The sequence below is a fragment of the Heptranchias perlo genome, chromosome 1 (assembly GCF_035084215.1).
Source record: "Heptranchias perlo isolate sHepPer1 chromosome 1, sHepPer1.hap1, whole genome shotgun sequence".
In the NCBI taxonomy this organism is placed as follows: domain Eukaryota; kingdom Metazoa; phylum Chordata; class Chondrichthyes; order Hexanchiformes; family Hexanchidae; genus Heptranchias; species Heptranchias perlo.
In genome coordinates, this window is record NC_090325.1 from 101,771,897 (window position 1) to 101,886,058 (window position 114,162).

A 114,162-nucleotide genomic window follows, 5' to 3' on the forward strand; every position below is an offset into this window, starting at 1 on the left:
AAAAATATATCCATACTAGCATAATTAAATTCAAACTTATACCTAGAAAAGCACAACTATTTTAGTGGTAGAATATTAGGGTACTTTTTTTGGTACCAATTCTTCCCGTTCTCTTCTGAAGGCAGTAACTCAAGCTGGCGTACAGTTTCCCAGGCATTGAACACCCTCCAGTACCTCACCCAAGTGGCCATGTTTCATGTGTGAACCTAGATGAGTATTGGTACAGTACTCAGACGTTACAGAAGAGCTCAAACTTGTCCTGACAGACATCCAATTTTCCATTTTCTACCAGTAGTCACGAGATGGTGAACAGCAACAATGGCCGATATTTCCTTGCCAGAGGTTGCTGAAGCCAGGTGTACCTCCCTGCTGAGAGAGCATAAACCAGGAATTGAACCTGGGATCTCTAGTCTGTATTGATTAGTTGTACAGTCCCTTTGCCAATTACTTGTCTACAGCAAATGCTCACACGAGCACAGATCAATACTCAATCCACTCCAGTTGAAAACTGCTGCTTTATCAATGATTCCTACTAAGCACCACAACCTTTACATTATTCACAGGTTCACATGAAGGACCTCCAGCATATTTCGTCTTATTCCATCCTTCCAGGGCACCACTTACCGTATTCCCATTTCAACTAACTGCTTCTTAAATGAATCCAGTGACTAGACCTCAAATATTGTTCTTGGCAACCCCAACAAGGAAGAATACCTTTTTTAGAAAAAGTGTCACGCATAAATAATGCAATTATTATTTTGGTCCAAGCTACCATAATTTCTTCAAAGTTCAGCTCCATTTCCCATGTTCTGAAGAGCAGTTTGCCCATTTGTGGAGTAGAGTATATTTAACTGATGTATTTGTTCTTTTGGTTACAAGCCATTAAATAACTCCTGAATGTTGAACTTGGAGGCTGAAGGTTCCTGAACGGCATAAGCATTGCTAAGATTCCACATTTTACTGAACTCATCCAACAATAAAATATTTAAAGTTTATCACCGAGAATCATGGTCGTGTTCAAGTAACATCCTTAACTCAAAATATTTATATCATTTGGTATATTGTTGCGATCTTACAATTTCTAGAAGTGATCAAAATTTATTACCTCACTACAGCATCAAACAGGAGCATAAGCAATGTTTTAAATTAATTACTATATTTCATCAGTTGAGTGAAATCACAATTGGGTTATATATTTAAGATACATTTCAGTTCTGTGACTAAATATTAGAATTTCAAGGATATTAGAATTTCAAGGTTTTTCTAGGAAAATCAGTTATTTTTGTACATTTTCCTATGTTTCTAACATAAACAGTGTCTATGTACCTACTTTAGGTTTACATGTACGCTCATATCTGATCCAGTAGTGTTTGCTTAGGTCAAAATTAGCTTGTAAGCTAGTGTTTCAAATAAAAATGGGGGAAAAATAGGAAAAGAAAACCTCCAGTAAGCAAAAAATACAAAATGCTATGGAACAAATTGAAAGTTTAACCCTCAGTATCTTAAACACAAATGTAAAATCTAAAAATGTTTGTATTATTGCATCATATATAGTTGAATCTATTGGAATCCAGGGTAGAGTACTAGTGGGTAAGAAATTGGATTAAAAAAAGGAATTAAGAGATGTGCATCATGTCAGACTGGGACTAGGAGTATTGCAGGAGTCAGCATTTGGACCCTTGCTCATCTACAAAAATGGCCCTTAAGCAGAAACAAATTTTATAAACTTGTTAAATTTACAGATGATACAAAGACAGGTAATGTAATATGGATGAAGGATGCAAGTGAGATTTTGCTGAAATATTGATATCAGTTATGCATTTGTGCAGGTAAAATGACAAATGAAATTTAAAACTAACAAATGCAATGTATTGCATATTAGGAAAAAAAGATAAATGAGTGGCATAGGTATAAAATGAACAACAGAATTAGCACAGGAACACTTGGAAAGAGACCTGGGGGTGACAGTAGGCTTATCACTTTCAATGTTGAGAAAATGAAAAGCGATTTAAAAAGCAAATATTGGGATCATAGCTGGAACAATGGAGTACAAGTTTAGAGATTACAATGAGGTTTTATAATGCACTAGATTTTAAAATGTATATAGATGCACTGGAAAGGGTGCAGAGAACAGCAACAAGAATGACCGCAAGATGTCAAGTGAATAAGCTAAAAGGAAAGAGAAGTTTTAGCTCACTGGAGGTATATAAAATGTTAAAATGGTAAAAATAAAAGTGAACGTAGTATATTACTTTGCCAAATTAGCAGAACTTGGTAACAAGTTTAGTGCAAAGTAAATTCAAAACAGATCATTTTTAAAAAATGGGTGATAAAACTATTGGAATGATCTACGAGAAAAGGTAGAGAAATCAAAGACATTAGGGAAGTTCAAGATGAAGGTAAATGTTAGACTGGATGAGTTAAAAACTAAAGGGACATTCTTAATGGGCAGATTAGCCTTTTCTCACCCCTGATATGTTCTTTTGAACTGAACATAGGATGTTCAGCCCTCACAATGCAAATTACATTCCAGCCCCAGTGATTTGACCAATGAAATAGATCAAAGTCTCAAATAGCTTAACAAATCAATTTTATTCCCTTTTTATTATTTTTAATATTACAGGGCTTTGGCTCTTCAAAATTTACACAGCCAGTTGCTGCCAGTCATAACCTGTACCAAAAGTGTACATGGAGATAAAGTGGCTGGAGGTGATTTAATTTTTTTTAGGTCTTCTACCCTGCAGAAGAAATTACTTCTGATGCCAACAACAAGCCACCCTTCAGATCTAGCATTTCAGCTCTGAAACCAGCTACGGCCAGTCAGCTGACAGCTGTGGGACAGGTCAGTGAGTGGCTCCACTGGCAACCAGCAGATTTTTGGTCTTGAATGCCAATTGATTTCGAAACTGCCCACTGACTGAGCTCACTAGTGATGTCAGCTTAACTGCTCAAGGAAACTAGCATTAAAAATCAAATCCACTCATCTTAAAAATACTTCCCCTTATTTCTATAACATTTACTTAAAGCAGAAGGCAAGTGCTGGTGGAAGCATTTTGAATGTAAAGTGCTTCAACACTTGGGGGGAAATAACTGTTTTCATTTTTAATGTTATTACACCTACCTGAGTCTTATGTCCACTACAGAAATGATTAAGTGTCAGTATGATGCAGTGGGGACCATTCTTATCTGGATCAGAAGGTCTGGGTTCAAGCTTCACTACGGACACTAGCATATAATGTAGGCTGACAATTGAGAGCAGTACTAAGGGAGTGTTGCATTGTTGAAGGTGAGGCTCAGTCCGCCTGTTCCAAGTTTTTTGTAAAAAAAAATCCCACAGTACTATTTGAAGAGGAGCAGAGTGTTCTGATACCTGGACCAACAAACTCCACCAAAAGCAGATCTCATTTGCTGTTTGTAGGATCTTACTGTGTGGAAATTGGCTGCCACATTTGCCTATACAACAGCAGCAACTATATTTCAAAGGTAGTTCATTAGTTGTGAAGCACTGGAGAGTCCTGAAGACATGAAACGCACTATATAAATGTAAGTTCTTTTAGTTGCTGTCAATTGCCACTGGATCTGCTCTTCGAACGAGCGCATAGCCACCTTTAGGTCTGAAGAGTCAAGTGTCAAGGTGGCAGTCATATTAAAAATTAGCTACTCTTACAAGGTAGGATGACAAATTATCCCCCTCTATACACACACACACACATTATGAAGAGGCAGAGAGGAAAACTTAACACAAAATACCCTTTCACCCACCCCCGACCTTCTGTTCTGACGATCAACGGTCATTGTAGTATTCCCAGTAAGAGGCTTTCCTTGTACTGGTTATAAAAGATATTTTTTGTTGAAAGCCCTGTGTTTATTCATGTCTGTTAATGCATCAGTGGACACTAACTTCTTAAACTGAATCTCCTGTTGCGGGATCTTGGGACCCTTCTGTTATTCAGGTTTCAACTTTTAGTAAAAAGACAGCTATCCTGTACGGTAGAAATACACAAATACTGGATCAAAATCCACATTCCTACAATTTTTGACTTGCTTACAAACAGGCTTTTGCAGCTCGAGTATAACATATGTGGTGTTAATCTGTTAGGCATGGTTTCCAAAGAACAAATTACACTTTACTTTAAAAGGACACAAACACCATTTATCACTTTTAACATGTAATAAAAAAAATAAAAATAAACCACTTTAGCAAACAAAAAGCCAAAAAAATTAAAATAGCATATGTAGGTGGAAGTACTGTAAATATAAAAAGCTGGGAATATGTTTCAACATATAAAAGCAGTGCTTTGTGGGAAAAAAACAAAACTGACTCAATACTTCATGGCCACACTCCCAAATTCAGTTAACAGCAGAACCTCATTTATCAGATGTCAGTGTATCCAGAGACCTTCAGTTTTTACTCATAAGTGGCAAAGCAAATCTATCAGATACTACTAAATACTGTTTTATTAAAATGATTGAAAAAATAAAGCTATGTTTAACATATCTGTACTGTTGTATGTATTGCAGACAGGGCAGAAGTCACTTAAAGCTTTTGATATTCTTGATTCTGAAGTACATAGGGATGTCCCAATATTACAATGCATTAAGAGATGATATGAAAGAATATCACAATTTTGGGTTTACATATCATAGTAAATGTGATAGCAGCCATAATCTGATCGCAGTGGTAATCCTGAGAATTCAAAAGGAAAAATAACCTTTTGGTATTCTTTAAAAAAAGAGGAAGGACTAGCTGAACAGCATAAAAAGGAGCATTATGTGAATTGAAGTGTAGTCAACTGAGCTGTCACATAATGCTAAATTTTATAAAAGGAGACATTTGTACACTAACTGGTATCGCATTTACCCTCAATTGTTACTGCACGTTAAAACTATTTAAAGAAAGCCTGACATTGTACATAGAATTGTCCTGATGTGGCATCATGAAATTCTGTCACAGTATTGTGTTTTTGTATGTGTTACTGGACAGAATTTCAGGATAGCACATAAGGTGATGTGTGACGAGAAATGCCCATTACCAACCTGCTTCTAACCAGTGGTTTTTAAAGCACAGCAGTAAAGCAACTAAGACATCAGTAAGCATACAGATATCTAACCTTGTAACATTTATTGCTGCGCGCTATGCATAGTTGAAAACACACCCCCTTTAAGGGGATAGATTTAAAGGAGTAACTCACAATCTTAACACAAGGTTTGTAATTCATTAATTTTTCAAAAGTATCACTGGAATCAAAGCTCTAATCGAAGAATCAGAACTCTGAAATTTTTAATTTTCCTTTTCCATCTACATTTTGGTTGTTTGAGTAGCCTTTTATAGAACAATAAAGCAACCAACTCTCATGTTTTAGATTGCCTTTGTGTAACAGATCACATTTAGACGACATGACATTAGTGCTCTTTGTTTCTTAAACTATCATGTTAAAATCATGATATTGATTAACTGTGATTTTTGTCCCATATCATGAAGGTGTCATATTGAGACATCCTATAAGTACAGTATGCAGATTGACAGGTAATCATAAAAATGAGGTTCTCCTCTCAAACACCTTCAATTGATAATAAAGTCACACGACTCAAGTTTAAAAAAAATAAAAATTAGGACAGTTCCAGCCAGTGACCAAAATACAGGTCTTTACTGGTATAGTAGGTGATGAGAATATACAGCAAGGTCAGGCTTGGAACCTGGATACTTCAGAGCCCATTGCTCAGAGGAAGAAAATATAAACTATTTGGTAACAAAAGTGTACTATATGTATAATACAAAAAAAGGTATGGTGAAACTGTACCTTCACTAAAGCTTATACAAGTTTCTTGGTCCATAGAAACTATGTTATTTTTGTATGCATTCTCTAGTCTGCTTTACCTCCATCCCACCCAAATTCTTTATATCTTGCCCACACTTTAAACAGCTGAAAAATAGATTTTCATTTTAGCTCTTTATAAAGTTTTATACATATTCAGGTGTATTTTCTTACTGTGGTAACACCTCCAGCAGATTATCTATGCTTGAATGACATGTCCATCATCTGAACAAGTAGGTGATTTCCAGAATACAAGAACTGTTGATAGTAGTAGTTTTTTTTTTGCAGCACTTCAACAGTTTTGCATCTTCTCCCTTCCCAAAAGTTGGTGAATGTCTTTAAACCACTTTAGTAGTTAGGAGACCACAGTTGCTGCTGATGATGTGACAATTGTTGAGTTTGTGCTGACAGTTGTGTAACCTCCCTCACTGTTTGTGTTCGAGTCATTTGATGCCATCAAGTTGGAATTAGCTCTAAGAATGGCTCCAGCAGCGCTGCAGTGTGGTCTTGGTCCAGGTTCTGGCGTGTATGTGAACGTAAGGCTGGTAGAGTAGATAATCCCATCATTTCGAACTAGAGTGACAGGGACCTGGACAGGCTGACGGACCCATCGCCAGCCCTCTCGGAATGCAGAAATATCTGGAACAACACAGAGCATGCTCTCTGCACACCTTAAAAAAAAGTTAAAGCAGATTGGTAAATGGCTAGGTAAAATAGTTTCATTTTATTTACACTGTTGCTGTTCACAAAGAAACGCTAAGTGCATCAACCAGCAGAGTTATGCACTGAGGGTGTAAAAATAAGGTATGTAATAATGGCGTAAAAATAACCTCACATTGTAGGGGACACCTGAAAGTGCCATATGAAGATAAGGATACCTACTCTCAACTGTGTCCCAGCTTCTGAAATGTGTGAATTATTAAAATACTTAACAAATATTAGAATCTTCACATGTAGCCACAATTTGAATCTAATCATAAAGTTCACAATTAAAATAATTACCTCCAATGGATCAAATACCACATTATCAGAGCTCATTTGTGGCTATAGGTGACTTATTAAAACACATACTGACAATTAAATTCTCAATATATAATTACATTAAAATAAAATGAAGCTGCACTGTACCATGATGTTGAGAATATTTCAGCAATCAAGTAAACAAGAACTAGGTTATTGTAACTAGCCAAAAATGTCATGAAAAGTTTAAAACTGATTATGACATTTAGATTTCATTTCATTCCACTGATTGTTCAGTTTTTCATCCCGAAGCAAGTAAAATTTGCTACCAAGTGATATTATAAAGATTTTACTTTATTAGTAAAATACTATTGTCACTATGCAGTGTGGGGTGGGCAGCGCCATCACTTGCTTGCCACAGAGTGGCACTGGTGCAACGTCTGGATTGGTCTGCTTTCTCAGCAGTAGTCCAGCTTGCGCAGTCTGGAAGTCATCTAAGGATATTAAAAATACACATTGAAGTAAAAATTACATACCGAAGAAAATAAGCTTTCAACTCGTAAATAAATGCAAGGAATCTTACAACACCAGGTTATAGTCCAAATGTTTTTGAAAATCACAAGCTTTCGGAGGCTTTCTCCTTCATCAGGTGAATGCGACGAAGGAGAAAGCCTCCGAAAGCTTGATTTTCAAATTAAACAAACAGTTGGACTATAACCTGGTGTTGTAAGATTCCTTGCATTTGTCAACCCCAGTCCATCACCGGCATCTCCACATCAACTCGTAAATAGAGGAAGGAACCAATGCACTGAGACAAGTGTGATTTAATAGGAATTGGTGCCTTTATATAAGGAAGTGCAGATGAAAACCATTGCAAAACAGACAATTGAATCAGTAGCAATGAGTTAAGGTGAAATGTTCAACAGATAAAACTGAAGCTGTACATTGGTAACCATGACTTAAACCAGATCCTAGCAATATCTTGGTCCGCAAACTATTCCTACTTTCAGTCTTCATTTTTGTAGTGATGGCATAGTTTTCTAGCCTCTGAGTTAAAAAGTTGTGGATTCAAGTCCCACCATGGATTTAGACACGTAGTCTAGGTTGACACTTCAATGTGGTGCTGATGGAATGCTGCACTGTCAGTCATTTCCTGTCTATTGGAGCTTGTGTACAATTATCCATTGCGTTTGCCAGACTGTATTTAAAAAATGATCCATTAGTTGTAAAGTGCTTTAGGACAACTTGAGGATGTGATAAGGTGCTATATAAATGCAAGAACTTAATTTCAGTCACAGATTGTTGGAGGTGCCGTCTCTGAGATGGGATGTTAAAACAGAGGCCCCGTCTGCCCTCAGGTGGATGTAAAAGATCCCATGGCACTATTCCGAAGAGCAGGGGAATGCTCCCTGGTGTCCTGGCCAACATTTATCCCTCAACCAACATCACTAAAACAGATTATCTGGTCATTATTACATTGCTGTTTGTGGGAGCTTGCTGTGCGCAAATTGGCTGCCACGTTTCCAACATTACAACAGCAACTACACTGCAAAAAAAAGTACTTCACTGGCTGTCAAGTGCTTTGGGATATCCTGAGGTCATGAAAGGCGCTATATAAATGCGAGTCTCTTTCTTTCTTTCAGATTAGAATCATAGGCTATTACTGCATGGAGGAAGCCCATTCGGCTCAATGTGCTCTGAAGGAGCTATGCACTTAGTTCCAATCAATTTTACTGAAAGTTGGTTACTCAGCCTTTTACTACAATTTCCCCAAAATAAGCTTTAACAGTTTTTCCGATGGTAACTAACTGAAATTTCAGTGTCAGCGTGGCTCCCTGATGGTTCACTGGATAGGAGCACCAAGTGGCACTAAGTGACACAGATGAGCAAAATCCCAGATTCAATTCCTGCTCCATACTTGGTCAGCTAATCTCAGTGGATAGTGACAAAAGAATCAGAATTGACCAAACTGTCTGGACAGGGAGGAAAATAAATTCAGGTTCCTTGCTCCCAAAAACTTTCTACTGACCATTCTTTTCTCCAGGACTAATATATAAATTCTTATTTGGTAGGCTTAAAGCAGTGCTGACAGACAAGTTGTGCCTATAGTCAAAGGCAGAAGCAGACAATAGTACAGAGATGGGAACAGGCTAGGCAGCATAGCAGAAAAATAAATAAGGAATGGGTAGCAGCAATGGACAGGTAGATGTCAACAAGCCAATTACAAATGGAAAACAGTAGCCCCTTTAAGCTTGAAAAAAAGTGTGTGTGTGCACATGTGTACACGGACAGCAGGTCAGACACAGTCAGACAGCTTGCCAAGTCATTCACCATGTCTGATTTGGTTGCTCCCACATGTGGATATGCGGCTGGGATTAAAAAAAGGAAAATTGTATGTGTGCGCATTTTTAATTCAACCAAATTAGGCTCACATATTCTGTAATTCTAAATAACTTTTAGAACTAAATTTCTTTACCTGTACATGGTCTCAGCTTCCACATCACCAAACCAAACTCGTAGATTGGGTGTAAAGTTCTGTCCCGTGAGCTCAAGCATTGCAACGTCCCCTCCTCCATTCAGCTATAAAAGTTTTTAAAATATCAGTTGTACATAGCCATCTTTTGTAAATAAATCCACACAGAGTGGCATAGATATTGCATCCTAGAAAAGAACTAAACATATTAGCTTAAACCTACTTGTTTGATGTCTGGAGCAATCAGAGTGCAGCTGCACCAACTGTATACACAAGGCTTATTTAAAAAAGTACATCCAGTAATTACAGACACGGTATAATTATTCCATTGTTGAACTAAAATCCCTTAAATTAGAAGTAGCCATCATTGAATGCACTCCTTTAGACACTAAAAAAATTAATTTGATGACCTCAACTTTGCAAATGCTGTTGCAGCACCTTTCTCCATGATGATGAATCTTGCTGAATTTGGAGACAAGATAAATTTTGCAAGATTTATTAGCATTTCTTACTAAGTTGGACCCTGAATTACATGGCAAAAGTTCAAAACTATTTGAGGTTTAAAAGGATATAAATAACAATTGCATTCTTTGTCTGCACAATTTCTGGGCTATGCTGTTATTTGGTGTTGGTAGAAAACAAACATTTTAATCCAGCACACCAAGAAAATTACTGTAGCAGCTCTGAAAATTCTACCTCCAGCAAATTGGAAGCAAGAGAGATGTAGCATTTTAACAATAGTCACTAGAATTTTTCATTTGAAATCTTGCCATGAACATATCTAAGGAAAACAAACTGTTCCAAAAATAATTGATAACATTTTTATTTTATTGTCCATTTTGTAACAAAACATTTAAATGAAGATAAAGTGCTTTCCTCCAGAACTACTAGGAATATATAAATAAGGACTCCTCTATGAAGCTTACACACAAAATGTGGCAGGCCTGAAGCAGTGTTGACAGACAAATTGTGCCTACAGCCAAAGGCAGATGCAGGCAACAGTAGAGAGATGGGAACAGGCTAGGCATAAGGGCAGCCCAGCAGAAAAATAGATAACGAATGGGTAGCTGAACTGAACAGGTGAGCAGGCAGGTGCCAGTGCTAACAGAGAGATCATCATAAAAATTAGTCTTTTTAACCTAGAAAAAAAGACACAAATTAAGATTGTTTCATTCAGAGACACCTACAGGATAAGATATCCATTTCACATTTCTGCTTAATAGAATTTAATATGCACAGTTTGGTTGTGAAGTATAACTGTTATATTTGTACTATTATAGAAGTCTTCACAGAGAAAATGGACTGCACTTCATTATTTAACTGAAGCCCAATTTCCCAGATTATGTATTAACCAAACTGATACATTTGGAAGCATGAAACTCAATAATGCTTTGTTCATATTTATGACGTGAAAACTCCTCACTGTGTTACAGCCTTGTAATATACTTGCACTTATCTTTTATTCTATGCACTATGATTACAAATTCTTCTTTATCAAATATTTCTCCTGGTTCCAGACAAGATTCTCAAAATAAACCTCTATTAGAAAACCATGGTGGAATTGTTTATTTGAATTTGTAAAAAAATATATAAAAAAAGAATTTCTTCATGGTAAGTTACTCCATATTCACAGAACACATGCCTGTATTTTGAAAGAAGTCCACTCAAGACAGGTGAAGATTCCAGCATACCTTTTTAAAAGAAATCAAGAACCTGAAGAAAGGAAGTGCCTTATTACATACTCCTTACAAATGTCCCAAAGATGCCCACAAGTCTAATTAAAAGAAACTTGAAATTAGAAAAGACGATGAAAAATTGGTGGTTTATTTCACACAAGGCAAATTCTAGGAAGAAAAGGAAATCAGTAGCATCAAGGTTTCCATATTATTTTGCGCATGTTATGTTAGGACATAAAAGCACCAACAGATGAACAAACAGACACAGCACATCTTTTAAAAAAAATAAACTCAATCTAATAGGACATGATCTTTTTTAAAAAGAACTTATACACAGGACAAATCCCAGGAAACAACTGCAGGGAGCAAAGGGTGGGCTCTGGCTTACATTAACCTCTCACTATTCACTCTGGATGGGCATCTGCCTCTTCTTGGCAGGCATCTCTCTTTACCAAAGCTTCATACATGAGGATTTGGATTACACCATTGCCGACGAGCAACCTTTTATGCAGTTTTTGATATCTAGAACCTTAAGGTGCCCAGCAAGCTATCCTTCCACCATGCTGAAGGTTGATGTCCATTATATAGCTGAGCCGAGGACTCAAGTTTGGGACAACGCAGGGTATGCACACTTGTGCTCATTTCTCCAGGTTCACCTACCTTAACTACACAGCAAAGCAGCTGCTAATGGAGCCATGCATCGCCAATAGTGGATAGGGCATGTCCCTGTGCAATGGTCAGCAGTGTCGCCACTTGCACACCTAATGACGTGGTGAGCAATATAACCTGCTACTTGGAGGAGATCCTATGCTGTCCATATAGCAAGGACAAAAATCTGCACTTGGAAGTTATCTAGAGACTATCCTTCAAGGTGGGGGGGGGGGGGGGGTGGGGAGAAGGGGGGAAGAGACAGTGAGGAACTCATGTAATTTTTTATCACCAAGATTGAGACCATCTGTTTGGCTGCCTCTGCAACTCCCCCTCCCCCACCCCACTCATTTCCTCTTGCCCACCAAGTCAAACCTCCCCCCCCACTGTCACCCATGCCCAAACTCTAAACCAGACTCTCTCTAGTTTCTCACTCATCTCCCCTCATGGCCTCTCCAGTCTGATTTCGCTTGAGACCCACCCCCTGTTCCCTTGACCCCATTCCCACTAAACTGCTGACCACCCAACCTCCCTTCCTGGCCCCCATGCCAGCCGACATTCAAATGGTTCCCTCTCCTGAGGTATCGCCCTTTTTCCTTGCAAATCTACCATCACCCTCCTCCTTGCCCCTCTGTCCTTGCAAGCCACCACCCCCATTACCACCCTTCCTTTCCTCTCCAAAGTCCTTGAACATGTCACCTTGAAAATTCTTGTCCACCTTCCAGAACTCCGTGTTTGAATTTTTCCAATTCTCCAATCGGGTTTCTGCCTTGCCACAACGTTGACCAAAGTCACAAATGACGTGCTTTGTGATTGTGACCATGGTGCATTGTCTCTCCTCAGCCTCTCTGCAGCCTTTGACACGGCCCTGCTCCAACACCTCGCACCATCCTCCTCCAATGCCTCTCCTCCGTTGTACAGCTCAGTGGGACTGCCTTCACTTAGCTTCTCACTTAACTTCCTGATTGTAGCCAGAGCATCACCAGCAATGGCTTCTCTTCCAACTCTTCGCACCATTGCCTCTGAAGTCCCCAAAAGATATATCCTTGGCGTCTTTCATCGTCCTCATCTACATACTGCTCCTTGGCAATATTTGCAAACATGGAATGAGCGTTCACATGTACACTGACGACACCCAACTTTACCTCCCCATGATATCTCTTGACCCCTCCACTGCCTCTGTGCTGTCACACTGATTGTCCAACATCCAGTCTTGGATAAGCCACAATTTCCTCCAATTAAATGTTGGATCAAATTAAATTAAACCGATGAGATAGGTTTTTGGCACTTGCCAGAAACTCAGTACCCTTGCTACCGATTCCATCCCCCTGACTGGCGAACAGACTGTTCACAACCTCAGTGGCCTATTCGAGCTGAGCTTCCGACCCCATAGCCTCTCCATCAAAATGACCGCTTACTTCCACCACCGTAATATTGCCCATCTCCACCCTGCCTCAGCCCATTTGGTTTAGAAACCCTCAATCTTGCCTTTGTCACCTCCAGATTTGACTATTAGAAATGCTCCCTTGGGCGGGCTACCACTCTCTACTCTGTAAACTTCAACTCATCCAAAACTGTGCTGCCTGCATCCGATCACACACCAAAGTCCTGTTCACCCATCAATTTTGTCCTCAATGACCTATATTGACTCCCCATCTCCCAATTTAAAATTCTCATCTTCCTGTTTCAATACCTTCCCCAGCCTTACACCCTCTCCAAATTCTCAATCATTAACTCTGGCCTCGTTCATGTCCCTCTCCTATTGCCCCACCACCGGTGGGCTGTGCCTGCAGCTGCCTAGGTACCACACTCTGGAATTCCCTCCCTAAACCTCTCCACCCCACACTCCTCCTTTAAAGATCTTCTTAAAACCAATCTTTTTGACCAAGCTTTTGGTATCTCCTCCTAATATCTTTTTGGCTTGGCAACCTTTTTTTATTACATCTCCGTGGAAAGCACAGTGTGATGTTTTCTAAGTTAAAGGTGCTATATAAATGTAAATTGTTGTTGCAAATAGGGTCTTTTTGAGGTCAAGTTGGCTTTACGATGACATGCCTGTTATATGAGATTGAAATAAAGTTGACTATCTGGCAGAACCTGTAATCTGATACATGAGCCAAACAAGTCCAGAGTACTCCAAGGTGTTGCTGATGATTGACCAACCTTCCTGATCGGTATACCTGTCACGGAGAGCTGGGCTTCTTGCCACTTGTCCTGCAAGCTAACTGTCCAATAAGTACACTGCTGGATAAGCTTCAGGAAGTTTACCAAAGCACTGTGCTGTAAGCACAACTTTTAGTTAAACTCCAGCAGTACCCAAATATGCACACATGGAGTTTCCTGAGCATGGTCTATTGCCAGCATTGACCCAAGTTCTCCAAGTTAAGGGAAGTGGGACTTGTCCATCTTGGATAGTGCGTGCAAATGAAAACTCTGTTTTTTTTCCAATAATTTGGTTTAGAGACTTTTAAGCATAGTGATGATACTTTGTGTTTATCAGACACCTGCTAGAACAAAAAAGGAACCTTTCCCACAGAAATCAAATAGTACCTAGTTTGTTACTACAACCTTATATAAAAAAAACAATTTCTTCATGTGATATCTGGTTCTTCTTGCAAACATCTTAAAACTACAGCAATTTCAAAAGTCAACTTGCACTGATACATTCTTGGCCTTAATATAAAAGAGAATTAGCCACCGTAATCTGAATTTAAACAAACAAAACCTATAAATGTCTAAGTCCTGTTACCTGAAGACTTTCAACAACAGGTACAGGTGTCACTGGTGCATGTACGGGCCCCATCCCCTCGTAGAATGTGTACTCAGCCTTATCTGTGCTTATGATTGTCCAAGAGGCTCCATCGTTTATCATTTCTTTGTTTGGTTCTTTTGGACATGGAGTGGCCTGTTAGGGGAGGGAGGGAGGGGGCAAAATAAAATTAAAAAACACAACTGTGACCATGACACAAACTAGATGCAAGTTGTACTGATTTACTTTATGGAGGCTTAATTTTTTTTTAAATCATGAAAGACTATTTCAGATTTCAAAGTACAGTGGAACTTCTATTATCCATGCACCAATTACCTGGACTAAGGATATTGTCTCATTATACAACCTATCACCACCAATTTCCTCCTGTTTGACTCAAATCAACTTCACAGCTGAAGATTCAATTATATTTAGGTTACTCTTACTGTATGTTTTCATTTCTGTGTTTAGTGTTTTTGTTACTCAAGAGCTTGAAGATGTTTCTACAGAAGGCCTTATATAAATACAAGTAATGTCTGTTACATGTGCAAGACCAGAGTTGGGATTCTCGAATACCTTCTAATTTCCAGTACCAAACAGGCAACGTCCCCTCAATTATGGCAGATAACAGAGGTTCCACTGTGAATACATTTCCATTACTTGAAAATTAAAAACAGAATTTATGTCTATAGCAACGGAGTATAAAACTTATAACAAAATCTTTTTTTTTCATTTTGCTGCAACTGCATGTCTGCAAATTCCTAATACATTCAGCCTTGCAGGTTCAGGATAAAATGGACAAAAAAAATATTTCCATGATAAGCAATAGATTCTTACTAAAATACAGGTTTAAGATCTCGAGAACCTAAATTCAAATTTTGTTGGCTATGTTACTCCTGTTCCCAACATACTGTTCCACAAACAATATGGGTTGAATGAAAGTCCTGTTTGTTGCTTTGTGTTCAACTAATGGCATGGTTCACTTGAAAAAATACAACTTTTTTGTGCCAGAGTTCTTTTTAAAAAAGCTGAATTTTGAGCACGTGGGATCTATTAGCATCCAGAATTGAAAATAAAGCATATAGTTGGCTTAGTGATAGCATTCTCATCTCTGAATCAAAAAGTTGTGGGTTCAAGACTCACTGCAGGCACTTGAACACATGATCTACTCCAACACTTAAGTGCAGTACTGAGGGAGAGCTGCATTGTTAGAGGTGCTGTCTTTGGGTTGAGATGTTAAATCTATGCCCTGCCTGCCTCTTTCGATGGACATTTAAGATTTCATGGCACTTTTCCAAATAACGAAGTTCGTATGGTGTACTGGCCAACATTTATCCCTCAACCAACACCAAACAAATTAACTGGTATTACATTTCATTGATTGTGGGATCTTATTGTTGGCAAATTGGCTGCTGCATTTGCCCACAAAACAGTGGCTAACCATAAAGTAATGCATTGGCTGTGAAGTACTTTGAGACATTCTACAGATGTGGAAGGCACTACATAAATGGGTGTCTTTTGTTTTGTTATTAATTTACTCTGATTGAAGAAATATTTGGCTGAACTGAGTTCAATAGATTTTTTGGCAGGGCAAGTGACAATTTATGTTGGTTCAGTAGAATTCATAGATTTTGAAATATTTTAGATTTCTAGCTAATTTCACAGAATACTGGTAGTATTTTCAAAAGCCACAAGTACGACATCACAAACTGAAAAACTACAATTTGTCAAGTTACGATCTTAACACTAGTTTTGAGTGAATATAACAAAACTACCCTGAAGGCAGTAAAGCACCTCATGCAAATAAACCTTCAATGTAAAAGGTGAGTTTTTACATTTTTAATATCACAAACATGAACACATTAGCAGCAGCTATACCCAACACAAGGCTTCTACCCCACATAGAAGATCTACTACTGAAATTTGATGGATGCCTAAAAAAAATCAAATCAAAGCTCCGATGGCTCAGTGGGTAATATATCATGTGTCGTACTGAGCTACAAAGACAAAGATGGTTCCAGGTTTGATCCTTCGTCTCTACTGTGTTTATCTCAGCTAGGGTGGGACAGTGAGGGCAGCATTCCACTAATTTCAAGTATCCACAAACATTTGGAGGAGGAAATAGAGACAATATATCAGCCAGGGTTCTTGACCCTGGTCACTATCAGTAATTTCATTTTTTCACTGGAGTGATTAAATTCAGATCTTGTGTTAGGGCACGATCAGACTAGATTGTGATTTCTCAGAGCCACAGAGAAATTAGGACAGGTGACCAAAAGCTTGGTCAAAGAAGTAGATTTTAAGAAGCAACTTAGAGAAGAGAGATGGAGAGATTTAGGGAGGGAATTCCAGAACTTAGGGGCTCAGGAGATGAAGGCATGGCTGTTAATATTGGAGGGATTAAAATCGGGGATGCGCAACAGGTCAGAATTGGAGGAGCACAGAGATCTTGGAGTGTTGCAGTGTTGGAGGAGGTTATAGAGATAGGGAGGGGCGAGGCCATGGAGGTATTTGAGCACAAGGATCAGAATTTTAAAGTCAAGACGTTGCTGGACTGGGAGCCGATGTAAATCAATGAGCACAGGGATGATGGATGAACAGGACTTGGTGTGAGTTAGGATATGGGCAGCAGAGTTTTGGTTGAGCTGAAGTTTACAGAGGGTGGAAGATGGGAGGCCAGCCAGGAGAGCATTGGAATAGGCACGGATGAGGGCTTCAAAAGCAGATAAGCTGAAGCAGGGGCAGAAGTGGGTGATATTACAGAGTTGGAAGTAGGCAGTCTTCATGATGGATAGGATATGGGGTCAGAAGCTCAGCTCAGGTTCAAGTAGGATGCTGAGGTTGTGAACAGTCCGGTTCAGTCTCAGACAGTGGCTAGGGAATGGAGAATACTATTAAAGAATGGTTATTCAGACGAGGTACTGGAAAGCTGCTGGTGCCGATGAAACCATACATCAAGAGTCAGCTCCTTCAGTAATGGAGGGGAGAAAAAACAAAGATGTGGGGAAAATCAAATATCTGTTTACAAGAAACAATAAAGGCCAGCTGAAATTTAATGTAACTGGACACCATCCCTGGCCAAGAGGGCAGGCATTTAACTTGCTCACAAATCTGTCAATGTTACTTTGAAGCCAGCAGTTAGAAGATGCAACAAGTGCAGCCCAGGCTGCCAGCCCCAAATGCTTGCATCCTATCCCTACATGAGGCAGCACATAATCGCTTCTCACCATTACTCTAATGACACAGTAGAGATCAGACATTCATCTTGAATTAGCCACAGATAAAACGCATATCCTACATTCTGCGGCACTACACAATGGTGCTCTGCTCCCACACACTGCACTACCAAAGCATCTCTTAAAAATACTCTAATAAGTCACCAATAGGACGTAAATGTGTTTCCCCGACCCCCCCAGACTGCCCAATGTCGAAAGAAACCAAGTTTGAAAATCTCTTGCCGAGTTCAGTAAATCAAGTCTCTGCTCTCTGCTTCCCTGAACAGTTCGAGATCAGGAATGTACCATTGGAGGAATCACAAGGAAAGCACTATGTTTACCACTCCATGCACAGCGCATGAACATGCTAACCACTAAGAATATCAATTTAAACCAAAATCCTATTGATGCAATAAATGACTATCACCCATCTCTCAATGATATTTAGTATATTTCAGCTTAAAGATTAGGGGTTAATGCCATAAATATTCAAGATCTGCAACTACATTGTTCAACTGCAATTAAATTATGAACAGTTAGGTAAACATGGTTTCTGAAAACAATTTGATTGAATATGAAAAGGAGCATTAGACTGTAACTTGTAGTTGCAGTACGACACCTATGTAGTAGACAATGATTATGATTATGAATAACTAAGCAGATCGCTACATAATTTAATATTCCTGAGAATGTGCAAGTCAATAACTTTTGTTCAGAAAGTTCACCTACATTGCTGCCCAACTACCTCTGCTCTGTAGGTACTGTTCAGTTGAATTCAGTTCTTTGATTTAATAATCATATATGACCTACACCAGGGGAAATAAGCAGTAAAGATAGCTCAAAATGCTGGTGGAAGTGTGGAAATCTTGGAGATTAATGGATCATACTTATAACTTTCAACAATTTAAATATTCTACATAGCCTAGGTCTACTCAACAATGGAACACTGTAGCCCTGCTCTGGAAACGGCACAGAATATCCTGTGCCTGAATCCATCCTCTACACATCCAGCGATGACTTCAGGCTGTCCATCTTTTGAGATTGTAACCAGAACAATGCGAGATGTTGGCGATGTGTCAGGAACACACATGTGGCAGTTACACCTCAACATTCTGCACTAATTCAAAATGTCTACATGAAGCTCCAGGAGAAAAGATTCACACATTGCTTTGCTAGTTTTTAAATTCCCTCTCGGGCACTCTTGTCCCTGGAACTGTCTCTCGTGGACAGAATTTCAAATGCAGGATTAACGGTCACTTGCAGAACTACAGCTACTGCAGCATACTACTGCAAAAATTCTGCAAGACTGCCCCATGAGACATTAGTATAATTTCTCTTCAATTATTAGTGCTCCCAACACCACTAGAGTCAAATTTGTGAAACATCTGTTTGTGTTAGTTATCTAGCTATTGTTATTTCACCTAATATCCAATAATCAAAAAATAGAATTTGTACAATATTTTCTTACTTGGAATTGGATTATCCTTTCTTGTGAGAGGCATAGATACATTCTCTCTGTATCCTTCAGGTAAAATGCACACTTATGGAGCTGTGAAACTGGGTCATCTGCATCTAATAATGCTGTTTGTTTATCCACTTTACGAATTATCTGTAAGAGATTAACATATTTAAGATCGGTTTACTGGATTCCAGGGTGGGCTTAATGATGAAAGGTGGGATAGAAAAGGCCCTTTTAGAATTACTTCAAAAAATGCAACAATCACATATGTGGAGAACACGTGGAAGCTGACACAACCCTGAGCCATGACAGAACTACCACCTTATTTAAAATATTGACATTGAATGGAGATGATCCCAGGTTGCAAAAAAATGCTTGAAAATTCTGGACCCCTGGAGTGAGGGAACTGCAGTGACTGATGGTTTCCAAAGACATACGGTTGTGATCTGACAACTTTTTTTTAATGCGTTCATGGGGTGTGGGCGTCATTGGCAGCATTTATTGCCCATCCCTAATTGCCCTTGAGAAGGTGGTGATGAGCCACCGCCTTGAACCGCTGCAGTCCGTGTGAAGGTTTTCCCACAATGCTGTTTAGGTAGGGAGTTCCAGGATTTTGACCCAGCGACAATGAAGGAAGGGCAATATATTTCCAAGTCGGGAAGGTGTGTGACTTGGAGGGGAACGTGCAGGTGGTGTTGCTCCCATGTGCCTGCTGCCCTTGTCCTTGTCCTTCTAGGCGGTAGAGGTCACGGGTTTGGGAGATACTGTCGAAGCCTTAGCGAGTTGCTGCAGTGCATCCTGTGGATGGTACACACTGCAGCCACAGTGCGCCGGTGGTGAAGGGAGTGAATGTTTAGGGTGGTGGATAGGGTACCAATCAAGTGGGCTGCTTTGTCCTGGATGGAGTCAAGCTTCTTGATCGATGTTGGAGCTGCACTCATCCAGGCAAGTGAAGAGTATTCCATCATACTCCTAACTTGTGCCTTGTAGATGGTGTAAAGGCTTTGGGGAGTCAGGCGGTGAGTCACTCACTGCAGAATACCCAGCCTCTGACCGGCTCTTGTAGCCGCAGTATTTATGTGGCTGGTCCAGTCAAGTTTCTGGTCAATGGTGACCCCCAGGATGTTGATGGTGGGGGATTCGACGATGGTAATGCCGTTGAATGTCAAGGGGAGGTGGTTGGACTCTCTCTTGTTGGAGATAGTCATTGCCTGGCACTTATCTGGCGTGAATGTTACTTGCCATTTATCAGCCCAAGCCTGGATGTTGTCCGGGTCTTTCTGCATGCAGGCACGGACTGCTTCATTATCTGAGAGGTTGCGATTGGAACGTAACACTGTGTAATCATCAGCGAACATCCACATTTCTGACCTTATGATGGAGGAGCCTAGGGCACTGCCCTGAGGAACTCCTGCAGCAATGTCCTGGGGCTGAGATGATTGGCCTCCAACAACCACTACCATCTTCCTTTGTGCTAGCTATGACTCCAGCCACTGGAGAGTTTTCCCCCTGATTCCCATTGACTTCAATTTTACTAGGGCTCCTTGGTGCCACACTCGGTCAAATGCTGCCTTGATGTCAAGGGCAGTCACTCTCACCTCACATCTGGAATTCAGCTCTTTTGTCCATGTTTGGACCAAGGCTATAATGAGGGCTGGAGCAGAGTGGTCCTGGCGGAACCCAAACTGAGCATTGGTGAGCAGGTTATTGGTGATTAGACTGCAAACCATGACTTCACTGCTGGGGAGCTTGCTATCAGTTCTATTAACCTGGCACTATAGTAGCTCAGATTTCTAAAACCAAAAGGTTTTGTGGCTCCTGTGTTCATCTAACATGGGATCCAAACCCACTGAAGGTAACACTTTTATCAATGGAAAATAGTTATTTGTCCAGGGCAGGGTCCCTCTTCGTACTCAGTCATGAAACAGCTCACATGGCTTATATTTTTCTTTTTCGTGATCATCTCTGGTGTACCAAGCTGTTCAGTTTGCTTTGGACCTCTTGGACCAGACCCACAATGTTCAACCATGTCGGCCTCCAAAGGAAAAATTGATAAAGGCAAATGAAAATGAAATAACTGGCCACCTCTTATATTCAGAAGATCAGTAATATTTTGGGGCAGGAGTTTTACTATTTGCAGCTCAGCCTTGCAAGTGTCTCTGGTGGGTACTTCCTGGATGTTGGCTGCACTATATAATTTGCTGACTTTGCCAAACACCGATTCATATTGAAGCATTTTTTAAGAAATTTAAAAGTATGTATTGCTGAGTGAGTTTTTGTACTCATTAAGTTGATCAAGTCGGTGCTGAGGAAGACTACTAACATTTTGGCACCCGGGTCAAGGTATGGTTACAGTTATAAGTTATAGTGTCAGCCGTGGCTCAGTTGGTAGCACTCCTACCTCTGAGTCAGAAGGTCATGGGTTCAAATTCCACTCCAGAGACTCTAGCACAAAATCTAGACTGACAGTCCAGTACAGTACTGAGGGAATGCTGCACTGTTGGAGGCACCGTCTTTCGGATGAGACGTTAAACAGGTGACCAATCCCATTTCGAAGAAGAGCAGAGGAGTTTTCCCTGTGTCCTGGTCAACATTTATCCCTCAACCAATATAACTAAAAACAGATTATCTGGTGATTTATCTCATTGCTGTTTGAGAAACCTTACTGTGCACAAATTGGTTGCCACATTTCCTACAGTACAAAAGTGACTACACTTCAAATGTACTTAATTGGCTGCAAAGTGCTTTGGGACGTCCTATGGTTGTGAGAGTGCTATATAAACACAAGTTCGTTATTTATTGTGACTAAACACTCGCAGAGCAGGAATGACAAGTTAGTTGCAGGGTAAAGCTCCAGCTACCCCACTCAAACATTGTGCATGAATTCCAATTCCAGAGAGCAGCTCCTACTGCATCAGTGTGAACTTCTCCATTTCTTACAGCACTCATTTTTATGGTCTCATTGAGACTGCTCAGTGTCACATTGGTCTTAGTTGGTAACAATCTCAGTTGAGTGAGAAGGCTGTGGGTTCAAGCACATAATCCAGGCTGACATTCCAGTGCAGTACTGAGGTAGTGCTATATTGTCAGAAATGAACTTTTGGATGAAGTGTTAAAACTGAGGCTCTGTCTTCTTGTTCAGGTGGACGTAAAAGACTAAGGAATTTTCACAGCATCTTAGCTAACATTCCTCCCTCAACCAACACCACCAGATGCAGATTAACTGGTCATTGATCTCAGTTGGAATCTAAGTTACCTTGCTGTGCAAAAACTGGCTGCCAATAAAACAGCAACTAGATTTTGAAAAGTAATTCCTTGGCTGTGAAGTACTTTGAGATATCCTGATGTTGCAATAAGGTGCTATATAGATGCATATTCTTACAATCTTTTTGTTTAACTCAAATTCACTTAATACTTGGAATATTTCCTCAAAATTCATCTGATGAGTTTGTTTCTAACCTACCCTTCAATGTTAAGTATATCAGTAGCCAATTAAATCTCAGACAGCAAATGCACCCTATACTGTAGAAGTGAGCCATATGAAGAAGGAAGTCTCAGGTTTGTTACCTGTTCTGTTATGAGCTAGCTGACTTTAATGTGTCTGGATTAGGGAGTAAAAATAAGACCAAGACTTCTGCATCTGATCACTATCCAATGACTTTTTTTGAAGCCCATGCCTGTTAAAAATAGGACCAGCTTGGCAATGATATCACCCCGCTTCTGCCCCAGTGGTTAAATAGTACACTAACAGGGTCTAGAATCACATGAAAATGGGATCTTGAGCAGAGTGCCAAAAGTGATACAATTTCACTGTCCAGCACAAATTTCTGCGCCTTTGGGATACAAAAGGGGCAAAAAAAAAAACAGGCACATAAAATTCCAAACATTTAGGTTGGAACACTAGACTATTAAAGGCACGCAAGTAAAAGAAAACCACTGTACCAGTCTGGGAAGTGCCATCCCAGTAACAGAACACACTAGTTTCACTGTCTGACCATAATGAATGTATCCGTCGCGCACTGTGAATTCTTCTCCCTCCGATTCTTCATCATCCACTGCAGATAAAAAAAAAGTTATTTACAGCCTGTATTTGGACTCCAATTTAGTTGCATGGTCAGTTAAGATCCTGGTCAAGATACCTCTGTGCAATAATATACACATTACCTGCAAATGACTATTGATGGATGCCCTCAAATCAACTAAATTCCTTTCTCCATGATGAACTACAAGCACATTATTGCTTTTAGTTCATAATGAATATTTTTCACAATCATATTCTACCAGTGATTATACTACAGTGATCAGCAACTGTGCTCAATAAATAAGATGTGTTTTTAGGGTAAATGTTGGTTTGCACCAAATAGGAACAAATCAATAGTATAGCAAGGAAGCTCAATGATATCTGGAAGGCAAATGGTATGTTGGCCTTTATTGCAAGGGGGTTGGAGTACAAGAGTAAGAAAATGTTGCTGCAATTGTACTGGGCTTTGGTGAGACCACACCTGGAGAACTATGTACAGTTTTGGTCTCCTTACCCAAGGAAGGATATACTTGTCTCAGTGGTGGTCCAACAAAGGTTCACTAGATTGATTCCTGGGATGAGACGATTGTCCTATGAGGAGAGATTGAGTAGAATCGGCCTATACTCTCTGAAGTTTAGAAGAATAAGAGGTGATCTCATTGAAACATAAGACTCTGAGGGGGCTTGACAGGGTAGATGCCGAGAGGATGTTTCCCCTGGTGGGAGAGCCTACAACTAGGGGGCATAGTCTCAGGATAAGAGGTTGGATATTTAGAACCGAGGAGGAGGAATTTCTTCACTCAGAGGGTCGTGAATTTTTGAAATTCTCTACCCCAGAGGGCTGTGGATGTTGAGTATATTCAACGCTGCGATCGATATATTTTTGGACTCTAGGGGGATCAAGGGATACGGGGATCGGGCAGGAAAGTGGAGTTGAGGTCCAAGATCAGCCATGATCCTATTGAATGGCAAAGCAGGCTTGAGGGGCCGTATGGCCTACTCCTATTTCTTATACTCCTGCTTAGGAGTGCTTTCCTTAACGTACCCAACTTGAAATTTAGAGATTTGGGTGAGTGAGTTTGAAACCGATCACATGAACCAGATTGAGGAATGTGGCTCTGGCGAACCCTTTAAGCAACTTGTTATTTCCACCCTATCATAGACCTTCTCTTTTGTTCTTCCCTCCCCTGCCTCTGTACTTGCTTAAAAACTGAGAAATCTTAACTTTTTCCAGCTGACGAAAGGTCATTGACCTGAAATGTTAATTGTTTCTTTCTCCACAGATGTTGTCTGACCTGCTGAGTATTTCCAGCATTTTTTTTTAATTTCAGATTTCCAGTTTCCGCAGTATTTTGCTTTTGATTTTGTTGTTTTGAAAGTAGGTTTCACCTCCAAAATGGACTATTGAACCCAAGAGGAAGGAAAAGAGTAAGCCAAAGATTTTGAATTGGTTTTAAAAGCTAGGAAGGGTTAGAAATCATATTAGGGGAGATGAGATTAGAATAAAGTAAAATCAAAAAGTTAAAATAGTATGAATAGAGCAAGGAAGAGACGACACAACAAGCAGAACTGTAGCGTTTAAAGTGTTCATTTTAATAATTTACGGTTAACTTTACTATAATAAAGATATCCCTGACATTTATTATTGTTGCATTAGTAAGGGCTTCAATGCCAATGTACACGAGTTGAAAACTTACAAAACTGGCATACCCAGGGAGACAGGAATTTCCCTGGACATTCTAGGAATCATTTTCTTTGTTTAAATGTTCTCTTGCATTAACATTTTTACTCCAGCAGTACCAAAAAAAATTACAAGGTTAAAAACAGTTCAACTATTTTTGAATTTTATATATAGAGAAATAATTCTATACTTGAGATGCTGCTGACAGGAGTAAGTTGCTTTAAAACTAGTTATTAAACAACGCAGGAGTTACTGATCACAGATGTCTGAGTTGGAACACTGGAAACATAGTTGTGTAATTAAATACTTAATTAGATTTTCACTAAAATAAAAAGGTAGTTGCTTTAATATGTGCACCACACATGCAACCTGGGGCCATTGAGTCAGTTGTTCTCATCAAGATTATAATTTTCCTTATTTTTCATTGATTGTGTTCAAGTCAGTTTTTCTGCTTTTGATTTGCTTTTTTAAAAAAAATTACATTTTAGTAACATGGAATAGAACTCTTCTCTTCTCAAGCATCCAGTGTCAACAAACAGTCCCAGGTCAGGCATGGCACAGCCAAGTGAAGAGTAAAGCCCCCTCTACTCTATCCCAACCTCAGAAGAGTTACCCTCTTTGGCACCAAGACCCTTGCAGCCAGCAGGGGAGTGTTCCATCCTACTGATCTTGGCTAAATTTCAGCCCAGGTCTTGAGGTGAAAGGTCAGTGTCTAAGCCACTGCATCATCCAGCTGCTGTTTGTATTATGCAAACCTTCCCCCCACCCCCCCAAAAATTTCAAATTTCTCTACTTTCATCAAAAAAAAATCCACGTAATTGCGTTCCAGCAAGAACACATTATCTGAGTTAAAGCAGCCACAAAAGTTCCTCGCCAACCCCACTATACACTTCTAAACTAAAACTTTACACAACAAAGATCACAAACTTAGCCATAAACATTGGTCCAACAATTCCACCCACCCCCCCCCAAGAAACAGAACACCTGGTTAAGCCTCTGAACATCCCCGACTCCAGGTACACTCTTAGAATCATAGAAGTTTACAACATGGAAACAGGCCCTTCGGCCCAACATGTCCATGTCGCCCAGTTTATACCACTAAGCTAGTCCCAATTGCCTGCACTTGGCCCATATCCCTCCATACCCATCTTACCGTCCAAATGCTTTTTAGAAGACAAAATTGTACCCGCCTCTACTACTGCCTCTGGCAGCTCGTTCCAGACACTCACCACCCTTTGAGTGAAAAAATTGCCCCTCTGGACCCTTTTGTATCTCTCCCCTCTCACCTTAAATCTATGCCCCCTCGTTATAGACTCCCCCACCTTTGGGAAAAGATTTTGACTATCTACCTTATTTATGCCCCTCATTATTATATAGACTTCTATAAGATCACCCCTAAACCTCCTACTCTCCAGGGAAAAAAGTCTCAGTCTATCCAACCTCTCCCTATAAGTCAGACCATCAAGTCCCGCTAGCATCCTAGTAAATCTTTTCTGCACTCTTTCTAGTTTAATAATATCCTTTCTATAATAGGGTGACCAGAACTGTACACAGTATTCCAAGTGTGGCCTTACTAATGTCTTGTACAACTTCAACAAGACATCCCAACTCCTGTATTCAATGTTCTGACCAATGAAACCAAGCATGCCGAATGCCTTCTTCACCACCCTATCCACCTGTGACTCCACTTTCAAGGAGCTATGAACCTGTACTCCTAGATCTCTTTGTTCTATAACTCTCCCCAACGCCCTACCATTAACGGAGTAGGTCCTGGCCCGATTTGATCTACCAAAATGCATCACCTCACATTTATCTAAATTAAACTCCATCTGCCATTCATCGGCCCACTGGCCCAATTTATCAAGATCCCGTTGCAATCCTAGATAACCTTCTTCACTGTCCACAATGCCACCAATCTTGGTGTCATCTGCAAACTTACTAACCATGCCTCCTAAATTCTCATCCAAATCATTAATATAAATAACAAATAACAGCGGACCCAGCACCGATCCCTGAGGCACACCGCTGGTCACAGGCCTCCAGTTTGAAACACAACCCTCTACAACCACCCTCTTTCTTCTGTCGTCAATCCAATTTTGTATCCAATTGGCTACCTCACCTTGGATCCCGTGAGATTTAACCTTATGTAACAACCTACCATGCGGTACCTTGTCAAAGGCTTTGCTAAAGTCATACATTGACCACTACCCAGCCAACTGCTTCCACATGTTATGAGGCCCAGTGTACATATGTATGCACAGGAGCTTGCTTGCAAAGTAAAAGACAATTCCCAGGAGCCCCACATAATCATAGGATAATAGTCACACCAGATTTTGTGGGCTGGGGAGAGGAAGGGAGCATGAGCACAAGGGGGGAGAAAGTGGGTGTGTAGCAGATGGAGAGGTGGACTTGGGAGAAATGGGGAAAAATGGAAAGGACATGTGGAGAAGCAGAGGGATAAGGAAGGTGGTGGATATTGCCCACAAAGAGCTCAGCGACTGGCAAATAAACTACTTGGTACAGTAATAATTTTCCAAACCAAGGTTATCATATACAACACAAGATAAAACCTAAAATCAATATAAAGGAGGTTAAAAAAAATCAGGCCTATAAATTTACAATTGTCCCTCATTCTGCTTTTAAAACATCACAGGATGCAGGGTGCTACATTCAATTTAATAACAGCCCACAAATACAGTTGGTAATGGTCAAAGACAAATTCAAAGATGATAACTACAATTAAAAGGGTAATTCTTGTAACAGACTACATGTAACTCACATAGTTCCTTCGCGATGAAAGAGAACACACCTCAGAACCAGAGTTAAGTACAGCTCTTCCAAAACGGCACAATATTTCTTAACAGCTAAATCTAGATTGTGCTTGGAGTGTGAGCGACGACCACATTGCTTGCCTGCAAATTGGTGCTATTGGTGATTGCATACATTAAATTTCCAATTAGGGTTCCCAGTGATCTCAATTTGCTAGTTAGAAGCATAAGGTGGAAAACTTGGCAACCCATTGAATAAGCATTTTGTTAGAATCTGAAATGTGCAGGCTTTCAGATCTTTAAGACACAAAACAGCTGGTGCAATAGGTTAATATTTAGTATCTACCAACTCAGTAGTTGTGAAGCCATTAATAACCATGTGGTATTTCTTTTCAGATTGACGTGAAGTTGGATAGCTCTGCAATAATTTCTGGAGCCAGGTAAAATTCCAGCAATACTTGCAGTAAGTAAAGAGTCTGATGGTGACAGCATTGTTCTTATGCCAAGTTAAGTAAGTGCATCCACCACTAAGATACGGTTTTGATTCACTTCAAGCTACAATCCAGGTTAGGAACAAAAATAGAGTAGACATTCTAGTACGAGACAAACAGGACGACTTTGTTCACGGTCAAAGTCAAACCTGTTGGAAGTTCACTGTTCAAGAGGTTACTTCCCTGTGCCATTTGTGACACCGCAGCATGCTTCTGCCAGAATAGTTCTATTACTATATTCTTGGGTCTGCTAGATATTAGGCCATCTACATGACCTCAGGTTATTTAAAGCATCCAGGTATACGTTCCTGAATCACAAGACCTTAAAGTAAAAATAATCTAAAAAATAAATCTCCCCACTCCCAATCAAGCCTTTCCTTCCTATAAACCACATACATACAAGTTATACCATGGTGGACTCCATTGAACCTCACTCAGATTATTGTTAAAAGCTTCCTTGAATCCTAAACCCTGTGACATTTCTCCCCATCCCCAAAGTTATTGAACAAACTCCAGGATATCAATCTAAGATTACAACATACATTATTCAACCTTGACCAGAGGTTACTTATCCACAGTCCCACTTAACCTCGAAATACCATTTGTATAGCTACATTTTCTAAGATTACTGCAGTATCAGGAAATAGCAGAGGACTGCACTAAGTCAATCATGCACAATCCTACACCATTGCCGATCAGTACCTGCCACAAACTCTGCTTCTTTGCCACCGATTCCTTCCTCTTTCCAGCCACTGTCTTAGGCTCAACCAGTATGTTAATAACCTTGATACCCTGTTCAATCACAGGCTTAGTTTCAGACACCATTTCCGTTCCACCACAAAGACAACTTACCTACTTCCACCTCTACAACATTGCCAACTTCGCTGCTAATACCCTTGAACGTGTTTGTCATCTCCAAACTCAAACGCTCCTCTATCTGGCCTCCATTCGACCATGGACTCCTAACTTGTCCAAAACTTTTCTGCATGCACCCTGTCATTCATTAAGTCCTGCTTGCCCACCATCTCAATCCTTGATGACCCATATTAGCTCCCTGTCTCAATGCATTAAATTTAAAATCCTCATCCTTCTGTTTAACTACCTTCATGACCTTGCCCTCCCTATATCTACAATCTCTTCCAACTCTCTATCTTCCCTGAACAACTTGCATTAATATAGTGTATTTAATGTAGTAAAACATCCCAAAGCACTTCACAGTTTTGGATGAACTGAAGTTTAGAGGGTGGAAGATGGGAGGCCGGTCAGGAGAATATTGGAATAAGAGCCACACAAGGAGATATTACAACAGGTAACCAAAATCTTGGTCGAACAGGAAGGTATTAAGGAGCATCTTAAAAGGAGGAGAGGTACAGAGATGAAGAGGTTTATGGAGGGAATTCCAGAGCTTAAGGTCCAGACAGCTGATGGTATGGCTGCCAATGGTGCGGCGAAGGAAATCGGGGATGAACAAGAGGCCAGAATTGGAGGAACTCAGAGTTCTTGAAGGGATGTAGGACGGGAGGTGGTTACAGCGATAGGGAGGGGCAAGGCCATAGAGGAATTTGAACACAAAGAATCAGAATTTTAAAACTGAGGTGTTGCCGGACCCGGAGCCAATGTAGGTCCGCGAGCACAGGTGTGATGGGTAAACGGGACTTGGCGCGAGTTAGGAGACAGGCAGCAGAGTTTTGGATGAACTGAAGTTTAGAGGGTGGAAGATGGGAGGCCGGTCAGGAGAATATTGGAATAAGAGTGTGGAGGTAACAAAAGGATGGATGAGGGTTTCAGCAGCAGATGGGTGATACAGAGTTGGAAGTAGGCAGTCTGGTGATGGAGAGGATACGGTGTCAGAACTCGGCTCAGGGTCAAATAGGATGCCACGGTTGCGAACAGTCTGGTTCAGCCTCATACAGCGGACAGGGAGGTGGATGGAATCGGTGGCTAGGGAATGGAGATTGTGGCAGGGGCCGAAGACAATGGCTTCAGTCTTCTCAATATTTATTGGAGGAAATTTCTGCTGTCCAGTGCTGGATGTCGGTCATGCAGTGTGACAAATGAGATGCAATGGAATGAACACTCTGTTCCTCTAGCTTTGGCCTTTTGAGGGGCCCTTCATCCAACCATTGGTGAAAGAGTCTTCAACCACCTAGGTCTTACTCTCTAATTTTCTCCCTCAACCCATCTGTCCCTTCATCTTTAACAACCTTCTCAAAACCCATCTCTTCAACAAATTAGGGGGATTTAGTTAGCCCCCTCCCCCCAAACTAATCTATCCCTTTCTGTATTGACATCCATTTTTCTTACATTGATCCCTGAAGCACCTTGGGACATTCGTTACTTTAAAGACACTATATAAAAACACAAATTATGGGTAACCATGTCTCTTTCAGACATGTTTCTCAAATTTAGAAGATCCTCTCAACTGCTGGGCTAGAATTTGAAACTGATTTTGACTCTTCCTCTAGTTTACTCTTTGAATGTTGGCTAAGGGCTGGAGACTATGCCCTTTTTAAAGCCTTTTTCACAGTTCTATAAAAAGTTTTTTGAGCTTAATAAAATGTGTAAGTCTGAAACCTTTTTTTTTGTCCCAACAAAATATCTGGAAGTTTTACAATCCATAAAAGTTAGTGAAATACAGATAGGCTTTCTTTGACCTGTGTATCATTTGAAAAGGCAACAACTTATGATTATGGAGAAAATGCTCCAGAAAGGTGTTTTGGCGAGTTCTGAAATGTTTCTACAACGTTTTGCAAACTGACACCTCTGTTCAAGGGGAGGGGGATAAACCCGGCAGTTATAGGCCAATCAGCCTAACGGTGGTGGTGGGGAAACTTTGACAATAATCCGGGACAAAATTAATTGGCACTTGGAAAAGTATGGGCTAATAAATGAAAGGCAGCATGGATTTGTTAAAGGAAAATAGTGTTTGAGTAACTTGATTGTATTCTTTGATGAAGTAACGGAGAGGGTTGATGAGGGCAGTGTGGTTGATGTGTATATGAACTTTCAAAAGGCATTTGATAAAGTACCACATAATAGACTTGTTAGCAAAATTAAAACCCATAGGATTAAAGAGACAGTGGCAGCATGGATACCAAATTGGCTAAGGGACAGAAAGCAGAGAGTAGTGGTGAATGGTTGCTTTTCAGACTGGAGGGAAGTTTACAGTCGTGTACCCCAGGGGTCGGTATTACGACCACTGTTCTTTTTGGTATATATTAAACACCTGGACTTGGGTATACAGGGTATAATTTCAAAGATTGCAGATGACACGAAACTCGGAAATGTAGTAAACCATGTGGAGGATAGCAACAGACTTCAGGAGGACAGAGACAGATTGGTGAAATGGGCAGACATATGACTGATGAAATTTAACGCAGAGAAGTGTGAAGGGATACATTCGAGTAGGAAGAATGAGGAGAGGCAATATAAATTAAATGGTACAATTTTAAAAGGGGTGCAGGAACAGTGTCACTTGTGGGTATGTACACAAATCTTTGAAGGTGGCAGGATAAGTTGAGAAGGCTGTTAAAAAAGCCTTGGCCTTATTAATAGAGGCATAGAGTACAAAAGCAAGGAAGTTAAGCTCAACCTTTATAAAACACTAGTTACGCCTCAGCTGGAGTTGTGTGTTCAATTCTGGGCACACTTTAGGAAGGATGCCATGGTCTTAAAAAGGGTGCAGAAGCAATTTACTAGAATGGCACCAGGAATGAGGGACTTCAGTTATGTGGAGAGACTGGAGAAGTTGGGATTGTTCTCCTTAGAACAGAGAAGGTTAAGAAGAGATTTGATAGAGGTGTTCAAAATCATAAACTGTTTTGATAGTGAATAAAGAGAAATTGTTTCCAGTGGCAGAGAGTCGGTAACCAGAGGAAACAGATTTAAGGTAAAGGAGGCAAAAGAACCTGAGGCAACATGAGGAAAATTTTTTATTACGCAGCAAGTTATGATGATCTGGAATGCACTGCCTGAAAGGGTGGTGGAAGCAGATTCAAAAGTAACTTTCAAAAAGGGAATTGGATAAATACTTGAAGGGGAAAAATTAATAGGGCTATGGGAAAAGAGCAAGGGAGTGGAACTAATTGGATAGCTCTTTCAAAGAGCTGGCAAGGCACGATGGGCTGAACGGCCTCCTTCTGTGCTGCACCATACTATGATACTATACAATGAAGTGATTACAGAGCCTTTCTGCAATACCACTTTGCACTATAAGGCAGTTAGTCTCCTCCTTTAAGACGCTCCTTAAAACCTACCTCTTTGACCAAGCTTTTGGTCACCTGTTTAAATAACTTATGCGGCTCAGTGTCAAATTTTGTTTGCTAACGCTCCTGTGAAGTGCCTTGGGATGTTTTACTACTTTAAAGGTGTTATATAAATGCAAGTTGTTACTGTTGTTGGAAAGACTTTTGGTAAAAGTTCCACACAAAAGGCTATTTATTAAAATCAAACTGTGTTGATTCAGGTAAACCCTGGGAATAGATAAGTACTTGTTTCCTACCCTTCAGCCAGTTCCTTATTAGAAGAGTTATGTCAGAACAGGGGGGAAAGAGAACGTAGTAGTACTGAGTGGGGTGCCTCAGGGCTTGGTGCTGGGACCACTAAATGTTCCCAACTTATATCAATGACCTGGATACAGAAACATAACGCAAAGTAGTCAAATCTGTAGAAGATACCAAACTAGGAGGAACAGCGGAATTGGAAGAGGCTGGTCAGAAATTACAAAGAGTTGGACAAGATGTGTAACCGGCTGAACAAGACCAAATAAAATTTAATGCAGAAAAGTGCGAAGTGATACACATTAGGAAGGAAAAAATGTCAATTGTGTAATGGTTAGGGTACGGGAATAGCAACCAAGATGTTGAGTTCAAATCCCACCATGTCACACTGTGAAAGAGAATTCAATTAATCTAGTCATTTATGAATGAGCACCAGAAAATTGGAGAAGCTGCTGGAGTGTTTGTAAAAACCCTACTAGTTCACTAATGTTGTTCAGGGTACGGGAACTTGCTTTTTCTACCTGGTCTGGCCTACATGTGACTCCAGTTCCACACCAAGTGGTTGACTCTAATGCCCTCAGGTTAACTAGGGATAGGTATTAAATGCTACTCTGCCAGCATTGTTCATACACCAATAAAATAAAAACAAACATGCATGAATTGTGTTGAAATAGCAAAGGAAAATCTAAAGAGACACTTGGGAGTCTTTACACTCAATGCTACAGATGTCCAGCCAGTGCAGAGCAGCAATCAATAAAGCCATAGGATGTTGAACTACATAGCCAAAACAATTAGGAGGTAATGACCAAACTGTACAGTACTCTGGTCAGAACACAACTTGAATACTGCTTCCAGCTTTATGTGCCAAGAAACAAGACACATTCAAGCACTGGAGACAGTACAGAGAAGGCTGATCTCGAGTATGAAGCTTTCATGCTACCGGATCCATTGAGGATACAGCAGGGAACAAGTGCCACATGAGATAGTCTGCAGTGTACACATTTATCAAGTAACAAACAATATTTGCAAGGGGCAACACAGTCATCGCTTTCCTTGTGAAAAGGAGGCATCTGCTGGATAGGGTGTAGAGGATTTCCTCAAGTGCAAGGCACCCAAAGATGGCAACCATATGGGTAATAGGATGCTTCATAGCAACCCTATGGCCTACAATATAAAGGAGATAAAACACTTGGGGATTAGGTTGACTCTTAGGAGGCTATGGCTAAACTCTCTATTCATGGCTGCTGACCCCACTGAAAAACCTCAACAACAGAGGAGAGTTTTGGCCTGACCCCTTTTGCTGTTCCTCAGGTGTCACCGTCTGCAAAACAATTGTGTCGCCCAGCTATAGTATATAAAGTCTGTGTGTAAAAGGGCGATAATTGTGTACAACGCTTCTAATGATATCTCCCAGAGGTTGGGAATTGGTCTGCCTGATGGCCCCACCAGAAATTGTGCAAAAGTGAGCAGTGCACTTAACTTCATCTTCCTCCTGATAAGAGAAAACAACTACTGCCAGGGATGGAGGACTTGAATGACTGCTGTGGTTCAGTGAGCTCCCTCCATGCAGTTCACAGTCATGTTTTTACTGGAGCGGGGCCATCAGCCCCAAAAAGAGCCATCGCCTTTAATGCACCACCTAGAATCATAAAGGTTACAGTGCGGAAGGAGGCCCTCGGCCCATCAAGTCCACGTCAATTCTATGCAAGAGCAATCCAGCTAGTCCTACTCCCCCGCCCTTTCCCTGTCGCCCTGCAAATTTTTGCCTTTCAAGTACTTATCCACTTTCCTTTTGAAGGCCATGATTGAATCTGCCTCCACCACCCACCCCAGGCAGTGCATTCCAGATCCTAACCACTCGCTGTGTAAAAAAGTTTTTCCTCATGTCACCTTTGGTTCTTTTGCCAATCACCTTAAATCTACGTCCTGCAGCAGGATCTCCAATTCTTCAGCATCAAAGGAAGTAGCATTGTTCACGTCTCCACTGTGAACAATTAATCCACTTTTCTGCCACCACCAAAGCTTTCCCTTTCATGGATGAGCTGTAGCCTCAGTAGATTTTATATTCCCCAGTCAACTGTACGACAGGCTAACCTCTCTAGGCAAGCTTTTCATATGCCATCAGCCTATTCAAATTAGAGGAAAATATTCCTTTGCAAAATTTGGTACATGCTCTCCGAGCCACCTGCACAGGTGAAGCTGAGCAACAAGCGCAAGTGAACGGGAGTCACAGGTCAGCTCATACCCATTTTTGCAAATTCAACGTTTATTTTAAACCATTTTCTAGTACAATGGGACCCTTTCATACAGCTACAGCTGAATCTGCTCTACATGTTGTACAAGAGCTTATGTTGCCCAAGTTCAAATGTAGATTTTAGCATTGATAAGATCATTTGGATTTAAAGAATCCTTAGTGTGTACTGCTCTACAATACAGCAGGTGCATTCATTTTAAGTAACTTGAAACCAAATATGCCTTTTTATTCTAGATCTTGATAGAGAGCATGTGTTGAGGCGATGCTAAATATTTCGAAAGGCAAGTAAGTATGCTGTTGAGAAATTGGTTATCGAAGTTGAATTAAACTAATTGCTCTGGCAATTTTATCCTGCATCCTTTTTTTTTTAACTAGAGGTACAGAAGCTCAGTTTTCATAAAAGTTCATCCTTCACTCTCCATAGAACCATCGAAAAGATACAGCACAGAAGGGGGCCATTCAGCCCATCGTGTCCACGCCAGCTCGAAGAACAACCAGGTGCCCATTCTAATCTCTCATTTCCATTTATAAGTCTTCATAATTCTGCTTTGTTATTTTTGTAACTGATATATAACACCGGCATCTCTTACAAAGCTATAAAATTAAATAATTATTACACACATCTTGAGTTTTCCTTTATAACAGACAAAAAAATGTAAATTAAAAAATTTGCTCACCCAACTTCAGTGCTAGGTGACATTGTACAACAGACTGTGCTCCCTGCAGACAGTACATTACGGTGATAATATTATACCGTCACTCTATAACTTGCTCACCTCTGAAATCAGGGAGTACTGGATTTGGTGTCCAACACCTCATCATTATATTTCACTTTTAGATGCCAAGGCATTTCAAATTTGAGTAGAGGCACCTGTGACTATTCTTCTACAAAGTAAAGCTATTAGAAATTGCAAAATGTGTCATTTTAGTAGCTAACAATTCATAAATGAAGGCTTTCACGCAAAATCTTTGTGAGCCTTGCTTGGAGCACTCCTTTCAGAAACCAAGTGGTCACTAGTCTTGCAAACTCGTCAGCCGCAATTACTTTTCCATTTTCTCCCTTTTTAAAGATGCTGATTCTTGCTGTGGTAAAGTTCCATGAGCACTGACAGCCCTCTAGTGCCTCACCCAAGCGACCATTCACATGCAAGGCAAGATGGTGAGTGTCTGCAGGCTGTTCCACCGTGAAAGGCAGCACCGCCAAGCCTTAACTTGTTCTCACCAAATATCCATACATGCACTTTCCAGTAGGGGTCACTCAATAGCAGCGAGGAGTGGAAATCATGGCTGATTTTTTCCCACCCCTTGCACTGAAGCTAAATGAAGTGCACCAATTGCTGTTCTCGCCATTAGTTAACTCAGCACAGACCAGTAAACAAACCTAGGATCTTTTGGTCCGTAAGGCTCAGTGATACCCAAGGTGGTGCCTTTACCAACTAGACCATTTGGACAGCTCTACACAATTTTTATAGCAAAAGTTTTAGACAATCTCAAGAACAATTTTTTTTTAAAATGCATTGGAGACTGCTATTTGTACAAAGATGGCTTTATCCAAAATTACATTTAATATAAAAATAATGTACAAGCCAGAAATGCATGGTAAAGTGCACAGAATTGTAGATACTAACATAGATGGATGTAAAACGCTCCCCACTGTTGTGAACTGGCATGGAAGTTCCCGCCTTCTACATGTAAATACCGTGTGCTGACAGTCTGTGAACGAAGTCGGTTAAATAATGCCACCTTTGTTCCTGACGCAATACATACTAAAAAAAAAGAAAAATTGTTAGCAATTATAGAAATCGAAACTAAAAATATATTGAGACGTGGATAGGTTGAGTTACCTCATTGAAGTTTCATCTTTTTAAAAAAATCTTAAACTTATTCCATAAGTGTTTTAGGTTGTAGTCATTTAATAAGCTGCTGATATATAGTGCACAGTAGAAACGGGCAAACTGTGTTCGAGCTATCATAAATACCAGGTTCTATTTCATGATTTTTCCTTTACTCTTGCAAGTTTCCCTCCTCTCCTTACTTTGCTCATTACTTGATATTCTTTCCATTGTCAGTTCTCGATTTCCTTTCTGTTACTCTTTATCCTCTTTCAGAGCAAAACTTTCACAATTTTTCAAGTATTCTCAACTTTTAAAACACATCATCCACTCCCTCAATGGACTGGCAAGTTTATCCAGTGAGTAGCTGAGCCTAAGATTACGAAGGACCCAGGTTTGATCCTTTGTTTGCACTGAGTGAGCTGATCTCAGCCAGGGCACTGATACGAGCACTGTAATTGGGCTCAGTGCCACTAGTTTATGGAAAACCAACCATTGTTCCCATTCCCGACTGCCATACAGTAAGCTCTGCTGGAAATAAGTGTGTGGACGTCAGAGGAGGACTGTGCTGTATCACAGCTGAGCTAAGCCCTCAGTGGAATACTCCACTATTATGGCTCACAAGGAATAATGGCCACTTGGGTGAGGTACCAGAAAGCAATTCATATCTGTAGAACTATAACCCAGTAAGGAGGCAACAATTTCAAAAGGAGAAAGTTGGAAAAAGATAGATCTACTTTTTTTTTAAATGGGCATACACCATACACAAAAGTTACCATTTCAAGGCCTCTGCTCGGAAAGTTCTATAACTGGCCATACTGAGATATGCAAGAGCAAGTCACGTAGATTTATCGGATTTTTCCATCCTGCGGATAACCACCTCACTCCATTCCAATTTTCCCTGAATACCCAGCTGTAATTGGAAATTCATTGTGTAGAAATGCAAACACAAACCTATATATTATGGCTCGGTGTGAAATGTATTAATACAACAAATTTTTATAAACAATTTTACAACACCAAGTTATAGTCCAACGATTTTATTTTTAATCCCACAAGCTTTCGGGGGCTTTCCCCTTCCTCAGGCGGTGTGGAAGAAACCGAAGATATTTCTTCCACACCGCCTGAGGAAGGGGAAAGCCTATAATCGTTGGACTATAACTTGGTGTTGTAAAATTGTTTACAATTGTTAACCCCAGTCCATCACCGGCATCTCCACATCATAACAAATTTTTAGTTCGCAAAGATCCTGTGCAACTCTGGGTGGTGCCAATGCAATAAAAATAGACTGTTTATAATTCTCCCTCCGATGGAGATTGTGGACTCTACAGGAATTTTTCACTTATTAAATGTGAAATTTCAAAATATGCCAGTACAACTTTTTTTCCCCAAATTGCAGGTCTGATAAACAGGATTTTGGTTGTACTATAATAATGTATTCACAGTAATCTCATCCTTGAATGACCAAATGAAATATTTCAGAAGAGAGCCATTATCCAGGGCCACAGTAGATGAAATAATGCCAGATATTTAAACTCAACCAACTTTCAACTTTTTGGAATGAAAGGTTATGTGCAATAGCGTACATTTTTTTAAAAACCCAAAGTACACCATTTCATCATTGTCGTCTATGCCATGTAACACTTAATATTGGGCAGCCAAATGCATATATACTTACAGTCTGCATTTTTCAAGGACTGTTTCTTTTTAGAAGGTTTGGAGATTACTTTGATCCGTTTGCTGTGAAAGACGCCAATGTCGTCACTATTACCGTAAAACATTTTTACTGATAACATGAAGTGCTTTCTCTTGTCGGAGTCAGATATGTACAATGTTTTGGCTGTGCAATAGTTCTGCAAAAATAAAAAGGACAAAAGACTTTGTACAATAAAGCAAATTAAAAATAAAAGCAACAAAAGTCCGTGAGAATAATACAAGATGAAACTTCATGAACTGGTTTCAAGTTTTCTATAGTTCAATTATGAATTAAACTTTAATAAAAACAGAATGACACACGTTTTAAAAAGGCAATAAAGGGCCTTAAATACTCTACATCAAATCTTCTTGGGATCAGGAACAAGTGCTTTGGGTGAAAAATGGGTTAAATGAGCACAATCATTCCAGGGGAATGGGAGGAAGAGGAGAAACATGAATTGGGGTCAAAACTGAACATCACACAGTTATCAAAGCAATGTTAAAACAAGGGGGCGGGGGAAAAGAGGGGAATTAAAATCAAATGCTCTTCAGACCCGACATGCCACAAACTGCTCCTGTAATTTTGATTGGTTTCTTCGATCTTTCTTGGAAGCACACTGTCACACAAAGGCATGGCTGTGAAATTTGGCACATGCTCCCTTGTCTTGCACATTACAATTGTCTCATTCCATCTTTTAATTTAAGTTTTGAAAAATGTGTGTGTATATAGTTTGCCTGTAATAACATCTAAATAACAATTTCTGTTGAACATAACATTGCTTTCACTGGCCACACAGAGCTTCCCGAGGAGAGCTCTACAGAATTCTCCTTTTGTGGATTTGATATACTGAACCCAAAAGTAACATGATGTATGAATGTAACTAGGTTATTAGACCAATGATAAACAAAATCCCTCTCTATCAGAACAAAGTCCCTCAAAAATTCGTTAAATCTTAACCATTGCTCAGAAAACTACTTACGATAGTACTATAAACTGAGTATCAGACATGCTTTGGAAAAGCTGTGGAGGCTGAGTCATTGAATATATTCAAGGCTGAGTTAGACAAATTTTTGATCAGCAAGGGAGTCAAAGGATATGGGGGAAAGGCGGGGAAGTGGAGTTGAGGTAAAAATCAGATCAGCCATGATCTCATTGAATGGCAGAGCAGGCTCGAGGGGCCGAATGGCCTACTCCTGCTCCTCTCTCTTATGGTCTTATGCTTTGTGTGCCAGTTTGCTCCATCAGTGTGAAAATGTGGATATTCACCTGTATAGTTCCTGACAATGAGCATAAGTGAAGAAAAAAAATCCCTACACATGCTGGCTACTGATACAGGAACAGCAGTGTCAGAGGCCGGGGAACATATTTTCTGTACCCGTGATGCAATGGGGATTCTAAACAAACTGTCACATCTACTAGAATTACCAGCCTCATCAGACTAAATCTTTCTTTTCCTCATCTTAGTAATGTGGAGAGAGTAAATCTTCAATATTACATCAACATCTCAAATACAATATGCAATTAATAAATTATCCACTTATGGAACTAAAAAATTAATTCAGTCCTGAATATCTGACTGAGTTGTAATACTATGCCATGTGGAATATTTGGACTTCATTATAACTAGAATTGGTTTGCTATAATACTAAAAAATGTGTCTGGATTCTTACCCCATCTTATAAACAACCATTGGATGATCCTGAATGAAGAATTAGAAACAAATTCCATCTCTTTCCCACCAAGTTACAATTTTAGTTCCACATACTTGGCAGTATGCAAAGAAATAAATAAATTATCCACAGGAAAATGCTGGAGAAGCTTAGCAAGTCAGGCGGCATTTGTGGAGAAAGAAACAGAGTTAACGCTTCAGGTCGAAGACCTTTCGTCAGAACTGGAAGATGCTATAAGAGTTCAAGTTTTTGAGCATCTTCCAGTTCTGACAAAAGGTCTTCGACCTGAAGCGTTAACTCTGTTTCTTTCTTCACAGATGCCACCGACTTGCTCAGCTTCTCCAGCATTTTCTGTTTTTGTATCAGATTTCCAGTATCCGCGGTATTTTGCTTTTGAAATAAATTATCCAAGTTCTTTTCGCAGTTAAAGATTTTGAGAAACTTATTGGGAAGATGCTATATTCTGTTTTATATTACGGATGAGGCAGAGAAATTTCCTGTGCAGAGCAATTACAAGTAGCAACGTAAGAATAATCAATAGATTGCTGCCCTAATGTAGAGAAATTGCTAGAAATGAATTCTGATGAAATTTTACACTAGTAACATTAACCTCTGTCCACTTTTAATCAACTTGCTATGCATTTCAAGTATTTTCTATTCCCCTCAGATTCTCATCCTTTATACTTTGCTTTTTACACCCCAAATTTTTTTTTAATTCGTTCACGGGATGTGGGCGTCTAAGGCAAAGCCAGCATTTATTGCCCATCCCTAATTGCCCTCGAGAAGATGGTGATGAGCCACCTTCTTGAACCGCTGCCGTCCGTGTGGTGAAGGTACTCCCACAGTGTTGTTAAGTAGTGAGTTCCAGGATTTTGACCCAGTGACGTTGAAGGAACAGCGATACATTTCCAAGTCAGGATGGTGTGTGACTTGGAGGGGAACGTGCAGGTGTTGCTCCCATGTGCCTGCTGCCCTTGTCCTTGTCCTTCTAGGTGGTAGAGGTCACGGGTTTGGGAGGTGCTGTCGAAAAAGCCTTGGCAAGTTGCTGCAATGCATCCTGTGGATGGTGTACACTGCAGCTACCGTGTAGGCCGGTGCTGAAGGGAGTGAATGTTTAGGGTGGTGGATAGGGTGCCAATCAAGCGGGCTGCTTTGCCCTGGATGGTGTCGAGCTTCTTGAGTGTTGTTGGAGCTGCACTCATCCAGGCAAGTGGAGAGTATTCCATCACACTCCTGACTTGTGCCTTGTAGATGGTGGAAAGGCTTTGGGGAGTCAGGAGATGAGTCACTCGCCACAGAATACCCAGCCTCTGATCTGCTCTTGTAGCCACAGTATTTATGTAGCTGGTTCAGTTAAGTTGCTGGTCAATTGTGACCCCCAGGATGTTGATGGTGGGGGATTCGGGGATGGTAATGCCGTTGAATGTCAAGGGGAGGTGGTTGGACTCTCTCTTGTTGGAGATGGTCGTTGCCTCCCACTTATCAGCCCAAGCCTGGATGTTGTCCAGGTCTTGCTGCATGCGGGCATGGACTGCTTCATTATCTAAGGGGTTGCGAATGGAAATGAACACTGTGCAACCGTCAGCAAACATCCCCATTTCTGACCTTATGATGGGTGGAAGGTCATTGATGAAACAGCTGAAGATGGTTGGGCCAAGGACACTGCCCTGAGGAACTCCTGCAGCAATGTCCTAGGGCTGAGATGATTGGTCTCCAACAACCACTACCATCTTCCTTTGTGCTAGGTACGACTCCGACCACTGGAGGGTTTTCCCCCCCCCCGATTCTCGTTGACTTCAATTTTACTAGGGCTCCTTGGTGCCACACTCGGTCAAATGCTGCCTTGATGTCCATGGCAGTCACTCTCACCTCACCTCTGGAAGTCAGCTCTTTTGTCCATGTTTGGACCAAGGCTGTAATGAGGTCTGGAGCCGAATGGTCCTGGCGGAATCCAAACTGAGTATCGGTGAGCAGGTTATTGGTGACTAAGTGCCGCTTGATAGCACTGTCAATGACACTTTCCATCACTTTGTTGATGATTGAGAGTAGACTGATGGGGCAGTAATTGGCCTGTTTGGATTTGTCCTGCTTTTTGTGGACAGGACATACCTGGGCAATTTTCCACATTGTCAGGTAGATGCTAGTGTTGTAGCTGTACTGGAACAATTTGACTAGAGGCGCAGTTAGTTCTGGAGCACAAGTCTCTAGCACTACAGCTGGGATTACAGAATAACTAAAAAGCCAAAACACTAACAAAACTGAAAACACTTCAAATTTAAAGTACTGACTTCACTGTTTGTTTCAGGTTTCCTCTTCTTTTCCAACACATCACATACTTTACAAAAATAATTTCAAAAAGGCAGCTTTTAAAAATTAATATAAACTTTTCACAAAAACAAGCTTGAGTCTCAGGCTAAGATTATATACCAACTGTGCAAACAGTTTTCTGTGGATGTGCACTTTGAATCAAAATACGAATTTTTAAAAAAATCAAGACAATTTTATGGTGTAGGAAAGATCACTTTTTTGAGCAGATACCTGTTTTGTCTATGCAAATCAACAATTCAATGACATGTCTATTTAATTTTTTTTCCCCGAATTAAATACCTGGGTTCAAACCTATATTCCTGTTACAGAAACATTTGAAGACTATGAAAGCAGACAGCATTTGAACTCTCATATTTAACAGTTTGAGTCAAAATAATACAGGTCTCTCCCATCTGGATAGAATAAATAAAGAACAGCTAGTACTTAATAGGTTGGCTGTGCTCAAAGTAGAAAAGTCACTTGGTCCAGATGGGATGCAGCAGAGGTTGCTGAGGGAAGTAAGGGTGGAAATTGAGGAGGAGCTGGCCACAATCTTCTAATCCGCCTTAGATATGGGAGTGATGCCAGAGGACTGGAGGATTGCAAATGTTACACCTCTGTTCAAAAAAGGGGAAAGAGATAAACCTACAGGCCAGTCAGCCCAACGTTGGTGATGGGAAAACTTTGAGACACAATAATCCAGGACAAAATTAATTGGCACTTAGAAAAATATGGGTTAATCAATGAAAGCCAGCACAGATTTTTTTTAAAAGGCAAATCATGTTTGAGAACTTGATTTGAGTTCTTTAATGAAATAACGTAGAGGTTTGATGAGGGTAGTGCGGTTGATGTGTATATGGATTTTCAAAGGGCGTTTGATAAAGTACCACATAATAGACTTGTTAGCAAAATTGAAGACCATGGGACTAAAGGGGCAGCGGCTGTGTGGATACAAAATTGGCTAAGGAACAGAAAGCAGTGTAGCGGTGAACAGTTGTTTTTCAGACTGGAAGGAAGCATGCAGTGGTGTCCCCCAGGGGTCTGTGTTGGGACCACTGCTCTTTTTGATATATTGATGACCTGGAATTGGATATACAGAGCATAATTTCAAAGTTTGCAGATGACACGAAGCTCGGAAATATAGTGAACAGTGGAGGAGGATAGTAACAGACTTCAGGAGGACATAGACAGGTGAAATGGGCAGACACATGGCAGATGAAACTTAATGCAGAGAAGTGTGAAGTGATTCATTTTGGTGGGCAGAATGAGAGGCAATATAAACTAAATGGTACAATTTTAAAGGGGGTGCAGGAACAGAGACCTGGGGGTGTACGTACACAAGTCTTTGAAAGTGGCAAGACAAGTTAAGAAGGTTGTTAAAAAGGCATATGGGATCCTTGGCTTTCTAAATAGAGGCAGACAGTATAAAAGCAAGGAAGTTACTCTAAATTTTGATAAAATACTGTTTAAGCCCCAGCTGGAGTATCGTGGTCAATTCTGGGTACCACACTTTAGGAAGGACGTCAAGGCCAGAGAGAGGGTACAGAAGAGATTTACTAAAATGGTACCAGGGATGAAAGATTTCAGTTATGTGGAGGGGCTAGAGAAATGCTTTCTAGCCTCGTTGCAACCCAATCTTTTTAAGGGAATCCATTGAAAGAGAGATAAACTACCAGTTTTTTTTGGAAAATGGCACCAACACCCAAGATTCTAAGCTACACAAAGCAACACCATATGGCTGATCTGTACCTCAACTCCATAATCACTTGATAACCTTACCTAACAAAAATCTATCGATCCCAGTCTTAAAAGTTCCAATTGTCCCAACATCCACAACCTTTCGGGGAGAAAAATTACAGATTTCAACTGCCCTTCGTGTGGAAAAAGCGCTTTCTGATTTCCCTCCTAAATGGCCTGGTTCCAATTTTAAGATTATATCCCCTCGTTTTTGATTCCTTCACCAGAGGAAATAGTTTCTCTGTATCTACCCTATCAAATCCTTTCAACAATTTAAACACCTCGATCAGATTACCCCATAATCTTCTACAATCAAGGGAATAAAAGCCAAGTTTATGCAACCTGTCCTCATAAATTAATCCTCAAGCCCCGGTACCATTCTAGTGAATCTGTGCTGTACCCCCTTCAATGCCAATATATCCTTCCTGAGGTGCAGTGTCCAAAACTGAATGCAGTACTCTAGATGAGGTTTGACCAAGTCTCTATACGACTGAAGCATAACTTCCTTTTGTAATCCAGCCTCCTTGAGATAAAGGCCAACATTCCACTAACCTTTTTGATTGCTTTCAGTACCAGTCCTATTCGTTAAACCACAAACAAATCACAAGTGCTGATTTTTTTTCATCCGCGTACTCTATCCATCTCAAATCATGTAGCTGTATGCATCAGGCAACTGCTTCACTTTTCATTTCTAACTCTATTGGCTTCCCACCTAATGTAAAGTTTTATTTAATGATCGAGAAACAGTCTTTCACAAGCAAAACTGTAGACAGAAAAAGATGAGCCTGGTGGCTTGCACAATTTAACTTTTTAAAAAATATATATATTCTTCATTCTGGTCAACTAATGCCAAGCATTCATAAATCACATATGGTGCAGGTTGGAGCCCACATAGTGTGCGGAATGAATGCTGCCCCAACCTCAAAGTGTCTCTTAATGCACCGTACAATCATATTAAATGTTATTTTGAACTGCATTTTCAGCCAGTTTGCATTACCAATAGAACATTTCAAACAAAAAATATACAATATGTACTTTAAATACATGCAATCAATGCTCACTGTTTACGTTGGTATTTGTAATACCATGTCGCAATTGGTGTTTAGCAGTATCCTCAGTCAGGTAAAAGGCACACTTGTCCTACCTTTCCTTCCAAGTTAAGCTGCTGCATTTCTTGGTCACTATTTCCAATCCCAATAAATGCACATGGTTGTGATTCTTGTTCATTGCATCCATCTCGTTCCATTTGATCTTTCTTTTTCTTCCATCCACTGCCCATTAGATATACACATGGAGGAGGGCAGAAAAACCTGCAACATAAAGCACTCAAGAATTTTCAACTGATGTGCAAAATATTAACCTCTGGATTAAAATAAATGGCTCGCATTCCCACTCAATGGCACTGAATATTAGTCCTTCCACTTACCTCTACAATTAATTAAAAAAATCCCTGGCATCTTCATAGTTAACAATTTGCAATTCAGGTGGGTCAAAATAATATTCAACACACTCAACCACACATCCTCTGATTTTATTGATGTTGGTAAATCTGGAAAATTACAATCAGTGCTATGACACAAAATTCTATATAGCATCCACCAAATATTTTCTCTTGAAAATTAAAAAAATTCTATAGCACTTTGACAAGCACACATGTACCATTTTAGTAGTTTTGCTTTGTCACTACAGGCTAATGAAGTGCCATTGTTTTAATGGCTGAACGACAAACATTATTGTACGCTCGTTTGTTGCTCCACAATACAATACAGCTAAAGTCCTCTATAACATTTTAAAGCAATGCAGATTGCTTTACTTTACCAAACCAACTCAGTCATGTATTATTTTTAAAATATTATTCTCTTTTAAAAAAAACACCCAATTTTTTTTAACAAAAGGTTTTTTGTATGTACTGCACTATTATTGCTTGTACCACAAGTTTTAACCTTCAGTACTGCACATTTGTACATGTAATGGCAAAACTACTCCATGGTGACTAAGTAAATCAATCCTAATAACCCAGGTCAGCAAATCCCAATGGCAACAATTTTTAAGTATGACTCATTACACACAAGAGCAGTCAACCAATATGCAGAAGGAGTAAATGAAGTTTACTTTTTTTACTCTGCTCATTTAATATTACTAACAAAACCAAAATATACCATCTTGGACATCCATGAAAGCACATATATCCCAATGAATAATTGGACTCAGGAGACAATGAATAAAAAGAATTAATTTAAAAATGCAAATCGGTGAGTTGTTGTAACTAGTCTGGCCAGATGTCACAAGACCTTGCTATGTTGCTCCCTCCTGCAACTGTCTTGGCTCTTTAGGAGCTCCCCCACATAGTCCGACTATCTCAGTTTTGACCTTCCACATGGTGCTTTTGTAGTTGGCATTCATCCCATGACCTTCTGAGGATACCAATCTTCAACTGTACAGCACGTATACCTTTTACTTATAATAAAGACGACTGCAGTATGTGTGCGGTTCCCGCCCAACTTCCTGAGTCAGGAATTTGAGAAATCTCAACAATTTTATGTCAACAATTATAACAGAAACTGCCGATGTAAACATTCACAATGGCAATTCCCTATCACTGTGTATTTGCAAGCCTCCAACTACTGATGCCGTTGTGGTGCATGCCCATTCCTGACTCCAAGCTCCCCTGCTCTTTGACCTCCTTAGTCTGGTCCTGTTCTTTGGCTCACTCCTCTTCCACCCCTGACTCAGACTCTTCTAGGCTTCCCACTGCAGGCCATCCATCCCTTTGGCTACCCTACCCTACCCCACTCAGATTGGTTATTTGAAAAATTTGTACTGTCCCTATCGTAGGGCCAGTACTTCAGGCACAGACCAACTCAGCTGAAGGTATCACCGCCTCGTCTCTGGCTTGCTCACCCTGCTCTACATTCCCAATGGCCCTTCCGACCAGCTCTACCAACCAACTATCCCATGGCCCTTGGATCCTCTTTTGCTATGATCAATGCCATAGAACATACATGCTGTTTGTCACACTTACTTCATGTGTTATGATTTTGCCATTTAATAAAAACGAAATAAAATGCAGAGTACACGGCAGTCAGAGAAGTTCAAATACACATCAAATTTAAATAAAGATTACCTGCAGCACAACCTGGAGAAACAGAACTGTGATTTGGAGCTTGGAACAGAAGGGCCTGGGTATGATTTAATTATTAGGTATGTATTCTTGTAAGCATACTCACCTCTCAACTCTCCCAACCCAAGGTGGTGCTGCTGCTCTTCAAGCTCAATCTCCCAGGTCCATTTCTCGAGGTTATGTGGCAGCAGAGTATTACCTAAATATATATTTATTTTTAAACTTCTCTTGGCCATCATGTTCCCTGAAGGTTAAATTTTATTTTAAATTTCCTGTTGCTTGCCCACTTCCAAATGCCTCTGGTCCTTACGTCTTGCTTTCTGTTCACATTGCCCTGTGACCTACTGCCTCCTCGCAACTTCCTCAACAGCCTGCTGGTCCTCACCTCTGTGGGTCACCCTCAACAGGCCCTAATCTTTGTTCAGATTAGCAATCACACTTCAGTTTTCAAAGCACACGATGTATATGTCAATGTAGATTTGAGAGGAAAAGGGGAATGGAAGGGTGGGAAAAGGGAAAGTGTAGAGGGAGATGGAGCAAAATTGGCCAGCATCTTTTGGCAGCTTCCTACCCTGCCATTCGACTGACTAATTTGCATCCAGAAGGAGAGCAAGACAGAAAAAAAAACAAGCAAGTACAGACACAGAATCAGAAATTAAAACAAAAAGGAAAGAGCAGAAGGGAAGAGAGATATGAGCAGAAGAGGCAAGACAGAGAGAATCAACATCAAGGCAAAAGAAATAGGCAAGAGAGATATAGGATATTCACACTAACACCACTAATATTCTTAAGCCAATAACAGAATTGTCAAATGCTGGACAGAAAGATTGTGGAATTTGGTAGAAACCCATTAGGTCCAGGAGTTCCTCAGATAGCAGAGCTTTTTGTTAAACTTCCCTTTAGATCTTATTTGCTAAAATCATTAAGTCACAAATCCTTCAAACAGCCAGAGTGGAAGGTAGCATTGTTATCTCAAACGGTGCTCAGCAGTGTGCGGTATAGATGTTTATAAATTATTTTTCACATCCATAAAATAGCTTGCTTTAACTACTGCTACTGTTCGACTTCTTGCTTAAGTGGTCATACATTAAGTCCATCCAAATATTTGACCTTTAATGTATTTTGATTTGGCTTTAGTATACTTACACTGACTACAGTTTATTAGGCTGTCTGATGGCCGAGTACAGGACTGTTTCAGTACTTCCTAACTGGCATCAAGTCTAGAATTTAAATGATTATGTATATGGCATCAGTATGGCTGATTATTTCACCCATACTGACTATGGTAGCCCTCTCAAGTCAAAAGACCCTGTTGTTCTAAGGCCTCGAGAGGGAGGATTGATTATCAGAGATCTCTGTTGGAGCCATCTAGAGTTCTTGATAGGCAATGCCCCAGGACCACCACTTCCCCTCGTTCTGGAGTGAGGCTATGCCTTAAAAACGGGAGGGGGGGAAAAACAGATGTAGACCCCATTGATCTCAAGATGGAGAGGAGAAAGGCTATTCAGCTCATTCATCCCAGAAAAAAGTATTAGAGTCCTTGCCCTATCTTCCCCCATCACAGCATCCAGCTGTTTCCTAAATGATTCCAACATTTTTGCTTCCATTTCCCTATCCAGAACGTTATTCTGTGCATTGGTTACTCTGTGAGGAGCTTCTCGATGTCAGTCCTAAATTTCTCACATACCAGTTTGACCTGGTGTTAGACACGTCCTACTGTCGTCGATTAATTTGAAGTAATGTTCCTGATTTACCTTTTCTATACCATTTACTATCTTATATATCTCAGAGGTCGCCTCTCAGTCACCTTAAGGTTGAAAAGCCCAGGATTTTGCAGTCTTTCCTCATAACTCAATCCTCTGTAGTTCGGGATCAGTCTCGTGACTCTTTTCTGCCCATTTAACGTGATACAGAATCGGTTTATACCAGAGGGGCAAGAACTCTACTTGCCAAAAAAAACAGCCTTGGACAACTAAAGAGGTAAGGGACAGTATAAGACATAAGGAAAGGGCATACAAAAAGGCAAAAATGGCACAGATCCTGGCGAATGGGAAAGATACAAAGATCAACAAAAGGTCACAAAACAGATCGTAAGAGCTACAAGAGAGTATGAAAAGAAACTCGCAAGGGATATCAAAACCAATAAGAACTTTTATAGTTATATTAGGAAAAAGAGGGTGGTCAGGAGCAGTGTTGGCCCCTTAAAAACTGAAAGTGAGGATATTGTCATTGACAATGGGGAAATGGCGGACATGTTGAATAATTACTTTGCGTCAGTATTTACAGTCGAAAAAAAGGATAGCATGCCGGAAATCCCAAGAAAACTTATATTGAATCGGGGACAGGGACTCGATAAAATTAACATAAGTAAAGCAACAGTAATGAAGAAAATAATAGCACGAAAGAGTGTCAAATCCCCAGGACCAGATGGTTTCCATCCCAGGGTTTTAAAGGAAGTAGGTGAGCAGATTGCACATGCCCTAACTATAATCTTTCAAAGTTCTCGAGATTCAGGAACTGTCCCTCTAGATTGGAAAATTGCACGTCACTCTGCTTTTTAAGAAAGGAGAGAGGGGGAAACCAGGGAATTATACACCAGCTAGCCTAACATCTGTTGTGGGGAAAATGCTGGAGTCTATAATTAAGGATAGGGTGACTGAACACCGAGAATTTTCAGTTAATCAGAGAGAGCCAGCATGGATTTGTGAAAGGTAGGTCGTGCCTGACAAACCTGATTGGATTTTTTGAAGAGGTGACTGAAGTAGTGGACAGGGGAATGTCAATGGATGTTATTTATATGGACTTCCAGAAAGCATTTGATAAGGTCCCACATAAGAGACTGTTAGCTAAGTTAGAAGCCCATGGAATCGAGGGAAAATTACGGACTTGGTTAGGAAGTTGGCTGAGCGAAAGGCGAGAGAGTAGGGATAATGGGTAGGTACTCACATTGGCAGGATGTGATTAGTGGAGTTCCGCAGGGATCTGTCTTGGGGCCTCAATTATTCACAATATTTATTAACGACTTAGATGAAGGCATAGAAAGTCTCATATCTAAGTTTGCCGATGACACAAAGATTGGTGGCATTGTAAGCAGTGTAGATGAAAACACAAAATTACAAAGCGATATTGATAGATTAGGTGAATGGGCAAAACTGTGGCAAATGGAATTCAATGTAGACAAATGTGAGGTCGTCCACTTTGGATCAAAAAAGGATAGAACAGGGTACTTTCTAAATGGTAAAAAGTTAAAAACAGTGGATGTCCAAAGGGACTTAGGGGTTCAGGTACATAGATCATTGAAGTGTCATGAACAGGTGCAGAAAATAATCAAGGCGGCAAATGGAATGTTGGCCTTCATATCTAGAGGACTAGAGTACAAGGGGGCAGAAGTTATGCTGCAGCTATACAAAACCCTGGTTAGACCGCACCTGGAGTACTGTGAGCAGTTCTGGGCACCGCACCTTCGGAAGGACATATTGGCCTTGGAGGGAGTGCAGCGTAGGTTTACTGGAATGAAACCCGGACTTCAAGGGTTAAGTTACGAGGAGAGATTACACAAATTGGGGTTGTATTCTCTGGAGTTTCGAAGGTTAAGGGGTGATCTGATCGAAGTTTATAAAATATTAAGGGGAACAGATAGGGTGGATGGAGAGAAACTATTTCCGCTGGTTGAGGATTTTAGGAGTAGGGGGCACAGTCTAAAAATTAGAGCCAGACCTTTCAGGAGCGAGATTAGAAAACATTTCTACACACAAAGGGTGGTAGAAGTTTGGAACTCTTCCGCAAACGGCAATTGATACTAGCTCAATTGCTAAATTTAAATCTGAGATAGATAGCTTTTGGGCAACCAAAGGTATGAAGGGATATGGGCCAAAGGCAGGTATATGGAGTTAGATCACAGATCAGCCATGATCTTATTAAATGGCGGAGCAGGCACGAGGGGCTGAATGGCCTACTCCTGTTCATATGTTCCTATGTTAACAGTATAACGAGAGTGAAGTTCTGGTAAATCCAAGATCTGCTTTGGCAAAAACCAACGTTTCTTTTTTAATATCAGAGTTTGCCATCAATAGTTGCGCTAATTCTGTTGAGGATAATTGTGCAGAAGAGCTTTCCAGGGACAGAGTGTGATCACAAAAACTTGCAAGAAACTTTAAACAGTACAGTGAAGGTCCCGTCACAAACAATCATGGCGTGCCAGTCACCAAACTTGCACAAGCAAGGAGGTGGAGGACATGGCACTTCCATGAAATCTCAACAGACCATCTCCAGACAGCAGGATCAACTTCAACTCCATTGAAAAGATGGCTGGACTGGACATCAATTGTGGTGAAATTATAATGCACAAGCTGAGATCCACCATAGCTAACTTAAAGTTACCTGGAGAGGATCACATTTGCGTGGAATTACTGAAAGAAAGCGAACATGAAAATTTGACTACAATCTTCCATTTGTTTAACTGGGTGTGGGAAAAAGAATACCAAAGGTTTGGACAAAAGGAATCAGTGTCAAGATTCCCAAGAAGGCGGACAGAAGTGTGACATTACCATTAAACTCCAGTTTTCACTTTGCCCTGTCAAAATTTTTAAAAGCTTACAATTCAATTATGGACCAAAAGTCTAAATCTACAATATTTATCTTTGGTACATTGGTCACCATTCTTTAAAGGTACTAATAGCCCTTCCCAAAGGAGGTTGGGGCAGGAGGAGTAGAAAGAAAATATATATTGGAGCTTTCTTTTGTAAAGGAATTCATTACATTTGTCTGCACATCCACAGACTGCCTGAAAGTATTTAACCAGAAATGTCTATGAAATGGAGGGGGAGGTAGTGGGGTAAAGTGAACAAACAGATTTAGGAGTTCAGATATACACGTCTTTAAAAGATAGATGCAAAAACTGATCAAGGCAGCCTATGTGGTGCTGGGCTTCATAATAAAAGGTATAGAAATAAAAGCAAGAAGTTACTATGGGCAGATCTCACTTGGTACACATTTAAAAAGGTATAATGGTATAATCCAGCAGTGATTTACCAAAGTAACACCTGGGATGAAGGGACTGGGTAAATTTGGATTATATCACCTGGAAATTAGGAGATTAAATGAGGCATGATCTGATTGATATGTTTAAAACAATGAAGAGAATTGATAGGGTACTTAGAGAATGCCTCTTCCCTGTGGTGAGGGATACAGAATGAGGGTACATAATCTTAAAATGATAGCTAAAAGCAAATCCAGGAAAAACTTGTCACAAAGAATTGGGATAATGTGGAATGCCTTACTTCAGAAGGCCATAGATGCAAGGTTATTTGACTTACTTAAAATGGAGATAAGTACTTAGTTGGGAAATAGAATATTAGGGATTATGTAGGAAAGGCAAGGAATTGGGATTAAAAACATGAACCTGCCATGGCTAACAAAACTGGCAGTGCAGACTTAATGGGCCGCACTACATACTCCTGTTCCTGTGTCTCCCACCTACTCAATGTGCCTCCAAGACTGACTTGCGAGCTGAAGTCCACATGCAACACTGCCTCCTGTTCTTGTATTAACTATCCCAGCCTCTCCTATACTCAATCAAAAGCAAAATACTGCAGATGCTGGAAATCTGAAATAAAACATTAACTTTCTTTTTTCCACAGGTGCTGACTGACGGAGTATTTTCAGCACTGTATTTATCTCCTATACTCAAACCGATTTGTTCTCACCAGAGTCAGAATATATTCAACTGCAAGCAACACCCTGTTCAGAACGCAAAGGTCAACTCTGTCCACAAAATGGAGTTCAAATGAAGAATACAAAGCAATGACAAATTCCTGGAGAGGAAAAAACAGCAAATGAAGCTACAAGCTGTTTATAGGAGCATGCTGTGCATAAATGACTGACGTTTTCTTACACATTGCAACAGTGACTTGAAAGTACTTCATTCACTGAAGCGCTTTGGGACATCAAGGTCTTGAAAAGTGCTATATAAATGCAAGTCCATTTAAAAGACAAAATTGAGCCCTCATCCTCAAGCATGTTCTAGAATTACACTAAGTCTGTTAAGTTTTCTTTGAAAATTATTGGGATGGGTAAAAGGGGAAATTTGTTTGTTGGTTTTTATATACAGCCGATGCAAATGATAAAAATGTAACGGACTGAGTATAATTGCTATTTTATCCTCCACACTATGACCAATCTAAGTAGGTTACTGCATTAATTCTCTGTCTACTTTCACATCCTCAGTGCATTCTTGGCAATTTGAACCAAATCAACTTCTGTATTTAGGACTGCAAGTCATTTAGCTACCATTTCTTCAGCTGAACCCCTTTCCTGAAACCGCACTCTTGAAGTAAGCAATTCATCCAGCTGCTTGTTCTAGTGAGAAAGTATTCCCAAGAGTGCAACACACCACAGTTGCCCCAAATTATAAAAAATATTGCAGACTATCATCCACTACAAGACTAACTGTGCACAAACTACTGTATAACTTGCATTAAAGAAATGTACAAGACAACCTTCCAAAATTGCAGAGACAATCCACAAGATAAGACAAGGTTAATAATAAATTTTCTATCCTCTAAAATTCTCATCTTTGTATCAATTTCCATGTATATAATCTTTAACATAAGATGTTTCATAGAGTAAGTGCATGGAAAATGGATGGCAATCTAGGAAAGGACAGAATAAGAGGGGTAGCCAGGTGTTTGGGAAGAGGTAGATTTCGTCAGAGAATGGCAAAGGATAGGACCTCAGCAGCTGAAGGCCCTGTCACTGATGGTGTGAAGGTGGGGTGGGATAGGTACTCGAGGTCAAAATACTTGGATGTTGGGGGGATAGAAGAAGAGCGAGAGAGCGAGAAATGTTGGAATAGTCTGGGTGACAAATGCACATGCAAGGGGAGCATGCAGTGGATGCAGCTGCGTGGATGGTCTCGACACTGGAAACAAAGAAATTGTAAGCTCCTCGCACTTAATGTTGGAGGTGAAGGAGAAGGGGGCAGTTTAAGGAAATGGTTGCCCATCGAAAAGGGAACCTGGGTTTATCCTTGCCCTCCAAAATGATCCTGGAGTAGTGGCCAATTTTGGCAGAAGATGGTAAAGTATGGAAGTATTGGACAGATCTGACAATAGCTAAATCTATTATGCACGAGGTGCTTTCAATTTTGTGCCTCTCAGAATTGGAGTGAAGATCAGGGCTATATCAAGGGAATGACACAAGGGAACGACAAGGGTGGGAGACAGCAATAGTTGTGCATTGAACATAATGGAAAGGGAACAATTAAGCTGAGCAAATCAACAACAATGAAGGTGTCCTGACAAGTAGGGCCAGTGATGAGGCATTCGGAAATTCAACAGTACTGGCCTGAGCAACTTGGGGAAAGATTTTTCCATGGGCAGATGGTGAAAATAGCGTGATGTGAAGAGGGGAGGGAGATGTTGATGGTAACTGGTGAGGAAGTGGCCAGTTAGAGACTATAAGTGCAGCGATAGATGGCGCGATCGAATGATTGCCAAGGGTGTGGGTCCATACCAGTCTTTATGCTCCACAAAAGCCACCTTCTATCCCTCTTTATCTAACCCTATCAGCATAACCTTCTATGCATTTCTCCATGTGTTTATCAAGTAGCCCCTTAAATGCATCTATGCTCAAAGGAATACTCGAAGGAGAAGAGGACGCCCAAGGAGTGGGCGAGGCAGAGGGAGAGGCCAAAATGTGATTTGGAGATAAGGGGCATAAAGGTCATCACGATGGTGTGGATGGGTCAGGTGGTCAAAAAAGCATAGCCAGGTGAGGAGTCTTTTGTAAGGGGGTGCAGGATTCAGTGCCCAAGGGCCATGTTTTCTCAGTGTCAGGATGCTAATAGTCATCTGCAATAAGGTCATGAATGCCAAGAACCTTGCTTGCGAACGAACATATATTATGGAGACAAATATCGAGATGTGTGGTGATTGTAGATCTGCTCGTGGAGACCAGGGACAAAAGAGTTGTGGTGTTATTAATGGGTTGGATGATTGGTACAAGAAACAGTGCGCTAGGCAAAATGGTTAATGACAGTGAAGGATGGTGCAGTTGCTGCTCATACATAAGCAGCAATGGATACCACAATGGACCTGGCAAAGAATGTTGAGTGAGGCACAGATGGAAGTTATGGGTTTTTCAAGGGGAATTTTAACCTGGGATGCCAAGAAGAAAGAAAATAGGCTAAGGAGCAATGGCAGGAATAGAATGAGAAAGTCTGGATTTTGGAGAAGAGGCGGCAATGAAAGGTGGCATAGCTAGATGAGGGGGGAGAGCAAGACCCAGGAAGGACTGGAAAAAGGAGGATCAGGGATACTGAGCTTGCATCTGGAGTAGCAGCCAAGGTGTGTTCACAAATTGACACAAAATGAAGCCCAATTTATGAGTATGATAGATTTTAGGTGAATTAAGTAGGGGTCATAAATTAAGGCTACAGAAGAGGGAATAGTCCAGAATTACAGACCAAAAGCCAAGAGGCAGTGGCTGACAGTATGGGGTTTAAAATTACAGTATCACTCAATAACTGCATACCAAACAAATTCTAATTTCACTTTAGAATTGCAAATGTTACTACAATTTTCAGGGAGAAAATCGTAGCCTTATTTTGTAATTTTCTGTAAGCAACTTATATCTATAGTAATAGTTATAAATATGGGTCTGCAGAATGGAAGCAAAGCAGCCAGGCAACATATGAATCTTAGTAACCTTAAAAAGGTGGTTCAACGCTAACATGGCATAATTCCAGGAAATTGTGTGTTTTATTTGTGCAACGGAACAAAACTGGGTGGTTGAATGACAAGTTACCAATTTCTGACACAAACAGAAACCCATCACCCTATGAGTCTCCAAACCAAACTAAAGCGGAAATTTACACAAGTAGTTTCCAATTGCCTGACATAGGGTCTCCCTGTAGGGATGACCTTCCCTAAATCTAAAACGTGCTTAGTTATACTGCTGGAGTTAACTTGATGAACTGTGCAGCTTACCAGTATAGGGCACTAGTAAACTTCCTGCTGCTTGATCAGCTAGAACCTTACCATTTAAAAGGACTGGACTGTAACGTTATTTGAAGCAGAGCGGGAAGAATCCTGACCTCGGTGACAGATCTACCCCCAGGTCCCACAAATGAGCAGGCTTGTGGCTTAATCCACAGCATCCTGCTTTGCTCAGGTATCAGATTAGAGGATCAACTCTGTTCCAACCACCCATCTTCAGATTTGCTTCTTAGAACCAACTCATGCCCCAAAAGATTCTGGCTCTTTCCCTATGTCCCAGGAAGATTAGCCACCAGTTGATAATTAGAAAACTGGTACATGTGGGTTTGAGCCTGTGCTAGATAGTGGGCACCAGAGTGGTATGGTGAGAAGCAACGCTCACCATGAAATGTGTGAATGCACTGCCATGACCAAACATGGACACACATACCATATTGAGCAGTTGAAGTGTAGAATTTCAGTAACAACAGCTTGCCGTTCTACTACCCATCAAGGTACACACCGAACTCTGCATATACCTGCACAAGTTCACATACTTGTCCTCCCTGTAATACTTCGTAAGAGCGTGAGCGTATTGACATAACCACCTTTAAGTCACTGAATTAACACACTAAGCACCATCAGGCCATCTGACTTACACTAGAATCAGATTTACTAAAAGCGAAGAATTCAGCTCAAGTACAAAAATATGCTAACTATCTTAGTCAAATAAAACCTAGACCAGATAGGATAATTTATACATGTGGTTTAATTTGCCAACATGGAGTTTCCAGTCTCAATCTTGCACATTCGGAAGAACTGCCAGAAAACAGCCAAATACTTTCCACCTAGATGAAGAGCTGTCAATTAACCAATATCCCATGGTACCATGTGGAACCTCCTCCCACCATGCAGGATGGGATATCAAGTCCAAGTTGCACAGGCAAACAAACTGCAACAGCACCTGGATGGTTTTAGCTGGACAATCTCAATTGGCTTACCTTTCAGTTTTTATGAAGGAATACATGTGAAACAATGTTTTTTTCTCTTCACAGGTGCTGAAGCTGCAGTGTATTTCCAGCTTTCAATTTTATAATAGATGCAAAACTCAAATACCTTTACCTCAGTTGACTAATTTCTGAACAAAGCAAGCAGTCTGTATCCACAGAATGTACCGGAGGCCTCGCTTTCCATTATTGAGTCCTGACCCTTCAAAGGGTTATTGGGCTACATTGGAGATAGGGTTAAACGTGGATTCTGCTTGCAGTGAATACACCGAAGAGACCTAAATGGCATATTTTGTCACATACATGGGTGAAGTTACATGACAATAAATGGAACAGATTTCCAATCTCACCAAATTTCGGCATGATTACTCAGAAGCTATCAATGTCACTAGGTACCCAACTTTTGAGGCTAGAAACCACAAATGCACCCAGGGATACCGTAGATGAGTGGTTCAAACAAAAACAGGCTTTCCAGCCTCAGGAAGATAATTCCAAGATGACTCGCAGTACTTGGCCCTGATCTTTTAAAATCCTAACAGTTTCTTGCTTACAGCAGTTTTTAGCCATTTGGAAGGAACATTATCCAAGTCTACCATCTGAACATAAACCAGATTTTAGGGCAGAGTCCACACCTGCCCCAGTTCATTAAGGGCCATTTACTTCTTTTCCAACCTCCATGCAGATGGATTTTCTTAAATAAAACAGCACCTGAAACAATTAAACCCAACTTTTTAAACAGCTCACAATTTGCCTAAAAATTGGATCCCCATTCAAAATGTAAGTACAAAACATTATTCAAACTGAAGTAAACCAATCATAGGTTTATATCTAAGGATTCTGAAGGGAGCTAGAGAAGATATAGTGGAGGCTCTGCCTATAACTTTCCACAATTCTGTACTAAAGAAAATTATGCCGGAGGACTGGAGAATGGCAAATGTGACTCCTAAGTAAGGAGACAGGCATAAGCCAAGAAATTGTAGGCCAGCTAATCTAACTTCAGTTGTTGGTAAACTACTGAAGTCTACAACACAGGATGAAATTACGAAACACTGGGAGAAACATGGATTAATCATGGCCAGTCAGCACAGATTATTAAAAGGCAGGTCATTCTTGGGAAAAAAATAACAGTATAAAAAAGGAAATGCAGTGGATGGAGTTTACATGATTTTCAAAAAGCATTTGATCAGGTATAGTCTAGTCCTCTTATTTCAAATTTTGAAAAATTGAAGGATTATAATCAAACTTTGCTGTGTTACATAAATGCCTTAATTCAATGGATACTTCAATTTTTTCAATGTTAAAAAATGAAGAATTATCAAGAGTAAACTGTAGACTTAAGGTAAAGAAAATGGAACATGGAATTAAATGAAATGTGGCCACATGTCTAAAGAGATGCTTGGACAGCAGAAAGCGAAGTATAGAGGAAAGTTTCTCAGACTGGAACAATGAGCTGAGTGATGCACCATCAAGGCCTGTTGGGTTACACTCATTTACGATATAGCTGAACTTAGGAACTGAGGGAACAACATTGGAATTTTTTTGGTGACAACAAATTGAGGGATATAGTAAATTGCATGTGAAAGATTACAGGAGGACATAGATAGGTGGTCCATGCAGTTCAATCTATTATATATTAAAAACAGTGGTCTCAAAATTCTAACAGTAGTGCACCTGTAGGTGGTGCTACAAGCGTAATATTACATGGCTCATTAAGTACAGTGGGGCTCAACTAACATTAGGCGACAGCCCCACTGTACTTGACCTGAACGATTTCCCATCTAATTTTGCTCTGCAATGCTGTTCCATTACATTTGCACTTGTTAAATACTTGCCAACTGCATATTAGTATTTTCACTGCTGCAATGATCGATCCGTGCACAAACTGACTGCTATGACTTGCACAGCTCCCATTTGATGGGCCAAACAGTTCCTCCACAAAGGCCACTGCTCTTTTGCCATTCTCCCAACAGATTTTCTGGTGAGCCTTTAATTTTATTTGATATTTTGGTCCACCGCTGATCTCTACTCACTTCTATCTCTGGCTACCATCAGCCCATGCTTGCCATGACCTATTGTCAGCGCACCCTGCAAAGTTGCTTGCTGCTTCCCGCCTGCCTCAGATCCATCGTTGGTCACTTTCGCTCCTTGTCCTATAAGCAGATGTGCTCATTAGCCGTTCTGGCCCACAGCCCATTCTAGGAGCAATGCTAATATTAATGCTGTGAAAAACACGATTACCTGATATCCACGCCACCTCTTAAGGGGGCAAGAGCTGCCATTGCAATATAAGTCACCTGCCTAATTTAAAGTAGATAGATTTAGCAAATTGTTTTCACCAGCTTCTCCACATCAGTTGGTTCCCATCTTTACTTTCCTGCATTAAAGCACTTGGGGCACTATTAGCGAATTTGCTGACAGTCTTTAATAGATTTTCCAAATCTTTATATTAAAAAAAAGCTAAACATTCACTCCCTTCACCACTGGTGCACCGTGGCTGCAGTATGTACCATCTACAGGATGCACTGCAGCAACTCGACAAGGTTTCTTCGACAGCTCCCAAACCCGCGACCTCTACCACCTAGAAGGACAAGGGCAGCAGGCACATGGGAACAACACCACCTGCACGCTCCCCTCCAGGTCACACACCATCCCGACTTGGAAATATATCGCCGTTCCTTCATCGTCGCTGGGTCAAAATCCTGGAACTCCCTACCTAACAGCACTGTGGGAGAACCTTCACCACACGGACTGCAGTGGCTCAAAAAGGCGGCTCACCACCACCTTCTCAAGGGCAATTAGGGATGGGCAATAAATGCTGGCCTTGCCAGCGACACCCACATCCCATGAATGAATAAAAAACATTACCCATAGGCCCTAAAAATGGCTAAGATTTTTAAACTGAACTTTCAACTGAGGTAGAGGTGTGACATGCTATGATGGACATGGGACAGCAACCAATCAGAAGGAATCCAATAATTCACCTTAGACACGCATTTAATTCAGTTGGAAAAATAAGCCGAGATCCTCTTCAACCTTTCGACTGAAATTCCTACGTCCACATTTAGAGTGGAAACTGCCTATGTAAACATGTCGCCCTGCAATTATACCCTATCACCAGAAATGACGTTGTAGTTGCGCAGTTTTGCATTACCCAGCTCCTTAGCCTGCACTGCAGAGTAACTACCATATCAACTCTACATCGACACTTCCTAAATTGCCACAAGTTTTGGCCTTGCCTTAAATATAGCTTTGAGAATACACTATCCTGTTTGTTTCAAAATCTTCTGGAAAAAAAGTGAAGAAACTCTCAAATCATCACAGGTTGAGGGAACACAAACTTTACTTCAACTCAAAAACCTGTGCATACATGTTGGAAAACTCTGCCAAACTCAATGCACAGGTGCGGTTAGAAACTCCAACTTTGTCAGGGAAAACTATTCAGTCAAAGTCCAGGTTGTTGAGGTAGGTTGAGGCCTTCAAATAAAAACTATAAGGAAGGCATTAAAAACACAAGACAGTGGGTAAATTTAATTATGTTATTGTGAAATCTGTAACTTTTTGATTTATATTTTATTTTGCACTTTGAAATTTCAGTTACTGAGAAGTGGTAGATTTAAAAGAGCATGACTACAAAAATCCTAACACAAAATAAGGTTAATGTGGATGGAAGGTGCTCACCATATACAAGACTTCAACTGCATATAATAACCGATCACCCATGGTATTCCACATGGGAAATTAAGACCAAGTGCAGTTTTCAGGTTCCCGTTATAAATTCTTATGTCCACATTTATAATGGAAACTGCCTATGTAAACTTGTCCACTGGGAGGGGAGGACATAATTATGGCGTGACAAATTTACACCGGCAGTTTCCATTATACAAGAGGACACAGGAATTTACAGTGGAAAAAGTTGACATGAAATACACAGACAAAATATATTTAAACAAATCTTATATCAGACACACGCAAAATAGATAGATATATCCAGCATACAAGTGTTAGCTTGGCTCAGTTGTTAACCTTCGCCTCAGTCAGAAGATTGTGGATTCAAGTCCCACTACAGAGCACTTAATCTAGTCTGACAGCAGTTCTGAGTAAGTGCTGCATTGCTGGTGATACTCTCTTTCGGATGAGATGTTATACCTAGGCTTTGTGTGCGCCTGCTCAAGTGGATGCAAAAGGCATTACTTGAAAAGCAAGGCGCTTTCCCAGTGCACAGGCCAACTACCACAAATATAGATTATCTCGGCATTCATTCATTTGCTGTTTGCGGGACCTTGCATGTTAATTGGCTGTTTACTTACATTAAAAAGTGACTGTACTTGAAAAGCAATCCAATAGCACTTTGGAACATCCAGAGGACGTCATAAGGCAGAATATAAATGCAAATTCTTCTTTTTATTTCTAGATGGAAGACTCACAACTATAACACATGGCTCAAAATACCATTGTCGAGTTTATAAGCAACTCACCTTTTTTCATTTCCATAAGATTTTTGTGCAACCTTAGCGTGTAGAATTAGTACGGTTTGATCACCACGCTCCTTAAGGTAATTTCGCATTGCTTCCCTAAATAAAATCAAAAAGTAAGATATAGTACGTACCAGAAAATTCAATGCATGAGCTACATCTTCATACAGGTTTTTGTGAGCTGCAAACCCAGGAAGTGTGACTTTTAGGAGCATTCATTTGCCACTTAGTATAAAGGTTGCAAATGTGACATGCTCGTTTTTAAACAAAAATAGCTTTAATCTAGATAAAGACTTAAAATGCCTCTGAGAAACTATCCAAAACATATAATTACTCGGCCTGGCAATTTCAGAGGTCACAAAATGAACTAGTGCCATTAGTCTGACAGTTTGTTACTCAAACGTGTGTACTGGATACAATTAAAAATCAATTTTGATGAGCAACATTTTTGACTAACTCATTCTTTTTGAAACATGCCACATAAATTATTGTTTTTTTTTAAAAAACAAAGTAGTGTTGTATACACAGCAACTTCATGCCCATACATGGGAACGCACTCATATTTCAGAGTATATTCCAAATACCAATGGTAGGTAAGCTTTCAATAGTATTATAATTCATTCCTACTGACTTTTTTTTAAATACATCATCCAACATCACTTAAAATGTAGATAATTGGCCATTAAGTTGATTGAGTGTAATTTTAGTCCCCAGTACCAGACCACTACAAATAAACACCTCAAAATTATTCTTGCAGTTCCTAGTAGTTTTAAATGATAACACATGACCCACATTCTGATGCAACAAGATAACGTAATTGCACAAAGCATAAGGTTAAAGCCACAAACCTTAAAGATAGTTTCCAATTAAATTGAACAGATGGCATCTTTCACAGAGGCGCGTGAATATTTTTCTCTATCTCTAAACCAAAACCACAGTGAAGTAGGACGCACCATATGTGATGGAATCTTACCTGGTAAGGCGTTTGGGTTGAGGTCGCTCCCCAAACTTCCTGCAAAGCAAACAATAAAAAGTACAAGATGGGCATTAAAGGATTGTAAACCCCAATTTCAAAAATATTACAATATTGTATCGTCCTCCTCAAACTCTCTCCCTCCTCTCCCATGCAAATATATGAATTGTATTTTGTGTCATCAGGCCTCAAACATAACCTAAACCCAAATTTTTACCACCTAATTTTCCAGCACCTCCCTCTTAATTTAATGCCCTAACCTTTCTTGGTCACAAGTCTGGTACAGCCCATAGCTGCAGAGATTTCTGAGCACCATAAACATCACTCGTTATTCCACCACGTGATCCACTTGAATAGCACTTTGTACATAACACACAATACTGTACTAACAAGATGTATATGGTACGTAAACACTAGCAGTATGTAATAACAGGTGTCAACATTTGCCGATGCATCTAATTTTATTGGTATTAAATTTTATTTTATTAACCTAGCCTCGCCTACTGAGGTAGAGAGTCAGCCATAAACTGCAATCTAATTGCAGGCAGAAAGTCGGATACGGGGACACAGGTTCAAATTTGTAAAAGACAAATTAAGGACTGATGGTACGCTGCAGTTCTGCAGTGCCTTGATCAAACCCCATCTGGAGTATTGTGTATTAGGCATCACATCTCAAAGGATTATGGATATGGATAAAAGACTGGTAAATGGAGTTCAGGTACAGATCAGCCATGATCTAATAGAATGGCCGTACAGGCTCAAGGGGCCAAATAGCCTACTCCTATGGCTTACTCCTGTTCCGGCAAGGAAAGGAAAATCGTCACCTTTGCACAAGGAGTGATCAAACACTGAATGGATTTTGCAGTAGGGTACCATGACCTCAAGATATGCACAGGAGAGGACGGTAATTTGGCCCATTTTAGTTCAGCCTTGGCTCAGTGATAGCACTCTCACCCGAGTAGGTTCAAAACCTACTCCAGAGACCTGAGCAAATAATCTGGTATGACATTTTAGTGCAGTACTGAGGGAGTACTGCACTGCTGGAGGTGCTGTCTTTCAGATGAAACACTAAAACCGAGGTTCCATCTGCCTCTCAGGTGCACGTAAAAGATTCCATGTCACTATTCAAAGAGCTAGGGAATTTTATCAGTGTTCTGTCCAAAATTTATCCTACAACCAACAATACCAAAAACAGATTTACTGACCAGTTATCTTATTGCTGTTTCTGGGACCTTGCTGCACGCAGATCAGTTGCTACGTTTCCCTACATTACAACAGTGACTACACTTCAAAATTACTTTACTGACTGAAGCTTTGGGGCATCCTGAGGACATGAAAAGTGCTATATAAATGTAAATTCATTCATTCTTGAAAAATATTCAAAAGGGCTATATTTTTGGTAATTTTAGTTAACTAAGCAGCTACCAGATTCAGCATTGCACGCCCTGAATTAGTAATAAGAGCATAAAAAAGAGTAGGCCCCTCAAGCTTGCTTTGCCAATCATATCATGGCTGATCTTCAACCTCAATTCCACTTTCCCGCCCAATCCCCATATTCCCTTGATTCACCTAGAATCCAAAAATCTATCTCTCTCAGCCTTGAATATACTCAATAACTCAGCATCCACAGCACTTTGGGGTAGAGAACAACAAGGAGTCACAACCCTCAGTGAAGAAATTCCTCTTCACCTCAGTCTTAAATGGCCGACCCCTTATCCTGCGACTATGCCCTCCAGCCAGGGGAAACATCGACTCAACATCTACGCTGTCAAGCCCCATCAGAATCTTATATATGTTTCAATGAGATCACCTCTCATTCTTCTAAACTCCAGAGAGTATAGGCCCATTCTACTCAATCTCTCCTCAGAAGACAACCCTCTCATCCCAGGAGTTAATCTAACAAACCTTTGTTGCACCACCTCTAAGGCAAGCATATCCTTCCTTAGATAAGGAGACCAAAACTGTACACAGTACTCCAGGTGAGGTCTCACCAAAGCCCTGTACAATAGTAAGACTTCCTTACTCTTGTTGGCCTTTATTGCAAGGGGGTTGGAGTACATGCCATTTGCCTTCCTAATTGCTTGCTTTACCTGCAAGCTATCTTTTTGTGTTCCTTGTACCAGGACACCCAAATCTCTCAAAACCAACATTTAATAGTTTCATAATCAAGATCTCAAGACTGAAACGTATAAAATTCTGACAGGGCTAGACAGGCTGGATGCAGAGAGAATGTTTCCCCTGGCTGGGAGGTCCAGAATGAGGGGTCACTGTCTCAGGATACGTGGTAGGACATTTTTCTTTAAATTCATTCATGGGATGTGGACATCGCTGGCGAGGCCAGCATTTATTGCCCATCCCTAATTGCCCTTGAGAAGGTGGTGGAGAGTCTCCCTCTTGAACCGCTGCAGTCTGTGTGGTGAAGGTTCTCCCACAGTGCTTTTAGGAAGGGAGTTCCAAGATTTTGACCCAGCGACGATGAAGGAACGGCGATATATTTCCAAGTCGGGATGGTCCGTGACTTGGAGGGGAACGTGCAGGTGGTGTTGTTCCCATGTGCTTGCTGCCCTTGTCCTTCTAGGTGGTAGAGGTTGCGGGTTTGGGAGGTGCTGTCAAAGAAGCCATGGCGAATTGCTGCAGTGCATCCTGTGGATGGTACACACTGCAGCCACAGTGCGCCGGTGGTGAAGGGAGTGAATGTTTAGGGTGGTGGAAGGGGTACCAATCAAGAGGGCTGCTTTGTCCTGGATGGTGTCGAGCTTCTTGAGTGTTGTTGGAGCTGCACTCATCCAGGCAAGTGGAGAGAATTCCATCACACTCCTGACTTGTGCTTGTAGATGGTGGAAAGGCTTTGTGGAGTTAGGAGGTGAGTCACTCGCCGCAGAATACCCAGCCTCTGACCTGCTCTTGTAGCCACAGTATTTATATGGCTGGCCCAGTTAAGTTTCTGGTCAATGGTGACCCCCAGGATGTTGATGGTGGGGCATTCGGCGATGGTAATACCGTTGAATGTCAAGGGGAGGTGGTTAGACTCTCTCTTGTTGGAGATGGTCATTGCCTGGCACTTGTCTGCACGAATGTTACTTGCCACTTACGAGCCCAAGCCTGGATGTTGTCCAGGTCTTGCTGCATGCGGACTCGGACTGCTTCATTATTTGAGGGGTTGCGAATGGAACTGAACACTCTGCAATCATCAGCGAACATCCCCATTTCTAACCTTATAATGGAGGGAAGGTCATTGATGAAGCAGCTGAAGATGGTTGGGCCTAGGACACTGCCCTGAGGAACTCCTGCAGCAATGCCCTGGGGCTGAGATGATTGGCCTCCAACAACCACTACCATCTTCCTTTGTGCTAGCTATGACTCCAGCCACTGGAGAGTTTTTCCCCCTGATTCCCATTGAATTCAATTTTACTAGGGCTCCTTGGTGCCACACTCGGTCAAATGCTGCCTTGATGTCAAGGGCAGTCACTCTCACCTCACCTCTGGAATTCAGCTCTTTTGTCCATGTTTGGACCAAGGCTGTAATGAGGTCTGGAGCCGAGTGGTCCTGGCAGAACCCAAACTGAGCATCGGTGAGCAGGTTATTGGTGAGTAAGTGCCGCTTGATAGCACTGTCGACGACACCTTCCATCACTTTGCTGATGATTGAGAGTAGACTGATGGGGCGGTAAGTGTCCGGATTGGATTTGTCCTGCTTTTTGTGGACAGGACATACCTGGGCAATTTTCCACATTGTCGGGTAGATGCCAGTGTTGTAGCTGTACTGGAACAGATTGGCTAGAGGTGCGGCTAGTTCTGGAGCACAAGTCTTCAGCACTAAAGCTGGGATGTTGTCGGGGCCCATAGCCTTTGCTGTATCCAGTGCACTCAGCCGTTTCTTGATATCACGTGGAGTGAATCGAATTGGCTGAAGACCGGTTTCTGTGATGGTGGGGATATCGGGAGGAGGCCGGGACAGATCATCCACTCGGCACTTCTGGCTGAAGATGGTTGCAAACGCTTCAGCCTTGTTTTTTGCACTCACGTGCTGGACTCCGCCATCATTGAGGATGGGGATGTTTACAGAGACTCCTCCTCCCGTTAGTTATTGAATTGTCCACCACCATTCACAACTGGATGTGGCAGGACTGCAGAGCTTTGATCTGATCCGTTCGTTGTGGAATCGCTTAGCTCTGTCTATATAGCATGTTGCTTCTGCTGTTTAGCATGCATGTCAGTCCTGCGTTGTAGCTTCACCAGGTCGGCACCTCATTTTTAGGTTCGCCTGGTGCTGCTCCTGGCATGCTCTTCGACACTCCGAGTTGAACCAGGGTTGATCCCCTGGCTTGTTGGTAATGGTCGAGTGAGGAATATGCTGGGCCATGAGGTTACAGATTGTGCTGGAATACAATTCTGCTGCTGTTGATGGCCCATAGCGCCTCATGGATGCCCAGTTTTGAGCTGCTAGATCGGTTCTGAATCTATCCCATTTAGCACAGTGGTAGTGCCACACAACACGTTGGATGATGTCCTCAGTGCGAAGACGGGACTTCGTCTCCACAAGGACTATGCGGTCGTCACTCCTACCAATACTGTCATGGACAGATGCATTTGCGACAGGTAGGTTGGTGAGGACGAGATCAAGTAAGTTTTTCCCACGTGTTGGTTCGCTCAACCCCTGCCGCAGGCCCAGTCTGGCAGCTATGTCCTTCAGGACTCGGCCAGCAGTGGTGCTACCGAGCCACTCTTGGTGATGGACATTGAAGTCCCCCACCCAGAGTACATTCTGTGCCCTTGCTACCCTCAGTGCTTCCTCCAAGTGGTGTTCAACATGGAGGAGGACTGATTCATCAGCTGAGGGAGGGCGGTAGGTTTCCTTGCCCATGTTTGATCTGATGCCATGAGATTTCATGGGGTCCAGAGTGAATGTTGAGGACTCCCAGGGCCACTCCATCCTGACTGTATATCACTGCACCGCCACCTCTGGTGGGTCTGTCCTGCCGGTGGGACAGGACATACCCAGGGATGGTGATGGAAGAGTCTGGGATGTTGGCTGAAAGGTATGATTCTGAGAGTATGGCTCTGTCAGGCTGTTACTTGACTGGTCTGTGGGACAGCTCTCCCAATTTTGGCACAAGTCCCCAGATGTTAGTGAGGAGAACTTTGCAGGGTCGACTGGGCTTGGTTTGCCTTAGTCATGTCCAGTGCCTAGTGGTCCGCCCGGTTTTATTCTTATTGTGACTTTTTTTAAGCGAGGTTTTACAACTGAGTGGCTTGCTGGGCCATTTCAGAGGGCAATTAAGAGTCAACCACATTGCTGTGGGTCTGGAGTCACGTATAGGCCAGAACGGATAAGGACAGCAGGTTTCCTTGCCTAAAGGACATCAGTGAACCAGATGTGTTTTTACGACAATCCGGTAGTTTCATGGCCACCATTACTGATACTAGTAGTTTAATTCCAGATTTTTAAAATTTCATTGAATTTAATTTCATTGAATTTAAATTCCCCAGCTGCCGTGGCGGGATTTGAACTCATGACTCTGGATTATTAGTCCAGGCCTCTGGATTACTAGTCCAGTAACATAACCACTATGCTACCGGACTGAGATGAGGAGAAATTTCTTCACTCAGAGGGTGGTGAACCTGTGGAATTCTACACCACAGAATGCTGTGGAGGCCAAGTCACTGAATATATTTGAGAAGATGGATAGATTTCTCGACACAAAAGGCATCAAGGGGTATGGGGAAGAGAGCAGGAACATGGTATTGAGATAGAGGATCAGCCATGATCACACTGAATGGCGGAGCAGGCTCAAAGGGCCGAATGGTCTACTCCTGTTCCTATTATCTATGTTTCTATGTTTTCACCATTTAAAAAATTCTGTTTTTCTATTCTTCCTACCAAAGTGAATAACCTCACAATTCCCCACATTATATTCCATCTGCCACCTTCTTGCCCACTTAACCTGTCTATATCCCTTTGCAGACTAATACTAAGATAAATGCACATGGTACCAAACTGGCTGCTGTAAAGCAATACTGGAGGTTAAAATGGAGATGGGGCAAGTGTACTTTACTATGGATATTCCTTCCTGCAGATCATGTTTGATTTTCAAACAAATCATTGTTAGAACTAACATTTTAGTGCAAAATAAGTTTCACTAAGGCAATGCTATGTACATTTGCATCAATGAGTCAATGTTACAATAATGATGCAGAATTTTTAAAAAACATACATTTCAAAATAGGAATCCCACAAAATAAGAAAATGGACAGCCAACATTACGAACTGACATTCTACAGTTCTATTTTGGAACTACTTCTATTAGTCCAACGCTGGCCATCAATAATTGGAATCTGCTATGCCTATTTTACAGATTCAGAACCAATTATTGACTGGTTTCTGCTTTTAGTCCTTCACTTGACGCTGTGAAAAGAGTACAAAGAGCATCTGATTGCACTCAGGCTGCACATAATTTCAGAAATAGTACAAGATGGACATTAAAGGATTGCATATTGCAATACAGTCCTGGGTGGGGGAGGAGCGGTTGATTTGACTATTTGAACAGTCTATGACGTTCAATTCAATTTCCACTTGTATTCCATTCCTGATTATCTACATTCCTCCATTGGCCATTGAAAAACTGTTGATTTACCAAGGCACAGCAGCTTATTTAAAACAAAAGTTGGATTATCTCAACACAAGCAAACCAACTGCAGAGATTTTAAAATTGTCGGTACAATGCCAACAAGAATTTGCACTTATATAACAGCTTTCATGTAAAAAATGTACCATTTTGGGTATTCCATTAGCTTCACTAATAATGAAACCAAACACCCAAGATGGGAAAGGAGAAATTAAGAGGGTGACCAAACACTTGGCTGAAAAGATGGGTTTTGAGGTTTTATTTAAAATAAAAGAGTGGTAGAGGGAGATGTTTAGGGGGCAAAATTCCAGAGACTAGAATCTAAGCAGTTGAAGGCAATGATAGGGGTAACACTAAGCAAATGAGAGCGCCAAGAACATAGTCTGGAAGAATTCCAGAAATGATGGTGCAAGGGGAGGAAGAGAAGCCATTGCTGGAAATGCTTTGGCTATGTTTGAATCAGTGAAAACACAATCATGCAAGGGCAGTCCCATGGAATTAGACAATGGAGGAAGCACTGGGGGTGGATTACATGATCGATCATGTCACAAAAGTGCGGAGAGGTCAAACAGGACAAAGAGGGATAAAGCTGCATGGTCAGAGATCATATCATTTGTGACTTTTGGTAGGACAATTTTGTGCTCAGAGTAGAAAACGGAGTTGCAAGAGGGATAGGCACGCTGCTGGGTAGCAAGATGTTAAAGGTCGAGTGTAAAAGGAGGTTGGAGATGGGTTGGGAATTGGCAAGAACGAAGAGTCACGGGTGGGTTTTCTATAATCTGGAAGCAGGTAATCAGTAAATACCAAGTCTTTATACAATTCAACTACCTATCAAAATAGCAAATAAAGATAAAGCAAGAAATTAAAAGCATGGTAAGACTGTGTTAACTGTCAAGTGACACCCATCACCCACTTCTGATGTTGGAGTTTGCAGCTTCTGGAAGTAGCAAACATCAACAGCAGCATAATAGAGCTGTTGGGGGAGTTCCAGTCATAGCAAGCACACAGTGATCAACATATGAAATGGGCTTCCATGTAGTGTACTGGAGATGAACATCTGGAATAATTTAACAGCTGGATGCTATGATGGAGGGGGATGGGAAAGAGACGAGAGACGGGAGACTGCAGGATATTTCAGGAAGGAATGGCCTTCCTCCCTTGTAGTTGAATTGTATAAAAGAACATGGTATTTACTGATTATCTACTTCTAGATTATAGAGAACACACCCTTGACCCTTCGTTCTTGCCAACTGCCAATCCATCTCGAAGCTCAATGTCCTTGAACACGTTGCCTCACAGCACCATGCCTATCCCTCTTTGTCCATCGCCTGCCTGTTTTCTACTCTTCTCAGTATTGATCTCGTCAACTGTATTTCAGCTATTTTCACGTCTGTGCCAGGCCAATTTCTCATCTGTATAAATTAGCACTTCCTTTTCACCTATTAAATATTTTTGATTGTGCAATTTATCCATTAAAAATGGTTTTCACACTTTGTGTGGAGATCCTCGGCAAGTATTAGCACAGGGGAATCCCAGGAGTGTAACTCCTGAAGAGGTCAGTGCTGAATGTCACTTGAAAGTCAAAAGGAAAACAATGTTATTATTGCAGAAAATGTTTACTTGCACACAGCAACAGAAAAAGTGCCAGTAAGTCAACAGAAGCAGTGAAATACAGAAATCCCAATGACACTTGCAGACCACCCCCCCCAAACCCCGGAATCTCCTACAGTCCTGGAATTCCACTTTGAAAACCTTGTCAAGTTGCACAATTGAGGCAATACTCCTAATATAATTATTGAAGTCATCCGCTTGAATCTGAAATATACTGCATGTAACTCAGATGAAACTATTTTGGAGTTAAAGCACATCAGGACAATTTACATTTTAGGTGAGGTAACTTAAAAATTTATATTTAATTATAATTCCAGTTTTAATAGTTTATTCAGTGTACATATTAAAAATAAAAATGTTTAGGAACATAGGAACAGGAGTAGGCCATTCAGCCCCTTGAGCCTGTTCCACCATTCAATTAGATCATGGCTGATCTGGATCTTAACTCCATTTACTCGCCTTGGTTCCATATCCCTTAATACCCTTACCGAACAAAAAACACTCAGTTTTGAAATTTCTAATTGACCCATCAACTGCTTTTTGGGAGAAGTTCTCAAATTTCCACTATCCTTGAATGAAGTGCTTCCTGACATCATCCCTGGTCGGTGTAGCTCTAATTTTAAGGTTTGCCCCCTTGTTCTGGACTCCAGAGGAAGTAATCATGTTAAACACCTCAATTAGATCACCTTTCAATCATCTATACTCAAGGGGAATATAAGCCGAGTCTATGCAACCTATCCTCATAATTTAATCTTTTAAGCCCCAGTATCATTCTGATGAACCAGCGCTGCACTCAATCCAAGGCCAAAATATCCTTCCTGAGTACTGCACATGCAGTCTAACAAGAACTTTATACAACAAGCATGACTTCCACCCCTTTGTATTCCAGCCCCCTTGAGATAAAGGTTAACATTCAATTAGCCTTTTTGTACCTGTCCACTAGTTTTTAGTGATTTCTGTACATGGGTCCCTAATTCTCTCAAATCCTTCACAGTTCCTAGCTTCTCACCATTTAGAAAATACTCTGATCTTTCTTAGGTCCAAAGTGGATGACTTCACACAGTTTATTTTAGAGTTTTTCATGAACTCAATGTAAAATAAAAATATACCTGCTAAGCAGCAGAAAACCTTACCTCCTTCAAGAACTGCATGGTCTGATCAATCCAAGCCTCATCTACTAGCACATCATGCAGAACCTCAAACTCCAGTGTAATATTCCTGGAGATACAGTTAGCACAATATCCCCCTGATGCTCAAGCCAAGATGAAAATTGGCTCAAAGTGATCCAGGTAGCAAAACATTTTGATGTTCAAAAGCAAATTCAGTAATAGTACTGTCAGCTATTGTTGTATGCCATACAATATTGTAGGACTACAGCTCAACAAAATGAAAACCATGGTAGCATAATACACGCCATGGAGATGTAGGACATGAGTCCATATAATTAAATTACAGTCTCAATCTACGGCTTGGGTGGAGCTGAGCTCCCCCCCACCACACAAGGAAATTCATATGTCGAAACATTGCTACATGCAAATTTCATCGATCATTTGTGCCGCTTCAGAGACAATGCCTGCCGAAACCCCACTTAGCTGATTAACACAGCTCCACCTCCACACGAAAGACCAGAGAAAACTAGTTTCTTGCATTTATGCCTGTTCTGAATGGGCATAAATTTATACCCAAAATTTTAGACACAGCCAGATACAGTCACTATTTCTGGTGTTTCAAAGCTTTAACGATTTTTTTAAAATTCTAATTAGAGACCTGCACTGTATTTTTTAAATACATCTGAATGCTTTTTTTTTGAAATGGCATCAGAATTTGTTACATTAAAAAAATAAAAGTTGCCACAATTGTATTTTCTTAAACATGCTGTATTTAATGTGCATAAATGATTATTTGAAGGCTCCAAACTTTAATTTTCATAACATCAATAAAGAGGGACAACGTAGGAAGATAGCATGTGTTCTGCACTTCTCAAGCCCCAATTGTTGAATCTGATTTGCACTGGTTTTACGCCAGTTTTTATGTTCTGGCTAATGCTAATGAGATTCTCAGGAAATTTCGACGCAAGTTGCCATTGACAAGATTGGTGTAGAAACCGGTGTAAATATCGGCGCAAGTTGGATCAAGGAAATTCTGACCCTCTGAAGGACACTGGTGTTTCTCGTTTGAGTGACAATAAAATTCTAATGCAGGTTATGCTTTTGGCATATAGATGCGTCTGAACAGGTTCAGAAATCCTTGGCATGAAACAGAAGAGCTTTCTCCAACTGCTGTGAAAAATCCAGGAACAAGATGCCAGGTAGATTTATGTAAGAAGAGGAAGAAATTGCAGGGAGGGAGGGCTCTGACCTAGTTGCTGAATATTCCTTCGCCCCTTCCCAGCGCAATCCAAGAGGATTGAGTCGAAGCTTAAATTGGCATTAAACAGCACTCCCGAGTACCGATACACGTCAATAATTGCGACGGATACCCCTCGTATATTCCAGTCAATATCTTAAAGTGGACGTAAAATATCCCATGGCACTATTCGAAATGTTTTCCCAGTGTCCTGGCCAACATGTATCCCTCAACCAACGTCACTATAAAAAATTATCTGCTCACTTATTTCATTGCTGTTTGTGGGACCTTGCGCAAATTGGCTGCCACATTCCCTACATTACAGTAACTATATTTCAAAAGTATTTAATTGGCTGTAAAGCGCTTTGGATGTACTACAGTCGTGAAAGGCAAATATAAATGCAAGTCTGTTTTTCTTTAGAGAGCCACTGTTGAGCCATGCAAAGCCATCTCAATTGGGGGAATCCACCCTCATAACCCACTAGTTATCTCATTGTTTAAGATGGTGAGTGGAACACATTAAATCCCTTGGTGAACCTGCCAGCAACACTATCAACTGCAAAATGTCTGGCGCAAACACCCCGAGACCATCGACCAGGTCATTGTAAACAACAGTGAACGCCACAGTGGACAGCCTTATCTCAAACCTCTTTCAAGAGCGACACTCAGTTAGCCTCTCATTGATCCATACACAGATCTTGAAACTGGAGTACACATCCCAGATAAATTCCAAGTTTTGTCCGTGTACTCCCATGGCATCCAGCTTAAGTGGGCCGAGACACATTAGACCAAAAGCCTTACAAAAATCAAGTGGGTTCCCTCTGATCCTTTCAAAATTCTGCAGTTCCAAACCCCAACATACCTGACCCAACATCTGCAGTTTTAATAGCTCATTTTCTGATTTGAAAATTTTAATCTAAAGACCATTATATGATGCATATCCATGGCATATCATGGCAATTATAGGGGATTCATGCCTATAGAGATGTAACTCCAGGGCAGAAAACTAATTTGGGATGTGGTTTTAGATGAAAAAGCAAGGGCTAGTAGTGTAACATACAGCTCAAATACTGCTAGAAATTCATCCAGCCTGACATTATTTCCAACTTGAACTATACTAAAGCACCTCCCATGTTATTGCCCACTCCCAAAAGAAAGAGGAATGGAGAAACACACCTAAAGGGCATAACTGGGATTAAACCTTAATTCAGTAAGCCAAAATCAAAATGATTAGAATATGTCTATAATTAGATTTAAGAAAATGAATATTTAATTATTTTGTTTTCCAATCACAAGCGTGAAAATTCAGATTCCCCCTAAATTATTAGGCTCTCTGCTAGCACCAACATCCAAGGAGTGTCAAATTTTGTTTGATAACGCTCCTGTGACTTGCCTTGGGACATTTTACTACGTTAAAGTCGCTATATAAATGCGAGTTGTTGTTTGATTGTACTCTAGGATTAGATACAAAATAAATGGCATATTTCAGAATAACTGCACCATTAAGAAAACTTAGTACGAGGGAATAATGATTACCACCTACCGCCCTCCCTCAGCTGATCAATCAGTCCTCCACCATGTTGAACACCACTTGGAGGAAGCACCGAGGGTAGCAAGGACACAGAATGAAGTCCTCCATCCAGAGTACAATGTCCATCACCAAGAGTGGCTCGGTAGCACCACTACTGACCGAGCTGGCAGAGTCCTGAAGGACATAGCTGCCAGACTGGGCCTGCGGCAGGTGGTGAGCGAACCAACACAAGGGAAAACCTTACTTGACCTTGTCCTCACCAATCTACCTTTCGCAGATGCATCTGTCCATGACTGTATTAGTAGGAGTGACCATTTCACAGTCCTCGTGGAGACGAAGTCCCGTCTTCGCACTGAGGACACCATCCAACGTGTTGTGTAGCACTATCACCATGCAAAATGGGATAGATTCAGAACAGATCTAGTAGCTCAAAACTGGGCCTCCATGAGGCGCTGTGGGCCATCAGCAGATTTGTATTCCAGCACAATCTGTAACCACATGGCCCGGCATACTCCTCACTCTACCATTACCAACGAGCCAGGGGATCAACCCTGGTTCAACGAGGAGTGTAGAAGAGCACCAGGCGTACCTAAAAATGAGGTGCCAGCCAAGTGAAGCTACAACTCAGGACTACATGCATGCTAAACAGCAGAAGCAACATGCTATAGACAGAGCTAAGCGATTCCACAACCAACAGATCAGATCAAAGTGCTGCAGTCCTGCCACATCCAGTCGTGAATGGTGGTGGACAATTAAACAACTTTTTAAAAATTCGTTCATGTGATGTGGGCGGCGCTGGCGAGGCCAGCATTTATTGCCTATCCCTAATTGCCCTTGAGAAGGTAGTGATGAGCCGCCTTCTTGAACCGCTACAGTCCGTGTGGTGAAGGTTCTCCCACAGTGCTGTGAGGAAGGGAGTTCCAGGATTTTGACCCAGCGACGATAAAGGAACGGCGATATATTTCCAAGTCCGGATGGTGTGTGACTTGGAGGGGAACGTGCAGGTGGTGTTGTTCCCATTTACTTGCTGCTCTTGTCCTTCTAGGTGGTAGAGGTCGCGGGTTTGGGAGGTGCTGTCGAAGAAGCCTTGGCGAGTTGCTGCAGTGCATCCTGTGGATGGTACACACTGCAGTCACTGTGCGCCGGTGGTGAAGGGAGAGAATGTTTAGGGTGGTGGATGGGGTGCCAATCAAGAGGGCTGCTTTGTCCTGGATGCTGTCAAGCTTCTTGAGTTTTGGTGGAGCTGAAATCATCCAAGCAAGTGGAGAGTATTCCATCACACTCCTGACTTGTGCCTTGTAGATGGTGGAAAGGCTTTGGGGAGTCAGGAGGTGAGTCACTCGCCGCAGAATACCCAGCCTCTGACCTGCTCTTGTAGCCACAGTATTTATATGGCTGGTCCAGTTAAGTTTCTGGTCAACGGTGACGCCCAGGATGTTGATGCCGTTGAATGTCAAGGGGAGGTGGTTAGATTCTCTCCAACGGGAGTAGGCTCTGTAAACATCCCCATCTTCAATGATGGTGGAGTCCAGCACGAGTGCAAAAGACAAGGCTGAAGCGTTTGCAACCATCTTTAGCCAGATGTGCCGAGTGGATGATCCATCTTGGCCTCCTCCCGATATCCCCACCATCACAGAAGCCAGTCTTCAGCCAATTCGATTCACTCCACGTGATATCAAGAAACGGCTGAGTGCATTGAATACATTAAAGGCTATGAGCCCCGACAATATCCCAGCTGTAGTGATGAAGACTTGTGCTCCAGAACTAGCCGCACCTCTAGCCAAGCTGTTCCAGTACAACTACAACACTGGCATCTACCCGGCAATGTGGAAAACTGCCCAGGTATGTCCTGTCCACAAAAAGCAGGACAAATCCCATCAGTCTACTCTCAATCAGCAAAGTGATGGAAGGTGTCGTCGACAGTGCTATCAAGCGGCACTTACTCACCAATAACCTGCTCACTGATGCTCAGCTTGGGTTCCACCAGGACCTCTCGGCTCCAGACCTCATTACTGCCTTGGTCCAAACATGAACAAAACAGCTGAATTCCAGAGGTAAGGTGAGAGTGACTGCTCTTGACATCAAGGCAGCATTTGACCAAGTGTGGCACCAAGGAACCCTAGTAAAATTGAAGTCAATAGGAATCAGGGGGGAAAACTCTCCAGTGGCTGGAGTCATAGCTAGCACAAAGGAAGATGGTAGTGGTTATTGGAGGCCAATCATCTCAGCCCCAGGGCATTGCTGCAGGAGTTCTTCAGGGCAGTGCCCTAGGCCCAACCATCTTCAGCTGCTTCATCAATGACCTTCCCTCCATCATAAGGTTAGAAATGGGGATGTTCGCTAATGATTGCACAGTGTTCAGTTCCATTCGCAACCCCTCAAATAATGAAGCAGTCCAGGCCCGCATGCAGCAAGACCTGGACAACATCCAGGCTTGGGCTCATAAGTGGCAAGTAACATTCACACCAGACAAGTGCCAGGCAATGACCATCTCCAACAAGAGAGAGTGTCTAACCACCTCCCCATGACATTCAACGGCATTACCATCGCCGAATCCCCCACCATCAACATCCTGGGGGTCAGCATTGACCAGAAACTTAACTGGACCAGCCATATAAATACTGTGGCTACAAGAGCAGGTCAGAGGCTGGGTATTCTGCGGCAAGTGACTCACCTCTTGACTTCCTAAAGCCTTTCCACCATCTACAAGGCACAAGTCAGGAGTGTGATGGAATACTCTCCACTTGCCTGGCTGAGTGCAGCTCCAACACTCAAGAAGCTCGAAACCATCCAAGACAAAGCAGCCCGCTTGATTGGCACCCCATCCACCATCCTAAACATTCACTCCCTTCACCACCAGCGCACTGTGGCTGCAGCGTGTACCATCCACAGGATGCACTGCAGCAACTCGCCAAGGCTTCTTCGACAGCACCTCCCAAACCCGCGACCTCTACCACCTAGAAGGACAAGAGCAGCAGGCACATGGGAACACCACCACCTGCACGTTCCCCTCAGTCACACACCATCCGGACTTGGAAATACATCACCGTTCCTTCATCGTCGCTGGGTCAAAATCTTGGAACTCCCTTTCTAACAGCACTGTGGAAGAACCTTCACCACACTGACTGTAGCGGTTCAAGGCGGCGGCTCACCACCACCTTCTCAAGGGCAATTAGGGATGGGCAATAAATGCTGGCCTTGCCAGCGACGCCCACATCCCACGAACGAATATAAAAAAAAGTAGCAGGCATTGTCCTAAATATTCCACACTTCGGCTTACCACCAGGTTCAATGTTTTGTTCTCCAAGATTAGGTTGGTGCATCAATGTGTGACATCATAAAGGTCATTTCTGGAGATATCCTTCCTTACCCCAGGGTATCAAGGGAGGGCGGAGAGAACAGAGCAGAAAGTCATCTAGGCTACACATGATTCTCCCAGTGGCTGATTATATTGTGATGTCAACAGACATACTGAAGCAAGTCTGCTTGCCTAAGCAAATTAAGATACTCCCTCCCTTCCTCCTCCACCCCCCTCCCCACACACAATCAAATGACAAAACAATTAGGGGTGAACTCATGACTTATCAAACTTTCGGACAATTCTGGAAACAAAGTTTTTTTTAAAAAATGATTAATATTTAGCAAACTAAATTGGTCAATCCTCTGGTGCATTCCACCTTGAGGCAGCAAGAGATCTCATAAATCTAATATGTGTAAATAGATTTTGAACATTTCCCAATCTTGGTTTGAAGAATCAATATAAAGATTACAAAGGGATACCAAGATTCACAAATTATTAGCTGAAGCTTATAGACAATTCTGATGCAACCATAAAATCTAGGACAAACCACGTATTTCAGCATTCAAAAAATGAGAAGATCTCCCTTGATATTGCTCACAGATTGTTTTAGGACATGGAATATATTTCTGATGTTTACTACAGTCATGCAGCAACCTAAACAGGACAGCAGTTCACCCATCACTATAATGCAGGAAACTGCAGCATTATCACAATGGACGCAAGGTAAAATACTACACATTAAGGATACTGAAAAATAAAAGGCTTCACAGATGCATTCTACTCAATTCAAATTATTGGATAATTTAAATTTTAGTGCATAAATGACTGGATTATCAGGAATATATAGCGTCAGTTATATTTACCTACAATTTTACAAAGATTGCTTGAGGCATAACTACTATTCTTCCTCATCAAAATTTCTTATTCTGTTATTTACATTACATACAATATAACTTTTTTTCTACCTCCCACAGTGGATTTGCAGTTCTTGCTCAAGCAGTCACTGATATAGCAATGCACAGGGGAGGTTTTCTCCATGATTCAGTCTCTAATGACCAGGTCCTTGAACGCTGTCTGGCCAACCAACCAACAAACAAACTCCAGCCACAATGCCCAACCTCAGTATCAAAAAGTCTCAAACAGTCCATTCTCGCCTGGTGCAATCAGTCTCCTTAACGCCACAAGACAAAAAAAGAGACAACCTCAAACATCCTGAGTTCAGAATTTTTGTTGAATGATTTAAGCGGTATCAAACAGAAAATAAGTAGACATTTTATTTTGGATTTCCCCCCCCCACTGTTCCCCTACTTTGTATTTATAAATTTTCTGCCTGGTTGTCATGATGCACTCTGGGTATTGCACTTCCACAGGAGTAGGGGATAGTTACAACTCTCACGACATATACAACTTATTGACAGGAGCTAGCAATCCCAGCATAGTTGAAGAATCCTTTTCTCCCTGGGTGCCATGCAACACATCTGAGTATTATAATTCCACATAAGCAGGGTCAAAATTAACTTCCAGGATGCACATCACTCACACAGAACGTATCTACAGATGCTGGAAATAGCATCAAGGCTCAGGTAAAATTTCCAACTCTGGGAATGAAACAGAACTGAAGCCTCGGCAACACAAAGGGCAGGAATGTGAAATATCAAACAGGCAACTGTATAGGTAACTAAACAATTTTAGGGGAAATACATTTGTTTTATCTGTTATTTACACAGCTATATATGCACGTCAAATAAAAAAGTTATAATTACTGCGAAAAAAATAATTTTGCAATTAATTTTGGAATTACGGCCTTTCCAATGGCTTGCTAAGAAATCGAAGGGATCTTTGCTGATCTGTATTTCAGTGCATCATTATGGTTAAGTTGCTTACGAACATGTGAATTAAGAGCAGTAGGAGGCCATTTGGCCCCTCAAGCCTGCTCTGCCACTTGATAGGATCATGGCTGATTTGATTGTGACCTCAACCCTACTATAACCTTTGACTCCCTTGTTAATCAGGAATCTATTTAACTCAGCCTTAAAAATATTCAATGACCCTGCCTCCACTGCTCTCTGGGGAAGGGAGTTCCACAGACTCACAACCCTCAGAGAAAAAATTTCTCCTCATCTCCGTCACAAATGGGAGACCCCTTATTTTTAAACTGTGGCCCCGAGTTCTAGTCTCTCCCACAAGGGGAAACATCCCCTCAGCATCTAGTCCCCTCAGAATCTCATATGCTTCAATATGATCATTCTTCTAAACTCCAGGCCCAACTTGTCCTCATAAGATAACCCCCTCATCCCAGGAATCAGTCGAGTGAACCTTCTCTGAAGCCTCTCCAATGCAATTATGTCCTTTCTTAAATAAGGAGACCAAAAATGCACACGGTATTCTAGATGTGGTCTCACCAATGCCCTGTACAATTGTAGCAAAACATCTCCACTTTTATATTCCATTCCCCATGGAATAAATGGCAACATTCCATTTGCCTTTCTAATCACTTGCTATACCTGCCTACTAACTTTGTGATTCATGTACTAGGGCACCCAGGTCCCTCTGTACCTCAGAGTTCTGCAATCTCTCTCCATTTAAATAATATACTGCTTTTCTATTCTTCCTGCCAAAGTGGACAAGTTCACATTTTCCCACATTATACTCCATCGGCCAAATCTTTGCCCACTCACTTAACCTATCTATATTCCTTTGCAGACTCCTTATGTCCTCTTCACAACTTACTTGCCTACCTACCTTTGTGTCATCAGCAAATTTAGCAACCATACATTCGGTCCCATCATCCAAGTCATTGATATAGATTGTAAATAATTGTGGCCCCAGCACTGAACCCTGTGGCACTCCACTTATTGCATCTTGCCAACCTGAAAATTACCCATTTATGCCGACTCTGTTTCCTGTTAGCTAACCAATCTTTTATCTAAACTAATGTTACCCCCTACACCATGAGCTCTTATTTTGTGGTAGCCTTTGATGTGGCACCTTGTCAAAAGCCTTCTAGAAATCCAAGTACACCACATCCATAGGATCCCCTTTATCCACGTTGCTCGTTACTTCCTCAGAGAACTCTAATAAATTAGTCAAACACAATTTCCCTTTCACAAAGCCGTGTTGAGACTGCCTGATTGCATTGAGATTTTCTAAGTGCCCTGCCAGAACCTCCTTAATAATAGATTTAAGCATTTTCCCTACGGTAGATATTAAGCTAACTGGCCTGTAGTTTCCTGCTTTCTGTCGCCTTCCTTTCTTAAATAGAGAAGTTACATTCGCTATTTTCCAATCTGAGGGGACCCTTCACAAATCTAGGGAATTTTGGAAAATTAATACCAATGCATCTACTATCTCTCCAGCCACTTCTTTTAAGACCCTAGGGTGAAGTCTGTTAGGACCTGGGGACTTGTCAGCTTTTAGTTCTAATATTTTTTTCAGAAGCCTTTCCCTGGTGATTGTAAATGTTTTAAGTTCCTCCCTCCCTTTCACCTCTTGATTCACAATTATTTCTGGCATGTTATTTGTATTCTCTACAGTGAAGACGGATGCAAAATCTCTGTTCAATTCATCCGCCATTTCCTTATTCTCCATTATTAATTCCCCAGACTCACTCTCTAGAGGACCAGCGCTCACTTTACTTACTCTTTTCCTTTTTAAATACCTGTAGAAACTCTTACTATCTGTTTTGATATTTCTAGCTAGTTTTCTCTCGTACTCTAATTTCTCCCTTATTATTCTTTTAGTCTTTCTTTGCTGTTTTTTATATTCTGACCAATCTTCTGACCTGCCATTAATCTTTGTGGAATTGTATGCTTTTTCTTTCAATGATACTTTTTATTTGAACCAGAGAAAAACTTGAAAGTTTTGTTTGCTCGAGATTTAACTTGTGATGCACAATATCAAGGACTTTTAACTATATAGACAGATAAAACCATTATGGGGCATCAGTGTTCGAGGCATCACGTAACTTTGAAAGATACACTTTGGACAAGCCACCCGTACATTTTTGGGCTTAAAAAATTACAAACAGAAAATGCTGGTAACACTCAGGCAGCATCTGTAGGAAGGTAGAGTTAAAGTTTCAGGATTATAACCTTTTGTCAGAACCCAAAGATGTTACAGATGAACAGCTTATAAGGAGGAACAGGGGCAGAGAAAGACAAAGAAGGAATGGTCAGTCATTAGGTGGAAGACATTAGATGATTAAATGACAGAAATGATAATAGTGCAAGACAAAAGGAGGCCATATTTGAAGAAATAACATTGACAACAATGTTATTGTATATCAGAGACCAACAGTATGTGTAAATGGCTCCACCCTCATCCCTTCTCCTCCCGCCCAGAACCATCATAAGGGTCCCCGCTTTGTCCTCAACTTCCACCCCACTAGCCTCTGTATTCGACAGACCATCCTCCACTATTTCCGTCACCTCCATGTGATCCTGCCAGTAAACACGTCCTCCCCTCCTGTCCCCTTTCGATATTCAGTAGGGATCTTTCCCTCTGTGACACCCAGGTCCACTTTTCCATCATTACTAACGCCTGCTCTCCTTTCCCCAGCACCTTCCCATGCAAGCGCAGGAGATGCAACACCTGCCCTTTCATCTCCTCCCTTACTGCCATCTAGGGCCCCAAACAGGGTAATGGGAGTTGTAGTTTTCTCCCAAGCCCCAGAGTGCACCAGGACAACCAGGCAGAAAATTTATGAATGCAAAGCAATAAGTGCAAGCAGTAGTGAATTAAACAAACAAAAATAAAGCTAGGCAGCCCCACAGTGAAAAGGAGGATGGAGTGGTTGAAAAGACGTTGTTCATGACATGACCTGGGCAGTCTCAGTATTGCAGGAAGGGCAAAAAATCAGGTTGAAATAATTCGAAGGAGGAATGCCTTTTATACTGTGTTGCAGATTTGGAGACCTGTGGCAACACCGAAACAAATGCACATATGAACCATAAAAAAAGTTACGGCACAAGAGGCCACCATTCGGCCTATCGTGCCTGTGTACTTTTTTTAAAAATGAGTTGAGGGTTTCTGCCTGTATCACCATCTGGGCAAAAAAAATAATTCCTCAGTTCCCCTCTAATTCTTCTACCAATCACTTTAAATCTATGCCCCCTGTTATTGACCTCTGCTAAGGGAAATACGTCCTTCCTATCCACTCTATCTGGGCCCCTCAATCTTGTACACCTCAATTAAATCACCCCTCAGCCTCCTCTGTTCCAAGGAATACAACCCCAGCCTATCCAATCTTTCCTCATAGCTAAAATTCTCCAGTCCTGGCAACATTCTTGTAAATCTCCTCTGTACCCTCTCTAGTGCAATCATATCTTCCCTGTAATGTGTCGACCAGAACTGTATGCAGTACTCAAGCTGTGGCCTAACTTGTGTTTTATACAGTTCCAGTATAACCTCCCTGCTCTTATATTCTACACCTCGGCTAATAAAGGAAAGCATTCTATATGCCTTCTTAACCACCTTATTTACTTGTCCTGCTACCTTCAGGGATCTGTCGACATGCACTCCAAGGTCCCTTTGTTCCTCTACACCTCAGTATCCTCCCACTTATTGTGAATTCCCTTGCCTTGTTTGCCCTCCCCAAATGCATTACCTCATTTCTCTGGATTGAATTCCATTTGCCACTTTTCTGCCCACCTGACCAGTCCATTGATATCTTCCTGCAATCTACAGTTTTCCTCCTCACTATCAACCACACTGCCAATTTTTGTATCATCTGCAAACTTCATCATGCCCCTTACATTCAAGTCCAAATCATTTATACCACAAAAAACAAGGGACCTAGTACTGAGCCTTGCGGAACCCCACTGGAAACATTCTTCCAGTCATGAAAACACCCGTCAACCATTACCCTTTGCCTCCTGCCACTTTCCCTTGGATCCCATGAGCTTGTACTTTTGTGACTAGTCTGCCATGTGGGACCTTGTCAAAAGCCTTGCTAAAATCCAGGTAGACTACATCAAATGCACTACCCTCATCTACCCTCCTGGTTATCTCCTCAAAAAATTCAATCAAGTTAGTCAGACACAACCTTTCCTTAACAAATCCATTCTGACTGTCCTTGATTAATCCGTGCCTTTCTAAATGATTAATACTGTCCCTCAGAATTGATTCCAATAATTTGCCCACTACCAATGTTAGACTGACTGGCTTGTAATTACTTGGTCTATTCCTCACTCCATTTTTAAACAACGGTACAATGTTAGTGCTCCAATCCTCCGGCACCACGCTTGTATCCAGTGAAGATTGGAAAATGATGGTCAGAGCCTCTGCTATTTTCTCCCTTGCTTCTTTTAACAGCCTGGGATACATTTCGTCCAAGCCTGGCGATTTATCTACCTTGCTAATCCCATTAATACTTCCTCTCTCACAATGTTTATCCCATCCAATATTTCACACTCCTCCTCCTCCTCCTCAACTACAATCTCTGCATCGTCCCTCTCTTTTGTGAGGACAGATGCAAAGTATTCATTAAGAACCATACCAACATCATTTGCCTCCACACATAAGTTACCTTTTTTAGTCTCTAATAGGCCCTACTCTTTCCTTAGTTATCCTTTCGCTCTTCATGTATTTATAAAACATCTTTGGGTTTTCGTTAATTTTACTTGCCAATATTTTTTCATGCCCTCTTTGCTTTCCTAATTTCCTTTTTAATTTCACCCCTGCACTTTCTATACTCCTCTAGGCTTTCTGCAGTACTGAGTTCTCGGTGTCTGACATAAGCTTTCCTTTTCTGCCTTATCTTACCCTGTATGCTCCTTGAAATCCAGGGGGCAGTCTCACCCTTTTTCTTTATGGAAACATATTTACTCTGAACCCCTTGAATCTCCTCCTTGAACGCCTCCCACTGCTCTGACCTTGAAGTAGCTGTTTCCAGTCCACTTTTGCCAAATCACTTCTCAGCTTAATAAAATTGGCCTTTCCCCAATTGAGAACTTGAACTCCTGTTCTACCTTTGTCTTTTTCCATAACTATGCTAAAACTAACTGAATTATGATCACTACCACCAAAATGCTCTCCCACTGCTACTCCTTCCACCTGCCCAGCTTCATTTCCTAAAACTAAATCCAGAACTGCCCCCTCTCTTGTTGGGCATGCTACGAACTGGCTAAAAAAGTTCTCCTGAATGTAATGAAGAATTTTGTGCCCTATATGCCTTTCACACTGTTTGTATCCCAATTAACATTAGGGTAGTTGAAATCCACTATTACTGCCCTAATGTTTTTGCATTTCTCAGAAATTTGCCTACATATTTGCTCTTCTATCTCCCTCTCACTGTTTGGGGGTCTATATACACTCCCAGTAGTGTGATTGCCCCTTTTTTGTTCCTTAGCTCAAACCATATGGCCTCATTTGATGATCCTAACATATCATCCCTCCTCACAGCTTTAATTGTTTCTTTAACCAAAATTGCCCCCTTCCCTCCTTTGTATCCCCCTCTCTATCTTGTCTGAAATCACTTTAACCAGGAACGTTGAGCTGCCATTCCTGCCCCTCTTTAAGCCATGTTTCTGTAATAGCTAAGATATCATACTGCCATGTGTTTCTGTGCCTGCAGCTCATCTGCTTTATTCACTATACACCTTGCATTGAGGTATATACCTTTAAGCACTGCCAAACTCCCTTGCTGTTTATTTTCTAACCTTTGCTTCCTCTGCCGTCCAAACTCAAGATCTGCCCATGTGTAGTTGCTCAAAAGTCATGAACGCAACTTCATTTCTCTATTCACTAACCTTTCCTGATATCAAGCAAAATATGAAACCATTTAGGCTAGCAATATAATCTGCTCTGGGTACATTTACAAAGCACCTGATTTCTGCAACAACCAGATCATATGACTACATGCAGTTGTTTCAAATTTGCCATTTCTGATTATGTAGCTGGTCACCTGCCTTTCCCAATGGCTAGGGACGGTCAACACAGGCCAATGAGTACAAAATCCTTCTACTGGCCTCGACAGGCAGGCTGAGCTGTTTCTGTATGTTCCTGTCAGTGCAGCACTGCCTCCAGAGGCCAACATTGAAAACCATTTCTTTTGGTGCGTGTACTACCTCTGGCAGAAACAATGTTACCTTGTAAAAAAAATCCTTGAAGCTGAGGCACAAGATAAACTCTCCCACTGTTCTTCAAATTTCCTCTGTAAGCTTGCTATGTTTTATCTGATCACTTGCAATGTACAATCTTGACTGCACAATGGAAAAGTATCTACACACATAATCCAAGTTCTCCACTATACATTTAAATAGCATGCTACCTTGTATGGAGATTACAGTCACATTCCCTGCTTCTGGCCTCTGCTAATGCTGTTCTATTACAGCCAATATATTACAGGTACAAGTTTAATAACAGTTCGTGCATACAGCAATACAGGGAGTTAGTGTTCCACATCGCGCTCTGCTCAGAGAAGTGAAGCCCTGTGCATGCCTGCTTACAGATAGGCACATAATTCTAGTCACCAATGTCCAAATCACAATTAATATTTGTAGTAGTGAAGAAGTCAATAGGGCATACAATTTTGAACAAATTGCTTAAAAATTAAGCTTAAAATGTTCCCCAGAGGTTCAACTAAGCAGGAAAAGTTGCTTCAAACTAGCTGCAGCTTGCCAAAATGTGATATGGCAATTTGACTACTACACTTCCCAGTTGGACTACAGTTTTTCTGCAATCACACCACATTGATGCAAAAACTATTCTGCATATTTGAGGCTTAACTACTCACTAAGAGGTGTGTGTCCAGGAAGTGACTCACCAATTTCCTCTCCATGCAGAGAAAATCCTTGCCTTCATTATCTTCCTATCCCTCACTCCCCCCCATCAGCCTCAATGAGATCACGATCTAACCACATGAACTACTGGAAAGATGAAACTGGGTCCCACCGCATTAGATCAATACACTGAACTACGATGCAAAACGTCTTTGAGGAAGTCAGTACATACAAGTTTAGCTTCAGGCCTGCACATAACACTGGCCAGAAGCGGCATATTGTTACTTTTAGAAACTCACATGCAGCAGTGGAAAAGGAGAAACCAGGGACAGTAGATGCCAAAAATGTTTGAACACCCCAAAGTTTTGTTTGTAATTTAAAACTGACTGTATATACACCATTAAATCTCCAGTACAAACATCGAACAATACAGAAGCCAAGGGTCTGCCTTGGCTCCGTGGTATCATTCTTGCCAGAATCAAAAAGTCATGGGTTCCACTCCTAAGACCTGAGCATATAATCTCAGATGGACTGCTGGACTGTCAGAGGTACAATCTTTCGGATGAGATTTAAACCGAGGCCCTGTATAGCCTCTCAAAGGGGATGTAAAAGGTTCCATGGTACTATTTAGAAAAGCGGGGAAGTTCTCCAGTTTATCCCTCAACCGACATCACTAAGATGACCTTGTCATTTATTTCATTGTGGGAGCTTGCTGTACACAAATTGGCTGCTGTATTTTCTTTAAAATTCATTCATGGGGATGTGGGCATCACTGGCAAGGCCACATCCCTAATTGCCCTTGAGAAGGTGGTGGCGGGCCCTCTTCTAGAACCGCTGCAGTTCATGTGGTGAAGGTTCTCCCACAGTGCTGTTAGGTAGGGAGTTCCAGGATTTTGACCCAACGACGATACATTTCCAAAGTCAGGATAGTAAGAGACTTGGAGGGGAACGTGCAGGTGGTGTTGTTCCCATGTGCCTGCTGCCCTTGTCCTTCCAGATGGCAGAGGTCACAGGTTTGGGAAGTGCTTTCGAAGAAGCCTTGGCGAGTTGCTGCATCTTGTAGATGGTACACACTGCAGCCACGGTGGTGGAGGGAGTGAACGTTTAAGATGGTGGATGGGTTGCCAATCAAGCGGGCTCTTTTGTCCTGGATGGTGTCGAGCTTCTTGAGCGTTGTTGGAGCTGCACTCATCCAGGCAAGTGGAGAGTATTCCATCACACTCCTGACTTGTGCCTTACAGATGGTGGAAAGGCTTTGGGGAGTCAGGAGGTGAGTCACTCCCCACAGAATACCAGGCCTCTGACCTGCTCTTGTAGCCACAGTACTTATGCAGCTGGTCCAATTAAGTTTCTGGTCAATGGTGACCTCCAGGATGTTGACGGTGGGGGATTCGGCGATGGTAATGCCGTTGAATGTCATGGGGAGATGGTTAGACACTCTTGTTGGAGATAGTCATTGCCTGGCTCTTGTCTGGCGTGAATGTTACTAGCCACTTATCAGCCTAAACCTGGATATTGTCCAGGTCTTGCTGCATGCGGACTCGGACAGCGTCATTATCTGAGGGGTTGCGAATGGAACTGAACACTGCGCAATCAGCGAACATCCCCATTTCTGACCTTATGATGGAGGGAAGATCATTGATGAAGCAGCTGAAGATGGTTGGGCCTAGGTCACTGCTCTGAGGAACTCCTGCAGCAATATCCTGGGGCTGAGATGATTGGCCTCCAACAACCACTACCATCTTCCTTTGTGCTAGGTATGACACCAGCCACTGGAGAGATTTCCTCTGGATTCCCACTGACTTCAATTTTACTAGGGCTCATTGATACCACGCTCGGTCAAATGCCACCTTGATGTCAAGGGCAGTCACTTTCACCTCACCACTGGACTTCAGCCCCTTTGTCCATGTTTGGACCAAGGCTGTAATGAGGTCTGGAGCCGAGTGCCCCTGGCAGAACCCAAACCGAGCATCGGTGAGCAAGTGCTGCTTGATAGTACTGTCGACGACACCTTCCATCACTTTGCTGATGATTGAGTAGACTGATGGGGCGGTAATTGGCCATATTGGATTTGTCCTGCTTTTTGTGGACAGGACATACCTGGGCAATTTCCCACTTTGTCAGTTAGATGCCAGTGTTGTAGCAGTACTGGATCATCTCGACTTGAGGCGCGACTAGTTCTGGAGCACAAGACTTCAGCACTACAGCCGGGATATTGTCGGGGCCCATAGCCTTTGCTGTATCCAGTGCACTCAGCCGTTTCTTGATATCACGTGGAGTGAATCGAATTGGCTGAAGGCTGGCTTCTGTGATGGTGGGGATCTCGGGAGGAGGCAGAGATGGAGCATCCACTCGTCACTTCTGGCTGAAGATAATTGCAAATGCTGCAGCCTTGTCTTATGCACTCGTGCTGGGCTCCGTCATCATTTAGGATGGGGATGTTCATGGAGCCTTCTCCTCCCGTTAATTGTTTAACTGTCCACCACGTGGCGGGACTGGCTGTTGGTTGTGGGATCACTTAGCTGTCTATAGCATGCTGCTTCCACTGTTTAGCATGCATGTAGTCCTGTGTTGTTGCTTCACCAGGTTGGCACCTCATTTTTAGGCATGCCTGGTGCTGCTCCGGGCATGCTCTTCTACACTCTTCATTGAACCAGGATTGATCCGCTGGCTTGATGGTAATGGTAGAGTGAGGAATATGCGGGGCCATGAGGTTACAGATTATGCTGGAATATAATTCTGGTGCTGCTGATGGCCCACAGCAGCTCATGGATGCCTAGTTTTGAGCTGCTAGATCTGTTCTGAATCTATCCCATTTAGCACGGTGGTAGTGCCACACAACACGATGGACGGTGTCCTCAGCGTGAAGACGGGACTTCGTCTCTGCAAGGACTGTGCGGTGGTCACTCCTCCCATACTGTCAGACAGATGCATGTGCGACAGGTAGACTGGTGATGACGAGGTTAAGTCGGTTTTTCCCTCACCACCTGCCGCAGGCCCAGTGTAGCAGCTGTGTCCTTCAGCACTCGGCCAGCAGCGCTGCTACCAAGCCACTCTTGGTGATGGTCATTGAAGTCCCCCACCCAGAGTACATTCTGTGCCCTTGCTACCCTCGGAGCTTCCTCCAAATGGTGCTCAACATGGAGGAGGACTGATTCATCAGTTGAGGGAGGGCACTGGGGGTAATCAGCAGGAGGTTTCCTTGCCCATGTTTGACCTGATGCCATAAGACTTCATGGGGTCCGGAGTCAATGTTGAGGAATCCCAGGGCCACTCCCTCCTGACTGTATACCACTGCCACCATGTGGTGGGTGCGTCCTGCCAGTGGGACCGGACATACCCAGAGATGGTGATGGAGGAATCTGGGACATTGGCTGAAAGGTATATCAAGCTGTTGCTTGACTAGCCTGCGGGACAACTCTCCCAATTTTGGCACGAGTTAGTGAGGACTTTGCAGGATCGACTGGGCTTGGTTTGCCTTTGTAGTGTCCGGTGCCTAGTGCTCGCTTTTATTCTTATGACTTTTTGTAACGAGATTGTACAACTGAGTGGCTTGCTCGGCCATTTCAGTGGGCAGTTAAGAATCAACCACATTGCTGTGGGTCTGGAATGACATATAGGCCAGACCAGGTAAGGACAACAGGTTTCCTTCCCTAAAGGGCATTAGTGAACTAGATGGGTTTTTACGACAATCTGATAGTTTCATAGTCACCATTATTGATACTAGCTTTTTATTCCAGATTTTATTAATTAACAATTTAAATTCCACAGCTGCCGTGGCAGGATTTGAACTCATGTCTCTGGATTATTAGTCCAGGCCTCTGGATTACTAGTAAAGTAACATAACCAGTATGCTGGAGTATTATTTCCTACATTACAACAATGAATACAGTTCAAAAGTACTTCGGTGACTGTAAAGCACTTTGGTACATTCTCAGATCGTGAAATCACTATGACTGACTGTCTTTCATTTTTCATTCCTTTCAACATAATTTTGCTGGACCAAAATAGTACTGCCAATCCATATTCAATGCAGATTGGTATGGGTATTTTAAAAAAACATACCATATATACTTCAATACAAAGCAAGCCCCCTGCCACTTTCCAGTCAAAAATAAAATCTATGAAACACATTAACTGCTCCACTTGCTGCCGATATACAAACCATGAGCAGCAAAGAGAAGCACTGAAGAATTTAGTGACACAAGCTCGAAACGGTTTAGGGGTCTTTAGGCATTTCTTAGAGAACCATTTATATTCTCAGTTTAAAATCTTTTATTAGAAGTCATATGAACAATGACAGACAGGAAAAAACTTTCTGGTCCATCCAGCCTGTCCCACACACTTGTGATACCTTCACAATATATACACACTCTACCCCACCCAAAATCATGTGATCTCCTGGGTGAGGTGAAAAATCAGATTAAAACCCAGGCCAATTTGGAGGGAAAAAATCTGGGAAATTCCTCTCCGACCACCACCACACACCCCCCCCCCCCCCCACCCCCCACCCCCCCCCCCCCCCCCACACACCCCCCCCCCCCCCCTCCCGGCGATCAAAACTAATCCAGGAGAACTAGCCCTGATAATTCCTTGTAGTACCTACCTTCCTAGTTCAATCTGCTGTATTATGCAAGTAAGCAACATGTTGCATTTCAGTTGAAGTATAAGGGTACTTTTCTCCACTTAGATTGGATCAAGTTTCAACATTGGATACTTGGGCATAAACTATTGGTTAACACACGTGTTGAAATTCTAAGCACAACCACAGAAACATTACACATCTTTTCAATTAGTTCTTGATGGCTAGGACTGGTCTGCTTAAAATTCAATGGTAAAATGTGCCCTTAAAATCTGCAGTGTGTTGCTAGTACATCAATCTGAATAACATACATATTCTAGAATCATTACTTCCAGTAGAAATCAAACATGAATCAACCTGGAATCTAAATAAGCACTTATCTGCTAGTTTCATTGTCTAATCTCTTGGGGACCAGCTAAGATCTCCTTAGGAGTCAGGGGGTTACAGTGGTTAAAAAGCAGACAAAAGACAAAATTGAAATGGATAGAAAATATTAATGGTCAGCGAAAGCTTGTAATTACTGTAGTAAAAGGAATAATGAACCAAAACTGCCAGCAATAGGTTTGTCCACACCAAGGTGCCAAAGCAAGGTTTTGGTACCAGTCTCAAACAAGCATGTGCCTCCACACTTCACATTGTACTGTACATACTATCATTCTTATGTTGTAAACTAAAAGATAAAATACAGTGCTAGCAATACTGTGCCTTCTGTAAACAGTACAATTTGCAACTATGACACCACTTCCTACATTAAATTGACTTTCAGATCTTTTTCATTTCAGACAGGTTACAAGTCAGACTCTTGAAAACCAAGTTCATCTTAGTGAGATTCCTGCAATTCCAAGCACCAGTACACTGGAAGACCTGTACACACAACTCGATGATCCAACATAGCATTTTAGGTTTTTTTTAAACACACAGCCAGGCTTGGACGCTAAAAATCAGATGTCAATCCTAATCTCCCCCCCTCTCTAAAACCTGCAAATTATTCTGCATAGCTGTTTAGATTATATTTTAAGAACTGTCTACAAAACAGACTCCCCCAACTATCTTCGTGTGATCACTATCAAAAAAAAATTTAAACACGATACACATACGTATGTTAATAACGTAGCATGACAACACAATCATATAGAGTGCAGCAAATAAAATGAGTTCACCATTCTCACTATGACAGCTTTTCTTCCAAAAGTACCTGCTTAGATACCACAAGTATCAATTTAAATAGATCAAAGAAAGTACAATGAAGTCAAACTAAATTTTACAAGTTCTACCCATCACAAATAGCTAATGTGCAAAATTATTCAGCAAAATTCTTAAGTTACTTGCACTTATCTGTTGCTTCATTCCCTGCCCACTTTGAATGACATCTAGTACAGCTTGAGAAAAGCAAAACAGTTGTTTTCTCACGTTTTATAAAATTACACTTCATAAGAAATTTCTAAAAGCCTAGGACCAGAACAATACAAAGAACTGATCCCTAGTCTGGACTAAAAATTAACTCAAAATAGGGCCCAAAATGTTTGCTTACAGTATATCAATAGTTAGATGCATAATACTCAAATAGTTATGTAAAAATATTACATGGTGGTAAATAAGTGGTACTCATTTTGCCTTAATGAGTGGCACTCAGAAAATCTGCTACTCCATGTGTCTATGGGCCTCTGTCCAGTCTTCTAGCTGGGAGCTGTGGACTGAAGTGAGAGTTAGTGCTGTTCTCTCGATCTCCAGCAAATGAAGGCATTCATGCTGTTGAATGCAGAGTTATCGCGGCTTCCATAAACCAAAAAGGCCTTATTAAAAGATAACTACTTCATAGAAGTAGTGGTCCTATAGTCACTTCTTCTTTCTCTGAAGTGTCTTACTACAACTTGGCAACTGCACACTGTGGAATGATTGAAGTCAAGAGATCAATGTGGTGCAGGTACAGAGCAACATCCTATTGTAACATTTCCAAGTGGCCCTTGAGCAACACGTTGATTGGGATTTTGGCCCCCATCTTTAGAAACTATACAGAAAGCACATTACAGGAATGAACATGACATTACGCTTTATAATAATCTGAACTTTTACCTCTGGAAAGTCTAAAATTCCATTAATCCCAACATTTTTCAGGCCAGTACTTTCTATACAGGAGGTTTTTTTAAAAAATTACCTTTACAGTATTGACCTCGACCACAAAAATGAGAATTTAAAAAAATATATTTGTTCTTGGGATGTGGACGACTCTAGCAAGGACCAAGGAAACTGCGAGATGGTAGAGTTTCTTCAGTGTTGTTGCAGATGTACCCACCCAGGTGAATGATGAGTATTCCATCACACTCCTGACTTCTACCTTGTAGATGGTGGAGGGGCTTTGAATGGTCAGGAGGTGAGCCATTTGTCAGAGTACCCAGCCTCTGCACTGCAGTTAAATGCTGCCTTGATGTACGCACTTCTCCTCTTGTATTCTAATCTTGTGTGCACGTTTGGCGGAACCCAAACTAGGTATGGGTGAGCTCCAGGATATCTCAGTGAGAAAAACAGCAAATAACTAGGTTTCTTTCTATTTTTGTATGTAGTTTTAAAATAATTGTATAAAACTCCAACAAATTATAACTGAAGTTAGCTGATGCTAGCAAAATCTTTACATAAATTAGTAGAACTCCAGGGGTGTTACAGATATTATTAGAACTGGACCATGGTTATGATATTTAGCTACTAATTTGCACAATACCTTCAATGCAGTTGTAAGGAATCTTACAACACCAGGTTATAGTCCAACTGTTTTATTTGAAAATCACAAGCTTTCGGAGGCTTTCTCCTTCGTCAGGTGAGCAAGTGTGGGATTCCATGGAAGGTTGCCGCATTTATATTCAGAGAACAATACCTGGTGATTACAGATAATCTTTCCAACTGCCCGTTGTCAAGGCAATCAAAGTGTTCAGACAGAGTGATGTTACCTACAGGACCACCGAATACACAAACGGCCAGAACAAAAAAGACAGAGAGAGAGAGAAACATCCGAAAGGAAGAGAAAGACAGAGAATGACCCTGTGTTAAAAACAGATAACTCTTTTTTCGCTGGTGGGGTTACGTGTAGCGTGACATGAACCCAAGATCCCGGTTGAGGCTGTCCTCATGGGTGCGGATTCCTTACATTTGTCAACCCCAGTCCATCACCGGCATCTCCACATCATGGCTACTATCGACACCACAAACTGCCGGCTCACAGTGGATAAAACAGTTGGACTATAACCTGTTGTAAGATTCCTTACATTTGTCAACCCGAGTCCATCACCGGCATCTCCACTTCAATGCAGTTGATCTAAGTTGGCAAATCCAGATAATTATAGCTACTTGTAAACTACTGAGGTCAATTAGAGGGCAACCAATTTGAATGAAGAGTAGGCTGCATCTTCATTGTGGCTTTTCTTCAGAGGTCTCAGTCTTTGAAAAGCCTGGCAGTTTAGTTTCACTGCATCCACAGACAGGATAGCCACTTCCCCACAACACACACTCGGGTGATTGCACTTTTAATTTTAATTTAATTTTCTATTTTCATTTTTGTACAAGTAAAATTACGAACTCTTTCATGGTTGCCTAACTGATCAAAAATCCCACTATCAAGCCCCCAACACGCACAATCACACCCAACTCTCTGCCATCTGAGACCAACTCCTACTTTGATGTCACTTCCCTCCCCATACATTAGTGCTGGAAATCATTCCCACAATCAGACCTCATTAACCCAAAGACTCACCCACAAAACCAAGAAACTCAATATGAACAGATATTTAGCCTGTAACCTTTACACTAGACAATAGTCTCAAATAATCTATCACCAACACTGAATAATATTTATATATACACACCTTAATATAAAACTTTATTTCACAATGTTGATACTTTAATAACTCCATTTACATGGCTGCCTAATTTTCCTTTTGTTTTATTTTTTTCCTCCCCACAATAACCATTCCAGCAATTATTATCCTCGGTGAGGGAACATATTTTGTGCCTTCTGTTTATACAATAATACATCTTCCATCTCATAACATTCCCATATTTTAAAACAATATCCACCGACTTAGTGAGATGGAAGATCCACGAGCAACATATTAAAATCAACATATCTCTCGCACACGCAAAATCTTTACTTCTTCCCGTTGTGACAAAAGGTCATCGACTTGAAACATTAACTCTGTTTCTCTCTCCACAGATGCTGCCTGACCTGCTGCATGTTTCCAGCATTTTCTGTTTTTATTTCAGGAGATCACACTTTGTTACAAATGCAAAATTATGTTAATGTTGAGTGCTTTTCTGTGAAGTTGGGAACTAATGAGTATATTCCAATTTCCAAAGGTCCTTGATTTAACAATAATTAAATTCTGAGCTCTATTTACTTAACAATTAGTCTTTGTGTCCTTAAAAGGAACAGAGTTCTACCATACCAGAAGACTTTCTGCATTACATCATGTAACACTTCATGGAATAAAATAGCATATAGTCTGATATACTTTGAACAATCCAGCAGTTCAGCTAAAATATAAACACACGTAATTTTTTTTCAAGTCTTGCATCTATCATGCTTCTAGTATCACACATCATATGCTACACATCAGTTATCACACTTCAAAATGTCACTTTACTATCAATGCAACACAATCTTATGGTGTCAGCCTTGACACAATGGTAGCACTCTCATCCAAATCAGAAGGTTGTGCGTTCAAGCCCACTCACGATTTGAGCACATTATCTAGGCTGATACCTCAGTGCTGCACTGTCAGACGTGCTGTCTTTTGGATGAGATGTTAAACCAAGGCCCTGTCTGCTCCCTCAGGTGGATGAAAAGATCCCATGAAACTATTCAAGAGAGCAGGGGAGTTTGCCCAATGTCTAGGCCAATATTTATCCCTCAGCCAACATCACAAACAGATTATCTGGTCATTTATCTCATTGCTGTTTGTGGGAGCTTGTTGTGCGCAAATTGGCTGCACGTTCCCTACATTACAACAGTGACTACAGTACAAAAGTACTTAATTGGCTGAAAATCGCATTTGGAACAACCCGAGGTCGAGAAAGGGGATATATAAATGCAAGTTCTTTAAAATAAGAGTGAAAAAAAAGTCCACTGACCTGAAGCCTGATATTTACAATCAATCTACAGACTTTTAATTGTCCTCAGCTCTAATTACGAATAGCTACGATTACTGAGAATCCCATTTGAGTAATAGCCTTAAAGGGACATGTTAGGTAAATAGCACAACTGCACTCCAGACCCCAGTTTACTCATACAACACCACAGGAGACCCACTAGGGAGCATCTACAATATATTAGAAATCTTGCATAAAATGTGTACTTCTTGCAAGTGTCACACTTTGGCTTATTCTTGAATTTACCATGAACAATGCTACAGGTAATCTGATAGTTAAGATGTTTTTAAAAAGTCTTATGTCTAGCACACATCTATCACATCCCTCTTCTGCCAATGTTATACTTTGTTGCAGATCAGAACAATCTTAAATAAAAAATAAACAAAAAGAAAGCCACTTAATTCAGGGTGCTTCGCATCTGGAGCCTAAAATTCATGGGCACTTTCAAATCTGTAAACAGCAATTAAAACTCTGATTAAACACAGTTTCTAGTCACTTAATTAGACTTTGTTGCCTTTCAGTGACACAGATCCACCTGAGCAGCAGAGCTATACATTGTTACACCATGTAATGCACAATCATGTTCTTATAAAATAGCATACCATCCAACTTATCATGAGCAATGCTGCAGGAGATGCACAAGTATAAATAGCTTGAGTGAAAGTTAAAATTAAAATCCAGCCATCGTATTCTAATTGTACGAAAGCAGAAAATTTTCACTGTTGAACATGATGGCATTTGCACCTTCCCTGATACTGCAATGATTAAAATACTTGTACTGTTAGTTACTCCTGACTTTTCTGCTGCCTCCTCCACTCCATAATTCGTGATAGCAAAGGCCCTCACAAAAATTATAGTCTGCCAACAATTCTACTGCAAAGTGAGAACATAACTGTGGAACTTTTTTTAAAAAAAAATGATTTATTTTAAAACAAGTAAAAAAATACTTCCTACCTTGAGCTTTTTTTGGAATATGAAGAGACAAGTTTGCTGCTGATTTGGTAATGTGACACAGTAATGGACCACAAAGTCCCACAAACAAAAAAAAAATTCTAACTTTACACAACTTGGAAATCTCTTCAGAAACAACTTCCAGCATGTCTATGCAAGAGCTGCAACTGCCAATATCCCTTGCATATCTGCAACAAGTCATTCAAGCATGCTTGCACCTCTTGAATTGTGAAGTTTCCTCCCATCCCACGACTGAACAGCATCATTGAAAAATGTAATTCTTCACCCATGCTACTAGCGGTCAAATGTGAATTTACAATTAACTTAAATAAAATATGGCTTCATATTAAATAATTTACAACTGTTAGAAATTTAAAATTTTAGCAAAACTACTGGAACAAATCTAACCTAGGTGGGATTAAGCATCAGCACACCACAAATAGCCCCCTCAGTAAAATTTGTATGAAATGGGCAGAGCAAAGGGGAACTCAGACTGTCTCCCTGTTGGGTTCCATTCAAAATCATAAAGCTGGCACTGCCTAGGTAGACTGCTAAATAAGTCATTTTTTTATATTAAACAAACAAACAAAATTAAATGAAATTGATGACTGGGGTTTTGTTCTTCAATCTAGCACTGAAAAACCTAGCCGCTTCAATATATCTTAACCATTCAACTAAAACCGAAGAAACTGCACAGCTATTACAGAACAAATATTGGCTCCCCACACTATGTTAACAGAAGACAGCTGTTGGAGGAGGATGATGTATTTTTCTGCAATATCCCATAGCTATGTTTTAAAAACTCTCACTTGTAAAGTAGTAAGAACTAGTATGAGCCAAATCTGACTTAGGCATATTCCTCTATTTCACTTTATTCCCCATTGAACAGTGATCGAGTCCCACGTGGTCCCCTTTACCATCAAAATTGTTGGCACAGCTACAATAAACCGCTGCTGTTCATCAGGATCGAGGCCATTTGTGCAACACATGGTCCCACGGTGATCATTGCACCAAAACAAACCATCATATTATCTCACATCCTCACTATTACAATCTGTCCATTTTTTCACACCTTAATGGGAAACTGATTTGATATCTCAAATATGAAACTGCTTTATATGGCAAAAGTGGTTTTGTCACGATACAGCATGTGGTCAACACCACAATATGAACCCCCATACACTCCATCTGATGGTCCAGAGCAGAAAAATTAGTGGAGCAGCTATTATATACCTGCATGTAACAAACATTTGTTTATGCCCTGCTCAGACCACCACGGTGGCAGTGTGGTTATCACCAAATCACACTTTGATCTGTCCCCACTACTCCTCTGGCACCTTCTCTTCCTTTGAGCAACTCACATTGTTTCATCCCTCATCGCTCCTTTAAAATCCTCATTCTCCACTGCCCACCCAAGTGCCACGCCAACTTTCTCACATCTTCAATGCTTTCCTCCCTCAGTCTCTGCACTGAGCAACTTCTCATCCTCGGTGATTTCGACCTCCATCTCAACTCATCATGCCCTCTCTCTCTTCAATTCACTGCCCTCCTATCCTCCCTTAATCTTTCCTTCCATATAAACTCCCCCACCATTTTCACAGCCACCCCATCAACCTTGCCATCTCATGTGGCCCCTCTACTCTCATCGTGTCAATCAGGAATAAGGCCATCTCTGATCAGTTCTTGTATCGCTCTCCACCTACATCCCCCTTCCCCGTGTCCACCCCCGGAAAAAAAACTCTTCCTCCATGTCACTTACAACTACATTTTCAAATTCCCAGCTGTCTAACTTTTGGCCCTCCACTCACCACAACATTTCTGCAGCTACCGATCTGCTCAATCACACTCTCCCCTCCACTTTTGATGCCCTTGTCCCCATTAAAACCATTACACTCTCTCACTCTGGTCGTTCCTCCTGGTACGGTCATCGCTGCTCCCTTAAGTCCAAGAGACGCAGACTTGAACATTTATGGTGGACAACTGGTTTAGCCATTCCTTGCCAGACCTGGCTGGATCACAAAGCTGAGTCCTGCTCTTCTCTGCCAAATTCCAGGATCATCTGGGAATGCGAACATAACCTCCAGCTTCTCTTCACTACGAATCATCTTAAACCCTTGTCCCCTGCCTCCTCCACCCTCACCTTCAACAAAAAGCGCGAGGAGCTCATGGACTTCTTTGTCATTAAGATTGAGACAATCCGTTCAACTGCCTCTGCTGCTTCCCTCCCTTCCCCAAGCCAAACTTCTCCTATGGTTCCCCCCTGCCCTAGCCCTGAACTCGCATCTTCCCCTAGTTTCCCTCCCATCTTCCCTCATGCCCTCGCCGAGCTCATCTTGACCATGAGTCCCACCTCCTGCTCCCTTGACCCTATTCCCACCAAACTGCTGACCACCCAACTTCCCTTCCTGGCCCCCATGTTAGCTGATATTAACAGTTCTCCCTCCTCAGGTACTGTCCTTCAAATCTGCCATCATTCCCCTCAAAAGAACTCACCCGTGACCCCGATGTCCTTGCAAACTACCGTCCCATCTCCAACCTCCCTTCCATCTCCAACCTCCCTTCCCTCTCCAAAATCCTTGAATGTGTTGTCGCCTCCCAAATCCACACCCATCTTTCCCACAATTCCATGTTTGAATCGCCCCAATGAGGTTTCAATCCCTGCCACAGTACTGAAACAGCCCTTGTCACAGTCACAAATGACATCCTATGTGACTGTGACCATGGTAAATTATCCCTCAACCTGTGAAGCCTTTGACACGGTTGACCACACCATCCGCCTCCAATGTCCAACTGGATGGGACTGCGCTTACCTGGTTCCATTCTTATCTATCCAGTCATAGCCAGAGAATCACCTACAATGGCTTCTCTTCCCACTCCCGCACCGTTACCTCTGGAGTCCCAAGGATCTATCCTTGGCCCCCTCCTATTTCTCATCTACATGTGGCCCCTCGGCAACACCATCCGAAAACACAACGCCCGCTTCCACATATTACGCTGACGACACCCAGCTCTACCTCACCACCACCTCTCTCCACTCCATGTCCTCTCATTTGTCACACTGCTTGTCCGACATCCAATTCTGGATGAGCAAAAATTTCTTCCAACTAAATATTGGGAAGACCGAAGCCATTGTTTTCGATCCATACCGCAAACTCTGTTCCCTGGCCACTGACTCCACCCCTCTCCCCACTGTCTGAAGCTGAACCAAGCCGTTCACAACCTTGGTGTCCTATTTGACCGAGATGACCTTCCGATCACATATCCGCTCCATCACCAAGAATGCCTACTTTCACCTCCGTAACATCGCGCATCTCGGCCACTGCCTCAGCTCATCTGCTGCTGAAACCCTGATCCATGCCTTTGTTACCTCTAGACTTGACTATTCCAATGCTCTCCTGGCTGGCCTCCCATCTTCCACCCTCCATAAACTTGAGCTCATCCAAAACTCTGCTGCCCGTATCCTAACTCACACCACCCCTGTGCTCACTGACATTCATTGGATCCCAGTCCGGCAAAGCCTCAATTTTAAAATTCTCATCCTTGTTTTCAATTCTGTCCATGTCTCTAACCTCCTCCAGCCCCACAACCCTCAGATCTCTGCGCACCTCCAATTCCTGCCTCTTGCGCATCCCCGATTTTCACTGCTCCACCATTGGCAGCCATGCCTAGGCCCTAAGCTCTGGAATTCCCTCCCTAAATCCCTCTGCTTCTCTACCTCCCTCTCTTCCTTTAAGATGTTTCTTAAAATCTACCTCTTGACCAACCTTTTGGTCGCCTATCCTAATGTCACCTTGTGTAGCTCAGTGTCAAATTTTGTTTCATAACATTCCTGTGAAGCACCTTGGGACATTTTACTGTGCTAAAAGCGCTATCTAAATGCAAGTTGTTGTTGTATGCATCAATATGTCACTAAATCTTTGCTACAAACATTTCAGTTTCCCTTCCTCCAAATTTTGCATGGTACAAGTATTTGAAGATAATTCTCTTCTAGAAGACTTCTCCATAAACTGCTCCCGTTCCAACATTTCATTGTAACAAATATGCACTGCCCACACCAGGTATAAGAATACTTCTGAAGCAAGTCTGCTAGGTGGTACCAAGCACCATATTGTTAGTCCCCATGCATGCCAATCAAGATTTTGAAAGCAAACAGTGTGCAGTTTCCCTATTGGGATATATATGATGACAACCAACAAACCTGATTCAGGGGTGCACATCTACTTTAGGTCTAGAGAATTTTTAAGAAGAGTTTATTTTTGGTAGATTGAAGGGTATTTTCCCCCATAAACTAACATTGTGGAACATAAAAGGTTCACATATTTCAAGCAAGTTGGTGGTGGCACTTCAGAATTCAAATAAAGGTGTACCCCATAACTGACCACAGTCAGAGTGTCAAATGTCACCTTGTGCGTAACAGTGAGCAGGGGTTAGGAAAGGGAGAGAAAGAGAGAGAGAGAGAAAAAAACTAAAGCATTAAATGAATACAGATTGTGCTTTAGTCATGACACAATCCAAATAGTCTGCACCAGTAAAAAAAAATCTTAAAATTTGTATTTCTAAAAGCTTGTATTGTATCTCCACATTAACTTAAAATTTGCCATCAAGTTACAATACGCTTAATGATTTCCACTGTTAATCTTAAACATGCCAACAAATGCAATGTTAAAACTGTAAAAGGATAGTGAAAATTTGAAGAAAATCCTAGACATGGTAAACAGAAGTTCATTAAGGTTTTTGTGCCATTTTTGTGGTTAAGCAACACTAGAACAAAAAAAAAATCACAATGCATATCTTCAACTGATTTACTCAGGCACAGAGCATGGAAGCACATACTTGTTAATGCTAATATGAACAGTAAATTATCCTAATCAACCCAGTGTTCACATGAAATAAATTTGCTGTCTGTGCTTAAAACAGATTAGAGGTAGGTCACTGATTAGTAAAGTTATTCAGCCCATTCATCAAGACGCTACAGCTTCTACCCATCATACTTCCTACTTTTAAATATCAAAATTTCTGCCTCCGCTGCCCTATCTAGACTCCAGTTCATGTATTCATCACTGCTTGAAGAACTTCCTAATATCAGTTCTAAACTTGCCTAGTCTGAGCCCACGTTCCCCGTTGTCCTAGTCTCTGTTTAGTTTGAATGTGGTGGATCTATATAACTTACCATTTTCTATCTTACTAATCCATTTCCTAGATGGTTGCACATGGAGCATCAAAATCAAGTGCACTCTTCAGGTGAAGTGTGGTTAGAAGCTGGGGGAAAGTTTGAACAGGGCATGCAGATGTAAGTCAGTCCCTATTTTTAGGTCATACCTTCTGATCTTATTTTTATATTTCCATTATAAACGCAAACTTGTCACACTGTAATTACATGCACTTACCAGAGATGACATTGCAACATCTCCAATAAGGGGGAAGTGTACTTACAGACTGACAAATCTTATATAGGCAGTTTCCATTTATAAATATGGACAAAGGAATTTATTATAATGTTAACAGCGCAGATACAAGATTTTTAATGTTATAAATATACACCTTTGAAGATCACCTCTCAATTACAAATCTTGTTGCTCCCTCCCAGCTCAGTCCTGTCTCATAACTCCTCCATCATCTGGAGTCTTGAATCGTCTCCAAGGCTTATATGTTGCCCTTCTCCCTCAGTGGGCATAGTACTCAAGTTGTGGTCTGGCCCATTATATAGTATAGCGTGACTTCTTCCAACTCAGTCTGCTGTTTTGTCAATATAGTTCAGTACTTTATTTGTTTTGTTGATTGCTGCTCTGCAATAGTTGGACCTGTTGAATGTGAAGTTGACTAAAAATCTATACTTCTCTTTCAGCTTCAGCTATTTTAATGCCATTCATGGAGCCCTTTCACCACCCATTCTGTTTTCCTTTGTGCAATGCTGTACACTTGTTTCACGAAATTTCATCTGTCATTGCTGTCAATTTACATATTTTCTCTATTTTGTAGCTCCCAAGCTGCCTCCTCAGATTCAACATCTGCTCTTAGTTTGTTAAGATCAATGAATTTGACCAGTTTGCACAATGAACTTCTGAATTCATTAATCCAAGTTAGAAACAGGAGGGTTGCAACACGGGTGCCGGGGGTACAGCCCTCAGCGCACGCGCACGTGTGTGCTGCTTCCTAATCTTCAGCCAATTTCTTTCCATCCCCAAGTCTTACCCTGAATCCTCCCTACTTTAAGTTTGAATAGTTCTTCCTGCAGAATTTTGTTGGAAATCAAGATCCACCATATAATAGGACTTTCCACAGTCTACTTTGGAATGCCATTTCCTTTTAAAAAAAGACAGGATCGTCCCCTTCTGGATGTTGGCTATTGTTTACTAGATTATCTTCATTCAGGTGTTCAAATTTAGTCCTGATAATTGATGCCATTATTTTACCCATTATTGATCTGTAGTCTTGTCTTCAATCCTTCACTTCTTCCCATATGAGTATTATCAATTTCTCCTGCTACAGTATATGTTGCTGCAGCATATTTTGTTAGGGCGATCAACTCCAATTTAGCTCGTTAGCCTTTCCCAGGATGTGGATCCTCTTAAAATAAAGGACTATAGGACAGTATTGTCCAGTAGAAATTGCTAAGTAGCCACAGGCATGATTGCAGCTACACCATTTTAACCTCATGCACTAATTTTAGTAGAAAACGCCTTATACACAATAATGGCGAATGGATTTCATGTGTGTTTATTATTTTATCACCACCATCCATGCAAAACGTTGCAGTCTCTTTCACCAACATTTGAAATTCAGCCATGAATTTAGCAGACAGCACATCTTAGTGCAGCTTCTAGGATTTTGTCCAGCAGTTGCGAACAGAATTTTGACTTCATCAGAGTGATTGCTCAGAATGTTGACTCATACAATGAGGCATGCCAGAGTCCCTGCGCTCAATCCAGGACATCTTTGGGTGCTGCTTGCCCTTTGCCATGACATGCCCTGTTGGAGCTGCTTGTTATTGGTTGGGCTTCCTTTCTTCAGCTTTATTCCAATTGGTCGTGCTGACCACGATGACAGTTGCCCTCTCCATGCAATATTGCTAGTGCTTCCATGGTGCTGAAGTCTGGCGTTTTAACCCGTTAACACACCATTTTGGCAGATAAACAGTAAGCAATAACCAAGGAAGTGAAGCGCACGCAATGATCAGAAACACTCGCAAACTCTGCTTTTTATCTCACCATTTTACCAACAAATGCACAGAAAGGTTAACGTGCACATGCATACGCCGAGCGCATAAGAGTCTTGCAATCACATGCCCAACGACGACGTCTATTACTCACTTTATTTACCAATCAAAAATGCAATCAGCAACATCTGGATCCCCAATAAACCACATGTAGCTAGTGGCTAACTTATTGGACAACAGTGCTCTGGGGCACAGGTGATTCCTCGCCATCGGTGCTGTCACTGCTGAAGAAGGAAAACCCTGACTAGCAAGCATTGATTTTGTTATGAAACCTGACATTTTAAAATACCAAATAATATAAACACATAGACATTGGGAGAGTACTTTGAACAAAAAGTCCTCCCATAGAATCAGAGTCTTACAGCACAAATGAGGCCATTCAGTCCATTGTGCCTATGTCAGCTCTTTGAAAGAGCTATCCAATTCTGTGCTGTTAAGACTATGATTCTATGGGAGCACCTTTTGTTTAAATCCTGCTAGACTTTTTTCTCCTACCAATTGTTAGTGCCGACATTACAGGAAGTTCAAGCAGCTAGTGTATGATGCTGTGAGGGAAGTGATTTACATGCACAGTTCAAATGACAGTTACTGGAGTGCTCAGAATTAGTTATCTATTGTCAATATTAAATTCAGTTCCTTACAGAATCAGGCTCAAACTCTGCCAAGTTAATTCCCAAGTCAGGTCACTGATTAAGATAATTTGTTTAAGATTAATAAAGCAATGTTAATTGTAACATTGTAACTATTTGACTAAGCGGTACTAATTAGGCTGATTACAACGTGGACCTCTCGACAACTCCAATGGCACATAAATGTGGTTTAGACGTTGTGTCGTCTGGCCCACCTCCCAACCCAAGTGAGGGTTTCCACTGATATCTGACAAGCTCTTCCCTTCTCAGGCAAATTATTTGCTGAGCTCAAGAGGCCCTGGCCTAGATTAAACAAATCTCAATATGTGCACGCATTGAGGTTATGACCGTGGATTAAATTGTGGGCCTTTAAAACTTATCAAAACTGCCATCAACTTTCTAATGATGAGTTAAGACATTAAAGCCAGTGACAGAACAAAGACAGCAATACTATAAGTCCTTCCTGTGCAAAAGGGATACAAGACTGGAGTGGCACACTAAAAGAGACAAGCTGTGCTATTGTGGTTTATCGTTGTCATCAAAACTGAAGATGTACTACTCCCCATACCACACTGTAACCTCTGTTATTCTTTATTATATATGCACCACGGAACCATGGCGATGAAGGCATTTTTATTTATTTTTGGCAAGTAGTTTGAGGGTTGAAGAAGCCAGTTCCAGCAATGGATCTCATGGCAGTGATAAGAGGCTTCTGGAAATTAATGTGTTACTTCACCACAGGCGATACTGTACATTGCAATGGAATAGAACAATTTGGATCCATTTATAATGGCGAGCATAACAGGTACCAAGTGTTAAAAATATAAAGGAAGGGTGCCCGATGGTTTAGAGGTAACGAAACCATCTCCAAGCCAATCAGACCTGAAGGATCCCAAATTCAATGCCTGGTCTCTGCTGGGGAGCTAAAATGCAACGTTCTACCAGAAGCAATGTTCTACCATGGCGCAGGCACTGAATCGACTGTTTGACTGGAACACAATTCTGGACATTCAAACACCTGCTTTACAAAGCTAAATACGCTTCACAAAAAAATGCAATGAATTGTACCTAAATACAAATTCAAAACAACTAGTGTTTGAACTGATTGTATTTGTGTAATTTTCTGAGTTTCAGCAGTACTGGGGCCTCCATACTCAAACAGGAGTAGGCCATTCATCCCCTCGAGCCTGTTCCACCATTCTATTAGATCATGGCTGATCTGTACCTCAACTCCATTTACCTGCCTTTGCTCCATAACCCTTTTTTACCCTAACAAAAATCTATCGATCTCAGTCTTGAAGGTTTCAATTGACCAAACAACCGCAGCTTCCTGGGAAAGAAAGTTCCCGATTTCCACTACCCTTTATGTGAAAGTGCTTCCTGATTTCACACCTAAATGGCCTTGTTCTAATTTTTAAGTTTATGCCCCCTTGTCCTGGATTCCACCAGAGGAAATAGTTTCTCTGCATCCACCTATCAAATTCCCAAATCATCTTAAACACCTTGATCAGATCACCCCCTTAACCATCTAAATTCAAGGGAATACAAGACAAATTCATGCAACTTGTCCTCAGAATTTAACCCCTTAAGCCCTGGTATCATTCTGGTGAATCTGCACAGTATCCCCTCCATAGCCAATATGTTTCCTGAACACAGTACTCTAGATGGGGTCTGACCATGGCTCTGTACGACTGATGCATCACTTCTTCACTTTTGTATTCTAACCCCCTTGAGGGTTAGGCAGACTGGATGCGGGGAGGATGTTTCTCCCGGCTGGAGAGTCCAGAACGAGGGGGTCACAGTCTCAGGATACGGGGTAGGACATTTAGGACTGAGATGAGGAGAAATTTCTTCACTCAGAGGGTGGTGAACCTGTGGAATTCTCTACCCAGAAGGCTGTGAAGGCCAAGTCACCGAATATATTTAAGAAGGAGCTAGATAGATTGCTAGACACAAAAGGCATCAAGGGGTATGGGGAGAGAGCGGGAATATGGTATTGAGATGGAGGGTCAGCCATGATCATATTGAATGGCGGAGCAGGCTCAAGGGGCCGAATGGCCTTCTCCTGCTCCTATTTTCTATGTTTCTATAAAGGCTAACATTCCAGTAGCCTGTTTGATTACTTCTCAAACTATAAAATCTCTTTGATTGATACTCAAAACTATAGAACTCCAGGTACCCAATGCAAGAAGAAACATTAGCCCTGCAGATGATTTTTTTTAAGGAGTCGATGGTCAATTTGAAGCAGACTTCAAGCAAGTAAAAACCCTTCCTTGTTACTTTTGGTTTTCCTTGGGAGAAGCATTTGGAAAATAAATTTACATCTTAAACTTCATCAGGTACTGGCCTTTTCCAAAGATGTAAAGTTTTTCTTAAAATACAAAACATAGTGGGTTGGTTTAAAATGTCCTCGTACAGAGTGGGATGCACTTTTATAACTATTATTTTACACACAGCAAGTTCAAGATTTTGACTTTGTTGGACATATTGTACATGCCGGGTATTATCCAAAAGAGAACCAGAGTGGAAAGGGGAAAGAACTCGAGTCATCCTACACTGTTCTCACTTAAATTCTAGCACCTATTACAGAATGGTGGTTGAAAAACCTCTCCACCAGGAAATAGCACAGGATATATCAATATCGACATAGAAATTATAGATTTTTTTGTTTGAAAATTAAGTTAAAAATTTAGTTCTTTGGTGCAGTTTCAACAAATCAATGCTACTTTGCACCAACCCTCATTCTTGCCGTACTTTTCCAAAACGCTTGAAAAGTTGCAAAAGGGCAGGCTGAATTATAAAACAAAGTGGTGTGAATTTAACCCATTCAGCATTACATTTAATGGCACTTCCAGTTTTCTCCTTAAGATGACATCCAAGTTACATTTCATCAACAGTGGTCATACCAATTGAAATTTCAGTATCAAAATGCTACCAGCCTCCCCAAGCTTTATACTTGAATTTTAAGTGCACACTTTAATCAGTAATACTGCAAAGATGTCTAACACAAAGATAAAAATTAAGATTGGATTGAATCAAATGAAGTACAAAAAGTTTAAAATAAAAAGATTATTCATAGTCAATCAATTAACTTTGTTCTGGCAAAGGCAAGAAAGCCTAAACTTTGCAATTGAGGCTAAATTTCAATTTGTAACCCAAAGCAATTACCTAAACAGTGCCAATCAAAAATTACTGTATAATTTTCTGCACTAGTTAGCTGAGCTACAGGAAATCTACAGTGATTATCAGGTACCAATATTTATGAAAGAAAATAACTTGCACTTCTATAGCATCATTCACAACCTCGAAGTCCCAAAGCGCTTCATAGTTGATGAAGTACTTAAATGTTGTCACTCTTGTAATATAGAGCGATACAGCAGCCAACTTACGCAAGGTCCCACAAACAGCAATAAGAAAAATGACCAAGTAATCTGACTTAGTGATGTTGGTTGACTGATAAATATTTTCCAGGACACGAGAAGAACTTGCCTATTGTTCTTCAAAAAGTGCCATGGGATCTTTTACATCCTGAGGGGGAAGATAGGCTCTCATTTTAACATCTCATCCAAAAGACAGCCTCCGATAATGCAGCACTACGGTGTCAGCCTGGATCATGATTATGGATTACTTACATTACAATTTAAGGCATAAGACAAAAATCACATGAAGGGAGAATTGTGATTGCCATATCATTTTCAAAGTCCTTTCCACTGTTACTTTACAACAGTCAAAAAAAGTCCATCCCATGCACTGCATTACATGACAACATACGAATACCAAGACATTTGAAATATCCCTATATCGTTCTTTGTTCTTCCTTACCAAACTAGTTTCTGGCAGTAAACAGCCATAAATTTAAATTAATCCACCGAGCCACAAAGCTTTCCAATTTCAATTCATCCACTATAGAAAACCACCTCCTTTCATCTTCCAGCACTGACATCTGCAATAATTTGCAGTGGAGTATTACTCCATGTACCAACGTCACAACAAAGGTCACCAATTGCAGAACAAATTCTAAAGCCTCAGAATTATATGAATCAAATATATAAACTCTGCTCAAAAATAATTTCCAGCCAAGGTTATCCCTCCATGCTAACTAAATGTATAATAGAACATCGTAACATATGACTGAGTCAATTCATGAGTGGAAGTCAATTCAGAGACACCTGTAATATTTGTGAATGAGGCCTTTCACCGCAGTACTAGTACATCCATCTGTCACTTAACATAGGAGTATTATTTTTCATACTATGACAGCACATATAAACAGTTTAGATATCCAGAAATTAAACCATTTCTATTCACCCATATTTACTTGTCCAGATCTAGCCATCAATAAAGTGGTCACATATAGGTTACCGCAAACAAACAGGATGCATAGAATAAGACTGCTACTTTAGACAATTAAAGCAGCAAAATTAATTTGTTGGAGCAGAAACGATCTAAAACAAACTTTCAATACTGAATTCAGTTGTTTTTGTGGATCCATTGTCTCTTAAATGGAGATTCATGTTTCAATCACTATGGACAGGTTGTCTTAAGCTTCACTGCAGAAAAGAATGCCCTCATAATACGACGTGAGTCAATTTTAAATCAAAAGACTCAAATGTAGGAAAAAATTCAACAGCAAAACTAAATAACTGAATCTAGACAATACACCAAAATTTAGAATACCTAATTCATAACACCTGATTATTGTTTATCATCCTGAAGTGTGTGAGACTGATTCATCTTAAATATTATTGGTTTTGCATATTTTAGTAGTGGTTGTGCTCCTGGACTAGTAACCCAGAGGCCTGGACTAATAATCCAGAGAATGCACGTTCAAATCTAATCATGGCAGTTTGATAATTTGAATTCAGTTTTTAAAAATCTGAAAATAAAAGCTGGTATCAATAAAAGTGACCATGATACTGTCCGGTTGTCAGAAAAACCCAACTGGTTCATTAATGTCCTTTAGAGAAGGAAACCTGCCGACCTTAGCCAGTCTAGCCTGTATGCGACTAGAGTCCCACACCAACATAGTTGGCTCTTAATTGTCCTCTGAAGTGGCCTCGCAAGCCACTCAGTTACCACCTTCTCAAAGCAACGGGTGGGCAATAAATGCTGGTCTTGCCAGTGACACCCACATCCTGAGAATTAGTTTTTAAAATTCTACAAAAAAATGAGACTGAAAAATATAAATGTATTATAGTACAACATTTTGCCTTGTACTATCACACAAACTAGCACAAACAAGTTTTAAGATAGACATTATACAGTATTTACCTAAAAATGTTCACCCATGTCTGACATGGTTGTCAGTACAGCATTAAACAGCGTTGACAACATCGAATTGAGTTTCAACTCCAGTATGTCAGTTGGCTTTAGGATAATCTGAACCCTCTAATATACTAACTGCAGTGTATGGAAAATGCAAAAAAAATGCATAACATCTATTTGTTCACGGAAGGTGGATGGGATGTGGAAATTAAAAATCCCAGAAGGACGCAATAGTTTCAGGAGAAATTCCCTGCAGACACCCTGATGCGGACAAGCACGCTTGTTTGCGCTACAGGCCAGTAGCTTGATTGATTCGGATCAGGTAATCCGTAACCAGCTGCGTCTTTTCACGAAGGTTTGCTGTGTAACGTACGGTAAAGTAGTGACGGGGCTCAGTGCCGACCGTTCAGTGGAAGAGAAATTAGAAAACACCCACACCCCAAAAATTTCAACTCAAAATCCCCTATAAACTAAAAGTGGGGTATTAGGAAGGGGGGAGAAACAGACCGAACAAAAAATTATCCGAAATCATCAGAAAGGTGATCACTGTAACCAATGGTGAGGAACAAAATAAGGGAAATCTTCAAAAAAAAGTGAGAAAGTGAGAGAGAGAAAGAATGAGAGAAAGAGAGAGAGAGAGAGAAAGAATGAGAGAAAGAGAGAGAGAGAAAGAATGAGAGAAAGAGAGAGAGAGAAAGAATGAGAGAAAGAGAGAGAGAGAAAGAATGAGAGAAAGTGAGAGAGAGAAAGAATGAGAGAAAGTGAGAGAAAGAAAGAATGAGAGAAAGTGAGAGAAAGAAAGAATGAGAGAAAGTGAGAGAATGAGAAAAAGTGAGAGAATGAGAAAAAGTGAGAGAAAGAAAGAATGAGAAAAAGTGAGAGAAAGAAAGAATGAGAGAAAGTGAGAGAAAGAAAGAATGAGAGAAAGAGAGAGAGAGAAAGAATGAGAGAAAGTGAGAGAGAAAGAATGAGAGAAAGTGAGAGAAAGAAAGAATGAGAGAAAGAGAGAGAGAGAAAGAATGAGAGAAAGTGAGAGAGAAAGAATGAGAGAAAGTGAGAGAATGAGAGAAAGTGAGAGAATGAGAAAAAGTGAGAGAATGAGAAAAAGTGAGAGAATGAGAAAAAGTGAGAGAGAGAAAGAATGAGAGAAAGTGAGAGAGAGAAAGAATGAGAGAAAGAGAGAGAGAGAAAGAATGAGAGAAAGTGAGAGAGAGAAAGAATGAGAGAAAGTGAGAGAGAGAATGAGAGAGGGAGGAGTGTGTGTGTGTGTCGGACGAGGAATGTTCGGCACGACGGAAACTCGGCGCTTCAAACCCAAACAAAGTTCGCCTCCCTCCTCCTCCGTGCGGGGACGGAGAGACGATGGGAGTTGTCTGATGGGCTGACGGGGCACAGGGCCCTGCTTCTCCCACCCAGGGATCACTTCATCCAAAAAGAAACAACAAACAGCCCAAACGTACCTCCCGGGGGCCGGGCAGGAGGTTCGGGGGCGGGTGGTGGTCCCGCGGGTTGAGCCGCGCTGACCGCCCGGACTGAGCCAAGGGCAACAACACGGGGACCGGCGGCGGGCGGCGGCGGCGGCGGCCCGAGTAACTCCGCAGAGACTCGGGGAGCCGGAGTCACAAAAACACAGGCAGCAAACAATAGGACGGCGGCCCAACAAACCCTGCCCGCCCGCCCGCCCGCCGCCACCGGGCCCGACCCGCCGCGCTCGCCGCCGCTCCCCTCCCCTCCGACTCACCCCGAGGGGGCGGCGGGGGAGCCGGCGGACAGGAGCGGGGCGGCGGGCGGTGCGACCCATACAATCAGACACTTACCCTGTCACAACAGGCGCCATCTTCCACAAACTCTCGCCAAAACTCCAACCCTCGCGAGGATCCGCGCTCCGCCCGCCCCGCCCCGCCCCCACACACAAAAAAAAACGGTTCACGTCTCGCGAGAGGGCGCGCTCCCGCACCGGGGAGGGGGTCGGGAGGATGAGAAACGGTGAGAGTGAGGGGGGAAGAGAAAGACTGAGAAACGGTGAGAGTGAGGGGGCAGAGAAAGACTGAGAAACGGTGAGAGTGAGGGGGCAGAGAAAGACTGAGAAACGGTGAGAGTGAGGGGGCAGAGAAAGACTGAGAAACGGTGAGAGTGAGGGGCTGAGAAAGACTGAGAAACGGTGAGAGTGAGGGGGCAGAGAAAGACTGAGAAACGGTGAGAGTGAGGGGCTGAGAAAGACTGAGAAACGGTGAGAGTGAGGGGGCAGAGAAAGACTGAGAAACGGTGAGAGTGAGGGGGCAGAGAAAGACTGAGAAACGGGGAGAGTGAGGGGGCAGAGAAAGACTGAGGAACGGGGAGAGTGAGGGGGCTGAGAAAGACTGAGGAACGGTGAGAGTGAGGGGCTGAGAAAGACTGAGAAACGGTGAGAGTGAGGGGGCAGAGAAAGACTGAGGAACGGGGAGAGTGAGGGGGCAGAGAAAGACTGAGGAACGGGGAGAGTGAGGGGGCAGAGAAAGACTGAGAAACGGTGAGAGTGAGGGGGCAGAGAAAGACTGAGAAACGGTGAGAGTGAGGGGGCAGAGAAAGACTGAGAAACGGTGAGAGTGAGGGGCTGAGAAAGACTGAGAAACGGTGAGAGTGAGGGGCTGAGAAAGACTGAGGAACGGTGAGAGTGAGGGGGCTGAGAAAGACTGAGGAACGGTGAGAGTGAGGGGGAAGAAAAAAAGTGAGAAACGGCGAGAGTGAGGGGGCAGAGAAAGACTGAGAAACGGTGAGAGTGAGGGGCTGAGAAAGACTGAGAAACGGTGAGAGTGAGGGGCTGAGAAAGACTGAGGAACGGTGAGAGTGAGGGGGAAGAAAAAAAGTGAGAAACGGCGAGAGTGAGGGGGCAGAGAAAGACTGAGAAACGGTGAGAGTGAGGGGCTGAGAAAGACTGAGAAACTGTGAGAGTGAGGGGGCAGAGAAAGACTGAGAAACGGTGAGAGTGAGGGGCAGAGAAAGACTGAGAAACGGTGAGAGTGAGGGGGCAGAGAAAGACTGAGGAACGGGGAGAGTGAGGGGGCAGAGAAAGACTGAGAAACGGTGAGAGTGAGGGGCAGAGAAAGACTGAGAAACGGTGAGAGTGAGGGGCAGAGAAAGACTGAGAAACGGTGAGAGTGAGGGGGCAGAGAAAGACTGAGGAACGGGGAGAGTGAGGGGGCAGAGAAAGACTGAGAAACGGTGAGAGTGAGGGGCAGAGAAAGACTGAGAAACGGTGAGAGTGAGGGGGCAGAGAAAGACTGAGGAACGGGGAGAGTGAGGGGGCAGAGAAAGACTGAGAAACGGTGAGAGTGAGGGGCAGAGAAAGACTGAGAAACGGTGAGAGTGAGGGGGCAGAGAAAGACTGAGGAACGGGGAGAGTGAGGGGGCAGAGAAAGACTGAGAAACGGTGAGAGTGAGGGGCAGAGAAAGACTGAGAAACGGTGAGAGTGAGGGGCAGAGAAAGACTGAGAAACGGTGAGAGTGAGGGGGCAGAGAAAGACTGAGGAACGGGGAGAGTGAGGGGGCAGAGAAAGACTGAGAAACGGTGAGAGTGAGGGGCAGAGAAAGACTGAGAAACGGTGAGAGTGAGGGGGCAGAGAAAGACTGAGGAACGGGGAGAGTGAGGGGGCAGAGAAAGACTGAGAAACGGTGAGAGTGAGGGGCAGAGAAAGACTGAGAAACGGTGAGAGTGAGGGGGCAGAGAAAGACTGAGGAACGGGGAGAGTGAGGGGGCGGAGAAAGACTG

General features: G+C 41.6%; 1 protein-coding gene across 2 annotated transcripts; it reads right to left on the bottom strand.

Annotated features, from left to right (window-relative positions):
• Positions 1-2,573: 2,573 nt before the first annotated feature.
• On the bottom strand, positions 2,574-112,268 carry rbpjb (recombination signal binding protein for immunoglobulin kappa J region b). Of its 2 annotated transcripts, XM_067989088.1 has the most exons (11): positions 112,232-112,268; positions 62,501-62,539; positions 61,531-61,626; positions 45,097-45,262; positions 38,221-38,395; positions 36,339-36,476; positions 22,939-23,051; positions 19,006-19,146; positions 14,323-14,478; positions 9,253-9,356; positions 2,574-6,487 (listed from the first exon to the last, which is right to left on the bottom strand). In XM_067989088.1, exons 1-11 carry the CDS (start codon positions 112,249-112,251, stop codon positions 6,172-6,174), a joined length of 1,464 nt encoding a protein of 487 aa, XP_067845189.1. In that variant the 5' UTR covers positions 112,252-112,268; the 3' UTR covers positions 2,574-6,171. The 2 variants fall into 2 exon arrangements, with proteins under 2 accessions (XP_067845189.1, XP_067845195.1); XM_067989094.1 differs by lacking the exon at positions 36,339-36,476.
• Between the last annotated feature and the right edge of the window lie 1,894 nt (positions 112,269-114,162).

Excerpts from the sequence above, each read along its gene's own strand:
- rbpjb (XM_067989088.1), bottom strand. The coding sequence starts at position 112,251 with ATGGCGCCTGTTGTGACAGG. Across the intron at positions 38,396-45,096 it reads AGCTTAACTTGGAAGGAAAG|AACTATTGCACAGCCAAAAC; the intron begins GTAGGACAAGTG and ends TTATTTTTGCAG. Across the intron at positions 19,147-22,938 it reads GGATGGCACTTCCCAGACTG|ATAATTCGTAAAGTGGATAA; the intron begins GTACAGTGGTTT and ends AATCTCTTACAG.